Genomic DNA, 144,179 nt, shown 5'->3' with positions numbered 1-144,179 from the left:
AGCATCACAATCCACCTAGAACACCTTGCTAAAATTAGGAAGTGCCAACATAGGTTGTTCTATCACCCTCTTCTTCAGCAATTCAAAACTTCTCACAGTTGTCATAGTCCATTTGAAATCTTTTCTATCCCCTCTTATTGTGTTAGTTAGGGGTGCACATATGCCACTGAAATTCTTAATGAACTTCCTATAGAAACTAACTAGACCATGAAATAATCTCACCTCAGTAGTAGACCTTGGAGTAGGCCATTCCAAGATGGCTTTTACCTTCTCTAGATCCATTTTGAGACCTTCAGGTAATACAAAAAACCCTAGGTAGACTAGATCTTTTTTTGTAAAGCTATACTTCTTCAAATTAATTAATAGTTTATCTTCGCTTAACCTTTCAAGGACACTATGAATATGCAATAAATGTTCTTCAAAAGTCTTGCTGAAAATTAAAATATCATCCAAATAGACAATAACAAATTTTTCCAAGAACTTCTTAAGTACCTCATTCATAAGCTACATGAAGGTGCTTGGGGCATTCCTCAATCCAAAGGATATGACTAGCCACTCATAAAGACCCTTCTTGATCTTGAAGGTAGTTTTCCACTCATCTCCTTCTCGTATTTGTATCTAGTGATAGCCACTCTTGAGATCTATCTTTGTGAAGTACTGAGCTCCACTCAAGCAATCCATAAGATCATCCATTCTTGGCAAAGGAAACTGATACTTGATGGTTATCCTATTTATAGCTTGAGATTCTGTACACATTCTCCACTCTCTATCCTTCTTTGATGCCAGTATTGCAGGTACTACACATGGACTTAGGCTCTCTCGAATCAAACCCTTCCTCAATAGCTCTTGAACCTGTCTATTTAGCTCCTTAGTTTCAGTAGGAGTCATCCTATGAGCAGCCTTGTTAGGAAAACTAACTCCAAGGATTAAATCTATCTGGTGGCTGATTTTCCTAGTTGGTGGCAATCCTTTTGGAACATTATCAGAAATGATATCTCCAAACTCAGTTAATAAATCTAAAACTTCAAGTGGTATTTCACTACTACCTTCCTTATCTTTTGTAGGAATCAAAGCATAGCACATACGCTGATGTTTCATGCCATCTAAAAACTTTCTTCCATCAACAAGATAGATCCTAGCACTATTGCATACCTTTTCACCTTCCTTTACCATGGGCTTCAGTTTGTGGTGAACTCCATCTTTGATAGGGTTGGAGGTGTTTCTCCCTCTAGAGCTTCAACTTAGACACAATCTCTTCTAACACCAAGTTTTCAATGCTACCACCATCAATGATCACATCACAACATTTATTCTCACACTTGTACCTGGTATGAAATAGACTCCTCCTTTGTCCCAGTTCAATCTCACCACTTAGTAGGACCCTTTCATTTACTAAAGTCTCTCCTCTTTTTGCATCCTCTAAATGTGATGATTGTGCATCCTTATCCACATGAGCAACCCTAGCTTGGTCCTCAACTCTCCTATCTATCCTTACTTGTCATTGAGGGCATTCAAAGGCATGATGACCTTGTTCATTGCAATGGAAATAGGTACCATGGAAACCTCCTCTTCCTAAACCTTTTCCACATCCTCTACCTCTTCCTCTCTGATCTCCAAAGTTTTGATCACAGGAGCGGTTGAAATCCTTGTTCCTCTGGTTCTTGCTTGTACCCACATCTTCATTTTTCTTTTGGGTCTCATTTTGACCTACAAATGACCTACCACTACCCCTTCCTCCTTGACTATGCCCTCTTTGTCTCCCTTCAAACCTTTTATTTAGCTTCTCTTCAACTCATAGGGAAAACTAGTATGCCTCTTCAATGTTTGTCATTCTTACCAAACTTAATTCCTCCTAGATGCTACGTTGTAACCCACTAATATAATGAGCAACCTTCTCCTTATTTTCTTCTGCATGCCTTGCTCTAATTAGAAGTTGGTAAAACTCCTCTATATATTCCTGGATTGATTTTCTTTCTTTCTTTAACTCATGCATCTTCTTAAATAAATCAAGCTCGTAGTCAACAGGAATGAACTGCTTCTTTAGTTTGTCCACCATGTGATCCCACCTTGTGATCTTCTCCTTTCCTCTTCTATTTCTTTCCAATTGAACCTCTTGCCACTAGATTTTGGCATTGCCTTTAAGTTTGGCCTTTGCAAACTTAACCCTATTCGGATCCCTGATATTCTCATACTCAAAGTACTCTTCTAGTTCATTGATCCAGTCGATCAACTCATCTAGTTTCATATTTCCTTAAAATACACCCACATCAATTGTAGGTCTTTTCCAAAACTTAGTAATGGCCCTAAAAAGCCTCTCCTCTACCTAATTCAGAACTTCCCCTTCAACTTCCCCTTCTAGTCCAATTTCTTCTTCTTCATTGTCGTCCTCACTTTCGTCACCTGCAGCAACATTTGTTCCTCTACGGAGCTCCTCCTGCAATGCTTGAACCTGCCTTTGGAGGGCTCTAACCTTGTTAGGATCAATAGCTCCAGCCCTTCCACCACACTCTCTTCATACAGGCATCTTCTTAACTCAAACCCACAGCCACACAGTCCTAGTGTGAACTGCCTCACAGTTGGCGCTCTGTCTACACACTCAGGAAAACCTACTCTAATACCACTTGATGGAGACATGACCCAAGCACAAAATGGACAAAACAAGAAAGGAAAAACTTTATTAACTATGAAAATGTGCTAGTACACTTAGTGCAGATAAAATAGACTCCAAAACATTCCCTATGGGCTTACAATAGCATAAATCTAGAGATAATTTCTTCTCCCAGTACCTTCTCTCAAACTTCACTGTAAACTGCCTTTTACAATGTCAGAAATGTCCTTAAATAGACCCCAATAGGTTAAGGATTAGGAATACATACTAGAAAGTTCTAGTTGGCATCCACCACCAAAATGGAAGGCTCCAGAAGTCACTTTAGAAGTTGGTACAAAATTTGAAGAATCCAGAAATGGTAGCTGAACTTTTGAGAGGCATAACTTTTGAACCGTAGCTCCAATCAACGAACCATTTACATTTCTGGAAAGCTCTTGGAGTGATTTATAGCCCTATGGACCAGCTTTTCTCATCCCCCATTTTCCAGCCCTATACAAGGTCATTTAATGCCTCAAACCTAACTTTGAAGCATTCTTAGGAGGTCTCCAAAACTCGAAAAATTGTGATAACTTTCAAACCGTGCAGCCTTTTGACCTGATTCTTTTTTTGGAATGTTCTAAATTATAATTTTGATCCTCCCTCAAATTTATACCTTCTATTTCACCATAATTATGGCTCAATTACATAGTCCTATTTTCCAACATTTACACATATCCCAAAGTGCTTAAATACTCTAACCCAGAACACTGATAGTGAAACTATGAGAGTTGGAACCTTTATTTGACCCAAATGGGTATCCAAAAATGAAAACACATGAATCAGATACTATGTCTAGGTACTTTTTTTGGGTGACATAGGATTGCTCTTATACCTCTGGATGCTCCTGCATCACATATACATATACATAGATATATATGCATATGCATATACATATACATATACATATATACATACCCAGATATATATATATATAAACATGTGTACATATATACAAATACATATACACATACATATATACATACACACACACACACACACACACACACACACACACACACACATATATATATATATATATATGTATATGTATATATGTATATGTATATGTATATATATATATATGTATGTGTGTGTATATATGTATATGTATATGCATGTATAATATGTATGTCTATATATATGTATATCTATGTATATGTATGTGCATATACATGTATGTATATGTGTATATATGTATGTATTATATGTATATGTATGTATGTATGTATAAATATATATACATATGTATGTATGTATATATATATGTATGTATATATGTATATATATGTATGTATATATGTATATATGTGTGTGTGTGTGTATATATATATGCATATATATATGTATGTATACATATGTATTTGTGTATGTGTATAGTATATATGTCTATATGTGTGTGTGTGTGTGTATAAAAATCACTTGTTTTCTTTAATGATTACAAAGATCAATCTTGTGTTTATGATGTCTATGTGTGGGTGTGTTCGTTTGGTGAAGTCTCTTCTCCCAATTAGCTTCAAGGATTAAATTTTTTGGCTAACAAGAAGACATACAGTGCTACATTATCTTCACTGGCAGATTATACCAGTGGAACACATATTTATTTATTTCTAGAGAAGTGAGAAGTTTATATCTACTATTCCAAAAATAGGTCAAGGTGCTTAATTCTATTTTATAAACATTTTCCAAGGGATTTGTCATTAAATTTTCACCCTTCTCAGATGTGACATCTTAGAGAATATGCACAAGATTACAAAGATGTGATAGTTGACAACTAAAGGTTCCTAATAAAGGAACCAAGAAACAAATAGGTTGAAGGAGCTCAAAGAGTGTTTATGAATTAGCAACACATTGATTGAATACAGGGCAAGTTGAAATGAGTGAAAAGTTTGATAGTAAAAAAAGAGGGATTAACATCATGAAAAATGTAGCCAATAATGTGAAATGTTAGTAGCTAATCGGAAATTAAAGAACACTTGATGAATTTTAAAGACCTCTTTGGAATAGGGTGATTAGATGCTTCACCAATTTATCCAACCAAATTTACAAATATTATGTTATGGTAATATTCAATGTCAATGAGCAGAAGGAGAAGAAAGTATTTGTGAATGAATTAGAACCAATATTATAATGATGGTGCTTATACTATAAAATTCAAAGGCACCCATATCAATTTTTAACCCAATCTTATTAAGAAGGTATCAACTACTTCAATGATTTGTAGAGCTTGAAATTCACATTATTATTGGGGCTTGTGGTCATGGATAGTAAAAATAATTATTTTAGCCTAATGTATTCCAATCCCTTTAAAATATGGCTTGGTTAGGATCTAGAAACACTAAGAGGGGTGGTAAATCAATGTTGCAACACTTTTAAACCAATCCAACACTTTAGAACTAAACCATAAACATCCATTGAATATAATAAATAAAAATAAAGAATACATAAATAGAGAACTCATAACACCGTGATTTCTTCTCAAGGAAACCTAATCCAAGGCAAAACCCTAGTGGAGATTGAACCCACAAGATGATGCACCAATCTAAAAATATCTTTCTTAGGAGATCTAACACTATTAGGAGTAGTTACATATAATTTGGTATATTGGTCCTTATTAAAGGATAAGACCTTGATATATTTCAATAACCCTATTAGGAGTTGAGAACAAAAGGGAGGACACTTTCTTGAGAGTGAATGTTACATCCAACTTTTGGACTCACTATCCAAATACAAAGAAAGTATTACAACAATAATAAATTATACATGGCATCTTGATGTATAATTAGTCTCATTGTATCTTACATATTCTTTGATCAAACATCAAGGCTCATACATAGCATCATAGAACTCATACATCACATACTATATACTTACATACCAAATAAGTCTTTCCTTTATACCCTTGAGCAAAATTAATTCAATCAACTTACTTAATCCTTCTCAAAATGTGTCTACTTAAATACAAAACTACAAAAATGGACCATGTTATCCAATATTTAGGTCCTTGGATGTCATCTCTCCATTGCTAAGAAATTGAATTATCAAAATAATTCAATTAGGTAAGCCAAATTATTTGATCTCATAAATTATCTAATAACTCTTGGATACTGGACATGCTCTACTTTGCATCATCAAAATTTATGCTATTCACCATATAAATAATAGTGATCATTATCAATAGCTCATATACTTTGTATATACCATATTCCCAAAATTTTAGCCTTATCTAATAATTTTGTTATTGTCACCAACCAAAAATGTTTAATAATATCCTATATACCTTCTTTGGACATGAATTTTGCACATTCAAAACCTATAAAAACTTATTATTAATACAAGAGGCCATGAAAATGAGGTATTTGGTCATCAATAACAACATCTAAACACTCACTTAGCATTCACTTTCCAAGAATCTCTCTCTTTTTCATTCATGGCAACGCTTAGTGAAATATAACTAAGTGTCCAATGCCAAATGCAAAAGGCTCTTAGTATCTTGATTTGTCAATACACTCCACCTTTGACATCAAGCTAAGAATACACTAACCCTTCTAATAAACTATACATGTATCATTATTCACACTATTAGTCCCCCCTTTGACATCAATGAAAAAGCTAAGAATCCAAAACTTATGTACAATAATAAAAATTTTGCATCAAGGAAAACTATCTCTATACAAACCTCAAAAAAATGCAAAATTGACTTTTCATGCCTAATGATAGTGTTGCATATCTTATTTAATATTGTTGCAACTTGTATCTCCCCACACAAAGCATAAGATTCTATCTCAATTGCCTCAATGTTAGTGGATCTTAAAATTGCATAAGACTCATGGATTGTCTCAATAAATTCCAACTCTTTTGCATAATCTCAAGCTTTGGATTAATGAGACTTCTCTAATTTGTAAACCTTCCCAAAAGTCTATACTCTTCATAGTGAAGTGTATTTGTTCTTATTCATTATCAATCTTACTTTATCAAAATATGGCACTGCTAGGCTAAGATTACTCATACACAATAGCCAACTAATCCAAACACTCTTCTTCTTCTTTAATCATATTATCAACATCAACTACATACTTCAGTGATCTTATGCAATGGAGGTATATTTTTCTACCCTCTAAAATACAAACTTTAACTTCTTAATTTGAACATCAACTAACTTAGTATCACTAACGTTGGATGCACATATGATGCAGGAGCATCCAAAGGTATAAGGGCAATCTTGTGTCACCAAAAAAAAAATGTACCTATACATAGTTTCTACTTCATGTGCTTTCATTTCTAGATACCCATTTGGGTCAAATAAAGGTTCCAACTCTCACAGTTCCACTATTAGTGATATGGGTTAACGTATTGAAGCACCTTGGGATACATGTAAATGCCAGAAAAATAGGACTATGTAACTAGTCCATAATTATGGTGAATCAGAAGGTGTAAATTGGAGGGAGGATTAACATTATAATTTAGAACATTCCAAAAAAAGAATCAGGTCAAAAGGTTGCATAGTTTTAAAGTTGTCATAGTTTTTGGGTTTTGGAGACATCTTAAGAATGTGTTAAAGTCAAATTTGAGGCATCAAATGACCTCATACAAGGTCAAAAAATGGGGGACCAGCACAGCTATTCCATAGGGCTATAGAGCACTCTAAGAGCTTTTCGTAAATGTAAATAGTTTGTCAATCGGAGCTACAGTTCAAAAGTTATGTCTCCCGAAAGTTTGGCTACCATTTCTAGATTCTTCTAATTTTGTACCAACTTCTAAAGTGACTTCTAGAGCCTTCCATTTTGGCGGTGGATGCCAACTAGCACTTTCTAGAATGTATTCCTAATCCTTAACCCTTTGGAGCCTATTTAAGGACATTTCTGGCATTGTAAAAGGTAGTTCGAAGTGGAGTTTGAGAGAAGTTATTGGGAGAAGAAATTATCTGCAGATTTATGCTATTGTAAGCCCATAGGGCATGTTTTGGGAGTCTATATCTCTTCACTAAGTGTACTAGCATATTTTCATAGTTAATAAAATTATCCCTTTCTTGTTGTGTCCATTCTGTGCTTGGGTTGTGTCCCCATCAAGTGGTACCAAAGAAGGTTTTTCCAGAGTGTGTAGATAGAGCGCCGACTGTGAGGCAATCTGCACCAGGACTATGTGGTTGTGGGTTTGAGTTAAGAAGATGCCTCCATGAAGAGAGCATGGTGGAAGGGTTAGAGCTATTAATCCTAAGGAGGTTAGAGCCCTCCAAAGGTAGGTTCAAGCATTGCAAGAGGAGCTCTGTAGAGGAACAAATGTTGTTACAGGTGACGAAAGTGAGGATGACAATGAAGAAGAAGAAATTGGACTAGAAGGGGAAGTTGAAGGGGAAATTTTGAATCAGGCAGAAGAGAGGCTTTTTAGGGCCATCACTAAGTTTGGTAAAAGACCTACAATTGATGTGGGTGTATTTTTAGGAAATCTAAAACTAGATGAGTTGATCGACTGGATCAATGAATTGGAAGAGTACTTTGAATATGAGGATATCAGGGATCTAGATAGGGTTAAGTTTGCAAAGGCTAAACTGAAAGGCCATGCCAAAATTTTGTGGCAAGAGGTTCAATTAGAAAGAAATAGAAGAGGAAAGGAGAAGATCACAAGGTGGGATCGCATGGTGGACAAACTAAAGAAGTAGTTCATTCCTATTAACTACGAGCTTGATTTGTTTAAGAAGATGCATGGGTTAAAGCGAGAAGGAAAATCAGTCCAAGAATATATGGAGGATTTTTATCAACTTCTTATTAGATTAGGGCATGCAAAAGCAAATAAGGAGAAGGTTTCTCGTCATATCAGTGGATTACAACCTAGCATCCAGGAGGAATTAAGTCTAGTAAGAATGACCAGCGTTGAAGAGGCATACTATTTTGCCCTACGAGTTGAAGAGAAGCTAAATAAAAAGTTTGAAGGGAGACAAAGAGGGCACAGTCAAGGAGGAAAGGGTAGTGGTAGGTCATCTAGAGGTTGAAATGAGACCCAAAGGAAAAATGAAGATGTGGGTACTAGCAGGAACTAGAGGAGCGAGGATTTCAACCACTCCCATGATAAAAACTTTGGAGATTAGAGAGGAAGAGGTAGAGGACATGGACAAGGTTAAGGAAGAGGAGGATTTCATGGTACCTATTTCCATTGCAATGAACAAGGCCATCATGCCTTTAAGTGCCCTCAACGACAAGAAAGGACAGATAGGAGAGCTGAGGACCAAGCTAGGGTTGCTCATGTGGATGAGGATGCACAGTCATCACATTCAGAGGATGTAGAAAGAGGAGAGAATTTAGTAAATGAAAGGGTCCTACTAAGTGGTGAGATTGAACTAGGACAAAGGAGGAGTCTATTTTGTACCAAGTACAAATATGAGAATAAATGTTGTGATGTGGTCATTGATGGTGGTAGCACTAACAACTTGGTGTCAGAAGAGATGGTCGCTAACCAAAAGCTCAAGAGGGAGAAACACCCCCAACCCCATCGGTTCGCTTGGGTGAAGGATGATCATAAAGTCCTGGTAAGTAAAAAATGTTTAGTGAAGTTCAAAATTGGGAGTTACCATGATGAAGTTCTCTATGATATTATTCCAATGGATGTCTGCCATCTATTGTTGGGAAGACCATGGCAATTTGACAAGCATGTAGTACATGATGGTCATGCAAAAACATACTCTCTAACAAAGGATGGAGTTTGCCACAAACTGAAGCCCATGGTAAAGGAAGGTGAAAAGGTATGCAGTAGTGCTAGGATCTATCTTTTTGATGGAAGAAAGTTTTTAGATGGCATGAAACATCAGCATATGTGTTATGCTTTGATTCCTAGAAAAGATAAGGAAGGTAGTAATGAAATACCACTTGAAGTTTCAAATTTATTGAGTGAGTTTGGAGATATCATTTCTAATAATGTTCTAGAAGGATTGTCACCAGTAAGGCCAATCAGTCATCAGATAGACTTAATTCCTGGAGCTAGTTTTCCTAACAAGGCTACTCATAGGATGACTCCTACTGAAACTAAGGAGCTAAATAGATAGCTACTCAAGAATCTATACCCTGAGGATCCTAATTTTGTTGAAGCATGGAAAGCTTGTAAAGAACCTATTGCTATAGATAAAACTAAGTGGTTGGACTATCTAATTTAGGATGGTATGTTGTTCAAGGGTAGTCAATTGTGCATTCCAAGGAGTTCCATGAGGGAAAATATGATTAAGGAGAAACACAGTGGAGTGATGGCAGGACATTTTGGTCAAGATAAGACCATTGCCATTCTTAGAGAACATTATTTTTGGCCTCAAATTTCACAAGATGTGAAGAATTTTGTACAGAGTTGTTAGGTTTGCCAAGCAGCCAAGGGATTTAGTCACAATACTGGACTTTATCAACAATTTCCTATTCCATCAAAGCCATGGGAGGACATAAGTATGGATTTTGTTCTTGGATTTCCGAGGACACAAAGGGGTAATGACTCAGTATTTGTGGTGGTTGATAGGTTCTCCAAAATGGCACATTTCATTCCATGCCATAAAACTCATGATGTTGTCCATATTGCAGACTTGTTTTTTAGAGAGGTGGTAAGACTACATGGCCTCCCAAAGAGTATAGTTTCTGATAGAGACACTAAATTTGTGGAGTATTTCTGGAGAACATTGAGGAAGAAGTTGAGAATGGACTTGAAATTCAGTTCCACACATCATCCATAGACTGACAGCCAGATAGAAGTGGTAAACAAAAGTTTGGGCAATTTGTTGAGATGTTTAGTTGGGGATAAGCACAAGGGATGGGATTTGATTCTACCACAAGTGAAATTTTCTTACAATAACTCTATAAATAGGAGTGCTAGTAAATCACCATTCCAAATTGTATATGGAGGTAGCCCAAGGACTGCACTAGAATTAAGGAAGATGGAGTAAGGGGAGAGGACAAGTGTTGAAGTAGAAGAGTTTGCTAAACATATCAAGTTCCTACATGAGGAGGTTCAGGCACACATTATCAAGATGAATCAATAGTATAAAGCTAGGGTTGATCAAAGGAGAAGACATAAGGAGTTCCAAGTAGGGGATCTAGTCATGGTACACTTAAGAAAGGAAATATTTCCAGTAGGTACTTACAACAAGCTAAAGATGAAGAAATTTGGCCCCTGCAAAATTCTGAAGAAACATGACTTAGGAAATGCATATGAGGTGGAGTTGCCAAATGGAATTCACATTTCTTGTATCTTTAACATTGCAGACTTAACAGAGTATGATGATGATGGTGCAGATGAAGACCTGACGTTAGAGCCATGTCCAATTCCTACTTCTAAGAAGGAGGAGATAGAAGACATTCTGGATCATCGTGTGGGCAGGAGTACCAGAAATAGGCAATATGAAGAGTATCTAGTTAAGTGGAAAGGTTGACCGATCGAGAACTCAACTTGGATATCAGTAGCTGAGGTTTTCCATTTGGGATTTCCTCTACCATCCATGAAGTGACAGGGTCACTTTTCAATCTACCCTGGGTGTCTGATGTAGGAGCATCCAGAGGTATAAGGGCAATCCTGTGTCACCAAAAAAAAAATGTACCTAGACATAGTTTTTGTTTCATGTGTTTTCTTTTTTGGATACCCATTTGGGTCAAATAAAAGTTCCAACTCTCACAATTTCACTATTAGTGTTCTCGATTAACGTATTTAAGCACCTTGGGATACGTGTAAATGTCAAAAAAAATAAGACTATGTAATTAGGCCATAATTATGGTGAATCAAAAGGTTTAAATTGGAGGGAGGATTAAAATTGTAATTTAGAACATTCCAGAAAAAGAATCAAGTCAAAAGGTTGCACGGTTTGAAAGTTATAGCAATTTTTTAGTTTTTGGAGACCTCCTAAGAATGCTTCAAAGTCAGGTTTGAGGCATTAAATGACCTCATATAGGGCCAAAAAATTGGGGATGAGTGAGGCTTGTCTATAGGGCTATAGAGCACTCTAAGAGCTTTTCAAAAATGTAAACAGTTTGTCGATCAGAGATACGGTTCAAAAGTTATGCCTCTTGGAAGTTCGGCTACCATTTTTGAATTCTTCTAATTTTGTACCGACTTCTAAAGTGACTTCTGGAGCCTTCTATTTTTGTGGTGGATGCCAACTAGCACTTTCTAGAATGTATTCCTAATCCTTAACCCTTTGGGGCCTATTTAAGGACATTTCTGGCATTGTAAAAGGTAGTTCAGAGTGGAGTTTGAGAGAAGGTATTGGGAGAAGAAATTATCTCCAAATTTATGCTATTGTAAGCCCATAGGGCATGTTTTGGGAGTCTATTTCTCTGCACTAAGTGTACTAGCATATTTTCATAGTTAGTAAAATTTTCCCTTTCCTGTTGTGTCCATAATGTGCTTGGGTTGTGTCCCCATCAAGATAATGTATTGATCCTTTTTGCACTATATTCCTTATTTTCTTTGGCTTCAAATCCTTTTTCTAAAGGCTCTGAATAAAAATTATCCTTTTTTCTTCAAAAATTGGAATTACTGAAGGCTTTCCTTCATTGATCACCTCTTTGATTTCAACCTTTATCATGATGTCTTATTTTTATTTCTCCACCTCTTTTTCTTTCTCTTCTTCTTCTTCCACTTCCTCGGTCATATCTTAGGCTTCTAGCATAATTTTCTTAATTTCTTCATTGGTAATGAAGTTTTCTATGAAAGTATTCTTATCCTACTCTCCTTGAGCTAGTTCTATGGTAATTGGTACACTGAAAAAAAAAGTTTTTGTATTGTACTAAAGAATTGATTCACAACTTTTGTATTATTTTCATTGTGTTCCATAGATGCAATTGAATTATCTCTAATTATGATGAGTTTTGGTTTAGGTGCAAGTATTGGTACACCCTTCTAATCAAGTTTCATCAACACTTTAAAGATCAGTTTCTCTATTTCCTCACCAATCTCATCATATAGTAATTTTTGCACCAACTGATAATATTGAGTATGTATGTAAAAGAGTCATATTAATTGCTTTGTTTTCATTCATATAAACCTTTTTTGGTTAGACATTAAGATAATTTATTAGAGTGTCATATCATTTGATTGATGAAGTGGATTTGATTGATGAAGAGGATTTGAATAAATTATGATGAAGTAAGTGTTGATAAGAGTGTGGTATTCAATGCGCACTCAAATGAGCTAGACTCTAGTAGTATAATATTGATTTTAATGTTACAATAATGTATAAGAAATATATTTTGGTTGGTGAATGAAGGACTATAGCATTTATTGAGCTACTACATTTATCATCAAGCACCTACAAAAGAAATGAAGAAAGTATAGTGTTAACTAAGAAATTTCAATATTAACTTAGTAAAGTGTTGACTGAGTAAGATGTAATGTTAACCAAGAAAAGAAAAAAATAAAATATTTAACCTAGGATGATATCAGTTTGATGCAAATAAATAATGTTCAAGAATTTTTTAAGATAAGGATAAAGTTAGTTATGAGATTGAATGGAGAAATTCAAAGAAGATCAAATGAAGGTTATTTTATGATTTGAATTGAAGCACAAATCCTAGGGAGAGTATGTGATAATAAAGTGTCTAGATTCAATGAATATGAGTTGGATGAATATCTATGATTATGATTAAGAAACAAAACTTAGAAGACTCAAGAAGAGAAAAAATTATATTTAAGGGATGAGCAAGATGTTTTTTATGTTGATTGATGTTGATCACTTAGAAGGCCAAGTCAAGGAGAAGAAGGAAGAGGGTAACCAAGAAGAACTAAATTGTGAATATCAAGAAAGGCAAGTGCTAAGTGGATGTGTGAAGTGTGTGAATCAACTAGTAAGAGATTAGAGGATAGAGATTGAGAAAGATAGAGATCTGAACAAGCAAGGTAGTGTTAAACCTAATAGATTATTTCACTATTAATCTATAATCATTATAGTAGAAAATGTCTTAAATAAGTGGACCTAATATTCTTTCAAAATTCTATATCGCAACATTCAATAGTAATATGTATAATTCCTTTAGAGCATGTCATTATTTAGAAGTATTAAAGAATGACTAAGGTCTAGATGATCTTTGGTAAAAACCCTCTAACAAGGTCACATGTAATGATGTGTATGTAATATTTAGCTTGGTTGGCTCCTAATAGAGCTCTTTCTAGAAGAGTGAAAATAATGGGTTGGTTGTTTCTAGGTGATTTTTTCCTTTACAGAGTTTCCATGTTAAATACTTATGTCAAATCATGTGGATTCTTATGATGTTGCAAGTTTATTTCATGTTTTATGTTTATTGCATGAATTGGCTATAAATTGAAAGTTTACTTTAATACTTTGTATATTAAGGTATATGAAGATTAAAATTTGATAAAAGTGAATAAAGTTATATTAGATCTAGTTACTGAGTTGATGATCTGAAAGAGTTAAGTGTTTGAATTGGTGAAAATGATTTTGGATGCCTGAAGGATAACTGGTTGTAACTAATTATCCCCTCAGCCCCCTCCCCTTGCCCCCCTCTTAGTTATCCAAAAATTGGTATTAGATCCAAGTGCTTGAGGGAAAAGTTTAAAGGGACTTGAGCTAAAGATCTAGATATCTATAAGAGAGAGGTATCAAAGTTGAACAAGGAGAACTTCTCTTCATGGAAAAGAAGGAGGAAACTTTATCTATCTAGAATTGGAGATAATGTACTATTTTATCTAGAAAACCAATATACCCCTCCTAATGGTCTTATGATAGTTGATGAGATGAACCATAAAAAAGAATACAATAGTCTAATGATTGAGATTGCTTCTGCACTAAGTGATGTTGAGTTTGGTGATGTCAAATATTGTGCTACTACTAAGGAAATGTGGGACAAGTTGATACTTTTTTATGGTGGATTATTATAAGGTATTAAGAGATAAAGTAGAGAGTCTAAGATGAAATTATGATGAGATTTAGATGAAAGAAGAAGAAAATATGACTCGGTATGTCAACTAAATCAATGAAGTTGTGAGTTTCATCAAAGCTACTAGATATATCATCAACAATGAAGAAGTTTTAAGTAAAATTCTAAGAACATTATTACATGTTTATGCTATAAGAGTATATGTTATTCATAATTCAGAGCTATGCCTAATAATGATCTTACTCTTGATGGTTTGGTCAGTAAATTTACTATGTTTGAGTTATGGATATTCAAGAACAAATTGAATGAGAATGGTGATACAGGGAGGAACAAAGCTGGACATGTTTGTAAAGGTTATGCCCAAGAAGAAGGAATTGACTATGGTGAGACTTTTGCACCTATAGCTAGATTGGAAGGAATTAGAACTATATTATCTTATGAAAATTACAGGAGATCTAAAATCCATCAAATGGATGTTAAGTTTACAATTTATAATGGAATACTAGAAGAAGGGGTATACATTGAACAACCTAAAGGATTTGTGGAACCAAGTCAAAAGCACCTGGTTTGGAAATTGAAAAAAGCATTATATGGATTAAAACAGACACCAAGAGCATGATATGAAAGATTGCATTCATATTTAAGAAATATTAGATTTGTTAGAAAAAATAAAATTAGTAACTTGTACTTGAGAAGTAAAGACGAAAACAAGTTCCTAATCGTTGAAATATTTGTAGATGATATAATATTTGGTGGTAATAGTTTTTTGTCAAAATCATTTGGTCATCAAATGAGTAGATAATTTGAGATGTCTATATTTGGTGAGATTAAATTTTATATTGGTTTACAAGTTGATCAAACACAAGGTGGTATATATGTGACCTAATCTAAGTATACAAAGGAGATATTGAAGACATTTGGTATGGATGAATCAAATCCAGTTGGTACAACTATGGTTAATGGGTGCAAATTATATAAGGAAGACAACACTGCTAAAGTGAATGAGACATAAAATAAATCTATGATTGGAATGATTGGAATGTTGTAATATGTTGTATGTAATAAACCTAACATTGCACATGCAGTTGGAATAGTTGTAAGATTTTTAAATAATGCTAAGGATACACATATGACTACAATTAAGAGGATATTCAGATACATGAAAGGAATTGAAGCTTACAAAGTATGGTACAAATAAGAAAGTGCTTTTGATCTTAGCATTTATATTGATAATGACTAGGTAAGAAATGTAGATGACATAAAAAGTACTAATAGCAAGGGGAGCTTTTTTTTAGGAGAAATATTGATTACATGTTTAAGGAAGAAACAAAGTTGTATATCTCAATCTAATTCTAAAGCTGAGCATGTTTTGTTTTCTATTAACTATTCAAATATTGTATGGATTAAGAAATTGTTGGAGGGTATGCAAGAAGAAGTCACCAAACATTTTACTATGTATTGTGACAACATAAGTGATATAAACATATCAAAGAATCATGTTATGCATGCAAAAACCAAGCACATATCTATCAAGTATCATTACTTGAAGAACAAGTTGAAGGGAAACAAGTGAGATTGGAGTATGTGAAATCTAAAGAACAATGTAGATTATTCACAAAACCATTCCATAAGGATTCTTTTGAGTATCTTAGAGGTAAGTTAGGGGTACTTCCCCAATCTATAATTCACTAGGAGAAGATACATGTTGCATCAGTTTATGGATTATCATAATATCATGTTGGAGTTGATGTAAGAAGTTGACTCTTTAGGGACTATTTCCTGAAGTTGTGAAGTTGATTTTAATGAAATTGAAGAATCATTACATGCAGGGTATAAGGTTTTATAGTTTTCTAATTTAAACTTATAGTTACCTTTGGCATTATTGTCGAAGGGGGAGAAAATATGTAGTGAATGGGGGAGGTGACTATGAAGAAATGGGAGAATATCAATAAGTATTTAGGAGAAGAGCATGAAAGGAGAATATTGTATGATTGCTCCCAAAGGGAGTGATTGGAAGGATTGCAATATTATTGAGAGAAAGAGGGAGAACTAGAGGAGTACACCCAAAGGGGGGAAAACATGTGAAGAACATGATGTTGAACCTATTGCAGAGAACCTAAATAAAGTCAAAGAGTTGAAGATGTGATTGGAATTTGATATTTTTTATTTCATAATGTAATGTTATGTTATTTCATAATGTAATGTTAAATCTAATATCTTATGTATTTATGTATGTGTTTCCATCAATGCCAAAGGGGGAGATTGTTATCCCCAATTGATAATGTTGACAACATATGTGAAAGATTCATATTAGTTGTTATGTTGTCATTGATGTCAAGCCTTAATTGGTTAGACATTATGCAAATTGAGTAGTGTGGCATATCATTTGATTGATAAAGAGGATTTGAATAAAGTATGATGAAGTGTACAGTATTCAATAGGAACTTCAATGATTTAGACTCTAGCAGTATAATATTTGTTTGATTATTTTACAAGATTTAATTAAATCTTGGAATCATGTATAAGAAAGATAGTTTTATTGGTGAATGAAGAACTAGAGTATTTACTGAGCTACTACAGTTGTCACCAAACACCTAAAGAAGAAATGAAGAAAGTGTAGTTTCAACCAAGCAATTTCAGTATTAACTAAGTCTAGTGTTGATCGAGTGAGATGTAATGTTAACCAAGAAAAGAAAAAAAGAAAAGATTTAATCTAAGGCCAAAATTTGATAAAAATAAAGAATTTTTGAGAAGCTTCAAAGATGAGGAAAAAGTTAAGTATCATTCAATAGTAATATTCATAAGTCCTTTAGAATAGGCCATTAATCTTTAGAAATGTCAAATAATGAATAAGGTTCAGATGATATTTGGTGAAAATCCTTTAACAATGTCAAATTTAATGATGTGTACATAACCTTTAACAAGGTTGGCTCCTAATAGAGCTCATTCCAGAAGAGTGAAAATTTTGGGTTGTTGATTACTAGGTGATTTTTCCCTTTACAGGATTTTCACATTAAATACTTGTGTCAAATTGTTTGGATGCTTATGATGTTGCAAGTTTATTTCATTTTTTTTTTTTATTGTTGCAACTTGGAATAAATTGTAATTTTACTCTAATACTCAATATATTAAGGTATATGAAGATAACAGTTTGATAAATATTTATAAAGTTATATTATATCTGGTTACCAAGTTAATGACTAAAACATTTAAGTATTGAATTGGTGAAAGTTTTTTTGAGACCTATAGGATAACTAGTTATAACTCATTCACTCCCCTCATGGTTATCTAATAGTCTTGTCATTAGCTTGATAACTCTTATTTTATATCTCAACTTTTTCCTTATTTAATATATGTGATCAAAACACATTAATCTATTGGAAGCATGAATGTTGATGATACTTCTATGGGGGAGTATTGTGAAAACATGATTATATCATTATCATGATGATATGTTACATTCATAAGTGTGTGTGTCATTGATGTCAACATAGTAGTTTTATGTGATATCTAACAGATAAACATTAGTAAAGATCAAGTTCGTATAGACATATCGTTGAGAATTTTCAATAGTAAGGTTAAAGGGAGATACTAATAAGTGTCTACTATATGTAGCTGACCTTGAGAGGATAAGATATTAAGTCTAAAAGAAGTTATGCAAGTTTTGGTGAAGACTATTCAGAGATAGAGTTTATATAAGCATGTTCTAGTAAACTTGTTATATCTCTTAGTAGAGTTGTTGTTCTAAGAAGTAAGGTTAAAGTCTTGTAGAATACATGTTGGTGATGATGTGGCTAAGCTCACTCATAATAATATTACACACACAAAAAGTTATTCAAGTTACAAGGTGATATATTAATGTTATCACTAAGTATAATGTGTTCTTAATGAAGTCCTATAATAATAATTAAGTAGGTCTAAGAGTTGACTTAGGGAATTGTTTTATGGATTTAGTATAAAGGAAAGACATTTTCCTTTGATTGTAGGAATGATTCCATGAATCACAAAGAGTGGAATAAATGAGAAACAAGTTGAGATGTGAGCATAAGCAGAGCAAATCAAAATTAGAGAAAACTTCATTGCCAAGATTTTATTCTGTGATCTAAGGTTTGATATTTGGATCCGAGGTTCATGACCTAATCTAGAAGATCTGACAGTGATTGGTCTAGTTGCCAAGATAGAGGAAAGAGGTTAAAGCACAATACAAACATTTATTCTACAAGGAATAGTTGAGAGATCAATTGGACAGTAAAGTTCAGTGGTCTTTCCCCATAAGTTGTTTGGATAGTGGATCCTTCTACCTTCTACAAATCCTAATAGGGTTAGCACAACTCCTAACAGGGTTAGAATCTCCTAACATGAATTCAGAGTCTCCTAATAGGGACTTTTATGTACTAAACATGTTTATAGACTCCTAATATGTTCCATCCTCTAACAAGGAGTGTGTGTGTGTGTGTGTGTGTGTGTGTGTGTGTGTGTGTGTGTGTGTGTGTGTGTGTGTGTGTGTGTGTGTGTGTGTGTGAATCTTTGTGGGCATCATTCCCATCAGGGTTTTCCCTCTAATCAAGGGTTTTCCTAGTTAAAAAATATGGAGTAATTATGTATGTGCATCATGTTATGGTTGTTGTTTACTTTGATTGAATGGTTAAGATTAATTAAGGTTGATAAATGTTTTAATTGGATAACTAATTCACCCCCCCCCCCACCCTCTTAGTTATCTTGGTGGACTATTACTTCTAACAATTGGTATTAGAGCATCAGGTCCTTGAAGATAAAGTTTAACTTTGTGAGATCCATGGTGAACATATTTAGAAAGGATAGTCTAAAGTTTGATGAAACAAATTATGATAGCTAGAAGGAAAAGATGAATACACATCTATTGTGTATAGGTCCAGGATATTGGATCTTGACAAAATTAGAAAATATAATTATTGCTAAAAGTTTGTTGGAAACTTGTATCGAGGATAAGAGAGAACTTTTCATGTGTGACATAAGAGCTAGAGAAGCACTATTGTCTACACTTCCTAAAATTGAGTACAACCAGGTAAAAAACTTGATACTTCTCATAAGATTTAGAAAGCTTTGGAAAATATTTTTGAAGGTGATGAACATTCTAAGAAATTAAGGCTAAAAATTTGGATTTGTGCATTTCAAGATGATAAATGTTGGAATTGTAATGGGTTTGGTCATTATGCATCTAAGTGTCTTAAAAGAGAGAAAAAGTATAAAGGAAAGTTCAAATCTAGAAGAGATAAAGATTTTTTTTAATGCCAATGAAGAAGATGATTTTGATGAACAAGCAGTAAGTGCTAGTGATGATGAAATAGGATTTGTAGCTATTAAAGAAAAAAGTCTAGAGAAAATGGCTTTGGTATCACAAGTTGAAAAGAAATCTGATTGGATAATTGATAGTGGCTATTCACATCATATGACTGGCAATATGAACAAGTTTTTTCACTTTAAAAGTTATGATGGAGGTATTGTCAAAGTTGGAAATAATGCAGCTTGCCATTTTAAAGGTATTGGATATATAACTCTTGATGGTAAGACTAACACTAAGGATGTATATTTTTTTGATGGTTTGAAACACAATATTTTGAGTGTTGGAAAACTAGTAGGTAAAGGTTATCAATTACAATTCATAGAGAAGACATGCATGATCAAAGACAAAGATGGAAAGGTACTTGGAATAGGGACTAGATCTAGAGGTAATGTATTTCAGCTAAACCCAACTAAAATAACATATTTAGTTGCAAAGGTAGATGACAATTGGTTATGGCATAAAAGATTTTTTCATATAAACTTTGATAGCATTGTGAATACTAGTAATATGTTTGTAGTTAGAGATTTTCTCAAGATTGTAAAGCCTACTAACAAAATTTGCAAAGAGTGTGTATTGGCAAAGTATAACAAGCTTCTTTTCCTAGCAAGAAGTTTACTACTAAAACAAAATTGGAGATTTTATACACATATCTTAGTGGTCATACAAAGACTAAAGGATTGTATGGTGAAAGGTACTTTATGATTATTGTTGATGACTTTTGTAGAATGATGTGGGTTGCATTTCTTAAAGAAAAATCTAAGGCATTTGACAAGTTCAAGATATTCAAGAATAGAGTTGAGAATGAATCAGGTATGAAGATCAAATATCTAAGATCATTTAGAGGAGGAGATTTTACTTCAAATGATTTTAATATTATTTTGTAAAGCTAATGGAATCAAAAGACATTTTAGCTCCTAGAACCCCTAAACAAAATGGTATTGCAAAAACAAGAAACAAGTTAGTAACAGAAACAACAAGAGTTGTGTAAGCTAAGAATGATGTATCCAAGATGGTTTTTGAGAGAAGTTGTGAAAACAATAGTCTAAACTATGAATAGAGTGAAAGTTAGGAAAGAAACAAACAAGAACCCTTATGAACTATAGTTTGGTCACTCACCTACAATTAAGTATTTCAAAAATTTTGGCAGCAAATGTTATATCAAAAGAGATGATGATGTTGGTAAATTTGATACTAGAAATGATGAAGGTATGTTTCTTGGTTATTTATTGAAAATCAGAGCTTATAGATATTATAATTTGAGAACTAAGACTATAGCTGAAATTACAAATGTAAGAGTTGATGAGAAATTCAAGATAGAAGAAAGAATAGTTGACTATAATTCTAATAATGAGAATATTGTTGTTACTAAATCAAGGAATGATGAAGTATTCTTTGAGACTAATGATAATTTTTAGAATGAAGGAGAGCTAAGGAAAGAACAAATTTCAAAATCTAGAACAGAGCTAAGAGTTGAGATAATGACTCCTACTTCTAGTAAGAACATGACAAACAATCATCTACAAAAGTAGATCATTGGTAGTAGAGATAAAGGTATGATGACAAGAAGTAGAATCAATAAAGAATAATGTCTGATATCTAAATTAGAACCAAAGAATGAAGATGATGCATATAAAGATGACTATTGGAAGTAAGCTATGAAAGAAGAATTGGATCAGATAGTGAAGAATGAGACATGGAAATCAGTCCCTAGACTAGCAGACAAGAACATGATAGGAAAAAAAATGGGTATTCAAGAACAAGATGAATGAACAAGGTGAAGTTATAAGGAACAAAGCAAGATTGGTATGTAAAGGTTACTCATAGCGAGAAGGAATAGACTATGATGAAACCTATGCTCATGTGGAAAGAATTGAAGTAGTAAGGTTATTCTTAGCCTATGCAGCACATAAGAAATTCAAAGTGTATCAAATGGATGTCAAGTTAGCATAATTTCTAAATGGAGAACTTGAAGAAGAGGTATACTTTGAATAGCCTAAAGGTTTTTCTCTAACATATGACAAGGACATGGTATGCATATTAAAGAAATAATTGTATGGCTTAAAGCAAGCACCCAAAACCTAGTATGCAAGGTTGGACAAGCATTTGACAAAACTTTGATTTAGCAAAGGTATGGTAGATAGTAATCTATACTAGAAAGAAATAGATGATGGATTGATGATATTGGTAATATTTGTTGATGATATCATATTTGGAGGAGATGATGATGAAAGTGACAAGTTTGCAAAAAAAATGAAGAAGGAATTTGAAATGATTATGATAGGAGAGATGAAATACTTCCTAGGATTACAGATTGTGCAAGATAAAGAAGGAATCTTTATTTCTCAAACTAAGTATTTAAAAGATCTATTGAAAAGGTTTGGGTTGGAAATATGTAAACTAGTTGGAACACCTATGATAACTAGACACAAGTTATCTACAAAGGATGAGACACCTATTATTGAGCAAAAGAAGTATAGATCTATGATTGGAGGATTGCAATATCTAACTAACTCAAGGCTAGATATAGAAAATGCAATTGAAATTGTTGCAAGATTTCAAGTTGATCCTAAAGAAGTGCATTATGCAATAATTAAAAGGATATTTAGGTATCTAAAGGGAACACCATAGTTTGGATTGTGGTATGATAGATCTAATGATTTCACTCTATATGCTTATACTAATGCTAATTGGGTAGGCAATATGGATGATAGAAAGAGCACTAATGGTGGAGCTTTCTTTCTTGGAGAAAGATTGGTTTCTTGATTAATAGAGAAGCAAGATTGTATCTCACAAAGTATAGAAGAGGTAGAATATGTTGCAATAGCAAACAATTGTAATCAAGTTGCTTGGATGAAGCAGATGTTGAAAGATATAAGGATAGAACCAAGTGAGCCTGTTGGCATACATTGTGCTAACACAAGAACAGTAAATATTTCTAAGAATCTAATGTTGCATTCTAGGACTAAATGCATTTCTATCAAATATCACATGTTGAGAGAGAAAGTTGCAGAAAAATAAATCAAATTGCAAATATTTTTACCAAGCCTCTTCTCAAAGAGACTTTTCAGCATTTGTGAGGTATACTAGGGGTTATGCCCCTACCTACATTAGATTAGATGATGTAAGAGTGCATCAGTCCAGTGATACAAAGCACTATTATTTTTTTGGATAGAATGTTGATGCTTCCTATATGGGTGAGTATCTATGATGGATAGAGTCATCTAGGACTCTTCATGAATGTTGTTTTGAATAGTGTCTTTGGCCACTTGAATAAATCGAAGATAGATGATTGTTGAAACCTTTGACATTGATGTCAATGGGGGAGAGATTACAGCATGAAAAATAGTTTTACATAGAGCACATTGAGGTATATCAATGGGGGAGAATGATTGATGAAGAGGATTTGTAAAGAAAGAATGATAGTTTTTTATAGTTGGTATTCTTGGAACTAGATGTTTTTCATCTATGTTGTCATCAATGTCAAAGGGGGAGATTGTTGGAAGCATGAATTCTACTAATGCTTCTATAGGGGAGTATTGTAGAAGCATTATTAGATCATTATCATGATTATATGTTACATTCATGACTATGTTTAACATTGATGTGAACATAGCAATTTTTTGTGGTATCTGACAGAAGAACAGTGGTAAAGATCAAGTTGGTATGCATAGATCATTGAGTATTTTCACTAGTGAGGTAAAAGGAAATAATACTAAGTGTCTATTATATGCAGCTAACCTCATGAGCATAAGATATTAAGTTTGGAAGAAGTTATGCAAGTTTTCGTGAAGACTTTTATGAGATAGAGTTTATAGAAGCATGTTCTACTAAACTTGTTATATCTCTTAGCAGAGTTGTTATTCTAAAAAGAAAAGTTAAAGGCATGCAGAAGACATGTTGGTGGTGATGTGGTTAAGCTCAATTTTCATAATATTACATGTACAAAAAGTTATTCAAATTACAAGGTGATAGATTAATGTTATCACTAAGTATAACATGTTCTTAATGAGGTCCTATTATAATTAATTTAGAAGGTGTAATAGTTGACTCAGGGATTTGTTTTATGGATTTGGTATAAAGGAAGGACATTTTCCTTTGATTGTAGGAATGATTTCATGAAGCACAAAGAGAAGAATAGAAGAGATAGAAGTTGATATGTGAGGATAAGCAGAGCAGAGTGAAGTTGGAGAAAACTTCATTGCCAAGGTTTTATTTTGTGATCCAAGGTTTGATATTTGGATCTGAGGTTCATGACTTGGTCTACAAGGTCTGACAGTGATTGATCTAGTTGACAGGATAGAGAAAAGAGGTTAAAGCATAGTATGAAAAATTACTTTGCAAAGAATAGTTGAGAGATCAGTTGGATAGTGAAGTTAAATGGTCTTGCCCTAATAGGGACTCTTATCTATTGAATGTGTTTATAGACTCCAAAAATGATCCATCCTCTAACAAGGAATATATATATTAGTATATCTTTGTGGGTGTCATTCCCACCAGGGTTTTCCCTCTAATCAAGGGTTTCCCTAGTTAACAAATATGGTGTAATTGTGTATGTGCATCTTGTTATGGTTTTTTTTTTACTTTTATTGAATGGTTAAGATTAATTAAGGTTGATAAATGTTTTAATTTGATAATTGATTCACCCCCCCCCCCCCCCCCCCCCCCCAACCCCCCTAGTTATCTTGGTGGACTATTACTTCTAACAAATTCATTACGTTTTTTCTCTCTAATCCTTTGATCCTCCTCTAATGCTCTATTCCCTCTAACATCTAACTTATAAAAAAAATCATTAGCAATGCTTCCCTATATCTCTATTAGGTTCCTCCTAAAATTTAGCAAGTAATGAAAGAATCTTCTAATAGCTTTTGATTTTCATGCTTATATATATCATAATACTTAGAGTTGATTGATCAGACCTTCCTTTTCTATCCTTTATGTTATTTTCTTTATATCTAGTTTGCACTTTCTCTTTTGATCATCCATATTCACCTCTTCTTGTTATTTTTTCTCTATTTTTTTCCTTAGCCTTAGTTACCTTCTTAGTCTTAGTAAACATTTCCTTCTTTGGACTCAGTCACTTAGCCTTAGTCTTGGGTCTAGGAGTCTTGGAAGTCTTTGTTGATGGTTCTACCTTATATTTCTCTACCTTAGTGGGTGGATTTATCCTTGTTGATTTTATGGTAGCTTTTTGAGGTGTGGGAATAACCTCAGACTTCACAACCACATCTAATGGTTTGTCTGCCACCTCAAGTGGTTGTACATCAACTCTTTCTTCCTCTATTTTCTTTGCAAGAACAAAGGATTCAATCTTAGCTTTCTTAGAAACTTCTCCATATTTCTATAGATCTTTTATTTGTTCCTTTGTAACCCCTCCTTTCTCTATAATTTTTTCAACCATCTTCTCTAATTTTCTCTTCCTTGTCCCTCTAGTGAGCTCATATCTCACTTTACTATACTTTTATTCATATGTGCCACATCGCTTTGCATTGAGGTCTTTAAATGCAAGAGAATATACATGTTGAATAACTATAAAGGGTTCTACTTTATACCTCATAGGAGGGATCCATTAAGCTCTTGGTTCAATTGCTTCAAGACAAATATTGTTTATTTCCACCATGAAGCTAGTTCCTACATACTTCTCAACATTTATCTTGGAATCCTAATTCTTCATTTTATTTCGTTTTGAAATCTCTTAAATAATCCAAACCAATAATTTTATTTTATTTTCCTATCTTGTATTCTATAGTGTTTTTTGATTAGGAGTGTTGTAGGAACATCATTCTTCCAAGCACAAGGATGCATGTTTTGAAACTTATGAATGATGTTGAAAAATATGTGAAAGAAAAGTGACACAAACCTTAATACTCATGAATTATCATGTTTGATTATCCTTATGTTTTCCAACAATTCTTATCTAATAATCTCACATATATCAAAATATCCATACTCAACAACCATTTTGTAAGTTATGTGGATGATACATGTTGAAACAAAATTGTGTTTCCTTCTAAAATGCATCTTATATCCCATAATCTTTGAGATAAGCCTCATATATTTTTGTCTAATGTCTACAAGGGTCATAACTTGCTTATACCACTTTAAATAGGTTTTTTTCTCCACTTATGTCTTAATTAGCTTCTTCACAGTACTTATTACTCCAACATTCTCAAATCCAGTTGCAAGATGAAATAGTTCCTTAGTTATCTTTACAAGTTGGTCTCTTAGCTAGAATAATTGATCATTATTTGCATAAGAAGAATCTTTATCCACTCTAACTCCTTAAATTCCTTGAAAGCCATAACCTGAACTATGTTGAGGATTTCCAAATGCTTAAATTTTTTCTTAAATGTTTTATCCTTGTTGAATAAATCCTTTAGATAATTCCAAATATCAACACTACCTATTGTTTCATACTTGCAATGTATATATGCTCTAATATCCTCAACATGCAATACTTTCTTTGGGGTAAATAAAAGTACACCCTCTAGATCATCTTTCATAGACTCAAGAGGATATTTCTTGAATTGATACCTAGTTCTCTCTTTAATATTATATACTTGTGGTGTGTACATGCTTAAAAACTAAAATTAACCTCAACCAAAGCTCATACAACAAGATCAAATATGTTTACATCATCGAATTAGGTTTGCAAGAAATTGTTTTGCCTTCACTAAACAAGATATGTAAATACAAATAGTGAAAAATGAATCCAACTTAGCCATTAAATCAACCAAAATTATTTTGCAATTAACGTGTTAGGTTGCATACTAAAGAAGTTTTCATAGAGATAATAGTCATGAAAATACATGGTGATGTCTCATATCAATACATCAAGGTATGTGATCAAAGGTATTGTGTCTCCTAACCTTGATACATCTTCATCCATGCCCACATCTCTTAGCTATGTGAATTCAAGGGCAAGATATTCTCAGTGCCTTTCCTCACCTTAAGGTTAGGCTTGGCTAGCTAAAGATGATGTAGAAGGTTCAATGTTTGGCAATAGAAGAGTTATACTAAATGACTCTTCTTTACTTGATGATACATTTTGATCCTTCTCCTTCCACACTTTCTCATTCACATTCTTTCTTTCCTTCATAAATGTATTATTGATATTCTCATAACTTACCTGATTTGATCCATTCTTACTTCTTCAATTGTAATTGTTCCTTCTAACATTAGATGTTTTTTCTATTGTTCACAAAAACATTAAATATATAGTACCTTACCATGTTTCCTAGATTATTACATTTATAACATGTAAAAACTAAATTTCCATAGCTTGTTCCACCTTGATTCACTTGCAATTTTCAATCTCTTGGAATGTGTCCAAAATTATTCCATGTGTGGCTCTAGAAGATATGACATTTTTATTCCAATAGGTCTTCTAGGATTAGTTATCTCATTTTTCCTTCGATTGGATGTATCTTTGCATTCATGTGATTTATGTCCATAAAGTGAACAATTAAAATAATAACTTATAAAAGGCTTAGTGTCAATATTACCTTTTCAATATTTCTTCATGTTTCCATACTTGTTGCATACATAGTGTCTTCCTTTGATCTTCTTGGTTTTTTCTTTAGTTTCATCAATCTGAATAGGATCTCCTCTATTGTCTTAAAATTTGTAGCATCATAATAACCAATTCCAATCATATCACCCTTAGATTTCTATTGTTGAAATTTTTCATCAAGTGAAATATCCCAAATAGATATATACCCAATTTCTCTTTCAAAAATATATTTAGAAATAAAACATAGGTAGATGTATTACGAAATAACAATAGAAACTAGTAAATTTTCTAATAGATATAAACCCGTTCCATTCAAAATGATATTTAGGATTCAAGTATATGAAAATGCATTACAAACTAATAGTATAAAACTAGTAAACTCCCATACAATTCCTCAAGAACATGTTATTGCATTATACCATGGCAATACAATAACCAGTATTCAAAATATGATCTTAAATATAGCTTTATAGTTAGATTGGAATACTTAAAGAAAAACCTATAAGCACATATGAGACACCTAAAGTGACATATCCATGGAAAATGGGTTTGCATCCGCTATCTACTAGTACGAGGGGCTACATCCCCACACTAGTTGAAAGCTAAAGCTTTCTAAATAACTCTCCCAAAAGAGAACTAAATTATGATTCATAAATCAAGCATGCCAAATGAAAGATTCTCTTCTCCTTTTATCCTCACAACTGTGACTCTTCGACTCCCCTTTAGGCTTTCATCTTATCTCTCATTTTCCTTTTTAGCCCACTTTATAATATTAAATTAACTTTTTATATTTTGATTCCACACTCTCCAAGTCAATTTTAGTATTATATATAATATGTATTTAACTTTTATAATGTCCCAAAAAGGGGACATTAAAATTCTCCCCTCCTTGAAATTACTTGTCCTCAAGCAATTAGTAGTAGGATCCCACATGAATCTACAAGTAGCTCTACAACCCAATCTAAAAATAAATCTAGCCATACTATGAAGCAAGGTGTCACTCTACAATCCATCCATCAACTAGATCCTTGGATCCTATATAAATCTATGAATAGTGCAGCACCTATAAGCTATAAAACTTTGATCACCATCACATCCAACCTCAAACTTAGTAGAACTACAACAAAATCCTCAATTAGCCATAGATACATATTGTCAACACCTAGATCCCAAACCTTATTGACATGACCATCTGATATGATGAGGTAGAAATATATCAAGGGGCTATGTATAAACTAGTAGATGGTGATGACCTAACCTAAATAGGTGATGAAAGAAATGAGCTACTCAAAAGCTGAAACTAACATCACATTACATCAAAACCCATGTTGTTGTCGTAAATCTAGAGAACCCCCAAGTACATAGGTGCTAAGAGTAATTATGAAGTTGTAAAGCCATTCACTATGATTGAAACATAACTCTCATCAACACTCCACCAAGATCTAGTCAAAGGATGTAGGAAATCCATCCAACTCCTATACGGATGGAAATTGGGAACCATATTTGGACTGATCCAATGACAAGCAATAGTTGTCAATTCACCACTATCATCCTATGACCAAGATTCACTACTAGGAGTTGTACCAAGATCCAATATTATGAAATAAAAATCTTCCTCTTCATGGAAATCAAAAGGATTTCCCTTGTTTATCACAAAAATGGGATTATCCAAAGTCTAATCAGCATCTACTTCAAACAAGAGGTTGCCTACAAGATAAATATGATCTAAAGTTTTGGTATTTGATCATTTAGAGTAGCTATCCAAGTCATCCATCTACTAAATTCTATCAAGTTCATCAATTACTTCTTGGAAAAACTCCTACCTCTCTTTACCCTCATGTTCTCGAGAGTGATTTGTAATCCTATTCTAATTTTTTGTTTCCTGAAGAGAAGTTTGAGCATCATCTAATGCCTCATGAGTATATTTAAGCTCTCTATTGAGATCCATAATCTCGTTCCTTCCTTTATTTGATTGACCAATATGCATTTTAGTAACCTTAAGAATATAATCCATGTTAGAAAGAAAACATAAATAATTTGATTTCATATTTTCAAGGGTTGTTTTGACCACCTATAAATCAGCAACAGGCCCAATCTCCTTCCACTTCCCTTTGAGCCTTCCTATAGATATCTTCAACCATCTCGTGTTTGTTTTCATAATGTACCAAATATTCCACAACCATGTCTTCACTAACCTTAAGTTGGTTCTTCAAGTTATGCATTTCATTATTTTCATGTTGAAGCGGTTCATCGTCTTGCGGTCTTGTCTTAGATTGTTCCTCTAAATTTATGTCATGGGCATCATGAATATATGGTTCATCATAGAGAGGTTCCAACTTGCTATTACCTTGTGTATAACTAACCTCATCAACCTTCTTGTCAAAGGTAACCTCCAAATCACCAACATACAAAATTGCACCTTGTGTAACATCTTCTTCGTGATCTCAAGAAGGTTGCAAATCAATAGTAGTTGATTGTTCTTCTTCAAAACCCTCTATTAGATGACTTGGGTCTGCTGAAAATTCTTCATACACATTTTTCCATTGGTCTTTTGTGAGGAGATATTGAACTAATTCCAAACACTTCATTTTTGCCATGTCATTCTTATTTTGATGCTTTGGATGAAAATCCATGTAATCATTGAATGATAAATCATTATTAACTCAGGTAGGAAGTTTTTTATACTCTCTATAAATGTTGAGAATTTCTTCTCTTACATCAGATTCAAAATCTTGGGCTAAGTGCTCTTATAGCTCCATGGTGCCTTTCTTGATTTTATCCAAATCCTTTATTTTTCCCACAGTTAGGTACCTACCTTGGTACTAGTTCTTTATGAAGTTATTGGGATAAATTGTAGCACTGACACTAGTCAAATCTAACTAAACCTTTCTCACTAAAGGGAGCTTGACATATTTGTCTTGTTGTTTTGATATATATGTGAAATTATTTAGTGGTGTTGAATGTTGTAGATTACTTTTAGTAGTATGGGTAGAGTATACACAATCAGAATTACCATTGTGCTCTTACAAACTTACAACTATCAAAGACAATAGTAAACCTGGTATGCATATCTATGCAAATAATATGATATGTGTACTCAGAAAGATGTAACTGAGTTGAACCACTAGATACATAAATAGCATTAACCTTCTTAAAGTAGTGACTAGCAACTTAAAGCATATTAATTAGTACTCTGTGAACCGTGTTTTCTTGTCTTGTTAAACTTATCCTCTTAAGTTTATTTGCCCACCAATTTGCAAATTTCCAATTTTTTCTTCTTTTTGAATTAAAGATGACATCAACTCCACTACCTCTAGTTACATCTAACATTAGATGGTATCAAAATGACAAGTTTCCCATCTTTTCAAAGTATGTCTCTCACCGCACAAGGTCTCATGTCTTCTTTCAAAGGATGTTTTTCGTTGAATAAAAACCAACAATCTTATTGGCTTTCTTAGGTCCCTCTGATTCAAAATGGACAATCACTATGGCACGTAATAGACCAAGAAAATACTTATTTGTAGTTCGGCGCCATCTATAAAATTTTGGTTTTGTTCCTTCCAACTTTTGATTCACATATATTGGAATCATTTGTCTTTTTCCAATTATAAGGATTCTTTAACCGAAGGATTGACTGTTGGAAATAGTATTTATGCATGTTATTTGACCTAGATTTTATAGTTCCCAAAGTGTTGGTTTAGACTTAGAACAATATTCATAGTGCTTCATTTTATTTCCCTTTCTTTGCCAAAATATTCCAAGGCTATAGTCAGGATATGGAAAAATATTAACATTACAATAAAAGTAGTGATTTTCCTAATGCCTCTTATTCCCTTATCTACTCTTCTCAAAATATGAGAACTTAACACCATATAAATAGACTAGAAGTTTTCTTCTATGAATTTATAATGGCAAGTGTATTCTTTTCATGACCCCCATGGTAATGGTTTCTTAATTCTCCTTAGGCATTATAGTTAGTGTGCTCCCCTCATGCATGCACTTGGTACTAGAATCTTCTCAACCTTCTAACTATCATTATTTATTTTTCTTCCACACCTAGATGGATTCTTTCTAGGAGTGAATGGTAACATAACTTGGAGATGTTTGCAGTGTGAACACCATGTGGATGGTAGTCGCTCAGCTCATTACTAGAATGTAATAGTCCACACAAGAAATTTTCTTTAGTGATAAAGATTATTTCATGACTCTTGTCACCTAATACTAAGCACTACTACATTTGGACCCAAATTGTGATGGTAGGACATTGCAATTGTGACAGCCTACCATCGCCCAAGCAATAGTACCAAGAAGTAGCTCCCGTTCGATAGGCATCAAACTTTTGGTATCACAAATTGCAATGGCAACCTTGTCCATCTCAATTATGATGCCAAAATATATCACAATTTTGCAAAAGCAAGGCCAAGAGGTCACCATCATATTGTTGTAATTACAACAAGCCACCATCACAATTACGACATATAACAGTTTCACTTTGTCATTTGAATAGCGATGCTTGAGTTATATGGCCAATAGTAAAGTGTCAGAATGTTTGTCACAACCATGATGGTATGTGTTAGTACTGTCATGGATCTAATGGATATCTATTGTTTTTATCTTTTGCAAGTGTGATGGATATGCAACAGTAGTTCTCTTGTTCCAATGGCGTTCCATCATACATTGTTGTCTCAATTGTGGTAGTCTGCTAATATATTTTTTTTTAAAAATTGTTCTTCTTTTTTAGAAATACATATTACTATGTTGATCACATGTGTACATTATTTAGCGTAGGTCATGTAATTTCTTCTTTGGCCTCTCTCACAGAGATTGTTTTGACATTCTTCTAAGTTGTCTAATTGATACTACTTTTGCTCAAGCATTTCACAGATACTATTGCGTTTCTATTTCCTTTTTATATTACTATAGATAAGAAGCCCAACATCATGATTATTTCTCCATGTATGAAGTCATGGATTCAACATACATTTTGTGTGCAGTATTAGTTTATTAAGGATTTGACATGAAAATACACCGACCACTGCCAAATATTTCCAAGTGTCCTTTTGGCGATGGTTCGCCTATTTCAATGTCAAGTCCTCAATAAACTAATGTTGCACACAAAATGTATGTTGAATCCATAGCTTCCTACATGGAGAAATAATCATGATGTTAGGCTTCTTATCTATAGTAATATAACAAGGAAATAGAAATTGAGCATATCTATGAAATGCTTGAGCAGAAGCAGTATCAATCAAACAACTTAGAAGAATGTCAAACACAATCTCTGTGAGAGAGGCCAAAGAGGAAATTGCATGACCTGTGCTAAATAGTGTATGCATATGATCAATATAGTAAAATGTATTTCTAACAAAGAAGAACAATTTTTTATTTTTTTAACATGTTCTTTAGATGTTTTACTTGTGGTATCATTCAATGTTTGTTATATCTCACATCTTGACATATGATGAGATATTGTGTTGTATTTACTTATCTACACATCTCCCAAGGGATTTATCATGCCCTTTTATTGCTTGAAATTTCTTTTATAAGGTCCTTTCAACATGGTGAAGCTTCATTCGTGTAGCACAAATTTCCTCCTTCTAAAGCCCACTCTATTTGCTCTCTTGCAGGTCTACCTAATATTGCAAACATCCTCAATTGCACAAGGTCTACTTTAACTATTTTCTTCCAAATATTTTATCTTTTTATAATAGCCAATTTCAAAAGAAAATATTTAATACATAGAATTATATAATTATCCCCTAAAATCAATGAGCAATGAATGTGATTTTGTGGAGTGTTTTCCAAGAATCACTTGCCTCTAAATAATGTATACTAACATATTGTGAGTATGATCTTAAAATCATGCTTAATAATTCATAGAATTATGTAGAAGATCATGTGATTCAAGAACCTGTTGTGATGATTGTAGTTGCTTATATCATGGTTCAAGTTCCTCTTGTTGTTGATGGTGTCACCAAAGCTCCTTTCCCTTGTCCTTATGATGTTGTGTCCACTCTATATATTGGTGTTTCAATGGGGGATGTGTGTCTTTCTTTCTCATCTCTTTCTTGGAGGTTCCTCTTTCTCATATGGTTTTGGTTGCAACTTCTATTGATGTGGTTGTCCCTGTAATTGCTAAGATTTGAACTCTAGAAGCATGTATATTCCATCTCTGAATTAGTATGTTGTGATAAGGCTCATTGTACAAAATAAAGATCAAACTAATATTCAATAGAGGTTAATTGAAATTAGATCGTAAAAATTAATTAGAATACAATACTCTTATTTTAGTACTTAGCTAATGGAGAAAGTGGTATCCCAAGGACTGAAAATGTCTAAATTATCATATGGAAAGGGTACAAGTGCAATGTTGTGCATCTCTTCTTCAAGCTTATACATATATGTTGTACTGAAGTTAAATATTTGTTAGATATATTTATTGTTGATTTTTTCATTATTAGTTGTAAGTGACTAATATAGACATGCATGTGGTTAAGAAGATTACCTAGAACTCCACAAAAATTATTAGAAAATAAATGATTGTTAAAGCACCTTCCTCCATCCATGACAAAGCAACTAATCCTAAATTTTTAGAAAAGGAATGACTATCAATGCTCTAATCCTAAATTTCTTAGATATTGTTGCTATCTTAATTCTACACACTTTACCACCTTTTTTCTATTTTCCACACCATTCTACTTAGCTACTAACTAAAAGTATTTGAGTCAACTGCGAGATAGATTTTATACTATACACAACTCTATCTAAGTTCCATTGTTTTATTTTCTATATAAATTCATGACATGAGAAAAATCCTAGAAAACTTGACCAATGTATTTCAAAACTACAACAACATTGGGTCTACTAAAGATGGTTCTATAGTAGTAGAAACAAATGCAATGCTCCAAAGTTTTCACATCTACACATGCCATGGTATCTAAGAATAGAGTTTCAAACAAATTTATTTTTTAGACAAGTCCCATAAATGTAGTTTGGGAGGGGATCAAAATATTACTTATTGCTATCCTTTATTTGTAATCATATGTTCAAGGATAAATGATCAACTATCGCTAGTGTGTGTTCATTTCTATTATGACTAACATCTCTTTCTATTTTTCATGTTTTGGCATGTTTGCTATATCTTTATGTTGAATAGTCATGTTTTAGTGATCAACAGTCTTTAGTGTGTGTTTAGCTTTGTTATGGAAGTTTGACATATAGTAGAATAATTATTCTAAATATATAAGTACACCAAAATATGCTATAACAATAAGAAGTTCAATTCCATTAAGAAAATTTTAAGATTCAGCAATCAAGAAGAAAACTCTAGGTCCTATGAGGAATTTGTAGTTTTGAAGGTTTAGTGGTATGCTCAATTTTGAGAGGTGCACATACTACTCTAAAAAAAATTTTGATGTCATTTTTGTCCTCCATTTTGGTCATATGTTGTATTTTTTTCCCGCATTTATTTTCTTATACATTGTGATCAAATTACATGCGCTTTGGTTATGGTGAGTTGGGCAGCTCTCTCCAATTGTTATATGTAGCTAGCAAAATTTGAATGCCATAGATAGAGTGTCCTCATTCAAGGCTATATGGTCATCATAGTTTTAGCACAATTAGTGATCATTCCTCTCACAAATGTGATTGGTCTATCTCTAGTTTACATTCTTAGGAAAGTATGACTTTAAAACTCTTTTGTTTCAAACTCTCTTCATTTCTTTGCTTGTAATAGAGATAGCAACTGCATTTATCTCTTTGTTGTGGCTACTACATAAATGATTATAATATTGTTACACAATCTGTAGTAGGGAAAATCTATTAATAATAGTGAATATTATTTAATTTTATATTTTTTGAAGTACAAAATGCTACTTTTATTGAATATGGGTAATGATAATCCTTTATTTGAAATTTTTTTCCTTCTCTTATTCTTTGAAGGATAGTCACTTATTGATTTTATGGACAATTTTTATAGATAAGACTAGATAAGTATTCTCTAGAGATGCTTAAAATAATGTTCTACTCATATAGATTGTATTCCATCCTTGTAATTGTCATTTTTTCTAGATATATAATATAAACACTAGTTATAGCCTTTTATTGATCAAAAATATGCATTCTTTCATTAAGGTGCCAAGATATAAAAGAGATTGTGATCTTGGAAAGAGCATGGGTTGTGAATAAGGAAGAACGCACAATATTAATGTGGATCTATTAGCAAAGATAAAGTGCAGATTCATGAAGGCTTCTATGGATGGATTTATGAGTATATAGAGGACTATGCAAATTTACAAAGCATTTTGAAGAGAGTGTTGTGAGAATTTTCTATGGAAGTTTTAAGAGACTTGAAATAAGTTTGGTGGAAAATTTTTTATTATCATAATAGGAATTTGAGGAAGAGGGATTGTGGAGAATAGATTGTTCATCATCTATGGAAGAAGCAATATTTCAAATAATTTATTGGTACCTCTTTAGGATTGTATCTAAACAAGTTGAAATTTGCATTATATTGACCAACTCTACATATTAGTGGATATTTAATATTAATTTCATATGTGTCATCTAACAGCATGTAGATTCAAGAAAGGAAAAGAAATATTAAATTTATCACCTTTTTTCGAATTGCACCAAACACTCTTCAATTACAACTTGAAAAGACTTGTTCCAGTTGTTTATATCATCATTGAGATAGAAGCCTTGTAAGTAAAGTGCATGATCTTGCGCAAATGTCTTGCTAGATCTAACATGGCACCAACCATTGGCACAAAAGATTGTGATTTTGGTTTATGTGCAAGGATAGTAGAAATTTCAATGATGTTAATCTACATTTAAGAGTGGCCTACAAATTGACGAGTAGAAAAGCATGAAATATCATAAAATATTAAAATGAAAAGGCAAACTTGGCAATTGGAAACAATAACTAAAATATTCATCTATAAATTATAATTTAACCAAAGTATTTTGAAAGTAAAATTTAAAATTAAAATTAGTAGATATCATATATAAACCTAGCTAGAGATGTAGCCAATGAAGTTTGAATTTTTCATATTGTAATTTGCAACAAGAATTATAAATGTTGCCTACTTTCTCTATAAAAATTACATGTCATATAGACTTTATGATCCTTTGCTTCCTCCCTATAATATTATTCAACGTATCACCTCACTCAAAAGAAATAATGAGAATAGTTCATGAATCAATTTATACTTTAGAATTATTTAATATCATTTATTTCCACTATTCAAATTCTTCTTCATGTCTCCCAATTTACAACAAAAGTTATCAAATGCAATAAAACATTATTGCAAATAAATAGAAACAATTGAATACCTTAGAGAGGAATAATTTGAGGCAATCTTATAGAAATCCATTCTTTCAAATACTTCATACACTGCAACTAAATTTCATAAATAAATGAGTTTGACTATGGTGTCCTCCTACAGTTCATGAAACCAAGAGAGTCACACAATTAGTTGTCATGTAATCATAGGTTAATGTTGAGCTTAACTTGGTTTTGAGAATAGTTTAATATTCTCTACTAATTAGGGCCAACCATGTGAAGGTGGAAGGTCATCCCCCCTCCCAAACATCTACATTCCTTGTTAACATCTAATTTTCATTCATTCTATTAATAAAATGTAACATTCATGAATTATCACATGATAACATTCATTAACACATTGGTTTCATTCAAACATTTACATTAACATTGAAACATAAGATTCATTAGAACATTCACATGAACATTCGATAGAACATAAATAAAACATCTATACATAAACATCAGTCATTATCAAATAAGTTACATAAGTTCAAATGAATCATTTCTTTTTTCTTTTTTTCTTTTTTTGTCCTTCCCTATATTGTTGCAGAGGAATATCCATGTCATCATCGATATTTCTTCTCACCCATAGACATGCACTCATTGTCCTTTGCAAAGGTTGGTCCTCTACAATAACAAATAAAAGGGTTAAATTTTAAAAAATTGAGACTTTAAAGATTTTAAAGATGTTGTAGTGCTCTTTACCTTGTCCAACCACATCATCTTTCCCATTGGCTTGGACCTCAATGCACTCATTACCTACATCCCCTACAACTACAATATAAGATGTTTTCTTAATTCCAACACATATTATAGTTAAATTTATATTACTACAATTTAATTTAAAATGTTTACTTGTATTAATAATTCAGAAATCAAAAATTGAATAGAAAATGTTTACTTGTATATACGTTGATATTATTCTTTATCCATCTCATCATCATCATCGACATTGTCACCACCACTATCTTGGTCATCATCATCATTATCCTACTCATCCTCATCATCATCATTATCCTACTCATCCTCATCATCATCATGATTAGTAGAAGCATCATCATCATGATTAGTTGCAACATCATTTTCTTCAGAAGCATCATCAACTAACTCTCAATCATGATCCACTTCTTCCTCTTCCTCGGTATCTTCTTCTTCCATCACATTATACTTTATTATCCTTCCCCTTGGATCATGTCTAACAAAAAATGACCAACCCAATTTATGTGGAACCTTTGAGTAAAATACCTTCTCACATTGGCTTGGAAGAATATAGGGCACATCCCCAACTGGCTCAAATAACCTTGTATTAATCATTGGAAGTCCATTCTCATGCTCAATAATAGTTCTATTAGGATCATTTTGATTGAGTCATAATCTATACCATTTGATGAAAAAGAGAACTTAATTGAAGAAATTAAAGTCACAATCAAGTATATCAACCAAAATGCCATAGTATTGATTTTGAGATTATCGAGGATGTAAGTCATTTCTAGATGAAATATTGGTCAGCTAGAAGACTGCACTTATCCCAGAATCACAAGTTCTCTTCGTGTCATCTAAATATTTGATATGAAATTTATACCCATTGCAGAACATAGTCTTATGGTGTTTCACCTACAATAATGTCAAACATGTATAAATTATTCCATCACAAGTTCAAAAATATATGATTGATTAACAAACTTATAAGTACCTAGAGATATCATAAACCATATGCTAAATCTATTTTATATTGTGCAACATTGGGATCTCCATTAAAATTAACTTTTTTAACCAATGAAGACATCGATTCCCATTTTAATCCATGACCAAAATGTTGAAATCGTTCAATCCATACCATCATCCATTCTTGATTGTTTGCAATAAAAAAAAGTATTGCATCCCACTCTTTAGCAACTATACAAAAGTAAATAGATGACTTAGAATAGATTTATTTTGAAGATTAAGAATTAATTAACCACAATAATATCTTATAATTTATTGCCTTTCACTTTCCTAAATCTAAATTTCCCCACCATGTACTCCCCTTCAAGTTTTTTTATGGAGTTGAGATCCCAAATGCAATCTATATGGGTCTTTGCTACAAGATTAGGAAGATATTGAGTAATGTACACATCATCTGGTATGTCATATATTCCTCAATCATAGAACCCTCGAGATGTGCTCTTTGTCGAACCAAACTCATCAAAAATTTCAAGTGCCTCTCAACCATCCACACTAACCAAGGCTATACAGGTCCACACAATTCAATCTCCTCAACTTGGTGTATGAGGTAGTGTTCTTGTGCATTAAAAAAAGTTGAAGGTAAAAACTTTTTCATTTCACACACATTAGTAGAGGAATTTGTTTCTTCCAATAATTTATATCTTCTTTATGGATTTCTTTAGATGACAACTGCCTACAAGGAATTCAAGATACAAAAACATATAAATATGAGACTTTACAATATATAAATACAAGACTTTACAATTTTCAATTGATCATTTCATTCCTTTCTAACATAATACAATGAAAATTGAATGCATTTTCACAAATATATTATAAGTACAAAAGACTACGACTTACCTTGATAAAGGTATGTTAATCATGTGTTTTTAGCCCTAAGCCAAATTCACTTTTCTTTGATATGAGATTGCTTATATTCACAACAAATCCTATAGGAAATCTCATTTTTCATATGACTTCATTTATGGAATTAATTTGTTGCTCTGTTAATAACCAAGGAAGGGCACTTGCATTAATTCGGTCTCCATTGCTATTTGATTCAATGATATTTTTCCTTCCATGATTGGAATCATGAATTTCACTACAAATTTTGGCAAGTTCTTCTTTGTCACATCTTCCATCTAATATTTTTCACATTTTCTCTATTACATTATTTCCAATATGCATGGTATCAAACAAATGCACAATTTGTAGTTGCTCGTGGTAGGGCAACCTACTAAATTCTCTAGGATAATATTTTAGTCTCTTTGGAAGGTGGTTAGTACTGATGCCTTGACGATCTCAAATTCTATTATATTTCAACTATCATAGGTGAGGTTTCATTCTTTGTGGCTTTGATGTAGTCTCTTCTTTCTCATTGAAAAGATGTTTTTTTGTGGAGGAAGTGCCTATTCTCATTAAACACCTTATTTTAAACTTTTGGAATGAAGAAATTTTATCTTTGGACCACACATCAGACATGCAAATTTTCCCTTTTCTTGAAGACCTACAAGATAATGATAAAATTGGATTAAATATGTTCATTTTTTAAATTAGTATAACTGTGTACAACTAGATTTCAACATAACATACCACATGAATATGTCAACTCTAGGGCATCATGAATTTTCCACACAAGCATTGCATGGAATTAAATTTATTTTTGTCCAATTGGTCTAGAGATATCATACATAGTTAAACCATTCCATAACACCAACAACTCATGGATAAGAGGGCAATATACACATTCATATTGTTCACTTGGTACTTACCTAGTTGAATGAATAACATCAAATAATTATTGTGGTCATTTCACTCCAAAACTTATAATTACATGTAGGTAACAATAAAATAATTAAATACATGGAACAATGATTTTCAACATAATGTGCTTCCTCTTTATTAACATTCATGGAGGAAGGTTATTGTTGATAACAAAAATAGGCCAGATCAAGTAAACGGACCTCATCTCTCCATATGGATTGACACCGTCAGTTTCCAAAGAAAGCTTGAGATTTTGAGGTTCTTCTTTAAATTTTGGCTACTTTTCCTCTATGTCATTAAATGTTGAACCATCTGTAGGCATTCAAATAATGTCGTCTCGAATTCTATTGTGTGCATGGTAATCCATAAATTGTGCCAAGTTATTGCACCTGAATAATCATTTAAGACATGGAATGTAATGAAGAACCTTGTAAGGCACTTTTTTTCACTTGATCATCTTGATATCTACTCGTATGGCATTTGGGGTATTCTATTTCTTTTTTTTGTTCTTTATGATAAATTACATGATCTTGAGGATAAGCACCTATTGATCGATACTTTATTCCAATATGTTTCATAGTGGCACATAATTCTTGGTACCAATGAGGGAAAACATTTGATGGTGGTAAAAAATAGTCACCTATTAATCTACAACAAAAAAATATTAGTCATTAGTCTAAACAATCTTAATGGTACATATTTCACCTTTTATAGACTATAATGACATATATCACAAACCTTAGTATACATGACAGTGCTATGTTGGATAAACCATTCATGACCTTCAAATTCACCAACAATAGTACAACAAAGAGAAGAGTTGATTGGGATCCTTCGTAAAGGGTCATGTTTTCCTTCTCAAGTAGAGGTATATCATGGACGACCTCAATGTCATCCTCATCATCATCACCACCACCACCACTAGTACCAAATGTATAATGGATCAATTCATTCATACCATCATCTTCAAATGTGTATTCAGGTACATGATCATCATATTCCATGGGATCATTATCTTCTCATTCAATACTCACACCTTTGTGTTCATATTCACACCTTCATGTTCCTTCATGTTCCTCCATGTTCCTCTAAGATTTCTTGGTTCATATCATGTACTACCCTAGGGAGATCAACCTATATAAAAATGATGATAATCAAACTCCCATTCTGTGGTTCATAAGTGTATTAATTGTGAAAAAATATAATAAAAAACTTACCAATTGATGATAATCAAACCCTCCTTCAATGTAACCATTCTCCCAACAATGTCTCTTAGTTTTTTCAATTTTGTTTCTTCTTGTCTTTAAGTTGTTACAATTCTTGCAAGGACAATAACATTTTTCATCACTTGCTCTTTGAAATTTAGACAACAATATAGTGATTTCCCCCCTAATTTGATCAAACTCCCTTGCATTATCTAACATGATCCTTCTTCACGAGAATAACTTATTCATGTACCCTTATTGAGTTGGTTGTAGTTAATGCTTATATCTGTACATATGGTTTTGAAAGAAACATTTCATGTAATTAATATGTATAGCTAAAAAAATATTGGACATGTTGTACTTAATGTTTATATCTGCACATATGGTTTTGAAAGAAAAATTTAGTGTAATTAATGTGTATATCTGCAAAAATATTGGACATGTTGTACTTAATGTTTATATCTACACGCATTATTTTGAAAGAAACATTTGGTGTAATTAAAGTGTATATCTACAAAAATATTGGACATGTTGTACTTAATGTTTATTTTTGCACATATGGTTTTGAAAGAAACATTTCATGTAATTAATGTGTATATCTACAAAAATATTGGACATGTTGTACTTAATGTTTATATCTGTACATATCATTTTGAAAGAAACATTTGGTGTAACTAATGTGTATATCTGCAAAAATATTGGACATGTACTTAATGTTTATATCTACACATATGGTTTTGAAACAAAAAATTAATGTAATTAATGTGTATATCTGCAAAAATATTGGACATATTGTACTTAATGTTTATATCTGCACACATGGTTTTGAAAGAAACATTTGGTGTAATTAATGTGTATATCTACAAAAAGATTGGACATGTTGAACTTAATGTTTATGTATGCACAAATGGTTTTGAAAGAAACATTTGGTGTTGAAACAGTACAGAAAGTTTTACAAAATTAATGTTTTACAAGAAAATATACCTAAAGAACTATTAGCTCAGAAGCAAGAACATGGTATTGAAATAGTACAAAAAGTTCTTGACAAGAGAGGTCCACAAGTGAGGGTGTTCACCAATCTTGAAAACTTGAATGTTGAAATGAAAGCTATCAAGGATCAAATACCTATGCCATAGTTACAACACAATGTGAAGTTGAAAGTTATCGAGGATCAAACACCTATGCCCCTTGTTCTCCATCCGCTTCCTCTTCATTTCTCTTGTTTGTAACTCCTTGTCACTCCCTCCATTCTTCTTCTTGTTTTGGCCTTCTTTTTTTCTTGAACATTCAAGGAGTTGTTCACAAAATTCCACATTAGTTAAAAATTCTAATTGAATTCTTTTTTCCTTCAACTTATTCATCTATTGGTTTATCCATGTGTGAGTGAATGGTGTTAAACATGAGTCATTATTGTGTCAAAACTTCATCTTTTTTCAATCAAACTATAGTAGGAATTACATTCTTTCTTGTTCTATCATGATCACCTTGGAAATAGCAATTGCATTTTCTTAAACCGGCATATCCTAATATCTTAAGTGTTGGTTCCTTAGATTTTTTCATTTGAAACACTTTGTTGGTTTTTGTGTACATTCTTTATCTTCTTTCTCTTTTAAAATTTTTCATGCATGGGATCTTTAAATAAAACACACTTCTCACAAGATTCTTACCCTCTAATTTATTGCATTTAAGATATTAATATATTAGGATTTGTCATGATCACCTTGGACTTTGTCATGTAGTGTATCTACATTTGCTTTGTCATTTCTTATAAGAGTGGTTCAAGGTTGGCAATCACTTCAACATCCTTTGCATGGTTTAGAGGTAATGTCACTATGGTAGAGGCTTTTGCAAGGGAATGAGCCTCGTGATTATGGCATTTACATAGAAGTAGAACTTTCTTCTTCAACTCCTTTCACTCAACTCTGCAATGAAGTTATTCTTCCAACAGTGAGAATAGTTGCTACAAATTCTTGGAAGCCAACGGACCCTAAACCTATGCTACATTTTCTAGACACATGGAAGAAGTTACTACTGGATTCAGTACTTCATAACATTTTGGATCATATAGTGATGCCCAAATTAATATTAGTAATAGATAATTCAGATCCTCACAGGGATACTGTACCAATACGTACATGGTTACATCCTTGGCTTCCATTGTTGGGCTAGCATATGGAGCCTGTATATCCAACCATTCATTATAAGTTGGGGAATGCACTTCATGCCTGGCATGCAAGTGATGCATTTGCATATGAAATTTTATCACCTTGAAAAACTATATTTGATCCTGCTAGCTGGGAATAGCTGATTGTTTAAATTATTTTCAATTGAAAATTTATTTATCCATCTTCAAGTAACCTAAATCCTTTGTTCTCCCAACTATATTGTTTCTCTATGGTTATATATTCTATAATAGATTTTCAATTTCTTTCTCCATGTTTTTATGATGCATAGAAAAGCCCATATCATCTTAGGATAACAATAAGGAAAGTTGTTGCAAATATATGAATAAAGAACTCAAAAAGGAGTTCAATTAAATAAATAATTTTTGTGTCTGATGATATTTAATGAAATATTAAACCAGCTAATCATCATATACTTATAATGATCAAAGTATGCACAAAGTATGATATTGGTACATAAAATTTCAGCAAGAAATTGAAGGAATAAAATTCAAATAGGGATTCATATAGTATCTAACTATAATTATGAATTAAACATAATATCAAATACAACCTTGTTTACAATGTAATATCATTCTATGTATTTTGTTAGCCCACACCAAAATCAATAACCTTGTTTTAATTATACAAACTTTTTGTTAGTCAATAAACTTTTTCTTTTTTTAATTTGGGAAGTAATCCCCTTGAATTGGGCATACCGTGTTTTCTATCCAAGTAGTATCAAGACAAGCACAAACAGCTCCTATAATTGTTGTTCATAGACCCAATGGATATTCATGCACACCCAATTCAAAAGTTTCTACCATTAGATCTCTCTATTTTAGATAATCATATAAGAATTTGGGTTATGGTGCTCAACCTTGTTTACAATGTAATATCATTCTATGTATTTTGTTAGCCCGCACCAAAATCAATAACCTTGTTTTAATTATACAAAAATTTTGTTAGTCAATAACCTTTTTCTTTTTTTAATTTGGGAAGTAATCCCCTTGAATTGGGCATACCATGTTTTCTATCCAAGTAGTATCAAGACAAGCACAAACAGATCCTATAATTGTTGCTCATAGACCCAATGGATATTCATGCACACCCAATTCAAAAGTTTCTACCATTAGATCTCTCTATTTTAGATAATCATATAAGAATTTGGGTTATGGTGCTCAACCTTGTTTACAATGTAATATCATTCTATGTATTTTGTTAGCCCACACCAAAATCAATAACCTTGTTTTAATTATACAAACTTTTTGTTAGTCAATAACCTTTTTCTTTTTTTAATTTGGGAAGTAATCCCCTTGAATTGGGCATACCGTGTTTTCTATCCAAGTAGTATCAAGACAAGCACAAACAGCTCCTATAATTGTTGTTCATAGACCCAATGGATATTCATGCACACCCAATTCAAAAGTTTCTACCATTAGATCTCTCTATTTTAGATAATCATATAAGAATTTGGGTTATGGTGCTCAACCTATGTGCACTCTAAGTCTTATCTTATCCTAGATGTCAGCCAAGTACATTCTATTTCTCCTTTGATTAAATCAGCAACATGTCTTTCAAGAATCAATTACATTTAGCAGTGAGATCATTGCAATTCTTTTTATTAATGGTGGAATTTATTTTTTATGACTACAAATGAAACTATTGTAGTGAATGTGTTACTTGATCAGTATCAATAGGCTAGAGAGTAAAAACTCATCAATACCCCAAAATGACCAAGGTAATCAAAGGCTTAAGAAAACAAAAAATGGAGTATATCTTAGAAGTAGAATATCACCTAGCATTTGGTGGAGCTAAGAAAAGAGTTTGGGGTTGATAATATTGAACTAATATTGCATAGCTCATGCTTTCAACTCTATTTCTTTTTCTATTCAACAAAATAGGAAGATTTTATATAGTAAAAAATATATTTTGTGTATTTTGTGTATTTTGTGTATTTTGTAATATCTACTGTGGTATGTTTTTGTAAAATTTCTTGCGAACTTTTCCTATTTTTCATGATCTATATTATTTTTGTGTAAGATCTTGAAGTAAGTCACTTTAGCACGGGTTTTAATAGTGAGTTTTATTATTTTATTATTTGGATTTTGGAGTATGTATGCAGTTGGATCATTTTTCTATTGTGTAGATAATATGTAATAAGCACCTTAAGAAAGATCACTCTGAATATATAAAGAGATACATGTTTTGAAGGAAACATAAAGACATATATGTTTAGAAAGAAAGGAAAAGAACATATACATACGTACCTCTTCTCACCCTAGAAGAAAATCATAGAGCAAGGGCATGTAGATCACAAGGGAACTGTAAGGAAATGAAATCGTAGAGCAAGGGCATGGCACGACAACGATATTGTAGAGCAAGGGCACAACACCACAATGAAATCACAGAGCAAGGGTGCAAGAATGAAATATAGATCATGATGGCATAGCAACCAAATGCACTTATCACAAGGGCTATGACAACATTCATAGCACTCCACCTCTTTCGTGTGCAGCTCATTCCACCTCTTTTGTGTGTAACTCTCCATAATCAAAATCAAATGGAAAATGATTGTCATTTTTTTTTTTTTAATGTTCACGAGGGCATCGTAATTACAACACCAATGTCAATATTATGATGGCATCAGGGACAATTGCAAAAAATAACATGAAAATCACCACAAATTGCATCGCTATCGTAATTTGACCCAAATGTTGCAGTGAAGTCACTTGAATGATAAGAAATTAGCAAGATAAAATGGTTTTTATACCCTCTCTAAAACAACAATAATAATTTACTCTCTGTCTATAGGCTCGTGTTGTATATCATTTAATTTGACACTAGGATTTCTCATAGCATGTATATTGAATAGACTTCAACAAATAGTATAAGTTGCCAATTTAGACAAGGATGGTTCTTGTAAATACTCATTTGCAATCTTCAATTCATAATACACAACAACAATACTGAGAAACAATATTTCTTTAGGATAGTTCATGTCAAAGCTATGACCCAAAATTTCCTCTTCCAACCTGTATGATTTATAAACTTTCAACTCCTTCCTATCGTTGGTTAATTTCTCGAAGATTCTAGTGAAGATGAAATACTATTATATGAAACTTTAGAAGAGCATGTATTATGTCTTCTTATCATTTGCAAAAATCTCTACCAAACAACATTTAAAATATTATCACACAATTGAATATTCAGCATGACTGTATTTGTCTTTCCTAGAGATATGAAGACTAAGCCAAATGTGTTTCCACTTTTATTGCATTATTATATTCATGAGGGTGCACAAAATTTGCAAAATCATATCTTAATTAAGCCACTCTAAATAATTATTTTTGGCTACCAAGATAATCTTTTAGTGGCCAACTTCTTTAACTTCTACCAAGATAATTTTTCCTCCTGTCAACAAGTGATGAAAACACCCAATAATATATCCATGATAAGCCTTGGTTTTACAATATTACTCCCCATGAAACTTTATGCCAATCTTCTCAATATTAGTCACTCTAATAATAATTTCTTCACCCGTTTAGATTTCAACCAAATATCAAGTGTGCAAAGAGTATCGGCCAAATTTTCTTGTGCAACAATACTAAATATAATTGCCTTATTTTTTTCTCAATATTCAGGATGCTAACACAATGTTAAATCTAATTACAAACCTTTGTAAATTTTTTTGATAAAATCTCACAAATCCTATTCGATGATTAGAACAATATTTTCAAACAATAAATCAATATTCCAACAAAGCATATATTATTCTATGTTTTTCTCCAGCTGAAGGTTTAATTGCATTCTTGTAGCCACGACTATGGTATTGGATGCCCAAATATGCTTGAAGATTATTGGATTGAGACTTAGTATCTCAAAAAAAGATATATCAACTAAATAAAGTATTTCTAGTCTTCAACCTTGATAAAACCCTCATTGTTAATCTTTAAGTGCTAACAACTGCTCTGTTGAATACTAGATTGGTTGCCAATTGAAACCAATCGGGTGTCTATGCTACCACCATTAACCAAAAAATTCACTGGCTATTATAGCTGACTCATTTGAATGTCATCTACAACTTGCCAAAACACCTTTGCAATAAATACAATAATATACTCCCAAAAACTATGTGATTTTTAATCTGTTTACAAATGCAAAACAAACCCAACAGGGTGGCAAGTTTGGTGCTCTTGTTAAAATTCCCTGAAAATATGTTTCACAAGCTGAAAGTTTGTTTCATAGGTTGGTAGGATAACTAGGCTTGGTTATAGCTTCATAGGCCAGCATGAAGACCAGCTCTGATACGACTGAAATATCCCAAACAGATATTTACCTTATTTCTCTTTCAAAAATATATTCAAAACTAAAACATAGGTAGATGTATTATGAAATAGAAATAGAAACTAGAAGATTTTCCAATAGACATAAACTAATTCCTTTCAAAATAATATTCAAGATTCGAGCATATGAAAATGCATTACAAACCAACAGTATGAAACTAGTAAACTTCAATACAATTCCTCAAGAACATGTTATTACATTATACCACAGCAATACAATAACCCACATTCAAAATCCAATCTTAAACATAGTTCTATGGTCAAATTGGAATACTTAAAGACAAACCTGTAAGCACATACAAGACACCTGAAGTGACGTCTCTACAGACAATGGCTTTGCATCCAATGTTTACTAGCACGAGGGGTTACATCCTCACACTGGCTAAAAGCTAAAGCTTTCTGAATAACTCTCCCAAGAGAGAACTAAAATTTGAACCATAAATCAAGCATGCCAAATGAAAGAGTCTCTTCTCCTTTTATCCTCATAGTTGTGACTCTTCAACTCCCCAACAAGCTTTCATCTTACCTCTCCTTGTCCTTTTTATCCCACTTTATAATATTAAATGGACCTTTTATATTTTGAGTCCACACTCTCCAAGTCAATTTTAATATTATATATAATATGTCTTCAACTTTTCTAATGTCCCAAAAAGGGGACATTACATCAAGTTTCTCACTACTTGAATAGAGTTTGTCAAGATGTAATTTTGCTTCCACAAGTTCACCTTCAACAATATTAGTGTATTTTTCAAGTTCCTAATAATTAGATCTTGAATCTATGAGTTTCAATTTCACTTTCCCAAGTTGAGTACTCAAATTATGACATTCATTTGTTTTCTTCTTTAGATTTGCTTCAAATATGTTCTTCTACTCTTCAATCTCTTTGGCCATCTAAAGAGTAGTAATCCCACATTCATGTTAAGTGTTTATTTCTCCTTTTGAATTTTCTCAATAAGATTTGGTTAAATCTCATCTATTTTAGGCTCATTGATATGATCAACTAGTTCATTTTTCTTCACTCTTGAAATATCAATTTGTTCCTTGAGTTTTATGTTGTAATCTTGTGTATCTATATGCTTAAATTTCAAGCTTTCCTTATCTACAGTTTCTTTATCCAACTCTTCAAGTGTTGCATCAAAATTACTTTTTAAACCACTTATATTCATTAAGATCCTCCTCAAGTTGTAAGACTTCTTTTGAAGCACCAAGCTTTGATACCAATTGTAAAATTAAGAAACACTTAGAGGGAGGGATGGGCGGGGGAGGGCTAGGTGTTGTAGCATGTTTAAATCAATTCAATACTTTATAACTTAAACATAAATATTCATAAACCATGATTCATAAAAGTAAAGCTTACATCAAAAGAGAACTCATAACACCATGATTTTCTCTCGAGGGAACCCTGACCAAGAGAAAACTCCAATAGGGACTAACCCTACAAGATGATGCACTACTCTAAAAAATATTTGTGTTAGGAGATTTGACCCTATTAGGTGTCCTTACATAGCATTTATACATTGGTCTATTTTAAAGGACAACACCTTGTTAGGGGTTTTTTAGGAGTTGGGAGAAAAAGGGAGCACAGTTTCTCGAGAGTGAAGGTTATATCCACCCTATGAACTCATTGTATAAATATAAAGATAGTATTACAACACTAATGAGCTATACATGACATCTTAATGTCTTACTAGTCCAATTATAGCTCGCATATACTATTATCCAACATCAAGATTTGCACATAGCATCATATAGTTTATACATCACATACTATATTCTTGCAGATCAAATAAGTCTTTCAATTATACCCTTGAGAATAACTAGTTCAATCCTCTTTCTTAATACTTCTCATATGTGTCCACTCAAATACCAAAATACAAAATTGGACCAAGCTATCTAAGAGTTAGGTCAGTGGATGTCGGCAAATCAGCTAATCTTATAAATTATCTTGTAACTCTGTCGTATTGGACTTGCTCTTGTTTTCATCATCAAACATATGCTATTATTCAGTATATAAAAACTAGTGATCATACAAGTAGCTCATATACATTGTATATACTATTTTCCCAAAGTTATAGCCTTATCTAATTAATTATTTTATCATCCTTGATAAAAAAATATTTTATTATGTACTCTAGTTATGTAGCCTTTGAATGTGCCATATGTATCTCTTAGTTTAAAATTTTGAGGGACAGCATATATCAATAGCTTCACCATCCTTGAAAAATATGACAAGCACACAAATGGTTCACCAGTCACTTTGGAGAAGGCATCATCAAAAAAATACTAGTTAAATTGACTCTTACTACCTCTGTTATTTAATGTGAAAGCCCACATCATCTTGTAAACTATCACACATGGATGTAAAAGTGAGGCAGTTATAGATAGCAAGAAAAATGATGTTGTCAAACATGTTTTTTATGCAATTGATGAAGAGTTGATAAATATTGGCACCAATAAAGTTTTAGTTGAGGAGCTTATGGTATCAAATAACACACTTAAGAAGGAACATCCCAACCTTTGGTGGGCCAAAAATAGTATGGAAAAGAGATGATTCTATTGTGGAGCAAATTATTGAGCCTAGTCTTGTTATGATTGGGGTTCATATTCTACCATTGTTTGTGCTAGATGGTATCCATGCATAGACTTGGTTGTTTGTTCATGCAGCTACACATCTTCTTGAACCTTCTTTGCATAGAGGTCATGCAGTAAATATCATTTTTTTTAGTCAAAGCTTACAAACTACATCACACCCATGGGTGAGTCTTGAAGATGTTATAAGTTTCTTCATTCGAGGAGATTCAAAAAAATTTTATCATCATTGCATTGTTGAACTTCAACACCTTCAGTCCATTTTTTGAATCAAAGAGAACAGTAGGTGTGTTGCCCAAATTTAAGTTCATTCCTTTTTTCTTTAGGTTTCAACCAATTCAAACATGTCAATGTCTTGACTCTGAGTCTAGAATGCCCATAGGATGACCTCTATTCTCATTATCCCTTTGACCTAACCTAATGTGGGAAATCATGTGAGAAATGCACTAGTCAAAAGGCTAGGTGATTAGGTTTTGGAGGGTTTGTTCATGCAATCTTCTAATGAGAAGAAGGTATAAATACTTTACTAATCCATCATTTCCTATTCTTAATCATGTTGGAGACAGTGATTCACATTATCTTACAATTTATGTGGAAGATATCATAGGTAATTGAGCTCAAATTGTAGAAAATTCAATTTGTATTAGTAGCTACACGGGCTGGTGGAAAGTCAATTAACAAAGGAACGCACGTCATTGGTTAGTTGAAAAGTCAACTACTTGTCTAGATGGGCCCTTTTTTCTTTTGGTTTTAAGTGACATAAGATCGAGCATGTTCCTAACTATCAATCAGACAAGAATCAACATTGGTCATATTCTCACATTTTATAAGTATCCAGAAGTTAACCAAAGTAGGAAAATGTGATGTTGACACCCACAAGGAAAATCATTGTTACATTACTGTAGTTAGTAAAAGCTAACTATGATCAGTTGCAAAGTAGCAAAAGCCAATGATCGCATAGTCATAGGTAGTTAAGGGTAACCTAAGATTAAGGTTGTGACAGTGTAAGAAATGGCAATGGTTAAGGTGAACAATTTTTGCAAGGTTACCAACTAAGAAACATTCAATACATTTTAAGTTGCGACCTAGTAAAAGTGTTAATAGTTAAACCTTAAAACAAACAGTCACATTATCGTGAGTAATTAGGTAGTTAAAGGTTTTAGACTATGAAACTGTGAAAAGTAACCCAGGGCATTCAAATATTGAAGAATCACATGGTTGCTAGTGGTTAGAGGTAACCCAAAGTTAAGGTAGCTACAAAGAAAAAATAGAAGAATCGCATGGCCACAGGGGTTAAAGATAACCCATGAGTTAACATAAAAAAAGCAACAAAAATTGATTGATTGCATTGTCACATCAGAAGAAGACATTATACAAATGATAGTTGCGACGCAATTAGTCATTTGAGTCATTACTATTTTTGTAGTTAAAATAAATGTTAAATCTTGAAACTACAATAAAGATGTAACATGAAAAGAGGAGATATCATTCAGCTAACAGATTTTAAAGGATCAACGACACAAACTTTCCCACTATTCAAAGATGCATGAGCAGTAACCAACGTGGGAAAGTGAGCATTGGACATGTGTGCATAGAGGGACCCACAGAGGAAATCGTAAAGGTAAAATGAGGAGGTGTATTATGTTTTAATCATGATCATTGATTCAAGATCGACGATGAGAATTCAAACCTACACTGACCATTAAGATACAAATTATATAAATGTGGTGCCAATAGCATAATATGGAAGAAATGGAGTTTTTACAAAGTTTCCTAAAGCCGCATGAAGATAAATAGTCATTTTTTGTTTCCAAAAGTGTTATGAAGTCAAGATCATCCATTGAAAAGATGACATGTGTCCATATCATGTTGTTGTTTAGATATTTTCATGCTTTATTCTTTTTCCTCTTTCTATTATGTGATTGTTGCTCTACCAAAATTGAGAGATGAAAAAAAACTATAAATGTAATCTGTTCTGATAATACAAAGGTCAACACACTTGATGGTGAATTGGCTTTGTAATTCCATTTACCTAATTTGTTTTTCATGCTTTTTTGCCCATGGATTAGATCTGCATTGAGAGTTGAAGGATGCTTACATGCAATTCTATGATCACCTCATGGATTTCATTTCACCATGGTATTTATAGTATAAGTAATTCCATTTACTTTTCACATATGGTAATGCTTCTTCTCTTGTTTATTTCATGGCATGTTAGAAGTAGTTTCAGTGGGAATTGAAGAATAAATGTGGTTGAATCTATTAGTAACTTGTTGGATTCTATTTCATCCAAGTCTAATAGTTAAAGCAATTCCATTTGCCCTCATGTGCATCTCTTCTTCCTTTCCTCTTTTGCATTTAGAATAGAAGTAAGAGTCAGAAAATCTCAAGATAATCTATTATAGCCATTCTATTTGGTGTGATAGGTTTTCCCAATCTATTTTGCCTGAATTGTTTGTAGAGACAAACAATTTGATTAGCCTTTACTGCTCTCAGGTTAAGATCTTGTTCTATCAAAACTTCTAATCTAAGAAAGACATATTCATTGCACATCATTACAAGTCCTAAGAGATTTGTACCTTGTAATACGAAGGGCGCTGATAGAACACGTACACTGACCCATTTTTTGGTGACATCTTTTTGTTTCTCTAAAATATTGGGCATTAAAAGAGTCAAGTTATAAAATCTAATAGGAGAACAAACTATTAACCAATAGTTTTTTGGTGACTCTATTGGGGAGAATTCAAATGAAAGAGCTCTGAAGAATTTCTCTTCATAATTAGTTTGCACTCTAGTTCCATATATTTGAGTTGCAAGATAGGTCTTGTGGAAGTAAGGTGTTTTCCATAAGAACCTAATACCAATTTTGCAACCTCAACCTACTAGAAAAGAAGCTAATTTAAAGTTGAAGACAAGCAAAGTTTCCTTTATCACCAAGATTAAGGTAAACTCAAAACACCATTTTCTAAGAATATGATACATCCTAGATTCCAAGTATATCAGGAGTGCCAAGGAAAAAGGAAGGATTGACCCAATATATGAGGAACTCAAGAAGGTCAACTTTCCTATTCTAGAAGATATTTGTAGAAGAGAAAGAACACGTGCAAGGGAATCTATACCTAAAAAACTCCAAGAAACTCACTTGTCTACAATTATTTCTACTAGAACAAGGAGAAATCAATCTTCTTCTCCTCCTATTACGAAGACTTCTATTTATTCTACCTTTGATGCTTTGTTGTTGATTGGTGCAACACTCCCTATTTCTGTTACTTTAGTAACAAACCAGATCATTATACCAGCAGCTATGGCACTTCCTTGGGGAAATACAATTAGTCCTCTTGCCCTTAGAGCTAATAATGATTTGCCCAACACATCAAGAAATAATTTCCCAAGATTCAATGGTGATGGTACCATCCCTGCAGAACAACACTTAAGTCATTTTCATAAAGCCTGTGGTGTGGTGAATCCTCAACATGAAGATGTGGTTGTTAGGATGTTTGTGGATATCCTTGTAGATAATGTTGTTGATTGGTTCCAAGATTTACCTATAGAATGCATCACAGATTGGAATAGTATGAAACAAAGGTTTGAAGAACGTTATAAAAGTATAGAAGATGCACAAGTATTGTTGCTATAATTGGCGCAAATAAAAAAGGAACCATTAGTTTCTATGAGAGATTTTAATGCAAAGTTTAATAAACTCATCAAAAGAATACCTACTGCAAGTGCACCAACAGACAACAATAAGAGGACCTTCTATATTAGCTCTATGCCCCCTGATCTGGGATATCAAATTAGAAGAGAAAATATAGCAAATTTACAAGTTGCGTAGATGCTAGCTGTGGAGATGGAAGATGACATGATAGTCTTCGGTAAGTGGAAAAGAGAAATTCAATCTGTAACCATAGGTAACATAGTTAAAACTTCAAATAACACAAAGGCCATGCTCCAAAAGTTGTCTAATGAGGTTATTTCATTGAAGAAACAGATCAATAGGCTTGCTCATTCTTTTCATCAACCTTATCAAGAAGGTTCTAGACAAAAAAAATGGAGGTAAGACCTTGCAAATACCACCTACTCAAAAAAGGTTAGCAATTGAAGTTGCTCCAAAGAGACAAAATATGTGTGATTTTCACCTAAGGGTAGATCATGATGGAGATACATATGCTAACATGATCACATTTAATAAAATGGTGGTCAATAAAGAACAAACAATTGAATATCTTGAAAGTGAGGATGATCATGCTCCTTCTAGCAACTCTAAAAACTTTTTCTTGGAGTATGAATCAAATTCAGACACAGGAGGTGACTGTTTGCAACTCTAGATGGACCTTAGTTGACAGTCATGACCAGAGTTCAAAAGAATAGAAATCAATCCTCCAATGTGGTGCCTACTAAAAATCATGTATCATCAAGCAAAGATGATAAAGACAATGGCATTGTACCTCCAACTTCATAAAAGGAGCACAAGGTAAGTCATCTAATTCCTTTGACATAATACAATAGAGTGAAGAGGTGAGAATTTAGATATCTCCACTAGATTACTTGAAGTCTAATCTTGATCAATTGCAAAGGTTAGTTGAACACTGTAATAATAAAGATGGAGATAATAATAGTATGAATGCTAATGTTGATCATCACAGTAAAGCTAGCATTAGTAGAACTTCTCTAACTGATGAAGATCTTGTAATTCCTAAGTTGTTTCAAGAAGAAACGTCTTTTATCTTGGCTATCTCTCCAAATCAAAAACCATATCCTTTTTACATTTCCCTGTTTATCAATGGAAATAGCTTGAGTAATTATATCATAGATTCAGGAGCTTCTAATAATGTAATGCCTACCTCTATAGCTAAAGCTCTAGGTCTTCCACTTACTAAAACCTTTGGTCGTTGTTACTCAATGGATGCTAAACAAGTACCCTTGCTTGGACAGATAAAAGATGCTCAAGTTGCCCTTGCTGCCTATCCTGCTAAGAGACTTAAACTTACCATTCTTGTGACACACATCCCTACAAGTTATGGAATGCTCCTAAGTAGAATTTTTTGCAAGGACATAGGGGGAGAGATAAAACTAGACTGGTCCTATGCTATTATTCAAGTTGGGAACAAGAAAGAGAAATTAGAACTAGAAGAAAAGGCAAAGTTCACTATCCTACAATTAGATGGTCCTAGGTCTCAAATATTATATCAAGAAATGTAGTTTGGTAATTATATGCTATTCTCTGATATCCCTAATTTTCAAGAAGACCCAAAGAAAACTAATGGTGAAAAGTTGTGGACTTTGGAATTCAATGGCAGTTGTGCTAATGCTGGTTCAAGTGCAAAAGTGGTTTTGACATCACGTAGTGGAGAAATCACTTGTTTGGCATACAAGTTAGATTTAAAGAATACTAACAATATTGCAAAGTACGAATCTATTCTCCTTGGTATAATTGCAGCAAAAAAAAAATAGATCAAGATACTTAAAGCTCAAGGAGATGCAAAATTAGTGGTAAGGCAAGTCAAAAACCAATATGTAGTAAATAACTCAAGAATAAAAAACTATCGTAATAAGGTGTGGGATGAAATTGTGAGTTTGGATGCTTTCTCAATTATAGCAGTACCAAGGGATTTCAATTCAAGAGATGATTCTTTTGCAGTCTGTGCATCTTTGCTCCTACCACATCTTGACTTCAAAGATCAAAGCTATAAAGTGGAAGCTCCATTCAGACCTAATGTTCCTAATAATGAAGATTCTTGGTAGGTGTTTGAGGATGACAAACACATACAACAATTCATTGAAGGAGGAGAACCTTTTGAAGGCTATTATTTTGAAGGAAGTACTAATTCAAGCAGTGATCGAGTGATAGATGGCAAAAGGAAACCAAAGCCAAATGAGATCCAATTGAAAGGTAACAAGATTCCACCTCATCTCATTTCTTTGGAAAAGCTCTTTGATAAGCATGATGCATACATTAAGAGAGAAAGAGATCAAAAAAGGAAAGACTTATGGTGAGTATGATGGAATTAATATAGGGATAGAAATCAGCCCAAAAATGATAAACATAGGAAAGTGTTGCACACAAAAGGAGAGGATGGAGATCAAGAAATTACTCATTGAATATCAAGACGTATTTTCTTGGAGCTATGAAGATCTAAAAATTTCATGGATGGGAAATTTAAACATGAAGTGCCCTTAAAGCTAGGAGCAACACCATTTAGACGGAAATAGAGAAATTATAACCCTATAGTTGAAGGAGCAATCTTTAAGGAGATTGACAAAATGTTGCAAGATATATCCTATTCATTACTCTACTTGGGTTTCTAACATTGTGCCAGTAAGGAAGAAAAATGGAGAGATAAGGATTTATGTGGATCTTAGAAATCTAAATCAGGCCTCTTTCAAAGATAATTTTGCACTTCCAAACATGGATCATCTCTTACAAATTATTGCAAGGTCAGAGACAATGTCTATGTTAGATTCCCTTTCAAGGTATAATCAGATTAAGTAGATGAAGCAAATCAGTACAAAATAGCCTTCACCACACAATGAGATGCTTTTTTATATAGTAGGATGCCTTTTGGCTTAATTAATGCAAGTGCAACATTTTAGCATGTAATGAATTTAGCTTTTGGTTATTTAAAAGATAAGATCATTTTCATATACCTTGATGATTTGACAGTCTTTTTCAAGAGAAGAGAAGATCATATCAAAGATCTAGAAAGTGTGCTACAAAGGTGTAGAGATCATGATGTCTCATTGAATCCAAAGAAATCAGTATTTTGTGTGATAGAAGGTAAACTGCTTGGTCATATTATTTCTCAAGGAGTGAAGATTGATCTAGACAGATTTGAGGCTATACAGCAATTAAGTCTGCCATTGAGCAAAACTGGAGTAAATTCTTTCTTTGGCCAGGTAAATTTCTTAAGGGGGTTTGTGCCTGATTTCTCAGAAATAGTCAAGTGTATAGTTGATATGATGAAGGGTAATAAGACTTTCAAATGGAGTGATATTGGAAAGAGGGCTTTCGAAGACATCAAAGGTGCTATTTCCAAGGCCTCTATTCTTGTTCATCCATATTACACTAAAGAATTCATCATATATTGTTATGCATCAAAAAATACCTTGTTAGCTATATTGATGCAAGAAAACAAAAAAAGAATACAAGCCCCAATTGCTTTTATGAGTATGCCATTGAAAAATGAAGAATTGAGATACTCACAAATGGAGAAACATGCATATATAGTGGTGAGAGCACTTAAAAATTTTGGGTTTTATATTTTGCATTCTCATTCAGTGATACATGTGTCAAATTCTGTAGTCAAAATCATCTTGACACAACAGGAGGTTGGTTGCAACAATAGAAGAGTTTGGGTAGCAAAAGTCCAAGACTATGATATTGAGATCAAGCCAACCAAACTTGTGAGAGGAAATGCACTTTGTAAAGCCTTGGCAAAAGATCAAAAAATTAAAGAGGAAGATACTCCAAAGATTCTTATGGTAAGCCTTCAGGATCCTTGGTTTTTGAATATTGCATACTTTCTGACATATGGTGAATACCCTGATGGATTGACTTCTAAGCAAAGAAGGGATCTGAAAACAAAGGCCTTAAGGTATGTAATTCATGATGATGTTTTGTATAAGAAAGCTATTGATGGTACATTTCTAAGATGTGTTGATAAGGAGCAACAAGAGAAGCTCATAAAATCTTTTTGTAATGAAGCATGTGGAGGACACTTCTCTTCCACTGTTACTACATTTAAAATCTTAAGGCAACGGTACTATTAGCCTAGTATGTTTAAAGATGCATATAAATGGGTTGCCAATTGTGAGAAATGTAAGATGTTTACTGATAAACCCCAGCTAGATGCCTTGCCTCTTAGGCTAGTGGTGATTGAAGCTCCTTTCCATAAATGGGGTTTGGATTTTATAGGCCCAATCAATCCTCCTTCTAGTCAAGGACATTCTTATATGCTGACTGCCACAAATTATTTTAGTAAATGGGTAGAGGACAAGCCTATGAAGAAGACTTCATTAGAGGTGGTATGTGGATTTCTTAAAGAACATATATTGGTCAGATTTGGAGTTCCTATAAAATTGGTAATGGAAAATGCATCTTGTTTTTCCTCCTCGAAAATTGTTGAGTTTTGTTATGATAGTGGTATCCAAGTTGGTCATTCCTCTGATTATTTCCCTCAAGGGAATGGGCAGGTTGAATCTAGCAATAAGAATCTGATTAATGTCTTGAAGAAACTAGTTTAAGATAATGAGAAAAGTTGGCACAAAAAGATACATGATGCTTTGTGAGCAGATAGAACCACGCCTAAAAGAGCCATTGGTATCTCACATTTTGAGTTAGTTTATGGAGTGGAAGTTAATTTGTCATTGCCTCTACAAATTGTTGCATGTAAATTGAAGACTATGATTGAAGAGGATGTTTTCAAAGATGGATCGAAAAAGAGAACTTTGTATCTCACCAAGTTGCAGGAAGAAAGAGAAGAAATGGTTGACAAAATCACTGAACACCAAAGAAGAGTCAAGAAGTTGTTTGATAAAAGAGCAAGGCCTAGGAAATTTATGAAAGGCGATTTGGTCTTGTTGTGGGATAGGAGACATGAACTAAGAGGGATGCATTCTAAGTTTTAGTCTTTATGGAAAGGGTCATTTCAGATCATGCAAGTAAACCAAAATAACTCTCTTTCAAGTTGGAATATCCTACTAGAGAAACCTTTCCATGTTCTTATAATGGGCAAGATTTGAAGTTGTATCAAATGCAAAATTAAAAGCAAGTAACCCTTGCATAGTAGCTAGCTAGGTAGGTTTTTCTTTCACGTAGTTTGTTTTTTATCCTACTGGAGAAACCCTACCATGTTCTTATAATGGACAGGATTTGAAGTTGTATCAAATGCAAAATTGAAAGTAGGTAACCCTTGCATAGTAGCTAGCTAGCTAGGTTTTTCTTTCATGCAGTTTGTTTTTGGTTAAGTTGTTGTCTTTCTTAGTTAGTCATTGTTGCTTTCCTAGATTAGTTTGTTCTTTTTGGTTGCCAAGTTGTCACTTTGCTATGTGCAACCAAAGATTGCTAAGATTCTTCTAAGCATTGTTATAAGCCCCAAACAAAGCCAATTGGTGCCCAATTTTCAATTCATTCTTGTTTGCTTTAGATTTGAGTCAAGTCAAACATGTCAGTGTCTTGAGTCTGAGTCTAGAATGCCCATAGGATGACCTCTCTTCTCATCATCCCTTTGAGGTAACCTAATGCGGGAAATCATGCGAGTAGTGCACTAGTCAAAAGGCTAGGTGATTAGGTTTTGGAGGGTTTGTTCATACATTCTTCTGATGAAAAGAAGGTTTGAATACTTTACTGATCGATCATTTCCTATTCTTAATCATGTTGAAGACAAAGATTCAAGTTGTGTTACAATTCCCATGGAAGATATCATAGGTGATCGAGTTCAGAATGTAGAAAAATCAATTTGTATCAGCAACTACATGGGCTGGTGAAAAGTCAATTAACAAAGGAATGCACGTCATTGGTCAGTTGAAAAGTCAATCGCTTACTTGTCTAAATGGGCCCTCTTTTCTTTTGGTTTTAAACAACATAGGATCAATCATGTTCCTAACTGTCATTCAGACAAGGATTAACGATGGTCGTATTCCCACATTTTATAAGTATCTGAAAGTTAACCAAAGCAGGAAAAATACGGTGCTGACACATGTACAAAAAGGGATCCATGAGGAAAGTCATTGTTACTTTGTTGTGGTTAGTAAAAGGTAACTATGATCAGTTGCAAGGCAGCGAAAGCTAGTGATCGCATAGTCGTAGGCAGTTAAGGATAACCTGAGGTTAAGGTTGCGACAGTGTGAGAAATGGAAGCAGTTAAGGTGAACAATTTTCACAAGGTCGCTAGCTAAGAAGCATTCCATACATTTTAAGTTACGACCCGGCGAAAGTGTTAACAATTAAACCTTAAAACAAACAGTCACATTGTCACGAGTAATCAGACAGTTAAAGGTTTTAGACTATGAAACTACAAAAAATAACCCGAGGCATTCAAATATTGAAGAATCACATGGTCACTAGTGATTAGAGGTAACCCAGAGTTAAGGCAGCGATAGAGTGAAAACAAAAGAATCGCATGGTCACAAGGGTTAAAGATAAATCATGAGTTAACACATTAAAATAATAAAAATCAACTGATCACATCATCGCATCAAAAGAAGACATTGTGCGAATGATAGTTTCGAAACTGGGATGTCATTTGAGTCATTACTATTTCACGGTTAAAATAAATGTTAAATCTTGAAACTGCAGTAAAGATGTAACATGAAAAGAGGAGATATCATTAAATCGTCAAATTTTAAAGGATCAACGGCGCTCGCTTTCCCACTTTTCAAAGATGCATGAGGGATAACCAATGTAGGAAAGCAAGCGTTGGACATGTGTGCACAGAGGGACCCATAGAGGAAATCATGAAGGAAACATAAGGAGGTCTATTATGTTTTAATCATGATCGTTGTTTCGAGATCGAGGATGAGAATTTAAACCTACAGTGATCATTGAGATACAAATTATATGAATTTGGCACCAACAACAAAATATGGAAGAAATGAAGATTTTTACACAAGGTTTCTTGAAGCTACATGAAGATAGACAATCATTATGTGTTTCCAAAAGTTTCATGGAGTCAGGATCATCGATTGAAAAGATGCCATGTGTCCATATCATGTTGTTGTTTAGATATTTTCGTGTTTTATTCTTTTTCCTCTTTCTATTATGTGAATGTTGCTTTGCTAGAACTGAGAGATGACAGAAAACTATAAATGTAATCTCTTTTGATAATACAAAGGTTAGCAAACTTAATGGTGAATTGGCTCTGTAATTCAATTTACCTAAAAAAAAATTCATGTTTTGTTGCCCATGGATTAGTTTTGCATTGAGAGTTGATGGACAATTACATGTGATTATGTGATCACCTCGTGGATTCCATTTCACCATGGTATTTACAGTATAAGTAATTCCATTTACTTTTTCACAAATGGTTCTGCTTCTCCTCTTGTTTATTTCATGGCATGTTAGAAGTAGTTTCATTAGGAATTGAAGAATAAATGCGGTTGAGTCTATTAGTAACTTGTTGGATTCCATTTCATCCAAGTCTAATAGTTAAAGCAATTCCATTTGCCCTCATGTGCATCTCTTCTTCCTTTCCTCTTTTGCATTTAGATAATTAATCTAATTTAGAATAGAAGAGTCAGAAAATCTCAAGATAATCTGCTATAGCCATTCCATTAGGTGTGATAGGTTGTCCCAATCCATTTTGCCTAAATTGTTTGTGTCTACAAGTAATTTGGTTAGCCTTTACTGCTCTCAAGTTAAGAGCTTGTTCTGTCAAAACTTCCAATCTAGGAAAGACATATTCATTGGACATCATTGCAAGTCCTGAGGGAGTTGTACCTTGTAATTCAGAGGGAAGTGATAGAACACATACACTGACCCATTTGTTGGTGACATCTTTTTGTTTCTCTAAAACGTTAGGCATTAAAAGAGTCAAGTTATAAAATCTAACAAGAGAGAAAACTATTAACTAACAGGGTGGAAGCACAAGTTGGGTATTCCAAGCAAAATGCAATTCTTGCAGAGGCAAAACTATAAGTATCAATTGATGAGGCTCATGTTCACCTTGATTTGCTATCTTTGAGGCGAAGGAATGCAGAAATTGTTGGAGAGCTAAATTCTCTTTCTCAAGAAGAGAAATTACTTTACTGGGTAATACCAAACATACTTATAGTTTGCAAAGTGATTATGACCTGATAGTTATGCGGCAAGAGTACTTCATCTCACAACAGAAGCAATTTATTACTCAATTGGTTAATCAGCTGGCTCAACATCATTTTTTGCAAATTACATGCCAATTGGAAAGAAAGACTATGAATAGAGCTTATGAATTGCTTAGAGTTGTGTAAGCAACTTTGGGACGTATGGAACATTGCGTATCTTTAATTGAAGTTGGATATGAAACCACATGAACAAGAAGCAATTGATGACCATTGACACCTGTCTTTAAGTAGAGGCCCAAGAATTCAACCATTTAATTCTTTGTTGCCCGATAACCAAGTTTGCTAACCTTAACATATGCCATTGAGTTATAATGTTTAATTCATTTGAACTAATTAAAGATTCAATTATAGAAGGTCAAGGAGGAAAATTGAGATAGTCTTTTTATCATTAGTTATTCAAGAATCACGTATTTAAGAAGGAAAAAATAATGGGAATAGGTGGGAAGGTATATCATTTTGAGAAATAAGTGGACTTTATAAATCTTTCCGTAAGAAAAGTCTTTTCAATTGGGGAGTAAAAGAAGAATGTACAAAATTCCCAAGAATCAGTTATTGGAATCAAAGGACATGGAGAGATTATTTATTTAAAAACTTTTGGAAGAAAGAGGGGTTCTTTCTCTTTTTACACGAGGAGGAACCGCAGGAAGAGAACCAACTTTTTTTTATCAGTCACTATTTTTGTTTTGTTGTGTGTATCTGAGTTTGTGTGCTCAATCTTGTGTTGAAAAAGAAAACAAATATAGAATGACTTGTGTGCTCATTTGTGTTTTTTTGTGTGCTCAATCTTGTATTGAGAAATAAAACAAATATAGAATGACATTTGTGTTTTCTTTAGATTACAAATTCTGAATGTCTTTGTGATCATTTTCCATGCAAATTCCATTATATCAAATTAGAGAATTGTGTTTTTGAATCTGTGAATTTGGAAAATCAATCAATTATAAAGTTTGTTGTTCATCATTTTCATTGTTTCTCATCCATGACTCTGCAAAGGAGTGATTTGTTTGTTCCATTTTTACATTATTTTAATTCCGAATTTAAATATTCATATCTATTTCATGGCTGTAGATAGATGGTTGTTTGCCTCTCTTGTCTTTGGTTAAAAACATAGCCAACAATGTTATTCATTGTATATCTTATTCACTGACAATAGCTACACCTTATAAAATTAACACAACTGTTGGTTTCATTTTTATCTTTTAATTTAAGCATTTAGATTCGAGCTTTAAAATATGTTGCGAAAGTCAAATCTACTATCCCACATACAACCACCATAATATAGCTAACACCTCTTCCATTGCTCTACTCTGAGCATACGTCAACTCCCAACATCCTCCAACAAACGTGGGCTCTGTTAATGAAACATATACATAAAAACATGTACATAACGGAATTATTAATAGAATTTCTCCCCTGCCCAGACTCAAGGACAACTAGATTGTTTTAAATCCAACTTAGTTTTCTTCTACCCTTTGAACTCGTGCATGACATGATTTTTGCATATCTACCTACAGAGCAGTTGATATAAAAGTCAATAATATATCTAGAAGTGCATAGAACCTTTCTTGTTCATTGGTTATTGTAAGTAAAATAACAATACACAGACAAACTTGTTCTCGTTTGGACTAGATGTTCTTGGAAACATCCGCCATCTGTGATATGTAGACAAGATATTAACCTAACCTGTATCGTGGACTACTTTGTTCAAGAAAATACCATTGAAATGAAAGAGCAGTTCTTCGTGAATAATATCAACAATTACGGTTATATTTTACAAAAATCATAAGTTGCAGCAAATAAGAACAGGCTCCGAATGCACAATTTTGGGGCCAAAGAAAAACAGGTGGATAAAAAGAAGCTAACTATGATTATTCAATTTTCCATCCAAGCATACATTCATCTCAGATTTTGAATATACTTTTTGACTAACAGATTCAAATATTCAAAAAGTTCCTCTTATGGTAGGAATGTTAATTCAACTACTCCTGAACATTTGTGAATATCCGGAACAAGTTATAATCAGGATAGTTATAACGCTTCCTCCAGACTACTGAGCATCCTTAAGAAACAATTTATGCTTTCTTTCTATTTTTATCTGTTTCTTAATTACTCTGTATATTACATGCTAGAAAAACTGTTCAGGCAGTCTGCAACACGGTTCAATGAATAGGCCATTCCAGAAGCCTCGCTCAGATTGCAAGGACCAAAGGAAACTTAAGAACTGTTGACACGAAAACTAACTGGCAAGGAAACCTCATTTTCCACTGAAAGAACTTCAGTTGCAAATGAAAATGAAGGCCATTCTACTAAGGTAACAAAAATGGCCCATACACACAATCAACTCTCAGAATCTAGTAGTATTTTGCGAAATGTATAAGTACACCCTTGAATCTACAAACTAGCCCATGTTGATGGCCAAAACTCTGGTTGATTTTCAACCCCTACCAAATAAAACATCTAAACTTGTAAAACGGTAATGTCCGGGAAGTTCTGCACTGTTACCAACTGAATTGTTTGAGAAGTAACCTTCCTCATTTGTTTCACGTCGATGTTCTGTGTATTGCCTACTGTTCTTCTGGGTCCTTGAAGCTTTGCTTTTTCTTTCCTCTTTCCTTGTTCCATCTGGCATTTTCTGTAATCGAAATATTGCAAACATACTGACAGCTACTAGTGCGACCTTGGCAACTACACCAGCCACGGCGTGCAAATTGTCTGAATTCTTTACAAATTGATAGCCAAAATCAAGAAGATGTGCCAGTCCACTGTGACGTTTTTTCCAAAGATCTTCAGTCTCCTTATCATCATTTTTATTAATAGAGTGTGTTTTATTTGCTTCTGCCATGGAACAATCTTGAAATACATTAGGATTTAAATGCGAATCCCCTGCTTCATCTCCATCAGAAGCAAATGCCAGGGCTTCCTTTATAATACTCAGATCTCTGCCACGATGTTCTTTAAGCCTTTTCAGGAGGATCCGCCGACTTTCTTCCAGCTGCATTAAAGCAGCATCCCTTTCTGCACGCTGCTGTACCTGCAGAGTCTTTTCCAAAAAACCAAACTCAGATTTGAATCCCTTAACCATACAGTCGATCTGTCAATGACTGCAAAAATTCATTTCAGGAAATCCAATTACAATGACTTGAAAGGATTAACTATTCTTTTTATGAATTAAAATGAACCCCAGTTAAAAAGCTAATCTTCTCTTAAGCTGGTGTATTGAAAAACCAAAAACAACATTGTTGGAGACATGAGTAGCCTAGGTAACCTAGCTCAAGAGACAGTTCAGATGTGAATACCGAATAAAACCATTAAATTGTATAACTAGCAAATGCCCAGATTTAAACCCATAAGTAAAGAAACCAATCAGTTATTTAGCTTTTAATGCCAACTCAAAAAATCGATATTATTGAAAAACCCAATGCTCAAAAGCATTTATAGTTAATATTATAGATTTTGAATAACTGAAAATCATGCAAATAGACAATTACAAAAGGGGGAATTAATTATGTATTGAGTTGCTTATTTATTACTGCTTAACTTTCATTTTTATTTGCATCCTACTTATCTAATTATATCAATGCAAAGAAATAGGCTATGTCATTATTCAAAAAGCTTTAACAAAATTCTAACGAAATTTTTATTGGCCCTTCCAAATAGCTTGGCAAATGTTTTCTTCTTTCCTACTTGTAATAAATAGTTCTTTGAAGTTTCTAGTGTTTCAGGTTCTTATATATGATTTGAGGTAATTTAGTTGTTGTAATTTCTAGTTAATATCATATAATTAAATTACCATAAACCATCCAGTTCTAAATTCATACACTGTTGATTCCAGTGTAAGCATTTCATATAAACAGAACGAAAGTATCCTTTGTCCATAAGAAGTCAGTAAAAAATCAGCAGTCATATTTGAGTTTGGGTTATATATCGACAAACTTGTAGAGTGATTAAACATGCAAATAAGACTGCTCCTCTATGCAAACGATCTTATTTTGATTGGCAAGTCTGCCTTTGGTCTGCAAGAACATTTACTTTCTATTGAGCGCTTTTGCAAAATGGTGGGATGCAGGTCAATATCAGCAAGACTCAAGTCATGGTTTTTTCTAATAGTAAAAAACAACATCAGCATATGTTTTATTTTGAGGGCAGCATTCTTGAGGAAGTTGAGGAGTACAAGTATCTCGGCATTGACTTCAACAAAATCTATGTTGGGAAAGCTATAGAAACAAAAGAACATTAGGAGTGTGGGAGCTATTTTATGCTCTACAAAATAGGTTACGCTAAAAAGGTCCCAAAAAAGTTTTCAAATTTGACAATTCTGAGAGTGGCCCATTGTTATTTTGGCCTCATTAGCCTGTGGTTTCGCAATCTGAGGTGTTTTGGTATGGAAATGAATTTGTTTTGAATTGGGTCCACTAGGGGGGCCAGCATGCAAAAGGGGTCAAATGGAATAGTTGCTTAAGTTGCCAAAACCAGATAATCAGTATCCATGTGATAAATTTTGCTCCTCTGTAAAGATCATAGCTTCTGATGTCAAATTTGTTATCATTGGTGAAGATTCAGTCCTTTATGTGAGGTTTAAAGCTGTTGGACATTACTCATTTGAGAACATCTAAATTGTGGAAAATAATTTGGCACCACAATACTATTGCCCCATTTTGCACTTAAAATGAAAGAGCCAAATAGAGGTGTAATATGCTTCATAATAGCAGTGCAATTGAGTGAAGCCAAGTCGTCATGACAGTAAAACAAATATTGATTCTTGAAGATTGTATTTCTGTTTTGTGACAAAGAAGGTTTGACTCCAGTTAGTGCTGCAATAGCCATTTTAAGTGTACAATAGATCTCATTGACTCGTTTAAACTATCATTGAAGTATTATGAAATATGAAGGTAAGTGAGATAATTAATATTATTTCATGGCTGATAGAGAGTGGACCGGATCAAAGCTATGAAAGGAGGTAATGGTGCAAGATGGTTTGGCGGCTGCTTCATTCCTCTTTACTTTCTTGCCTATCTAATGCTTCTGCAGCCTGCATGTTCTCCATGAACAGAGAAAGGAAAGTTCTCTTTGGTGGCTTGATGGGAGTAGATTAGATTTTGCAGACTGGCTTTATGCGTTGTGGAGACTGAGCAATGATCAAATTAGCTACTTATCGTCAGCAGCTTGATGCTGGTTTGCACAGCATGGCGATGTGCTTCCAACATGAGAGGGTGGTGTCATTTTTCAACAACCAATTGGCTGTGGTTTGTAATGCATTGCAACGTTGGCTCTCTTATATTACTGATTGCAGTGATGAAGGGGTGATGGACCTCTATTAGATGCGCAGTTGCCAGTCATTTGGATCTTCCAACAAGAGCAAAATAGAAAAATGATTGGCCAAAATGATAAAACAAGTAATTTGAGACTGGAAGCAGATAAGATCATCTTCTCAGGATGCTTAAGGTGTGCTTCATATTCACTATTTCAGAGACAAAGTCAAGGAAATTGTCTGTTTCTTTAACAATGTTTGGGCATGCTGTAAAGCCAATGGAGTTAACAACTCTCGAAAAGCTTCCAAGGGTCAGAGTCAGGAAGTTCAACATGTTTTGTAGAAATTCCATGCAGGCAGATACAAGACCATTGTTGCAAGTTTGCAACAACTATTGATGAAGAGGGTTTGGATATAATGGAAGTTGATTTTGTAATATGTTTTGACACAAATGTTTAACAATTAAGGATGATCCAATGCATGGGAAGAACACCGATTGTCATTTTAGCTAGTGAAGGATCAGAATCGCAGGGGTATTTGCAAAAGCAAGCTAAAAGCAAGGCATTAAGAAAGCACATGCACAACGTGTTGGTTCCCAAAACTGCAGATCGGAATCCTGAGTCTTACCAACTCGATGCTGGGATATCCAACCGGTTATGGCCAACTTGACAAAACTGAACAGTGTAGTTCGAGCTCCCTACACTTCTGGCTTTGCAAAACCAAGGCGGGTGTACCTAATCTTGGACAAAACACTCAAGTCCAAGACACTTATAGCAGATCGATTAGAATGTGAATGTATTGAAAGTTTCCCAAACGGCAAGGATTATAGAAAAACTTCAAACTTGCAATTTATAAATTAAGAATAATAAATGAATATATGAATATTTTTGAAATAAGGATAAGTATGGATTAATGCAACAAATGAATATATTAATTCTTCAAAGGAAAGATATGAAATAATTGCCAATGTATGGATTGCGAATTATGAAAAATAATAAGACCAGTGCCGAAGGGCGATAGAATCAGTATTATAAGCTTAAAACATATAGCTTTATAAAATTCTACGCACATCAATTACAAATAATTTAGTAATCAAGATGCGATAATATGGACGCAATTTTAAAATAGTCTAGAATGTGCTTTAACTCCTGTGGTTCGGAGACAAACCACACATAGATTCGGAAACAATTAAATATTTCTCAATATCTATGATGTCCAATTTTGAAATGCTATAATTGATCCTGTCCACTTATCTATCATATAAATTATTTATAAAATTAAAATAATAATTATAAGGACAAAACTATATAATATTTTAACTCTAAAGCTTCATGCAAATAAAATAAAATAAATATCTCTTACTGATCATGCTGGAAATAAAATTGCATTGGAGGCATTCCTTACGGATGATCCATCCAATACAATTTGGCTCCAGAATCGCACAAAAATTTATTCGATAATCCACAATCCACGGGCTTAGTTCAAAAATTTATTTCTTTACCAATGAAAGAATAAAATATATCAAAGAGCATATATATAACTTGGGTATGTAAAAATTTTAATATGAATATGAATTCTCTTTGTTTAATCCTCTCTCATATTTATAGAACCACAAGGGGTATTGGTTGTTTTTTCAAACAACGCACCTCTTCATAACTCTTAACTAACATAAAACAATTTACATAATTTCGCTAAAATGATCGATATTGGATGCCTCCTTATCTACAAGGGTGATTAGGATCAGTTTTATTTTAAGAATTCATTCTAACATATAAATAGCCCTGAGACTTTCATATTCTAAGTTCACGCAAGCTTCTCTTTTGGTTTTGTGAATGCAACAGACGTTATTCAAAACATAATCATATAATGTTCGCATACTCCAAGACCGCGTGGAATCCTTCCATCTACAATTTATAACACAGCGCTCCTCTAAATGGGCAAATCGATTTCTTTGATATTGTTGCAACTCCTTGTTTTCACGTAAGAGTATTTAACCTTTGTTATCGGGGCTTCGGCATTTTCCATCTACAAACATCAATACTTCACTTCATATCTGGTTTTTGCCATAAATTCCAAATTCTGCTTCTACATAGATTTTTCTTCTGCGAGCATCTTCAGACCTGCGGAGGAACACATTATTGTTAGATATGAGATGAAAGACAACAACAATACAAACTTCATGCTCAGACGGCTCTCAAGGTTTGAAATAATAACAGATTGTCTCTAAATAATTCAGAACTTCCGATTCTGCCTGTAACATGACATGTGACACTGAAGATCCCACGTCTGTATCTTCCAATGGCACCCGTGGACTTAAAAATTCTTCCACACTTGTACTGTGAGTGGGATATGTACATCTTTACCATCCTGATCGAAGCATTTATCCTTTATAACTATGGTGATAATAATCAATCCTAATTCAGGCATGATTCCATACTCAGAAACACTATGACCACTATAATCACACTAGACATCTTCATAGTAATTAATATTTATTCTCTGAAGTTAAAAATTCTCAGCCAGTTTGGTTGTGTACTAATTACAAATGTGCAAAGATGACTACATGATAATTGCGTCCAAAATGTCTGATAAAATGTCTGAATATTATTTCACTGTGGAGCTTACTCATAAAGGTCTCAGATTGAGCAATATCTCCTTATTAAATGGTGGATGCATACAGCAGTCTATACTTGGGACAATCTTATAGATCTGTATTTGGTAACCTCCACATGTGCATCATTTACCACCTATTGTGTGTCAGATTTACATTCATTTCTGGATTAGGAGAAGCATTCTACAGGTAGCAGAAATATGTGTTGCTATATAACTGTCAGCTATGGATGCTAAGATATCATTTATGCCACTGCTACTTAATCTTTCTGAATTAGGAGTCTCTAGAGAACTGAACTGTTCTTAACAACTCAAAAAGTTCCCATTCTGATCACTATATCATGTTCTTATATTTGCAGGCTCTTCCTGAAACATATCAAGCAATACATGAATAATTATTGTATATGCATATCTGTTGATCACTGCTATTAGTGGCATTTGCTCGCTATCATTATCCCTTTCTGCTTGCATTGTATTAGTCTTCCATATTGGAGTTGCTTCATGAGGTGTAAGCTGTTCAATCTTCATGTAACTGTCACTGATTTTTGTAATTTGGAATCCAATCTTTCTATGTTTATATAAATCAATTTGTTCCAACTGCACTATCTCTCAAACCATTGTATTGTCCTTCTTGCCATTAATGGATTGTTGTTGTTTGTCTTTTGGTTCTTTCTTTAATTCTCTGTGAACCACTTATAACTGCCCTGCTCATGACTTTTAATACTTTGAAGCATACCTTTTGAATATAAGTAGTGGGGAAGATCTAAAGATTTTCCCTTTGGCATGATATTTGAGACTGTAAATTTGCCAAAAAAATTGAATTCCATCACAATGGACGCATCAATAGTGCCAATTTCTATTCCAGCCCATGTATGGTTCCACATAATTATCTACCAGAGGTGCACTCATTGAGACGACAATTGAAAAGCTTGGTCATTGGGAGAGGAAAGTAAGAGGGCATACTGCATCAATATATCCAGAGGATGGTTGGGACATGCAGGAAATGGACAATATATGTTTCCCTGGCTTACAGGTTAGTCAGAAACAAAGCATAAAAGGACATTGGCAACACTAGTTCCACAGAAATTTGATTTGTGGAAATTTTAAACGCTTCAATCCGCTAAGCTTTATGCAAATTCTGGAATATGTTTGGTGATTGTTTGTCAGGAAAATTGAAGAGGAAGTAGGCAACGGGTCAAATGCATGCCAACCAATTGATGTAGAGTCGATCATTGCATAAAGACAAAATAGGGCATTTTGAGAGTCAAAATGATAAAACCAATGTATTGCTGAGAAAATCATACTGCCCGGAGATTTAATATTTGGTAAATGTTCGGAATATAACTGAAGGTTTTATGTTCCTTATGGGTTGAAATTTCACCTGCGAAGGATCATTTTTACCAGTAAAGATAAAGTGCAACAGTAAAAGCATTTTTTCACCTACGTTCACAGGAACATCAAAACAACGTAAATGCAAGTTTCAGTTGCAGGATGAAGTGCAGGCAAGTTGAGGTACAATGAAAAATATCCCAAATGGTAGATGTTAACATGTTGCAAATCAAAGAAAGATTAAGATGCCAGAGATCATCTACAGATTAGCTTTAGGCCTTCTTCTATTCTTTAAGGTTTAGTTTCCATTTTTTTCTGGGGGGTTTCTTAAGTTTTCTTGGACACAGATTTTCTTTGTAAAGGTGTTAAACCTCAGTGCGTAGGAGAAGGTTATACTCTGTAAATGAAACTACTGCTCTGGCATTTTCCTTACCGGAGCGCAAAAGAGGTTCCTTGTTTTGTTTGGCTGTCTCCAATTCATACGTTTAACATGTTTTGAAATGAAATCATGAGTTCATCTTCGCAAGTTTCTTGCAATGTTTGTTTTGTTCCGTGCCTCTATTCAAAGGAGGGATTAAATTCTCTGAACAAACCATAGATGTGGTGAATCATATAAAAAGGATCTTAACCATAAACAGGGGGTATCAATGTAAGGCATCGATACTTTTAACCCACTGATTAGGAGTTAAATTGCCAGAGTAATGCATTTACTTGTCGTGGACTAACTCGACAACCTGAGAATGGCACCAATCCAGGGAACTTTATGTCCATTATTCAGAGCCAAGCTTGAATGACAAATCATTTGTTATGTTTTCATGATTCATAAGTTATTTGAAATTTTTGTGTCCTCTTTGCAAGCAATTAAAATTATCAATGATCTGAGTCAGTAACGTATTAAGTTTTCAGAATTTAGGGCAGAGAAGAGGTATAGTGAAACAGCGGTGAATAATTACTTGCACATTATGTTTTGGTGTGTTCCTTATTCACCATCCAACACATATAATATATATATGAGATGAAGAGGTGCATCTTCCAAAAGACGTGACATTTCAAATGGGGCCAATTAAGCTATCCCACTTAATTGAATTATCATATAATAGAATAATATATTTCATATTATTATTATATTGCCATTAAATATGTAGCCACTCTTGGCTTACATTTGCATATTTAAATATTTGTTGTTGATCTTTGTCGCAAAGGCCACAAACATTAACACTCCCTCTTGGACTTGAGAAGAAGATCGACCAATAAATCTCAAGTCTATAAAAGACCTCAACTTCTCTATCTTCACAATTGGCAGGGGTACCAAAAACATAACTTCAATAGATCTCAAATCTATTATATATCCCATACATCATCTCATGATGTAAAACTCATACAGATCTCAAAAGATCTCAAAGTCATCATTGTATGCTCTTAAGTATTAGTCTCTTGAGTCTAATTGACTCAATTGATATCAAAAGCATTGGCCGAATATCAAGTCCATGATATTCACTAAATGCTCCAAGTAATGGCTTCCCGACATCAAGTCCATGATGTCACCATGTACTCAACCTATGGATCCAAGATCCACGAGTCACAAGGACTCAATTGACATCAAATTCATGATGTCACCCGTACTAGTATTTGAACATTAAGTCCACCAAGTACTAAATCAAACATCAAATCCATGATGTCACCCGTAATGGTATCCGGACATTAAGTCCACCAAGTACTAAATCCGACATCAAATCCATGATGTCACCTGCACTAGTATCCGAATATCAAATACATAATATTCACCAAGTGCTCCGAGTACTAGTATCTGGACATTAAGTCCACTAAGTAGTCAATCTTTGAGTCAAGAAGACTTCTCAACTCAAACCGTGGATTGCCACTATCTGCAAACGATAAAAAATATAATCACATAGATGAATTTAGCCACATATGCATACAAACAATATAGTCTATGCTATATTCACATATCAAAGAAATGATCATGCAAAATATCCAAATATCTCAATTATAGACTCAACTATAAAAAAAGACGTTTAGTCTTTGCTATAACATAGCCGATGATCATAACAAACACAACCAATAATGTAGCCTAGGCTAATATAGTCTTGGCTAAATACATAGCCCATAAAAATATATATAAAAGAAATGCTTATACATATGAATCCCCAAAGGAGGAATTTATAAGAAAAACTAGGTGAGAGTAGGCCCGTATAAACTCTCTTAAATTCAAGCATCTCTAAGGTGGATTCAATCCACGTATGCAAGTTCTCAATTTATCCATGACTATTTTAAGTCAAACCAAATTGAAGTAACTAGGGTCCATGACACTTAAGTGATCTACTCCCTTAGCGAAGAGTTTACAAGTTTCCTATCTGCTCCCTCCACAGTTTAGGTTTAACTACTTTTGGTAGGACTCCCTCTCAATGTGAACACATTAAGGTCCCCTCTCGTTATCTAGCCAAAGTTTACGAATAACTTCTCAAGGGGTTACGAGTCATTATCAAACCATGAGAATTTTTTGTTTATGTCACTTAGTCCAAATTTATCTTAGAATTAATGGTTTAACCAGTTTTAATTCTTTAACTCATAAATGAATATAATGTAATATCCCCATTGACATTCAACCTTAAACAAAAAAATATTCTACTATGTTTAGAATGCACCTGAAAATGTTTGAATGCTCTTGGAAATGATTCCCTTTGACATGTGGTGGCTTCGTCTGTGCACTTTGATATCAATCCTCCTTTTCCTACAAGAACATTCTTGAAGGAAAAGATCAAGGGACATAGCTCTTATGTATAGAAATACAATAAATACAAAAGAGGTTTATTACATTAGGAATACAATACTTAGAATCTTAATGTTATTAATTTAATAACAAATATATGTATTTTCTTTGTATATATAACATCATAAGAGAACTCTTCATTTTACATGTATTCAATAATTCTCCATCTTATATACATAAATGTAATAAATCAAAATAATAATTATGAACTAACCTCATTATGTCTTACTTTTGAGTATGTTCCCCAATCTTAATAAGATATTAATAAATAATTGTTCATACCTTCCGACACAACTTTGACTAGTGGGGCACGACCTTTATGACTTGAATAAACCATTCGGCTTCTACGATTTAAATCAATATTTGACTCCTCAAACATATTCCAATGTCCTTACTTACATTTTAGGCGCTTATAAATATGTGACCTGGGCCCACACAAGCGACATGACCCATGGAATGTTCGTCAGATCGCACAGTCCTTCTCTCACAAGGCATTGCACAATCCTTATCTTACAAGGCAATTTGTAAATAAATTGATTCATTTAATTGGCCTTGCTCAGTAACCGCACTTAGTTCACTCTCCAACATATACATCGTTTGCCTTTGTCAATGTTCTAAGCCAACACAGACCTACATGGTGCATATGTGCAGTGAGTCATCGGTTTAGGGATTGGTACAGGCCTTACATGTTTAGACTAAGTGTTCAACTTGTTGTTCGTTGATCCCCAAACTCTTCCCATGGTGCTCATTAGTGGTGGTCAGCTTATGTTCTGGTTGAATGTATTCAAACCATTCTCCATGAGTCACATGTCGAGTTCATGCCCTTAACTTTGTCATGCTATTTCGATAATATGGTTTGAGCTCTATCAATTTGTTTGAAAGTCCCTAAAATACTTTCTTTTATCCATGTGGCCTTTAAGATGAAAGATGAAAGAGAAACCAATCATAGCTTGGTTATCCTATTAGTTCTATCCCCTGTCAATACTAAATAACCATTTAAGAGGCGAAGAGATACAGTAGACATATCCAATCCAGTGATTTAGTCAATAGCACCTTTAGTAACTTGTTTGATCTAGGCTTTTCCTTCACTCGTTATTTCATGCTTAAATCCCACGTTGGTGTATTTTAACTGATGCAGTGGATTGGACCACTTATGAATATACAATTCTATGTTTTATCCATTCCTCGGTCTTGACGAATTATTCAAAAATAAAGTTTTGGAATCATGTGCACATTCCTTTCAAAAGTTTTGATCGCAATAGTCCACTTGATTCAATGATCATACCTGTCCTCTTAATTCTATTTCCTTCTGTTGATCTGCCTTCAAGCTGTTAGGCTTTATAGAAGGAACCCTCTTGGATAACATGTTAAGTTTTCAGATTTTAGGGCAGAGAAGAAGTATAGTGCAACAGTGGTGAATAATTACTTGCACATTATGCGTTGGTGTGTTCCTTATTCACCACCCAACACATATAATATATATATGAGATGAAGAGGTGCGTCTTCCAAAAGACATGACACTTCAAATGGGGCCAACTAAGCTTTCCCACTTAATTGAATTATCATATAATAAAATAATATATTTCATATTATTATTATATTGCCATTAAATATGTAGCCACTTTTGGATTACATTTGCGAATTTTAATTATTTATTGTTGATCTTTTCCATAAAGGCCACAAACATTAACATAATGAGTTAATTATCATATCTCTTGGCATACTAATGTGAGAACATTATCTGTTATACAATAATATGCTTATTACTTAAACCAATCAGTCAATATTGTCCAAAGGGCTATCTCCCTAGGTCCTACGGAACCTTAAGTTTAAAGGAGATATGTGTTTAGTACCTATCTCTGTTCATTGGCCAGATCCTGCACTAAATCTAAGCATGAGATAATATCATAATTGATAATGTCTGAGATTTAGTGATTTGTTAATTTGGGAACCAACACCCAATAGTGGAAATTAATTGTGAAAAAGAAATACCTGGAAACCATTTTCCCTACAATCAATCCTCAAATCCACCTTAATAATAAAAACCTAACTAGAATAACTGTCAATGAACAGCACCTCGGCCTTAGCATCAAGGACCACAACATTGAGAGACCTACTCTTGGGCACCCATTGAGTGAGCAAGTCTGCAACAGTTGAATCCACAATGATCAAACCAATCAGAACAATTGTAGTATCCTCTAAACGCTACACCAGAATGTAAGCCTCCATATAACCAATTTATCAAGGACCTTGCCCCACACCAAATCTGCAATAATCCATACCGCTAATGCCACAAAATCAACAGCAAGCTGAACAAGTTACACCACCTCAACAACAAGCCAGAACAGTCACTAATCCAAGGAATAACAGACTAAACCTGTGTACTTAGTTTAACAGGAAAACATAACTAGAATTAGTGTTGCAAATTGTGTTGCTGTGCAATTAGGTCGAGATAAACACTTCATCAACCATGTTAACCTACCATTAAAAAATTATAAATGATGAGTATAAATACTTCTACGGTATAATGCTAAGCATGTGCACCAAAATGATAAGCAACCTGCTACACAACCTCACAGAATATCCATTGTCGAGACTAGCCTCAAAAAACCTCCAACATTATTCTAAAAATGTCTTTCGAAGACATTCTGAAGCTCTTCTCAGCAACTCTTTCTAAATTGTCTTTCTCAGCCACCCAGATTGCTATCTGGAGCTTCTCTAGAGAAGTCTCTTAATGACCCTCTAGAACATTTCACTAAAAAACATTGTAAAACTCATCTCTGGATCTTTTTTGAGAGAGAATCTCAGAAAAAGAGACGAACATCATTTTTCAAACAAGCACCTTTTCTGGAGAGACTCAGAGAGATTATCCCAAAATGTCCTTTGAAACCAAAAAATTTAAATGAAGCTCATCTTATGCAGGAAATCAAATGGTTGAATATCAAAGCTCCATTGTCACAACTTGCAAGCAATCAAAGAAATACTAGAGCTAAACCAAGTAGCTAAACAACTGTGCCTAAAAATACCCAGGAGGAAAAAGAAACAGATTCACACCACCACGATTAACTAAAGAATGAAATTTGACGTTGCCTCATCATCAAGGAATTAGTCAAGTATATCCAAACTTCATGAGTGTGTCTATGTCAGATAGAGCTCAAAATTGAGGGGGTCGAATCAATATTTGAGTGCATTATGCCAGTCCAAAATATTGCAAGAGAAAGAAGCAATTCAACCAATGATATGGTTTCAATCAACACTCCACTAAGACTTTTTGAGAAACGTTTCTACAAACAGAAGAACCATTGGAGTAGGAATAGCAATTTCAAGCACATATGGTAGATGGTATTGCTAGGTATCATGAAGAATATAATGACCTGAATCATTTATCCATAATGATTTGTCTTTTGGTGAGTTCTATAAACTAACTACGAAGGAGCCAAGAAGAAGAAGATTTGATAAAGAAAGAGGAATGGTTATAATCAAAACCAAAACAAGAGGCTACAGAAGAAATCAGAAAGCAGAAGAACAATCAAAATCAAAGCCATGAACAAAAGAAACCAATGAACAAGAACAGAAGGATCCCACCATGCAAGTTGAAGGTGAAGATCTTTAGTGACTTCTGATGATTGCCCACATCAACAAAATGTTGATAAAGTTGAAGAAAAGAGTTATTTGTTGGATGTAAAATGCCCAAGATGGATGAAGATGCACCCAATCAAGAAGTATCCTTCAACTTTCTGAAGTATGAGAAGTTGCCATATTGGATTGATTTTCAATCCTGAATCAGAATAAGAAATTTTGGAATTTAAGAAATGCAAGAATTGAGGGATTCTTTTGAGATCGTGTAGCTGAAGAAGCCTTAGAGGCAGATTTGCTAGTGTTCGATTTTTCTCTGTGGCAATGAAGATGAGAATGTATTTGGGTTGAATGTGATTGACCCTAACTCTTAACTCTTAACTCTTAAGATTTGAGTCACAAGATTGGAGGTGTTGAGGATATTAAAACAATTTCAAATTTGGCAAAGGAAGATAAGTAAGTTGACTAGAGTCCAAAAATATGTAAAAGATGGAGATGGGTCACATTTTTTTTTTCATACTATGTCATCACAATATTCTTGTCATCATGAAAATTATTCTGAAAAAGGTAATAAAACTGAAGGATACCACTTGCAACATAGGGCATATAGATTCTTTAAATCAAGTTCAATGTTATTTTTGCACATGGGGTTTGAGTGATCTTTTGAGGCACAATAAAGATAAATGCTTTGATGATATTGACATCAATATTTCTTCTGAGAATTCTTCATCCAATGCATTTGGATAGAAAAAACACTCATGGAGTATCATTCAAGAGATGCTGTGAACTCCAGCAAAGTTGTGAAGTATCATTTCTCATGGTTCATAGGTTATTCTTCAAAACCAAGTTCTACACTTGAAGACAATGTTATAGTCACCCAAGTGATGGGATTCTTGATGCTGAAGGCTTGAAATGTAAATGTCACTTTGATATTCAAGATTTTTTGATTAAGCAAGGTGTGGATTTGACATCAAACTACAAACCAGTTTGCCACCTTTGGATGTATGAAGGAGAATTCATGTAGGATGAGTTACTAGAAGATGATTTCACCATTCCTTACATCAAGAAAGCACAACTTGTAATCAAAGCAAGAAGACACTGCGTATAATGACTCCTATGTCATAAGTCTAGGTGAGATCGGCCTAGAATTCGGCATGCAATGGTGTTACCCTCTTCCAATAGAATTGAAATCCAAGGAAAACAAAGGGAGCTCTTGAAGACATCAAGATGGAGCTCCAAGAGTTGTCATGGCTAAGTTGTAGAAACATCAATTGGCGACAACCACAACTTTATCTAAAGGATGGCCACCAACTAGAAGGTTTCCTCAAGAGATAGAGAAAAGAGAAGTTGAAGATAACTTTCATATTAAACAAGTAATGGCACCATTATAAAGTTTCAAAGTTTTGTTCATAATAATATTAGATTAATGTAGCATAAGCTTGGTGGAATGGTTCAAATTCAAATATGTTTGCAAAAAATTACAAACAAGGCACAATGAGAAAGAATAGTGATAGCATATTGCAATTGCCAGAAAAACATGTCATGAACTATTGTCTTTATATTTTTCACCTTTAGGGTTGCTATTACCAACATTCCCAGCTACTAGATTATATCATTTGCAACAATACAGGTGTTTTCAGTTATAAGACACTGATTTTCAGTTTGTTACTGCTATTGGAGTTCTTTGTGTCATTCTACGGCTGTTTCCAACCAGTGTCTTGCTGATTTTTTGCAAGGGGATTTTAAAATGGCAGCTGTTGTGCCATTTTTTTATATTGTTGATTTCAGGGTCACTGATTTTGTGCTACTGATGTAACATCCCCAAATGGGATCTAAAAAGAAAACAATAAAATTTGAGAACTAGAGCATAAGTCTCTTAACACATTTTTTAACAACTAGAGCATAAATTTGGAAATGAACTTTGCATCGAATTATTCTCATTACATCTCAGAATCTAAATCAGACTTAGAACCATGAAAAGAAAAGTTATGATTATTATTATGATCAGAAATGATTACAAAATAACCCAGAATTTACAGAAAAGCATGTCTGATTTTCCTTAATTTTTCTAAGATGTGGACAGGAAAATAGACAGATTTAGGCACAAGAATACCTCAGATTTATTTCTACATTTCATCAAACCTTAGCTGTCCAAAAGGGCAAGCACTAGCCTCCCAAAATGACTGTCAAACAACCTGTTCTAGCTGCTCCTTGCAGCAGTTCCTCAAAAAACTCAGAAATAAATGATCTTCAGCACTGAATGTCTCTAGATCCAAGTCTCCAGCACTGATATTATCCTTGAATGGGCCTCCAAACCTGATCACTACTTGCAGCCTAGAATTAGCAATGTGCTAGGGTTTCACAAACCAGAGTTCTCACACCAAAATGCACTCTTCTAACTAGGGAAAGCACTTGTGTCTCACCGAAATCAGGGATACCTAAGGGTTTCAATCCTTAAGAAAAGATGTAATAGCAAAAAAACAAAACTTAATCACAATCCTTGGCTCTAAATGAGCCCTTACGGTGTTTTACAGCACCTTCTAAAAAGATGAATCAATCTCCACCCTTTGTATTCCACCTCTTAATCCAACGCTTCAAAATAAAAACCTAAAGTGTGCACCAATGAAACTCTTTGAAGCTAAGGGCACACCTTGGTCTTTTGTCAAATGTTTTTATAAAGTAACTAAGTACATAAAAGAGGGGATAACTTGAGTCCCTTGGCTAGGCTTAAGTTGTCTAAAAAGATGTGCCTACCTTAAAATGATTTAATAAGTTCATTTAAAAATAACTTACGTTCACAAGTTGCATCAAAAGATGTGCCCTCAACTCAAAATTAGAATCTAGAACAAGCCAAGGATTCCATTTCTTACCCAATGGTGATCTACGTCCTCTTAATGTTGGGTAATCCAAGGAGAGGACAGCCATTTGCTATTAATTGTCTTGCTTTGAGCTGGGGAAATTACAACTGACAATAACATACAGCCACTGGTTTGCAGATTTTGGGAATTTTTTCTTGTATCTTGCTGTCTGTATAGGGTTTCAACCATTGGTGAAAATGATTTTTCGAACAACCATATTGTTGTTTAGAAAGAACTTTTAAAGAAATTATGATCATTGCAACTTTGTTTTAACTTACATAAAAGCTGATTTGCATAAATATATGAGGGTTTCAATCAACAATACGATGATTAAATCTATTGGAACTCAAGGGAATCTCAATGAGATAATAAAGAGGCACAGCGAAAATATGGTGGTAACCTTATGAGGCAGCCTTTGGCTTTGGAGAGATGAATATGTCCTCAAGCATTAAAACAAAAGTATCATTTTTCATCATGCCATATTGTGAGTTGTTGAAAGATCCCTGATGGATCTCTGCTGCAAATCTGCTGTAGATTTATTTTATTTTTGTTTTTTCCTGTTTATTAATGTTTTCTTGTAGAACTAGACGGAAATGCAGAAGAGTTTGTTTGTTTTTGTGTTTTTGATGATTATTCCACATAGAAATGAGAAGTAGCAAATGGCAAGAAAAGAGTCTGAAAATAAAAAACAATATGCAGTAAAGTCAGAGTTGATACAAATCATACCAGGCAGATCTCTGAATTATAGAGCCAAATAAAAGATCCAGTACATTTCCTCTAACAATGACGCCACAACTGGCTGATGAAAACAGGCTGATAAGATGGAAGAATCTGCTGCTGAGTAACCGATTTTTCTATGTATCCAAGTGCTGCAAATGACAGAGTACGGCTGCAAGTACGGCTGCAAGAAATGGCAGTGTACGGCTGCTAGAATTCACCTCCCATACGCCAAAGAACATGCTCAACAAAACAAACTGTAGGCCCAAGCTGAAGTGGCATCTACCTTCCTCCTGAATACTGTTGAAACTACTGACAAACCAATACCCAATGCTGCTGAGGGTTACGTCCCAGCCAGCAATTACCCTGGGGTTTGCGTCCCAGAATGCAAATCGCTCAAACAGAGCAAATCTGAAAAGAAGTGTTTGAAAAATATGCATAATCATGAGAAATGGCGCCCATCTCCTTATAACCCCTTGCAAAGCAATTCGAACCCTAAAGTGACCCCCAATTGGCGTTGGCTATAAAAAATGAATTAAATCTTATTTTAAAGTGACCATGTCACTAGAAAATGACCTTTTCCACCATAGTAATAAATCTGTTCACCGAATTGCCCTGAGACCAAAGAGGAAGATTTAGAGAATTTCAAGACCTTTCCAACGAGCTATCATAACATGGGATACGCATCCAGATGAGGCCAAAATTTCCTTATTACTCCAAAATGGCTATTAACTTAGCCTTATTTAAATATTAAACGCTAACTTAGGAAATATTAAAAATATAACCCAAATAGCCACAAACTGCCCAATTGACATCACAAACCATAAAATCATCCTGTCACCTGTCTGTGACTGAAGTCGGAAATCAAGGATCCTCTGGCAGTCTCATCCCTAAAATCTAGGGATGCTCCTAAAATTTAGGAAACAAGCCCTATCCCTCTGAAACTGAACCCAAAGGGTCATCTCATGGAAACCCAGCCCTGGGCATGATCATACCTCCTAAAAAGTAGGAATGAACCCCATAAATGTAGGAACTGCCTCCTAAAAACAAGGAACGTCACCCAACTGATCAATACCCACTAGAAAACCAAGTCCCCAACACTGAATAACCATACTGGGTCTCTATCCAACCCTGTCAGCCTACAAGACCCAATAATAAGCTAACTCACATGTCTCTGTTAGACTGAGCTAGAGTGGGGACATGACAGTTGTTGCTCATTTTGCTTAATCAAAGTCAAAGGTTGAGAAGTACAATCATGCATCTCATCACCAGTCTCTCAAAAGTTGCATTTATGTTCTTGTGAATCATAAATGCTTCTTTGTTATTTCTTCAATGGCCAAATTAATTCTCACTATGGTGACCAAGTTGCATGGATTGCATAAAAATATGGTTGATGGAGATAGTATACCCTATTGTGTTTTTTGGCAAAAGTTGTTTCACTTCACAAGATAGAATACAGACTCTATAGACATTACAACATGGTTTGTAATGTTGCACAATGACAAGTATCTAGATTTGCATAATTCCCGTGATGTTTTTTGGCTGGGGTTGCTTCAATTGACAAGTGTGTGTTCTAGGATCTATATGCATTATAATATGACACATCATGATCCTTTCACATCCATGTTTGTAATTGTCAAATGCAAACAATTCTGGGAACACTGGACAGCGATGTCCCTACAACAAAAGTAAAGAGTTAATTACTATTTTTAAATGGATCTGAATGCTTTTGGGCACATTGTAAAAAAGGACTTTTAGATGAAATTATAAGTATTTCTTGTTCTTGAAGGTAACAGTAAATAATAAAATAAAAAATTTAAAATGGCATTCCTGAAAAAGGCATTCATAAAACCACAACACAGCAAATCATCCAACTTTGTCATTTCATTATTCCTTACATTTTGGAAATTGAAGCATAAAGACAAGACCCCTTGGTGTTGATCCAGAGAACAAAATCCCTTTTGGCTTTTTATATTCAAATTTGTAGATGAAAGCCCTCGTTCTCCATCTGAGGTGATTCTATTCGAGGATTGCCCTTAAGCTTATTGATTGAAATCATTTTTAAACTATTCGATGTCGATACAGTAATTTGAATTCATTTTCAGTTTGCTATAGTGCTGCAATGATGAAGTGAAGATTTCAGCTTGTGAGAGTTGTATGGATTAATATTTAGGAGATAATCAAATATCAATATTTTATTGGCTAATTGAAAGACATTTCCAAATCATTTGTCGAGCAAATATCAAGAAATTAGAATTTATGATGGTTGATAGTTGCTGTTGCATATATTATTGCTGATTACATAGGCTGTCGAAAATAAAAAATCAGATCTGAGGTCTGATCTTTCTATGTTGATCTCTCCCTGGTTATTGCTGATGTCATAAATATTTTCGCAACTCATTATCCAAATCTATTTTTGTATTTGGTTAATTTCAGTGGTGAAAGTTTCATATAAACATTAATAAATGATAGTACTTTTGTCAATTTGAAATCAGTCAAAAAACAGCAGTCATATTTAATATATTTGACACAATTCAAATATGCTGTTTATTGTTACAAGATTCAAGAAGAGTTGGCAGATTAACGGATTTCCAGATAATTTATTGATAAACAGAGGAATAAATGTGTTCCTTATAAAGAATTACAAGGACGTTGTTTCTAAAAGAAACAACGTAGACTGAAGACGGAATTAGAAACAAAACTAGAGACAGGATAGGAAACATTCCTATCTAGACTGAAAGACGGACTACAGACAAGTAGTTGACTATTATAGAAAGTATAAGATATTATCTTAATATTTATATTGCATTTAAGGATGTAAACAAGTATTATGAGGGTCTGAGTTCATTGTTTGAAGCGTAAATTTGATTTACAAAGGTTCCCTGTATCGCATTATTTCTAAATCAGTATCAACTAGGGTTTGAAATCTAAATTCGTCATTTGATTATGTTTCAGCTTGCACATGTTTCATAAATCATCCATTCCAAGGGTTATCCGATTCAGGACATTATAGTAATAAAGGATTTATTGGAGCTCATAAGTTTTTGTCTGTCTATGCAAGAACACTAATCCCATGGTAGTGATACATGGCAGGCAAAGATAACCCCTCAGTGCCCACAAATGCAAAAGCACAAACAAGTTATTTATTTTGTAATTCCTAGGTTAGGATTCAAAAGCTTTTGGCCTAGAACTACGGTCCATGAATACAATGCTACGTGAGGTATTTTATTTATAATTTTATTAGCAATTATCTACATTACCAAATTCGCTCAATACACCCCAAATTCGAGAGTCAATTTGGTCAAAAGTAGGATAAGGTTCGTATTCGCTTGTAATTCACCGCCAAACTAGGTAATTCATTGCAGGACTTTGGAGGAATTTTGACAACCCTACAACTGCCCATGCGAGCCCGGGCTGAATTTGTGACGAACTTGACTGTAGAAGTCCATTTCATTGACTTTTTAATAAAGTTGTTTTGTCAGTTTAGGTCTATTCGACCATCCAATCCTAAAAGTAACTTTTCTATAAATCTTTTTTGTCATTTTATATGACATTTGTGCATTTGTGAATGAAAAAAAAAAACCTTCTTGCCTCAATTGCTAAACTTTCTTGTTTGGTTGCCATTTCTAAAGGAGTGTTGATAGGTGATTGTTGCATGCTCTAAGCTTGTTTTTGAGCTATTCCTATGTGGTTGCAAGTGTGGACAACTCTTGAAAGACATTAAAGAGGAAGATTTCAACCAAAGAGGTAGGGTTTTGTTTTGTTTTTTAATAAGTTTTTTGACATTTTTTTTACAAAATGAAATAAGCTCTCTAGTTTTATTTTCTTTTTTCATTTTAGTTTTTTTCTTTGTGTGTTGTTTGTAGATTCACAGAATGGCAAGTGTTTCTAGCATTGAAAACTCTCATTTCAAAACAAACTAATATTCTCCACAATGGAAATATGTGGAAATGGTTCAAGCTGTAAGTTTTAATTGACCACATAAACTTATAAACATATCTAAGACAGTGATAGAGAAATATAACACAACACAACACAGAATATTATAGTGGTTCCGCAAGTTTGCCTATATCCACTCTCAAAGAAGGGAAATCTCTTATTAATGTTTTAACCAGTACATCTGTCCATAGTTGGAAAACTCGCCAAATCCAAAAACTCGCCAAGCCCCCCAAAAGTTTAATCGGGAAAAACTCGGCCATTTTAAAAAAAAACTCGGGAAAACTCGGGAACCTAAAAAAACTGTTAAAATTTAATTCAAAATACATTTTTTTGCAAATTTCAATGAGAAGATGCATCTAATGAGTTCATTATAGAGAACACAAAAGAAAGAAGCAGGAGTTTAGATATATATAAATGCATAGTGGGTACAAAATCGCATTCTCATGCTGAATGTTGATGGCGGGAAGCATAATAGTAAATAATGTGTCAAACTAGAAGTAAAAACATCATTACAATCACATTTTCCTCTTCCTAGCTCTACTAGCATATTGTAACTCTCTATCTTACATAATATATATAGGCTTTTTGCCTTTTGTTTTTAACAAAAAAAAAAAAAAAAATTTAAAAAAGAGTTTTTCTAAAAAACTCGGCGATTTTTTCTTGCGATTAAATTTGAGAAAAACTCGCCAGTCCCAAAAACTCGGCGATTAGTAGAAACTCGCCGATTATTCGGCAATTATGCCAACTATGCATCTGTCCATGACGTGTATACAACCTTTTATAGAAACATAACCAACAAGTGATGAGATGGGAGACGGTGAAAAGGTCATGATAGTTGGGCTTCACATACCCAACAATCTCCCTGTAATATTCCCTGCTTAGTTTGATCAAAGAAGTTGAACTTTGGCTAGTGAAAAATTGTCAAATAGTTGGCGTGTAATCCAAGTATTAAACTCTGATACTACTGCACTATCTCAGCCCATATACCACTAGTCTTAATCAAATGAATCGATAACTGACTATGAATTACTGTGGTTGGTTCTCAACAAGATTAAATATGCTCTTACAAAATAACCATAACAATACAGAATAAATGAGTAGTTCCAAGCGTTGAGTTCAGAGTTTACAATGTACTACAATCATACATCTAATCACTAAATTACACTCACTCTTGATCCTTTCATTCCATAAGGTTTTACGTTAATAATGTATGACATAACACATTTAAAATAATGCTTCAAACAGCAGAACATATAATGAAGGTAAATGACAGACATACAAGTGTACACGTTATCATCTGGTGTTCACGTGAAAATCTCGACAATCTACCAGTGCTGGGTTGTGGCTGATTAAAGGTCACACACACTTGTTGTGGCTGGTGACCAAGCCTTTTTGAGTATTGTAGTCCAACTGTGGTAGTTACCCAATTAATCTGTAGTATGATGTTTCTACGCTATTGTACCTGTGATGGAGGCCAAACTCCCGCTATCTCTGTAATGCACTAGTATCACGCCCAGTTTCTCTTTGTATTAGTTGACTGCCCTTGTCAGCTTCCTATAACTCTGCAATGAGGGAAAGACAACCTACAATGCTTGTAATCTACGTTCACACCTGCACTATTATATCTGATATCCTTTGAAATGGTTCAAATCTGCAATGTTACTCTCTGTTGTATGTGGTGACGCCAGCTTCCACATTTACTCTGAAGATGAACTCCTTCATACGGCTATCCAACCATTGTAAGGAGAGGCAAGTATCTCCACACTAACTCCCTTTCTTTCTAAAGTAAACATACTGAATACAGTAAAGAGTCTGCAGAATTCGTACCTGATTCTGATAGACTTAGTAGAGATTTCTCAGCCTACATCCAGTCTCCACTACTCTCATAAGGGGTTTCGTCCTTAAGAGAAAAGAAACCAGACACATTTAAACAACCTGTTTGTATTTTATCAATATCATATTATTCATGCTGCCAATCCCAATGTAGCTCCACACTTTTATAACCTCAATATGAAGGAAGACACAAACAACTTGGCAATGTGGGATAAAAGCCAATTTCGTCTTTTAGTCACTTAAGATACTTTTGTCATAAAGTAACTTTATATTTGCACTTTATAATATTAAAGTGACTTTATTATTGTAAGTTACTTTATAACTTTATAATAACATTAAAATATTTAAATACATCACTTAAGTCACTTAAACTTTAATATCTCTTGAAATACTTGTTTGATTGCCATGCCGTTTGAAATAGGAATCTCTCCTCATAATTCCCCATGTGACCAAATACACTTTCTAAAAATAGAAAGGGTTCATCTCTATTACTCCTAACTTACTATACATAGTATGGCAAATGGAGTCCAAATGATATCGAACAAAGGCCAAATCCATAAATCCCTGAATGTTGGAGATGAATCAATCCTCAGAAGACCCTCTAACCATCCTCATTAGCCTATGAGGATCCAATATTAGGCTAATCCCTAAAACTCTGATGCTGGCAACAAATGGGGACATTACAGACCTCCCTTCCCAAGATTGCTTGCCCTCAAGCAATCCAACCATCACAGTGAACTCCAACCTCCACCTGAATCCCAAATGAAGTTGTATGTAACACCCCTATTATCATTAAACCAACTACATACCACTAACATCATCAGGACCAACAACATAACCTGTAGTATAGCACTCAAAACTTGTACTAATGATGTAGGAATTAGAATATTACTAGAAGAATCCCCCACAAGAAATATCTTCATCCTAGTTCCCACCCTTATAACATAAACTGGATTGGAATCCTGATCAACAATCCCTTAAAGAGACGTAGCTATAGGAGAACCATATGCACTAATGCCAACTGTATCAACCATAGGTGTTGACACGTCAAAATCAGTGGACACGGGAACTTTACCAACTGTCGCAACACAAAACTAAATCTTTGTTCATGATGAAAATTGAGCCCAACTCCACTCAGGTGAGTGATCAACATCAACATAAAACAACACATTGTCATAAGACAATGTTGCATCCATGTCAAACATAGGACTATCCATGAAGTGAATATCAACACTTTGTTGATCGATAGTATAACATGACTCTATCACTACATCACTCACCTCATTAACAATAACAAGTGTACTATCATCGGAGCATACATATACAACCGCATGCATACTGCTAAACTCCTCATTAGATGGCTCAACCGACATAGAAGTGGCCGCTGATATGACAATATCCTTGCATGGTCCTACTCCCACTATCCCTGCATTGCCATCACAAACATGATCCAAGGAACTCATGCCAACAACTGCATCATCTGACTTAACCTGACATAAATTCTCATCACATTCCACCTCAATTGTGCCCAACTCATGCAATGTCTCATAAGAAATATCCCGCAAATCTAAAGCTACTGCTGTATCATCACATTTTGCTTTTCGAAAAAGCAATATCATCCTCTGCTCGAATCTCGGATTCAAAATCAGTTTGGTCATCTGTTTGTGATTTTGATTCATTCCATTCACTAGCACATCCAATTGTTTCACAATACCCTGTACCTCAAAATCTCCCTCCATTGGCAGAGAAGTATGCCCTCTGTGGGTGTAATGAATACCAAACCATCTGTCACCATCCATAACTCTAAAACACAAGTTCTCTACCTGTGCGTCAAAAGAAAAGTGATGAGCACTCCTCATAGTGTAATGCTAATAAAAACTCCCAATCTCTGTCTAAGGGCTCATCATCATCAAACTGGAAATCAAAAGATGGCTCCAATCTCTGACTCTGAACTATTGGTCGGGTAGGATCCTGGGCAACCCTTTCAGCAAGCCCAACCACAAAGTCCCTATTGGGAAGCATTATAGCCAGGGTCTCTACAATCTTCCTCACCAGTTGTCGAATAGCACGAGAGCCCCAAACGAAAGAACCCTCGAATATACTATATTAAACCTCCCGCAAATCTGAGCTCTCAAGCAAATACTCCATGAATGACTTAATATAGTAGAAATTATATGTGGAAACATCAATCTACTCCCTGCAATCCACAATAATCTCTCTAAAAATGTGACAATGCCAATTGTCCAATGCTACCAACTCTATAAGAAGAATAAATAGATTCACTTCCAGTAGAAGGAAGCAAATCACCATGAAAGCCCGTCTCCACTAATGCTCTCACCTCCTCTGTACATACTACACTCAAATCCTAGACAAATGTGTTTGCCACATCCTCATCCTCACGCCCCTCATCCTCAACCGTAGAAGCAAACTCACCACCAACCACTATATGTAACTGAACAAGGTCTGGAGCTAGTGTTGACTGTACCTGTTCTAACTCCACGGTAACCTCATCCAATTGTAACTGTGACTCCTGAAGAGCCAACTAATTATACTGAAAAGAGTCCACCATCACCTCAAGCTCTCTGGTGAGCTCAACCACCTCCCCCTCTTTCCCTAACATCTCATAGCAGGTGCTCCCCCACCCTAGAAGGTGATCTCTGTCATCAACTAAGAGTAACTATGCTTCAAGATCCTAATAGCCTCTTGAAGCGCATGAACCTCTGCTAGGGAAAGACTACTATCACCTTGCTCATCTAACACAGGAGCACCCCAACTAGATGTAGCTAGCATATGACGAATAGCATCATAATGATCAAGAGATGAAAAATGTCACTATCACTCACCTTCAGCTGATAGGTCACATGATGCCTTTGTAACCCCTAACTCCTATGCAAGCTTTGTGTCTTACTAACTGCACTATGATAGGAAATTGAATCAGAACTGTCCACCACAAGATCACTTATACATGTGCTATTGTCCTCGCACAACTCTGCATCCGAGATACAACTGCTATGTACCTCAAACAACTCCGAAGAAATTGAAGCCCTTGCAATATCAATCTCCCCACACGTATCACCTTCCACCTCAGTAGTAAGATCCTATAAACATCGATCCTAGGACTCATCCACAACCTCCTTAAAGTCATCACCAAATATCTGACAAGGGGTATCATACCCGGTGCAACTCATAGCATCATCCAACAAATCACCAGAGGTGTCCATATTGTCTGCATCCCCATCACCTAATAGAGCATCAAATGTCGTCACTTGACTCTGCACACAACTCTATGCTAGGCTGTGAATCAATAATGTTGGAAAATGAATCCACATCTACTAACCCCGCTTTAACACCCAAATCACTGGCATCACAACTAGGTGACTCCATACATGCATCGGTCCCACCTGAGGAAGCAATTGCCTCCTGCATTGGAGCAACACTATGACAACTCCCATACAAATCTCCAATAATAATCCCCTCCTCAATAGAGCCTGAAGTATTAGTAGTAACAACTGCACCAACTGTCTTTGCACTAACTACAACTCTACAGGCCTCAACGTGTTGAAGCTTAGTGCCACTATCCACCAAGGGTACTGACACATCTACTAATCTCTGTAAAATGGGTCCACCATCAAAACTGTAAATAGGACTAGCAGGTGTTGTACTAAATACAAGTACATCTGCATCATGGACACCTGTCAGGGAAAACTGAAGCTTCCTTCCCTGCAACCTCGATGCCAGCCTTCTAAAGGCAGAAACTATATACTTTGTTGTCCTCTCAACTATCTTTGGATCGGACAAGCTCTTTGTCAGCCTTTGTTGATGAAGCTTAAGTTTTTCCATACTCTCCTGCAAAGCATTCATTTTCGTGCTAAATTCCTTATTACTCCACCGGCTTCTAGAACTACTAGTCCTCCTATGTTTGTCCATAGGGAGCGAAAAAACTAGAGTGCTGGTCACTCCAAATGGAACAGCAAAACTAAAAATAAAATAACTTTCCTACCCCACAGGATAGCATGAAACTAGGCTCTAAACAAAGTTCTTCACTTTATTTCTCACAAAGAAATACTCTTCCACCTCCAAAAGAAGACAACTTCAAACCATTCAGATTAAACCTTTTGTAAAAATGTTTCTAATGAAATATCTGATTAGAATCTCTGATAAACAATTTCCAAAAAACCACACAGGCTAGCAAAATTCACAGCTCTGATACCACTGTAATTATCCCTGCTTAGTTTGATCAAAGAAGTTGAACTCTGGCTAGCAGAATCTTGTCAAATAGTTGGCGTGTAATCCAAGTATTAAACTCTGATACTACTATACTATCTCAGCTCATATACCACTAGTCTTAATCAAATGAATCGATAACTGAATATGAATTACTGTAGTTGGTTCTCGACAAGATTAAATATGCTCTTACAAAATAACCATAACAGTACAGAATAAATGAGTAGTTCCAAGTGTTGAGTTCAGAGTTTACAATGTACTACAATCATACATCTAATCACTAAATTACACTCACTCTCGATCCTTTCATTCCATAAGGTTTTACGTTAATAATGTATGATATAACACATTTAAAACAACGCTTCAAACAGAAGAACATATAATGAAGGTAAATGATGGGCATACAAGTGTAGACATTATCATCTGGTGTTCACGTGAAAGTCTTGACAGTCCACCAATGTTGGGTTGTGGTTGATTAAAGGTCACACATGCTACGGCTGTTGACTAAGCCTTTTGGAGTATTGTAGTCCAACTGTGGTAGTTACCCAATCAGTCTGTAGTATGATGTTTCTACGTTGTTGTACCTGTGATGGAGACCGAATCTTGCTATCTCTGTAACACACCAATATCACGCCCAATTTCTCTTTGTATTAGCTGACTGCCCTTGTCGGCTTCCTATAACTCTGCAATGAGGGAAAGACAACCTACAATGCCTGTAATCTGCGTTCAGACCTGCACTATTATATCTGATATCCTTTGAAATGGTTCAAATCTGCAATGTTACTGTCCATTGTATGTGGTGACACCAGCTTCCACATTTACTCTGTAGATGAACTCCTTCATACGGCTATCCAACCATTGTAAGGAGAGGCAGGTATCTCCACACTAGCTCCCTTTCTTTCTGAAGTAAACCTACTGAATACAATAAAGAGTCTGCAGAATTCTTACCTGATTCTGATGGAGTTAGTAGAGATTTCTGGGGCTACATCCAGTCTCCACTACTCTCATAAGGGGTTTTGTCCTTAAGAGAAAAGAAACCAATCACATTTAAGCAACCTGTTTGTATTTTATAAATATCGTATTATTCATGCTGCCAATCCCAAGGTAGCTCCCCACTTTTATAACCTCGATATGAGGGAAGACACAAACAACTTGGCAATGTGGGATAAAAGCCAGTTTCGTCATTTATTCACTTAAGTTACTTTTGTCATAAAGTGACTTTAAATCATAAAGTAACTTTATATTTGCACTTTATAATATTAGAGTGACTTTATCATTATAAGTTACTTTATAACTTTATCACAACATTAAAATATTTAAATATATCACTTAAGTCACTTGAACTTTAATATCTCTTGAAATATTTATCTGATTGCCATGTCGTTTGAAATAGGAATCTCTTCTCATAATTCCCCATGTGACCCAAAAAACTTACTAAAAATAGAAAGGGTCCATCTCTATTACTCCTGACTTACTATACATAGTAAGTATGGCTAATGGAGTCCAAATGATATCCAACGAAGGCCAAATCCATAAATCCCTGAATGTTGGAGATGAATCAATCCTCAGAATACCCTCTAACCATCCTCATTAGCCTACGAGGATCCAATATTAGGCTAATCCCTGAAATTCTGATGCAACCAACAAATTGGGACATTACACTCCCACTTGAAGTCCAATCAGCACACCCATGAATAGTCCCTGCATTTCTACCTTTAATATGACATTGTTACCAAACCTTAAGAAGACTTTAATTGTGCAAAACTCTATTCACAAACACTGCAAATCAATCTTCTCCAAATTATGTCAAATTGACTACAATCTAACAACTTGACATCTTTCTTTACAACTTGTATAGGTGTAAACCCACCCAGTACACAAACAGGAACACTCCCTATGCTATCTGAAAGCATAAGCAAATTCCAATGAGCAAGATCCTCACCTTCGATATCCCTTATATCATCTGCAACTATAGAGTACAAACAATTTATATTCTCCTAAGTCACAGCATCGCCTATCCCAACTGGAGATAGTGGATCAATTGAACTTATTATTTCATATTCAAAACCAAATCTTGTAAAAGCATTATTTGTTCCAGAAATCTTAGAACTTATCAAATTCGTAGACAGCCTCAATCATCAATAATTTGTAAAAGAGTATCCAGAGCTCTATGTAACTTTTCAAAAAGGATAACATCGTCCTTTGATAGTAATATATGATTGTTTAAGGCCCAAGTTAGCTCACTCTGCAACACCATGACAATTTTTTTACTGCTTTGATCGGCAAAGAAATTGGGAATCTGAAGAATTGATTCCAATAGAACCGAGGATGTTCTAATGGAGCCTCCCTCCCCTCCTACTGCATATGTGTTGCAATTAGCAGTCCTTCCACTGAAATTGACAACACCCCATGCCATGGGCAAGACACTCTATCTTTGTCTTTGTTAACTTCCACTTCTATCCATGCACCTCCTTCACGTCTGGTTTTGACTTTTGAGTTTCCAAAAGCCTGAAAATGTTTTTCAAGATCCTATCAACATTAGTCGTTCTAAGGAGGTCAACTTTAAAGGCAAGGTCCAATGTATTGTGACTTGTAGACTCTACCAAAACAGTTTGTCAGGAAAGAATAAGACCTTTTTCCTCTGGCTTTTCTAGAATATTTTGTGTTGTAGACATCAAAGTTGTCTAAGTTTTCCTTACCACTGTGAACTCCTCCAAATGAGCTATGGTTCCATGCTTTTGCATGCTCTATACTTTCAGGAACGGATTGAAAGTTGTCCACCTCGAGCAACAATTTCTCCCATGCCTGCCTTGATGCTATTCACAACTCGTCCCATGTCCTCTGCAAAAACATTTTAAGTTCTATTTATGTCAAACTTGAAGCACACATTGCTCTTAAAAACTGAAATAGGTGACTCATTGTCTGTGTGGCCCTTGGTTGTTGTCTTGGAGCTTATGCAATACATACTGAAGGGGAGGTTGGCACACAACCTTCAATCCCAGACTTTAAGGGAATGGATGTGTTCATTTTGAGAGACACTTAAACGCAAGGGACCCATGGTTGTGGTGGATCTTGTTTCCCTTGCAACCCTGATTGTTTGCCCAAACATGGATCTTCTTTTTAACACAACTCTACTCTTGTTCGTCCTTAAGCCTTCTTAGCTTCAACTACATAGAGACAATAGAATCATCATAGCGTTGAAGCTTTCTCTTGAGGTGAGCAACTCTCAACTTTTTGTGCTTCTCCCCTTGTAGCATGCAATTATTGTTGCTGTAACTATTCTTGAATCTGCCTTGAAGGGCATAATATTTAACCTTAAAATCTAATAGGCGAATATTACTCTTCAACATAGACAGCAGCACCTGATATGTCAAAGTATCCTTCTCAGACTCTTCCAAATTCCCTTTTTTCTCATGACTTTCATAGACCTATGCAGGACCAACCAAGGAATCATTTGCCTTCTCGGACTTGAAGTTGTGGACATGTTTCTCTTGCTCAGTACACCTTAAAGCATCACAACTAGATGTCTTTGTTGCTTCATCGATCTTTTTGGATTCCTTTCTAGCTATGCCTTTGGCCCATCTCCCATTTGTTATACACTCCGTTGATTCCAATTTCTTAATGTTGGAAACTTCTGAATTCATCTTTAAGAATTATTCCTCGGCCAATTTCAGAGAATTACCCTGATCAATAGGAGACTCTTGTGTTTCCTTCCACTTGTTGTCCTTATTGTTTTCTACAAACAGCAAGGTTGATGCCTCTATCTTAACTGGAGTTAAAATTGTCTTTGGTTTGGAGGCTCTAATAGACCCAACAAGTGAGGTCCCTGAAACTATTGTGTGAAAAGATGCTGAAAAAATAGAGTCAGGTGCTCTACCTGGCCTTCTAATCACATCGCTTATTGTTCCTCCAGCACTATTACTAACAGGCATAGGTTTTGGCTTTACAACACTATAAGATTGAGCAAGATTATTACTACAAAAAAAAAAATTATTCCAACCGGGTTCTTCATCTATTGCCATTTCAGTGACAAAATAGTCAGAGTTTTTCATCTACTTCCATGGGCATAATTTCACATTAAGCAGTGAAAACAATTATTTCATTATAATATATTATTTATTCTTTTAATTTCCTATATGTGGAATTGAAATTAATGTCTTCTTCCCAAATTCTCAACTTATGTTTCAGCTGTTGGTAATGTGATTTCTTAGAAATTTTATGCCAAAGATTTGCACTGTTGTTGCAAATAGCTCCCACTTTCATTTTGACTCTTTACCAGGTATAAAACGCCTAATTTACTTCCTTTTGCAATTACTAAGGACCCTTTTGTCACCTTCTATCTACTGGATTCTAACCTGACATTAAATCCTTGAGAGAACAATTGCCCAACTGAAATTGAATTATGTTTAAGTTGAGGGACATACTTAACACCCTGTACTAGCCAACTATTTTCATTTGCTAGTTTCAAGAAAACATCTCCTTTTCCAACAATCTTAAGAAATTTATCATCTGCAAGAAAGAGCTTACCAGAATTACTGCTTTTAAAGGTTTTGAAAAACTCCTTGTGCAAAGTAGAATGAAATGATGCTCCTGTATCGAGCACCCAACCATTTGCTGCAACTTTTGTTGTAGTCAAAATAAAAGCATCTTTGTGTTCCATATCTGCTCCTTGGTTTCAACCAAGCTCTGATACCAATTGAAAGTTTTAATTGAGCAGATAATAAACATATCCAAGACAGCAATAGAAAAATATAACCCAGAATATTATAGTGGATCGGCAAATTTGCCTACGACTGCTCTCGAAGTAGGACTATCTCTTATTAATGTTTTAACCAATACATTTGTCCACGACATGTACACAACCTTTTAGAGAAACATACACAACCAACAAATGAAGAGACGCTGAAAGGTGATGACCATTGGGCTTTACATACCCAACATAACCAATGCTAGGTGGAGGAGGCTTTTTGTGAATTTGCAGCCACTGCAAAAAAGAACATAGTAGAGTGAAAGCACATTTGTGTTTTATTCCTCAAAAAGGCATTAAGTTTTGTAGGGAGAAACCAACAGTTAATAGGGTACTACCTAAAACCGTTCTTCCAAACCACATTGTGAACAAATATATTCAACAGAAAAAGAAAAAAAAAAGACGAAGCAGCTATGAATGCACATTCTCATCCTTTGTAAAAGTCTAGAAATCAAACAAAAATAACATTTGTGGCTTTAGTTTCAGCTCCCAATGAAACAAGTGCAAAGGGTCATCCACTATTATGTGCTCCTCAAGAACCAGTGACAACTACAAAGGGCCCTTGGAAATATCATTTCAGAATGAAGCTAGAGAAATTGTAGAGGAAGACATAGCAATGTGCATCTATGCGAATAAGTTGTCATTTATTGTTGTTCACTCACTGTATTGGCAAAAAATAGTGAGATCAATTAATAAGGCTCCAAAGGGGTTGTAAGGCCCGGGTTAGGAGAAGGTGCGCACCACTTTATTCAACAGAGAGGTGATCCATGTAGAGGCTCTCATGCAGCCCATCCAGGATTCATGGATCGAAAAAGGTGTGACTCTAGTATTTGATGGATAAACGGTGCAAGAAATCATCCTTTAGACAATGTTATTGCAGTGTGATGGAGCCCTGATTTCCAAGAATTAGGGCCTCCATTGGAGTGTCCTCTCTAATCTTTTACCCCACATCATGTCTTATGCTCTTCCTATTTTCATTAAGATTGTTTTTTTTTTAAATATACTTCCAATATCCTTAAGTCAGACTGTTCAAAATAAACAAACTGAAAACATTATGCAGATTGTTGCAATCATAAAGTCATCAATGCTTTGACAAATTATTCTATACACTTATTTCATGCTTTATAACCCGCAGATAATAATACTGGGTTCTAATTTTAATAAAGATTATTCATCTCCAATAAAAGTATGGGTTAATGAAGAATCTTGTTGAGATATTCTGAAAATCCGTTCAAGAATCTGATGTGTAGCATTGATCTGATGAAGAACTTAAGGTTGTATGCATATAGGCAGGAATGTTTGCATTATAAGAAAGAAGATTGCAGACTACAATGAGTAGCAAATATCAGGAGGCTCTACCCAATATATGAAATAAGATAGGAATTCGTCTCCTGCATACACTATGAAGGTTGTGAATCAAAAAATATAAATTGGGCATCAAAAATAGGAACAAATCAAAGATGTTAATAATCATTTGAATTGCAAGAGGAAGTATTAATTACTATAGCAGAGCATCAAAGCATTGAAAGGCCTTGATGCACCAAAAACATAATCGAAAGGTGTCTCCCTGAGCCTAGAGTATCGTTATATTATGATCCCCTGAAGATTTTTCTAGAGCATGTCTTATGATTTTCAATTGTTTTCCTCACCTGTGGCATAGAAATCATTGCCCCATGATTCTTGGAAATAATCAACTTCTATGGAGAACCCGATATGGTTTTGGTATCCAAAGGAATGGAAGAGCCTATGTAGATATGGGGCATGGGAGTTCGAGTTTATTCCAGCATCGAACAAACTTTCAAACCAAGTTTGGACGGTGATAACATCCAATAGTGGAGGTTTCAATATGCGGTAAAAATAACCGCAGTTACCTAGGTCTCCATTGGCGGCACTAGAAGAATGCTATAGATTGATGACAAACAAAAATAATTGATACTGAATTATCGTCGTAGGTAAATAAATTGACCAATATTTAGCATCAAACATGATTAAATTGCTATGAAGATGTGCTCGATTTAAGGATAGCATTTCAATAGTTTCTTGAGGTTGCACCTACCTAGTTTGGGAAAGATTTTCCTCATCCGGAGGAGTCACAGAAATATGTGGGAGGAGGACTGGCATGTTCAAGAAGCGATATAGAAAGGGAACAATCACACCAAATTTGATCATCAAACTATAGACAAAAACGTATATAGGAAGCCACAAGGAGTTTTAAATCATTGGTTATCAATCACTGGTTTGAATCTTACATCTGTTTTTTCTTTGATTATGATACAAGGATACACGTAGAAGACAGAATGATGACTCAAAAGGTTGAATGTTGGTCGAAGATTTATTTTAATGATATGTAGCACCAAGAGCATCTTGTGATTCGGGTCCGGTTGAGAAAAGGAGAGAAAGAGTCCGTACGAATATAGAGCGTGAGGATTATGGTTTTTTCAATATTGAGCAAACCATTTCAAAACAAGTTTGGCCACCGTTTAAGAGCATAAGACATGAAACCATTAAACCTCTAAATCAAAATTATATTAAAGTTATGCAATTAGTTATTTGTTGTGAAAAGGTGCAGTGCGTGGAAAAGCAACCAACATCATTCAACTTGCTATAAATATAAATGAAGATCAAACGAAAGATACAATCGATGCAATTATATACAATTCTTACAAACTTTTTGCATATTGAAGCTATGTACACAATCCTGATAAATTATTCTTTCATTTGGCAAAGATTGGATTTTTATTCAAATTGATCTGCTCTAAGCATCTTGGACACAAGTGTTTTATTCAAGATCAGGTGCACCGCCTTGGCCTTGTAGAGCCAAAAGTGCAAAAGATCAAACTGATTGATCTTGTTACATTAGCCATAACCAATTGGATATCGCAGCATCGAGTTGGCAAGATTCGTAGGGTTCCAATCTATGGTTTTGGGAACCAACATATTGGCAACTCTACTGGGGAGAGTTGCTCACAATATATATTGTGAAGTTACCCAAAGTTTCAGATTTTGTAGACCAAAATCAGAAAGTATTACGGAAGTAATTGGTAAATACTTGCTTGTTATTAACAGATACCGAAAGGTCAATTTATACAAAAGAATAAAGCGATGTTTCCTCAAAAAACTATAAAAAAGAATAGAAATATTCTATTCTAACAGATAAAGCTAAAAAAGCGAAAGCTAACTAAAGCTAACTAGATATTTACGATAGATAATCATTAACTAATAATAAACGACTTATCTATTATTGTAATATCATCCCTTAATGGTTAATCTATCTAGAACACCAAGCTGTCCTCTAATTTGACAAACTTCTCAGGGCCAAGAGGCTTGGTGAGAATGTCTACAGTCTGATCTGTGGTAGGGACATACTGTAAATCTATAGTCCCGTCTTCAACCAGCTAGCATATGTAATGACAGTGAACATCCACATGCTTGGTTCGTTCATGGTAGACTGAATTTCGTGCTAACTTGATAATGCCTTTGTCATCAACAAATAGAGTAGTTGGTACTACTAGTGACATCTGCATATCCCCAAGCATTCAACGAAGCCAAACAACTTCACATCATGCCTTAACAGTTCCTCTGTAGAGGAGAGAGAAACTGCCTGCTACTTCTTACCGGTCCATGTGACTGCACCAAATCCCAAACTGAACACATATCCAGAGGTTGACTTTTTATCATCAACAAAGCTTGCCCAATTTGAATCTATGAACCCACTGAGTTTAGGATTAGAACTTCGAGAGTACAGAAGTCCATAATCTAAAGTGCCCTTCACATAACAAAGCACACGATTTGCTGCCATCCAATGATCAACCTTAGGAGCTGTCATAAAGCATGAAATATAGCTGACTACGAAGCTGATATCAAGCCTAGTAGCAAAGAGGTAGATGAGGTTGCCTACTAGTTGCTTGTATGTAGTATCATCAACAGAAGGAGAATTAGACTTTATTGATAACTTGAGACCTTTCTCCATACGTGTAGATGCAGGTTTGCACATACAGAATTTGTCTAACAGGGCCTTGGCATATTTGGACTGAGAAATGAATATACCAAAAGACTATTGACAAACTTCAACACCTAGGCATTAATGCATGAGCCCAAGGTCAGTCATCAAAAGACTGGCATAAATTCTATTTGATTCCCTGAATCAAAGATGTTGAACTGCCAGTGATGGTCAGATCATCCACATAAATAACCAGAAGGATGATGTCACTGTCAGTAGTCTTGATGTACAGATTTGAGTCTAAAGAACTCCTCTTGAAGCCGTGATCATTGAGGTACTTATCAATTTTTATGTACCATGCCCAAGGGCCCTGCTTCAAGCCATAGAGAGCTTTTACCAATCTAAGAACCTGATGGTCTTTACCAGCAACCTTGAAACCAAGGTGTTGCGTCATGTAGACCTCTTCATGGAGATCACTATTTAGAAAAGCACTCTTGACGTCCATCTGATGGACCTTCCAGCCAAACTATGCTGCCATGACTAGGACTAATCTGATGGTGCTCATCTTTGCAATAGGAGCAAAGGTCTCCTCATAATCAATGTCCTAACGCTGAGAAAAGCCCTTCGCCATTAAACAAGCTTTACACTTATCCAAAGTACCATCCGATTTGTATTTGATTTTGTAGACCCATTTGCAGCCAATGGGTTTCTTCCTTGGTGGAAGATCAGAAAGTACCCATGTGTTGTTCTTCAGCAGGCTCTAGTGTTCAAATGTCATGGCCTATTCCCACTCTGGAATTCCTTTAGCCTCGGAATATGTTTGAGGTTCAAACACACTGTGAATGTTGGCCATGAATGCAAAGTTAACAAAATCTGTAGTTTTGCTCTTTTTCCGAGAAATTTTCCCATCAATGAGCTCATCATCACGAAGATCAACAAGAGTCTTAGCCCACCACTTAAGCCGGATAGGAGAATGACCAACATTAGTACCAGGAGATGCTTGATCAGCAAGATCCTTATCAGAAAAATATGGATCAAACTCAAGTGAAGCATCTACAAAGCGAGGTGATCCTGCAGGAGAAGCTGGAGGTGTCTGTACAGGTATCACTGGTATAACTGGAGCTGCAGGAGCTACTGGAGCCCTCCCATCAGGTGGGCCTAATGGAAGCCGAACTCCCAAATCATGAGCCTGCATAGGCTGGTCTGCTGAATCAAGACTAGGAGAAACAAGCATGAAAGGTCCTCGCTACTCATCAAAGACTACATCACGACTGTAGATGAGACGAGATGTCTTAACATCGATCAGGGGGTAGGCTTTGTGAAGACTGCTATATCCAGCAAGCATGAGTTTCTAACTCTTGGCATCCAACTTGGTGCGTGAAGATCAGGGATCCAAACAAAAGCAAGGGAGCCAAAAACCTTCAGGTGACTAATTCTGGGCTTGCGACCTGACCAGGCCTCTTTTGGAGTATTACCTTTGACCACCATTGTGGGTGACCAGTTCAACAAATAAATTACAGTGTTAATTGCTTCTGCCCAAAACTACTTTGGAACATGTCTATGCTCAAGCATGAATCGAGCCATCTCAGTGATTGTCCTGTTCCAATGTTCAACTACACTGTTCTATTGTGGCATGTGGGGTGCAGTTAACTGGCATTTGATGCCATGTGTATCCAAGAAGCTGGAGAAAACACTAGAATAAAATTCCCCCCATTGTCTGATCTAAGAGTAATAATAGATTTCCCAGACTGTTTTTCAACTAAAGGTTTAAACTTCTAAAATACAAGAAATGCATCCGATTTCTTTTTAAGGAAATACACCAACATTTTTCTACTGAAATCATCAACAAACAACACAAAATGCCTGGACCCAAGAATAGAAAGAGTGGCTATAGGGCCACAGATATCGACACGTATAAGCTGAAGTACCTGAGAAGCTCGCCATGAGTCGCCACTGGTAAAAGGTGTGTGATGTCACTTCCCAAACTGGCATGCGTCACAAACTCCAAGCTGTTGAGTTTGAATCTCTGGCAAACCAAGAACAAGCTCATCCCAAGCAAGCTGTGAGAGATAATGCACATTTAAGTGCCCATATCGCTAATGCCAATGTGTGCTAACAGAAGACCATTGAGCAGCCATAGCTAAGTCCTGAGAATCACCATAATTAGTAAGTCTGAAAAGACCATGATCCTCAAGACCCACTGCAATAGTAGACTTAGTCACCTGATCAATGATGGTGCACTAATGTGAACTGAAGGTGACTGCCAAGTGTGGAGAATGTTGCAGCAATTAACTGACTGAGAGTAAATTTAGTTCCATCCCTAGAACGTAGTACACATCAAGGAATATGAGATTCCTCCCAACAGATTAAATCTGAATGTTGCCTTTACCAACAACTGTGGACTCTTCTTCGCCACCAAAAATAACAGAGTTTGAATAAGGCTGGTAGTCAATAAACTAGTCTCTGTGGTGAGTGAAATGACGAGAGGCACCTAAATCAATGTACCAAGCAGACGACTTCACATGATCTGTAGGTCTTTTAACCATGAAGGCGTAAAAGGCAAATTCCACCTGCTCAGTGTGCTCTGCACTATTCACTTTGGGTTGTGAACCTAATTGCTTAGACTGTGCAACTAAGTGTCTCTGACATTCAACCTTCATGTGTCCAAACTTGTGGTAGTAGTTGCATTGAATGTTCTTTCAAGAACCATCTGATGTTGGAGCAGAAGACTTCTGCTGAGATAGCTGCTAAAACTTGCTTTTATCCTTCTGAAAGGATTTCGCAATAAAGGCTTGCTCTATGGAGGTGGAACTGGAGCTACTACCGAACTATTGTTTCCACCAATCTTGCTGAAGCAGCAGTGTGCAAAGATCAATGAACTTCAAATCAACACCATAAGATGTGATGTTGAGAGTCTCGATAAAATGCTCATAGGATTTTGGTAAACTCCGAAGAGTGATAACCACAATATCCTCTTCCTCCATCTTTCGACCGATGGCAAGTAACTGATCACTAATTTCCTGAATCCGATTCAGGTGTGCCTGGAGCAAGGCGCGCTCATCCATGACAATAGAAAACAGTGTTTTCAAAAAGAAGGCTCTGCTTTTGTTAGAAGTCTCATGAAGACCTTTGAGATGTGTCCAGATCTCGGCAGCTGTCTTGCCAGATGGAACCTGAGAAAGCTGATCATCAGCCACGTATAAATTGAGAAGCATCACTGCCTCTCGATTATTCAAATCCCATTTATCTTAATCAGGACCTAGAGAAGTCGGACATTTCATAACACCCAGAACAAGTTGATCGATGTTTCACTATTCAAAAATTGTGATGATCCCCTGCTTCCAAGTGCCATAATTTTGACCATTGAATTTGGAGTTATGCTTGAGTAGAATGTTTGTCAAAGATGCCATGGCACGTTTTTCAATAAAAAACTATGAAAATCTGTGAAGGCACGTTCTTCGAAGCAAAAAAAACACACAGAAAAATTAGAGAAAGACCAAGCAGAGAGCTCGAAAAACCTAGAAGGAATATGCTGTCATTTTCTAGATCTGCTAGCTCGAAAATCGAGGCACTCAAAAAAAAGGATGACAACCCAGTTGAGCTCTCGAAAAATCCACGAAGAATTTGATTTCAAAATATTTTTTCAAGCTCAAAAATTAGGGTTTCGAAAAAAATACAGTCAACAGACATGGAGGCAAAAAATGGTACAAAAAAGGATGTTTTCAAGCAAAAAGATGCCTGATTTGTTCCAGAACAGAGGCATTTTTTGCAGGGATAGCACAGACCAAAACGCCCAAGAAAAAATAACACCCAAGAAATCACTCATTTGCGAATTGTGATTTTCAAAAAAAATGCTCAAGAAAATACGCCTTTTTTTCAAATGAATTTGCAGATTTTTGTCTCTGCAACCCTAGCCGTGACTAGGTATTACGAAGCACGTAAAAGACTTTAAAAAGAATTTCGAAAAAAAATTTGGAGCAGATAATTTTGAAAAAAATTATAAAAAATTCAAAAAAAAAATTAAAGTCTAGGCTCTGATACCATATTACAGAAGTAATTAGTAAATACTTGCTTGTTATTAACAGAGACCGAAAGGTCAATTTATACAAAAGAATAAAGCAATGTTTCCTTAGGAAACCATAAAAAAGAATAGATATATTCTATTATAACAAATAAAGCTAAAAAAGCAAAAGCTAACTAGATATTTACAATAGATAACCATTAACTTATAATAGACGACTTATCTATTATTGTAATAGAAAGCGGCTCTATTAGTTTGTTAGGAAGCATACTCTACTGGAAGCGAGAACCCAAAAGATCAACACAATCATTTCATTCCTCGAAAGAGGTGGGGACTCTATTCAATAAAGTTTCAGTTGTAGCTCTACTAAGGGACAAGACTCAGAAGGAAATGGTTGATAACTTTTTCAAATGTATCGATCATTTCAAAGAAAGCCTTTTATTCCAAATAGCATCAGGCCATTGGATTTCAGCAAACCTAGCAAGTTATCCCCAAAACTTTCACAACTTCTACCAAAGTTTCATGGAGAATGGTATGAGTCAACACTTCGGCATTTGGATGAATTTTATGCATTTAAAGAGGATTATGAAATTTGCGCAGAAGATTAGGTGATGAAGCTATTTGTTAGGACATTAAATATCAATGCCAAACAGGCATATGAGTCATTACCTACAAAAAGTATCTCATCTTGGAAAGATTTTGAACAATGGTTCTTATATGAATTTCATGATGCAAGCAAGGAAGATGGCATGTGTTATGAAAGGTATGAAGACCAAAGCTGCAGCATGGAAGAGGATTCTAATATGCCTCCACTTAATGCCTTTTTTATCTAGAAAGAAATGAGAGTGAGACATCGGCACATTCATGTTAGTTTATAGGATCTCTGATAGAAAGAATATCAAATGCTATCAGACTTTAACTTAAGAAATGAGAGTGAGAGATTGGCACATTCATGTTAGTTTATAGGATCTCTGATAGAAAGAATATCAGATGCTATCAGACTTTAACTTACTTCTTATTGTTTGTATGCAGCAGATGTGTACCTTCAGATGATCTTCAATGCTCCAATGTTTTATCTCTATAATGCTGAGTGCTGATGAGAATGTAATTAATAATCTGCAATATGACTCTGTCCATACTGGGAATGCAAGTATGTCGTATATTGATATTGCCTTGTCCACCAATGAGAGTTGATACTTATAAAAGGTGAAAGGTCACATCCGTACGAGCATGACTCTACATGGCCAAAGGTCACGTAGGGTCATGACCCTACGTGGTCATGTCCATAACTAAACGGCGATCAAACTAATCACTCCCGATAAGATATGCTCGATATTGAACAACACTTAGTACATATCAAGGGTAATATAGTCTGGAGCCTGATCCCTGATTGGAGATGACAGATGTTATTATATCAAAATCAAAGTAACCCGATAGGAATTGGCAACAGCAGTAGAAGCCCGATCTGAATCATGACTATGTAACTTGTATACATACATATCCATACGTATATAAGTATGCATATAATCATATTTGTACGTATATACATATAGATATATACGTATATACACCAAAGCATAATAGATTCAGATACCCAGTATTACTTTGACTAATGCTAAATTTCAAAACTCCCTTTTTAGCAAGAGAGAAGTAATAAAGAATCCAGATATTAGAATATCTACACATAATACATTAATTGACACTACCACTCTATGAAATAGAGACTCATCAAATAATATAAATCACCATGCTATGAACACTATCATAACATAAATTATGATCTCTAATTGTCCAAAACACTATCTAGAGTAATCACAATGCATTTGTTATTCATGTCTTCTGGAAAGTCCGGACAAACAGTCATAATAACAGGCCTATCTTTTGTAAGATCGTTACCTTACAAAAGATTACCTTTTGAAAATATATGTCCATGAAAGATCGTCACCTTTCATTACATATCTGAAGCAACAATTATAGAAGCATTAAACACATATTAATTGAAATTAAATTCAATGTTCAAAATTACAATTTAATCATACCAAGTTTTTCTCTGAAGTATACCAACTTCACTTTAGCAAGAGGCTTGGTAAAAATATCAGTTGCCTGTTCATTAGTACTGATGTACTCTAGTTTGATGATATCTCGATCTACCATATCTCTGATGTAGTGGTAGGGAATTTCAATATGCTTGGACCGATTGTGAAAAAATGGAATTGCTGAAAGATTGATACAACTCTAGTTATCACAATGAATGATAGTAGGCTTCAAAGGTTTCTTAAACAGATCAAATAAAAGCTTTCGTAACCAAACAACTTCTTTGGCTCCTAAGGAAGAGGCTATATATTCTACTTTAGTAGAGCTTAATGCAACTGAGGATTGTTTCTTGCTGAACCAAGAAATCATCCCAGATCCAAAGACTAAAGCGACATCTTAAAGTACTCTTATGCTTAGTAGAACTGCCTGCTCAATCTGAATCTTAAAAACCATGAAGATTTATATCAACTTGATCATATCTGATTCCCATGCCAATAGTTCCTCTTAGATAGAATCTTCTTTGGAGTAACCATGAACTGACTCCAAGTGGTAGTGGCGTAACATATATCAGGACAAGTATTCACTAAATACATCAATGAACCAATGATCTGTCTGTAGAGAGTAGGATCAATAGGTTCAGATTTATCCATGACATCCTTCAATTTATGCAGATTAAGTTCCATAGGAGTAGAAGTTGGTCTGCAGTCCATCATTCCGAACTTTGTTAGAATATCAAGAGTATATTTTCCTTGGTTTAGAAAGATGTAGTTTCTCTTTTGCCAAACTTCCAATCCTAGAAAGTAGTGGAGAAGACCTAAGTCTTTCATATCAAATTCAGCTGTCAATTCTTGTTTGCATTTGCTTATCAGATGTTCTTCACCTGTAATTAATAAGTCATCAACATATAATACAAGAATAATCATGTCATTTTCATCTATTTTGAAATATAGATTAGGGTCAGCTTCATTCTTAGAATACCCTAGCTTTGTAAGATAACTGTCTATTCTTTCATACCACGCTCTAAGAGCTTGTTTGAGCCCATATAGTGCTTTCTTTAACTTACATACATGAGCATTCTTGCCGTGAGTAATAAACCCTTCTAGTTTCTCAATGTACACTTCTTCAATTTCACCATTTAGAAAAATTGTCTTAACATGCATTTGATGGACTTTCCATCTTTTAGATGCTACAGTGGCCAAGATGGTTCTGATTGATGTATACCTAGCAATCGGAGCAAAGGTTTCCTCATAATCAATACCTTCCTTCTGTGAAAAACCTCGTGCTACGAATCTTGCCTTGTATTTCTCAATGATGTCGTCAGATGCATGCTTGATTTTGTACAACCACTTGGAAGAAACTATTGATTTGTTTTTAGGTCTAAGTACAACATCCCATACATCATTTTTTAATATTGAATTGTATTATTCAATCATAGCTTCTTTCCATGGGTGCCTTGATAACGCTTATTTAGTGTTAGAAGGTTCTGATTTGATAAGTTCTATTACTAATGCAACATAACAAGACTGAGTTCTTGTTTTCTTGCTTGCTTTTAATACTTCATCAGGTTCAACATGATTTTCTTCTATGAATTTTCTGGCCCAAAGTGATCTCTTTTTATTGTTGTTGTTTTCAACATCTTCAGAAGTGGGTACAGGAGATGAAGGAGATTCAGTATCATTCTCCCTCTCATTCTCTACCAAGTGATCTTCACTTGTTTCGGTGGTAGGTTTTGTGAATAGCTCATCATTATTTTTAGAAAGGTTGAAGGCAATGTCTTCTTCAAATTTAACATCCCTGCTGATTTCAATTGTTTTCTGACCTGGAATATAGACCCTGTAACCTTTGGAATTTTCACTGTACCCGATGAGAATTGCTTTCTTCCCAAATGGTTCTAGCTTTGTTCTCTTCTCTTTAGGAATGTGTACATAGACTGGACACCCAAATATCCTTAGATGACTTAGATCTGGTTTGATGCCTGTAAATACTTCTTCTGGAGTGGTATTTTCCAAGACTGAGTGCGGACATCAATTTTGAATGTAAACTGCAGTATTAGATGCTTCAGCCCAGAACGAAGTATGAAGGTTTTGATCATGCATCATAACTTTGGTTGATTCAACAATTGATCTATTCTTGCGTTGTGCAACTCCATTCTATTTAGGAATATAAGGTACAGAAAACTCCCTCTTAATCCCAATAGTAATGCAAAAATCTTTAAAAATTTCAGAGATGTACTCTCCTCCATTGTCTAATCTTAAAATTTTAATTTTCTTTCCTGATTGATTTTCTACTAGTACTTTGAATTCTTTGAACTTTGAGAGTACTTCACTAAATTCCTTTTGTTTCAGAAATAGATCCAAGTTCTCCTAGAACAATCATCAATAAAGATTACATAATAGAGGCACCCATTTAGAAAGGATACAGACATAGGACCACATAGGTCAGAATGAATGAGTTCACGTATTGCTTTTGATTTATGAACACTTTTGGGGAAGGATTGCTTGACATTTTTACCTAGGGTACAGCCTTTGCAAACACCTAAATAATCTGATTTTAGATTAGATAACCCTTTGATAATTTTCCCTATAGATGACAAGAAATGTAGGTGACCTAATCTCCTATGCCAGATTTCTATAGACTTTGAGATTTCAGGACTTAGAACAAAGTTTTGTTAGTTACAAAATTTATATAAACTCCTATCTCTAACTCCAATAGTGATAGCTTTCTTGATGTTAGCATTTTTAGGCCAAGACAGAACCCTATCTTCTTGAAAATTGATCATGTATCCTTGATCAGAAAGGCCAGATATAGAGTCTAGATTTCTTTTAATTCCAGGTACATATAAAACATTGTTAAGTTGAAGAGTAGTACCTGAATTTAGATGAATGGAGCAAGACCCAATACCTTTAATTGGATGAGTGGATTTATCCCCGATGGTTACCTCTTCTGAGTTGTATTCTGAGAAGCTTTCAAATTTGTCTCTAAGACCTGTTATATGTCGAGATGCTCCACTGTCTATGATCCAAGTGTTTTTGTTTGAGCTTAAATCACTGGAGAGTGCTAGATAAAATGCATGATTTTCTATTTCCTCCTTTTCTTCTTTTGTTTATGCTAGTGCAGCTTGAATTCTTTTCCGTTTAGGATAGACATTATTAGAGTGACCAATTTTGTCGCATTTAGAACATCTCACTTTTGACCAATCTCTTTTCTTATAAAGTTTATTGGATTCTCTACTATTTCGATTGAATTTTCCTTTCCTGTTGGAGCTTACTTGAAGTGCATGAATGTCTCCCTCTTGATTTAAGCTTATCCCCCTTGAGACTAATCTTGATTCCTCTTGAGTGCATTCATTCTTGAGTAATTCAAATTTAGGAAGCTCAGGTCGAGAGCTTAGTCCTTGAATATAAGTTTCCCATGATAGAGGGAGTCTCCTTAGGGCAATCATGGTCAGTTCTTTATCATCAACTTGACTTCCAATTGTAGCAAGTTGAATCTTTTAGTTCAGAGATTCTTAGAAAATAGGAAGTGATAGTTTCCCCACTGTTCATTTTTATATATAATAAATATTGTTTTAAGGTCAGCAACTTGCTAGTATTATTGATTTCAAATGTGTTCTTGATAGTAGAGAACATTTCAAATGTTGTAGAAAGGCTACAAATAGACGGAAGAATATGATCCTTAACGGAGTCTATAATTATTTTCATGGCCTTATTGTTGTGCCTTTTCCACATCGTTTTGTCTAGATCATTTTCCGGAATAGTTTTATTTGATTCTACATACTCTTCTAATTCCATTTTCCTTAGAACTATCATGACACGAATTTTCCATGAAGAAAAATTTGATGCCCCCTTCAATCTATTCCTCTAACCTTACGTGGTTGACCATTTTGATATTTGAAAGAAAATTATTCAGAAAAATGGTGAAGTCTGAAATTTTATATTTATAAGTTTTGAATAAAATTTCTTTTCAAAATGGCTCTGATAACATGTTAGTTTATAGGATCTCTGATAGAATATCCGATGGTATCAGACTTTAACTTCTTATTGTTTGTATGCAGCAGATGTGTACCTTCAGATGGTCTTCAATGCTCCAATGTTCTATGTCTATAATGTTGAGTGCTGATGAGAATGTAATTAATAATCTGCAATATTACTCTACCGATACTGGGACTGCAAGTATGTTGTATATTGATATTGCCTTATCCACCGATGAGAGTTGATACTTATAAAAGGTGAAAGGTCACGTCCCCATAGGGGCATGACTCTACATGGCCAAAGGCTGCCACGTAGAGTCATGACCCTATGTGGTCATGTCCATAACTAAATGGTGATCGAACTAATCACTCCCAATAAGATATGCTTGATATTGAACAACGCTTAATACATATTGAGGGTAATATAGTTTGGAGCCCTATCCCTGATTGGAGATAACAAATGTTTATGATATCAATATTGAAGTAACCCGATATGGATCGGCAACAGCAGTAGGAGAAGCCCGATCTGAATCATGACTGTGTAACTTGTATACATACATATTCATATGTATATACGTATGCATATAATCATATGTGTACGTGTGTGTGTGTGTGTGTGTGTGTGTGTGTATACACCAAAGCATAATGGATTCAGATAGTATTACTTTGACTGATGCTAAATTTCAACAATTCATTCATAAGGATGGTAAACATTTATCATGAGATACCATCAAACCTCATGCCTCCATATAACAAATTTCTAAAAAAAAAATTGAGTTGGGAATCTCGCCAAAGGACCCTGATGTGAAGCATTTTTATCAGATACTAGAAGAAGATGATGAATACAAAGAAAAAAATACCGAAGTGAGACAAAAGCATGATGATGTTTCAAATTTAACTGAAAAGGAAATTATTGGACAGTCTGAAGAAGAATCTGCCCATGATGAGACTTGTATGACAGCAAATACCAAAGAATATGAAACTGAGGAAGAGGATTCTCTCAGCGTGGAAGAGATATCAGTTTTATTAGACATAGAATATAAAAAATATGTTGAGAAGAAAGGCCCAAATTCTTTCTCAAAGCAGAATAGTGGATCAACACACATTAAGCAGGTGTTCGATAAATCCCAAAAGGGTATAATATTTGATGAACTTAGAACTGATCTTGAGAGTTTTTCAGATTTATTCCCTACAATGCATGAAGAATTACTTTTGGGAAACAAATCACTTTGTGAAATTAATCCATGCTGTGAAGACACAATGAAAGAAATATTAGACCCTACGGAGGATGATTACATGCATCATGATGAGGATAACAAGCCTAACGATAATTTTGAAAATGATAAAATTCATGATAAGCATTCAGAAGGTAATATATTTTTCACCTCATTCAATGAGCAGGAATTGTATCACATATGTGAAGATGAGATGAAACCCAACAAGCACAATGAGGAGAGTGTGTTGAAGCATGGTTCTAAAAAATTTCCAAGTGTCATCTCTGATAAAGAAAACTTGCACTCTCTGAATATGAGTTATTTTCAAAATCTTTTTGTGAAGAAAATCAACATCTGGAGTATGGAGATCGAGCAAATTGTGCACTAGAAGATGCCCAAATTTATCTAGACACTTGTGTGACTAATCAAAAGCATGACCATAAGGATCTTCCGTTCGGTAAAGACCACATTGCAATTGACGATTAATCAAAAGCTAAACAAAGTCAGATGCCAAAGATTGCATTGATGAGGCAAAGCTAGTAAGTATTGCCCATAAGGATGATGCATTTGATACGGGTATGAAGTATAAGCAGCATACTGAGGTAAGTATCCCTGAAGACTCTATGATAATATTTGTTGAGAATATGCTTAGAAAAATGTTTTAAGTTTTCATCATAATTCTTTTGAGGATTTTTATTCCACATATACTGATCAATGAGTGAAGCAAGTGATCAGATGAACCTGTTGGTAATGCAAAGGTACAATCTAATCCTAAACAAGTGATGAAGGAAAAGCATATGTATGTTAATGTTTATCAAAAGGTTGCAGAAGAAAGCAGATGCACTCGAGCATTATGTCAATATTCAAATGAGCATTTGAAGAGTACTTATGACACAGTATGCAATGGTTGTTCTATGAATTTGGCTCAAACAACTAATCATGCAAAGGAGGATATAATACCGTGATCAGAAGGAATGAGTTACTTTGGGATTAGAATGCGATGTTTGACAGAGGAAAAAGCAGACAACCTTTTGAAGAGGCTTGAGGTCATTTGATCTCATTATGCTCTTAAAAGAATATTCAGGGGGTGTTCTTTTTCCTTTTTGACTTTTTCTTTACACATTTTTTATTTCTGATATGATTGCAAAAAGTCTTGTGCTTTGTCTTTTTGCACGTCTGCTTCACCCAGACATAGCTGAGATTCTCATCATCCCCACGAGTGGCATGCATCCCCAACTAGAGCCACTGATGGAGCCCTGATTTCCAAGCTCCATTGGAGCATCCTCTCTAATCTTTTACCACACATCATGTCTTATGCTCTTCCTATTTTCATTAAGATTATTTTTAACATATACTTCCAATATCCTTAAGTCGGACTGTTCAAAATAAACAAACCTAAAACATTATGCAGATTGTTGCCATAATAAAGTCATTACTGCTTTGACAAATTATTCTGAACACTTATTTCATGCTTTATATCCTGCAGATAATAATACTGGGGTCTAATTATAATAAAGATTATTCATCTCCAATAAAAGTATGGATTCATGAAGAATCTTGTTAAGATATTCTGAAAATCTGTACAAGAATCTGATGTGTAGCATTGATCTGATGAAGAACTTAAGGTTGTATGCATATAGGCAGGAATGTTTGCATTATAAGCAAGAAGATTGGAGGCTAGCATGAGTAGCAAATATCAAAAGGCTCTACTCGATAAATGAAATAAGATAGGAATTAGTTTCCTACATACACTGTGAAGATTGTGAATCAAAAAATATTAATTGGGCATCAAAAATAGGAACAAATCAAAGATGTGAATAATCATTTGAATCGCAAGAGGAAGTATGAATTACTATAGCAGAGCACCAAAGCATCGGACGGCCATGATGTACTAAAAATATAATCGAAAGGTGTCTCACTGTGCCTGGAGTGTCATTATATTAAAATCCCCTGAAGGTTTTTCTAAAGCATGTCTTATGGTTTTCAATTGTTTCCCACAGCTTAGAAATTAATGACCCGTGATTCTCAGAAATAATCAACTTCTATGGACAGCCTGATATATTTTTGGTATCCAAAGGAATACAAGAGCCTATGCAGATATGGGGCGTGGGAGTTCCAGTTTATTCCAGCATCAAGCAAACTATTCAAACCATGTTTGGACGGTGATAACATCCAAGATTGGAGGTTTCAATATGCACTAAAAATAACTGCAATTACCTGAAGTCTCCATTGGCGGCACTAGAAGAATGCTATAGATTGATGACAAACAAAAATAATTGATACTGAATCATCATCATAGGCAAATAAATTGACCAATATTTAGCATCAAACCTGATTAACTTGCTATGAAGATGCGCTCAATGTGAGTATAGCATTTCAGTAGTCTCCTGAGGTTGCACAACTAATTTGGGAAAGATTTTCCTCATCCGGAGGAGTCACAGAAATACGAGGAGAAAGAGGACTGGCATGTTCAAGAAGCCATATAGAAAGGGAACAATCACACCAAACTTGATCATCAAAATATAGACAGAAATATATATAGGAAGCTACAAGGAGTTTAGCAATCACTGGTTTGAGTTTTACGTGATTATTAACATCTGCTTTTTCTTTCATTTTGATACAGAGATACACACACGAGATAGAATGATGAGTCAAAAGGTTGAATGTTGGTAGAAGATTAATTTTTATGATATGCAGCACCAGGAGCATCTTGTGATTTGGGTCCAGTTGAGAAATGAAAGAAAGAAAGAGTCCATACGAATATAGAGTGTGAGGATTATGGTTTTTTTCAAAACAAGTTTGGCCGCCATTTAAGAACATAAGGCATGAAATCATAAAACTGCTAAATCAAAATTATATTGAAGTTATGTGAATAGTTATTTGTTGTGAAAAGGTGTGGTGCTTGGAAGAGCAACTGACATCCTTCAGCTTCTTATAAATATAACATGAAGATCAAATGAAAGATACAATCGATACAATTATATACAATTCTTAAAAACTTTTTGCATATTGAAGCTGTGTACGCAATCCTGATATATTATTCTTTCATTTGGCAAAGATTGGACTTTTTAACTAAGCTTGTGAACATCGAATAATTTAGTAAACTTTCATACGCAATCTTGGAATAGAATTGCAGTGGATAGATCATCACTAATGAGTGTCTTCATTGCATTTTCGTTCCTAGCATAACTAGTAAGAAATTTTGTTTTATTTATATGCACAAAGCTTTAGAGTCAAAATATTATATAATTTTGTCCTTTATAAATATTTTTTAAATTTTGTAAACAATTTATATATCAGACAAGTAGATTGGATCATTTATAGCATTTTAAACTTAATTATCATAATATAGTGAAATATTTTATTGTTTCCGTATCTGTGACTAGTTTGACTCCATACCATAGGAGTTAAAGCACAATATAGACTAATTTAAAATTGCATATATATATATATATATTTGATCTGTCGTGCCTTGATTACTAAATTGTTTATAGTTGAGGTGCATAGAATTTTATAAGGTTGTACATTATAAACTTGTAATACTGACTCTATTGCCCTTTAAATTTTAGCAATGGTCTTTATATTACTCGTGATTCATAATCTATACACTGGCAATTATTTCATATCTTTACTTTCCAAAATTAGCATATCCATTTATTTCAATAATTCATTAGTATTCTTTATTTTAGATACTCTCACATTCATATAATCCTTTATTTTGTTTTCAATTCAAAATCTACAAGTTTGAAGCTTTTACTTTCTAAAGTCATCATTGAAGTTGCAAAGTTGGCATTATTTCAGCAATTTTCGCATTTTTGTGTAGATTGAAAGTTTTCTATATTTCTTGCTGTCTAGGAAACTCTTGTTGCATTTTTATTCAAATTTATCTGCTATAAGCATCTTGGACACAAGTGTTTTGTTCAAGATCAAGTACACCCGCCTTGGCCTTGCAAAGCCAAAAGTGCAGAAGATCAAACTGATTGATCTTGTTATGTTGGTCATAGGTTATAACCGATTGGATACCCCAACACCAAGTTGGCAAGACTCGTTGGATTCCAATATGCGATTTTGGGAACCAACACAGTGTCCACAAGAGGTGCAATGTTTTTGAAAGTTGTGGATTGTGAAGGGGGGTTGAAGGGTGGGCCTTTCATTGCAAATATTCTCATCCAAGTTATTGAGCAAGTGACCTTGAAAGTGTTTTTCGAGTAATAATTGACAATGCCAAGAATTGTAGGGTTAAGGAGCGCTTCGAACACATTTTGTGGACACCTTGTGTTGTCCACTCAATCTAATGTTGCAAAAAAATGGCACTAAAATTGGGTTAATAAAAAAATGTATAAAGATGCAAAAGAGATCCAAATGTTTGTCACAAACCACCATATTATGCAAGCCATATTTAGACAATTCTCGAAATTGGAACTCTTAAATGTGAGTTGAATTATTAATAATATATATGATAAGTAGGAGATATTTTCCACAAGAAGTCAAATTGCAATATTGCTATCAGGATTCAATTGTGTAGCTTTTTAGTCAAACTCATTAACCCATGTGTCATGAGTAGTGGTTCACATTAACCCACCTCTCATGAGAATGAATGAAACACTTAACACTCATTGGATCTAGGTGATGCTCATAGAGGTGAAGCACCAAGACATCTCGTGAGGTCACCCATCCCAATACTACTCCAACTCGAGTGCACTTAACTACATAGTGTCCTCCATGGTTAAACCCACTTTGCTTGCAACCCCATTTGCAAAACCTTCAACAAGTGTTGTGCCTTATGAACCATTTATTACAAAGCCTCTTATGCAATATTATGAGAGGCAGGTTCATGTGAGCCACTACCTATTAGGGTTTGACAGGTCCGGAACAGTATAAGAATAAACAATTATATGCAGAAACAATAGAAGAAAACACAAAGAACACAGATAACACACAGATTTAATGTGGTTCACCCAAAACCTGGGCTACGTCCACCTACACAGCCTTCAACCTTTCTATTATCTAGCAAAAATGTTTACCAACATTACAATGCATTATGCATCTCAGCCACTTATAACAACATTTTAGGGCATCCTCTAAATTGATCATTCGCCACAACATCAACCCCCACTACATGATCCGTCACCACAATATCAACACTACTCTTCAAACATGGGTCAATGAGTTTGAATCAAAAATACACAATTGAATCATGATAGCAATATCACAATATATATATATGTTTTAGAAATTTACAGTTTAATTTAGAAAAATTTCTATGTTTTGAAATTTAAATTTGAATCTTGATTTTAATTTATTGTTTTGTTTTTAAAATAGGTTGTTGACTGCTTTGCCTCAAACACTATTGTTTTGAGATCCCTTGTGAAGCTTAAAGAGGGACCGCCTAGAATAGTAATCAATGCTAATTGGAGCATATAGAGGCAATAGTACCAAAACAGTTGTCATTAAGGCAATCATATAAGATTACTCTTGGTGGGATCGTGTTGAGTACCTCCTAAGGTTCACCAAGCCTATATTGAGCATTATCTCATACACTCACATGGATAGACCTTGTTTGAGTGAGGTATATAATGGCATAGACTCCATGATTGAGGATATTAAAAAGATCATAAATTAGAGAGAGCAAGATCCTAAAGAAAAGTTCTTCAAGGAACTATAGATAATCATGGTAGAGAGATGGAACAAAAAGACTAAAACTTTGTATCTCCTTGCCTTTGCATTGAGCCCCAAGTTCTATAGTCAATTGGTCCTAAGGGAATGTACCACTAGGGTTTCTCCATATAGAGATCCTGAAGTTGCTCACAGGTCAAGTTTTATAGTCAATTGGTCCTCGGAGAATGTACCACTAGGGTTTCCCCATACAGAGACCCTGAAGTTGCTCACGGGTACAAGCATCACTTCAAAGACTCTTTCGTGATCACATATGACCTACAGTAAGGTCTGAATTCATGTGTTTCGTAAGCATCAATGATTGTGGTCTCGAGGCTCTTGAATACAAGAACAATGTTGTGCTCATAAATGGTGGTACTTCCAAGGACAAATGTACCAGTAACTACAACCCATTGCAGCCAAAATTTTATCATAAGTTAGTTCTTAAGTCTTAAGATTCTAATTTCTAAATTCTTATTGATGAATATTGAATTTACATATTTTTTTAAATTATTCAAAACTCTCAACTCTCGAATTTAAAAATTGAAAATCTTGAAAGGTTGCTAGTTCATCATTATCTAAGAGGAACTAGAGCACATACTCTTCCATCCACTCAATAAAATGCAATAGAATTAATTCCAAGAAGGCAGATACCTTGGTCTTTGTGCATTCAAACATGAGACTCACAACACAAAAAGAAAATGCTTACAAAAAGGGGATGCAAAGCATTGGGATGTTGAACCAAAGTGTGCAGAGTTGGAAGATTCGATGGCCCACTTTGATGCACTTGCACTCGATGATGATGATCACAAGCTACGTAGTGATGTTGAGGCTGAGCCTGGCATTGCTAATACTGATGCTGCTGGCAGTTTTTGTGCTTCTAATATACAACAGCAGAACAATGATGATTTTTTGTGATGTTTGTTTGATCAGTGATGGCTGATAATTAATGTTGACAGTATTGTTTTTAGATTTGGAGCCAAAACATTGATATGGAAAGTGTATTTTGACATTTTGTTATGTAATTTGGACTAAAACGTTAACATACGTGGTAGTGTATTTTGCTATGTTGCTTTAATATTAGCATAGTTGTGTATGAACTTTTTTACTGTTGGTGTGTGTGTGTGTGTATGTATACATATGTGTGTGTGTGTGTATACACACACAAACGCACAGACGAATCCAAAATGAATCCAAACCCAACCCCAAAAACATTTAGACGAATTTCAAATCCAAGTCTCAAACCTGCATCCATACCAGCAACTTAGGCAATTATGGATTTGTGGGTGTAACAATTCTAACTTCTTATTATGATATGTTTGAACGTACACACACAAATATATAATTCTTTGCCAAGGCAAGAAATTTTTTGCCGAACCCACATAACTGAACCCATATCAGAACCAGAATCAACAACAATAACATAGGCTACAATGATGCAGGTATTTTGCATAAGCAATCTCTACTCTGGAGACAGCATGCTAAAGTTGCTTTGGTCTTGTCATATTTTGGCATTAGTTGACATGATATTCTGCAATGACAAGTTACTCGATAGAGGTGGAGTCAATTTTTGACTGAATGGAGGTTTTTGCATCTCTTAACATTCATGCACGTATTCTAAGTTTGCACAAGTAATCTTTAATCTGGAGACAGCATGTAAATGTTCCTTTGGTCTTGTCATACTCTGTCGTTAGTTGTCATCATTTTCTTCAATGACAAATTACTCCATGGAGGTGGAGTCAGTTTTGACGGAGTAAGATTTTGCAATTCTCTTAAAACATTAAGTCTAAATACTAAGTTATGATCACTCGTGACATACGAATTCCCTCTGTAAATTGCTTATGTCTGTTCATGCAGTTTATAATTTGTGCAGCATTGTAATCTGAAGCTTGTCATCCATCACTGAAGCATCAGTAGGGCCTGTGCTAAACTTTTTTTATTGTGAGAAATCCGCTAATTTATTCCTTCGTGCTCTAAAGAGCCTACGGACATAGAAGAAAGGAACATAGAGAAGGAAGTGTAGAGTCAGCCATTGCGATACTGAAAAAACAATTGAAGCGGGGAATAAAACTATGTCAGGGCAAATGTTTATGGTAATCAGAACGCATAAAATCGAGCATGATCCAAAGTATAGTTAAAAAGTGGTTCTTTGTTGAAAGATTAGAAGGTAATTTAAATATTGAAGCTATGGAATTGTGTCTAATTTTTCCCCGCAGCGACCGAACGGCGACAATGAGATTCAAAAAGCTTCCAAGCGCGAGCCAATGACAATAGAGAGATGTCAAGAATTCGTTAAAATATCGTAATATCGGCAGTTTAATATCTGTGAATATTGAGTTGCAGAAATGAAAAAACTGTGAATCAATTGGTGTGCAGAGCGTAAGATATGCATTACTTAAAAACTAAACGATTCCTGTAATTACTCACTAAAGAAAGAAAGAAAGAAAAAGTTAACAGTTGGCATGAAAACCCCAAATAATTAACTCTGTCTCAACTTTAACATCCCAAATAACAAACAAAATCCCCCCAAGCCACCCCAAAATAACAAACAAGATGCAGAATGATTATTTTTGGGCTAGCGAAAATCTCCAGTCAACTCCTAAATATGAATAAGCATAAAAGCGCTCACTATTTCATGAGAAAAGAAAGACAATAATTTGGGCTAGCAAAAATCTTCAGTCAACTCCTAAAGATGAATAAGCATAAAAGCGCTCACTATTTCATGAGAAAAGAAAGACAATAAGAGAGTAATGGACGGTGAAAATCCATGAGATAATCCTGACCTGTAACAAATATAGATGGTTTTCGAGCGTCTCGAGAGCGTTTCGAATAGCATTCAAGCTGGTAATTTCTGTGAAAAGATCGTCATCAGGAGAGTTTGACGGAATGGAAAGGAGATTATAGATGTGAGGAGGTTGGGAATGTGAGAAATGAGAGGATGGGTTCATTTGTTTCTGGTTTCCAATGGAGGAGGAGAAGAGCGATTTGCAGAGGGAATGAATGGCATCGCTCATCTTGTCGTGTAAATCCCACGCCCTTTCCATGAGCACTTCCATTTCCTCTCCTTCCATTTTCCTGAAATGGTATACAACTAACGGGCTGAGATTTCAAACAAAACGCAGCTGTGTAAGATGTACCGAATGGCCAGCACCTTCCATTAGAAGGATAGAAATACCCCACGCTAGGCCATGTCCAAGCAGAAAGCGCTTGCTTTTGCTTTTGTTACGGTCCCACATCATTCTCTTTGCTCATCAACATCGATTTTTCATCCTGCTACAAGTCTTAGATTTTCGGTTTTCTCAGAGTGGGTGCCGCGTTTGCGTTTTCGTTCCTAGAGAATAGGAGCTTCCATGTTTCTCCCAAAAGAAGCTATAATATCGTGTTCGAAAAAACATCTCTATTAGTTTTTTCTTTTCAATTTGAAGTAGGTGGAGTAGGAGCTGAAAAAATATAAAAGGTTTCTAGGTGCTAGTGATAGAAAAAGTAAACTACTTAAACTATAATTAAGTGTAAAAATAATTATGAGATTATAGTTTTTTTAATTGAAGTTTAAAATTTTAAGATTTCTATTACAACTTCATTATTGTAGACATAATTTAGAAAATCTTAACTCTACATTTATATAGAGGAAAAATGCATAGATTGTAATTGTTCTTCACAACAAATTGACAATTCCACACCCTATACCCCACAAACAAACCACCTACTTTACATTTACATTATATAATAATAGTACTAATTTGATATAATTTATTAATCATAAAATACGAATGTCATTTCAAGATCTGTAACAAATTCAGTCAAGCTTATCTTGATAGTACCAGACCACCAACCATGCCATTGTACCAATGGAAACAAAATGAAATTTCTAAGTTCACTTTATAGAAAAAAATGGCATTATCCATGCCCAACTAGAAAAACAGGATAACTGGAAACTTCCCAGTCTAAAGAACTTCAGAAACATGAACCTAGAAACATCAAAACAACCACAAACACTACAACATTTGGAGTCAAATTGCGACATCAATTTATGACGGAAGTGTAATTTGTCTGTGGTTTTTATGTTTTTTTTGCAAATGTCCTCGACATCGTCTTAATACCAACATTGTTGTCGTTATTGCAACACCCACGTAATTATAAACAAAAAAATTTTAAAAAATGTCTCATTTGTCATTTTTCCCAAATGCAGTTGCGCGCACAAAGAGTATCTACTACAAAGTCAACATAGGGCGAACTCGAGCTAAGTAACTATTATTTTTATCCTATGATGGAGTTTCCTGGTAACTATTCTCTACATCCACTGATAATGATGTTTCTTCATTTAAACCCTAAAATTTTGACCTTATTGTCGATGTGTGATACAAAACTCCAAACACTCTAGACTTTTTTTTCCAAAGACTTGCTTAATCATTGAACTAGCAATTCACATTGCATAACTAAGGATGGAAAATGGAGTTTGGCAAAGTATACCCAATGAAATTGTTGAATATCATAGCAACATTTCTCCTAAGAAGATGTCTATATAGATTGAAGAGCATGTGGAAAGAATGAAATGAGATGTTATCAACGTATGTTGCCATGCGAAGAATACATCCAAACATAACCCTTTCTTGCTTTCTTAAATACCAATCAACAATGAGGAAATATGAGGGAGGCACGATATATATCTATTGCATATGTATTTGATTCAAAAAATTGTGTATCATAGAAGTATTGAGTCTCTGCAATATGGGAAAGAGCTTCGACTAATATTTGGTGTGTCCTTCTTTCCAACTCTAATTGTGAATGCTTTTCCTTTGAATGAATTTCAGTAAGATCTAACTTCTCAACCTCAATTTTCTCCATTGGTGATGAATCTATTAATCAACATGAACTTATGCATTTAACCCTTTCTTGGTAGTAAAGAAAAATTAGATGCATTTTGATGACATGACTAACCTCTAAAATCAATAAGAACCATGTGCCATCTGGATTGTGAAGTCAACTTTAGCTTATTGTGAAGAAAATACAACAGTGTGAGCAAACAAGAATCAACATATTAAGGAGCCAGACAAGCTTAAGGAAATGTGTGATTTTAGTTGCTACAAAAATGGACTTAGCTTAGACTCGGGAACACTAGTAATATTGTAGTGCCAGATGAGCCTAGTTGGCTTTGTTTTCATGACTTGTCCAACTTAGGGTTCTTGAGATTTTATTTCGAAAGAGATTTCAAGATTTGATGTTGATTCTAGCCCACTTTGACAATATCATGACAAGTTGTTGCCAATGAGTCTAGTTGGTCATTCTTTACAAAGATAATGGGTTGTTTACTTAAAGATTCATAGGACATCTTCTTTAGAAGAATTTTTGTATGTGAGGCTTTGTGCATTTCTTCTTGTCTTAAACTCCAAAATATTTTAACAATTTTAAGAAGATATCATAACCAAGTAAAGTTGAGCATGGATACAACACTACTAATGTTTGTCTAACCATACTATTTTCACAAAATAAGCCTTTTGCAAACTAATGTTGGTGGTACAACACTAAGATGTAAAGTTATTGATACAGAAATTAAAACAATCTTAGAACATTTACAACAATCTTCTAAAACAACATGGTATCAATACAAATTGGTTAGCATAAAGAGACAATCATAGCAAGCCAGCGATTAGAATAAGGAAGAATGAAAATATATTGGATATTGAATATAGGTTGATCATATACTAATGGAAAATATGCATAGATAGAATATAATCGATTGGAGGATGGAAGAGTAGGATTAAAACAAGGCATGATGAATACTAAGAAGGTATTATGACAAATTTGAAGAGAAATATATTTACACAAATATGTGAAGGAAAACATACACAATCATGAGAAGGAAATTTTGAAAGGATCTTTCCCAATATCTTATTTTCATAGCAATGAGAACATGAATATATATATATATATATATATATATATATATATATATATATATATATATATATATATATATATATATATATATATATATATATGGACCTTCATTTGGAGTTGATTATTATACTTTTCTTGAAGATGATTGTCAACAAAATAATATTATAGTTGAGATCTTTGAAGCTGAGTCTAAATGGAATTCAAGAAGAGGAGAGAGATAAGTATTTTATGATTATTATACCTTAAGAACTACCTTTATTTATTTTTGTAGTTACTCTCTTATTATTTCTCTTTATTTGCAGTAGATCCTCTGAAATTTCACACTTATGAAGAATATACTAATGTTCTTTGAAATGAAATCAATAACCATGGCATTGTTGGAAATTTGATTGAAAATGAATAATTATCAAAGAGGGAGATTGTTGCAAAGAAGGAAGATTGTTGTTAAAGAATGTTTTCAATCAGTATTTTGTCATTGATGTCAAACCTGCTATTTGCTAGATTGACAATTGCTTATAAGATCCAAGTACTATCACTTAGTTGATTGATGAAGAGGATTTAATCAACAAGATGTAATAAGAGTACCTAAGGGAAAGGTTGAGTTATGGTTTTGTAATGAAGTGCAAGGATCAATTAAGACAATGGTAAAATGATGTATTGATAATATACTTGAAGATACAAAGAAACATTGGAAGAATAAGTTGAAACAAGGTTGACTACAAAGCTTAACTAAGTTCATCAGTGAGTGCCAAGCAAGCTAGTTCAAGCTGAGTAGATTTTTAGTTAGTGTCGAGCAAAAGAAAAATCTAATGTATGCTAAGTGATACAGAAGAAGCCGAGCATGTTCAGGTGCCGAGCAAAGTAACAGGTGTCGAGCATCAGTAAAACTTAGTGGATGCCAAGTGAATCCATAGTAGGTGTCGAGCATCGGTAAAACTTATTGGATGCTGAATGAATCCACAGTAGGTGTTGAGCATCAATAAAATGTAGTTGATGTTAATTAACATAGTATGTGTTGAGCACCAAAATTTCAATGGTGTCGAGCTACTGCATTATTGGAAAAGTCAAAGATTTGTCAGATCTGAGCCAACAAGTTTGTTATCTTGAATTTTGTGAACCAAATGGAGGATAAGGATGATGAGCTGGTGGCATAGAAATTTGTGTAAACCATTTTTGAGAAAATTCAAGAAGATTCTTCATGATGTTTCTAGAAGGAGCAAGATATGGGTTAGATTCAATGAATCCTACCTAATCCATTTGAACTAGAATTAAAGGAGGGAAGAATCGAGCGGGAAAAGCAATTCCAAACTTCTATTTAAGGAGTCATAGGCCAAGAAGTTAGAGTTGTTGGTCTGCCAAATTGCAAAGTGGTTGTAGGATGTCAAGGAGAAGACATCTAAGAGAAGGAAGAATAGAGCACAGAGACTCTACTTCGATAAGTGGTCAGAAAGAAGATTTGCACTGGTACATCGAGCATGAAGACTCAAGGAGACAAAGCTTGAAAGGGGAACAAGCTGTTAGAGTTGTAGAGACTAAAAGCAAGTCAAATTGAGGAGAGTTGAACTATGATCTAAATTCTACAAGTTAAGTTGTGAGTTGTATTAGGTCAAAAGCCCTTATTGTTACTCTCTAACAATTGTGCAAGCTAGGGTAAAATCCTATGGACTTAGGTTGGTTTAACAACCATTTGTAAATCCTTTAACAAGGTGGCATTCCAAAGTGAATGTTCAAAAGTCCTCTAACCAGGCCCACTTCTAACATGATGGATAAATCCTTTAACCAGGTCACATTTAACAGTGTGTTGTAGCCTTTAACAAGGCAGGCCTTTCACAGGGCATCACTTCAGAAGAGTGAGAATTGAGTAGCATGTTACTAGTAGTTTTTCCCAAATTGGGTTTCCATGTATATCACTATATTATGTGTTGATCTTTCGTATGTTATGCTTGCATGTTGATTTGCAGTAACTTGCTAAGTAGGAAAGTTTAAGCTTGGATGAATGAACAATTTTAAAGGCTCACTTTACTTGATGAAAAAGTTTTAATTGGACATTTGGACCTTATATAATTGATTCACTCCCCCCCCCTCTCAATTATTCTAAAGCATTTCTAACAATTGGTATCAGAGCCATCTGTTGATTTAGTTTAAAGGTATTAGAAGCAGGAAGATCAAGATGCCCAAGAGAGAAGTTCTCAAGCTCAACAACATGGCAAAGCTTAATGAAATTGCACCTTGGATCAATAGGTGATTATACAAAAACCTCAATTGGAGTGGAACATGTAGATCCAGCTAGACCCCTTTATGTAGATGATTTGAACAAAAGGAAGGAGCATAATCAGGCAATGCTGGAGATTGCCTCTACATTAAGCTATGCTAAATTTGATGACATAAAAGGATGTGATTTTGCATTCAAGATGTGGAAAACCATGTCAGACATCTATGGAGGAGATTAGAATGTTCAAAGAGCAAAAAGAGAAAGCCTCAGAGGAAAGTTTGATGGCATGAAAATGGAGGAAGGTGAGAATGCTGCTCAATATGCCTCTAGAATGAAAGAAGTGGTAAGTACAATAAGAAGTCTAGGTGGTCATTTGGAATATGACATTGTCAATAGAAAATACTTAAGAACTTTGCTCCCCATCTATGCTATTAGAGTTTTAGCCATCCAAGAGCTAAGGTGTGTCCCAGGAAATTAGTTAACCTTTGAAGGAATAGTAGGGAGACTCACTGCTTTTTAGTTGTCCAATTATGATAACTACAAACCTGAGAATCTTGAATCTGCTTTCAAGGCTAAGCTATCATTGAAAGATTCTGAGGAGGTGAAACCAACGAAGAAAAGTAAAAAATGAAAACATGCATCCAGTGATAGCAGCACAGATGAGGAAGATGTGGAACAATTGGAAGCATTATTGGCCAAAAGATTTCATAGAGTCAAAGGTAAATTCAAAGGTAAGCTCCCTATCATTTTTTTTAATTGCAATGAAGTAGGACATATTGTTGTAAGGTGTACACAGAAGAAGAACTACAAAGAAGGAAACAAGTACAATAACAAAAGAGGAGATGATAGCAGAGATTACAAGGACAAAGGCAAAACATGCTACATTGTTGAAGAAGACTCTGATGAAAATGATGATGAGGTAGTTTATGTAGCCATGGAAGATGAGTCAGATGAAGATGAGGCAAAAACATTGGTAACATGTGTGAACAAAAATAACAAGTGGATTGTAGACAGTGTATGCTCACATCACATGACAAGAGACAAAAGTAAGTTTGTTACCTTTACTCAGTATGATGGAAATAGTGTTAAATTTGGAAATGATGCTCCATGTCAAATCAAAGGAAAAGATTCTATTAAACTTACAGAGAAAATTTCATGTGATAATGCATACTATGTTGAAGGATTGAACTACAATTTGCTGAGTGTATCACAGTTAGGCAATGTAGGTTGCAAAGTAGAATTTGGAAACAAAATTGCCAAAATCTATGATACTGATGGAAATCTAATAAGAAAAGGAGAACAAAACTAGGAGTAACTTGTTTTACCTAGATACGGAAGATGCAACTTGTCTCATTGTTAGACTTGATGATGTGTGGCTATGGCAGAAAAGGCTATTTCATGTTAACTTTGATAATTTGATTAGCATCAACAAAAAGAAGAAAGTCAAAGGTCTATCTAAGCTAAAGAAACCTAAAAATGCAATGTGCAAACAATGTCAACTAAGGAAGATGACCAAGTCAAGCTTCAAAAGAAAAACCTATACTTCTAAAGATGTATTAGAGCTAGTCCATACAAACCTATGTGGCCCAATAGAAGTACAAAGCTACCAAGGCGACAAATACATAATGTTATTTATGGATGACTATTCAAGGATGATGACTGCCATGTTCTTAAAGCAAAGATCTAATGCATTTTAAATGTTTAAGTGGTATTTGGCCAGGGTTGAGAAGGAAATAGGAAAGAGTTTGAAGTGCCTAAGATCAGACAGAGGAGGAGAGTTTACATCAAAAGAGTTTGAGATATTTTGCAATGACAAAGGAATCAAGAGAAAAACATCAACACCAAAAACTCCACTTTAGAATGGCATTGCAAAAAGAAGGAATAGATCAGTAATAGATTGTGCTAGAACATTGATGATGGAGAAAAATGTTGCTTTGAAGTATTGGAGAGAAGTTGTAAGTACTGCTATTTACACCCTAAATCGAGTACAAGTCAAGAAAGGCACAAATGCAAGACCTTTTGAATTATGGTATGGTCACTCACCTAATGTAAAACATTTCAAAGTATTTGGTTGTAAATGCTATATTCTTGAGGATACTAAGAACGGCAAGTATGATGCAAAGAGTGATGAAGGGATATTCCTTGGATACTCCACTAGAAGTAAGGCATATAAGTGTTTGAATACTAACACTAACAAGATTGTGAAGATTGCAAATGTAAATTTTGATGAGCATGTAGAAGTCCAAGCTGATGAATTCAAGAAACCAAAAGACTACAGATCTTTTGTATACTTCTATGAAGGAATGACTGCTGAAGATGATGCTACTAATCAAGTTGGAATCAACAACAAATTTCAGTATCAAACGAGTCACAACCAGTGAATGTCAAGCTACATTCAGAAGCTGAGTTGCAAAATGAAGAAAATGCACATTCTGATTCTAAAATCAGTACACATGGAAGAGATAATGAAATACCAGATAGTGTCGGCTCAAATCTAGCAAATCTTCAACTTTCAAAATAATGCAGCAACTCGACATTATTGGTTTCACTGATGCTCAGCTTATTCTATGTTACTCGACACTTGTATCATGCTCGACACCTGATCTTTACTCGATACTTGATCTTCACTCGGCACCTGAAGGCTACTCGACACCTGAAGATCACTCGGCACTTGAAGATCACTCAGCACTCACTAAAGTTAAACTTTGCTGGGCTTCAACTGAGAATCTTTTCGGCACTAACTAGCTTGCTCGGCTCTCTCTAATGAACTTAGTTAGGCTTTACAAATGACTTAGCTAAACCTTACATCTTTGTTGTGTTTTAGCGTGTCCATTCTCTATGTCTTAGAATATGTCATCAATACACTATTTCATCAATGGCTTAGTTGATCCTTATACTTCATTATAACATCATAACTTCAACCTTTCTCTAGGTGCTCTAATTACATCTTATTGATTGCCTCTTCCTTGTCAATCAACCAATTGATAGTTTTTGGATCACTAAAGCAATTGTCATTCCTGCAAGTAGCAAGTTTGACATCAATGAAAAAACAATGATTGAAAAAATTCTTTACCAATTCCATTACTTTTCATTCATGATCTTTTCAATCATTTCCAACAATCTCCCTCTTTGGCATTGATGGCAAACCAAACTGATCAATTGATCAACTTAGTTACCACCAAAATTATATACATTTTCTACTACTTTTTGCTTCTCCTTCTTGACTGCTGCATCCTTACTACTGATCTCATATATCCTCATATCTTTACCTTACAGTTTCTCATAAATCTCCCTCTTTCATATATATCTCCCTCTTACTTTGTATTGATAAGTTTTCTGCATATATCTCCCTCTTTGACATAAATGCCAAAGATGTAACATCTTTAACATGCGAAATATAAGCTTTGCATCTCATGTTTTCTCCCTTTGTCACCATGCTTGTGATTGATTTGGAGTTTCTACTCCTGTTGTCATCCTCTGCATTAGTCTTCTGATATTTCAATGAGTTGTTCTTGTTGATGTAGGGTAGCTTCTTTGTTGCTTTAAACTGCTTGAGTTAGGGGCATTACCCCAACTTGCCTCTAAGATATTCATAAGCATCCTTGGGCAATGGTTTGGTGAAGATATCAGTAGTTTGTTCTTTGTATTGATATATTCCATCTTCACTTGTTTGTCTTCTACCAATTCTCTGACATATTGACACTTGATTGCAATATGCTTGGTTTTTGCATGCATTACTGGATTCTTGGATATGTTTATAGCACTTGTATTATCACAATACAATATCACAGGTTTGGTTACCTCTTCTTCCATTCCTTTCAATAGATGTGTGAGCCACACAATGTTTGTGCAATTGACTGTTGCTACCACATATTCTGATTCTGCAGTGGACTGAGATGTGCATGTTTGTTTCTTGCTAGTCCAAGTAACTAGCCTTTTACCTAAGAATAATGCTCCTCCACTTGTGCTTTTCCTATCATCAATGTTGTTGTACACTCGATTTGTGTCACACTCTAAACCCTTCTATCCAAACAATTCCATGAGTTGGAATGCTTGGATGCCAGCTTAGAGCTCCCTATCCACAGAGTGCAAGAGAGTATATTTCAAGAATAAAAAAGCTCTCAGATGAGCCTTAGAGATACTCTTCTTGCTAGTAAACCATGCAATGGGAGGTTCCAAAGACAAGATGCAAGAATGCAAATGTCCCAAGGAGTTTCTCAAGGATGCAATGCAAATAAAGATTAAGCTAGAATGAATATGAAAAGTGCAACTATGCTAAAACATGTATGAGAGTGTTACAATCCAACTATTAGACTATATGATTTAAGCTAAATGTGAAAATGAAAGCTAAGCTAAGCTAGAATGCCATGGATGAGAGAATGTAGACAAGAAAGAGAAGTTCTCCACAAAGCTCCAAAGAAACCTGTTAGAAAACCTGCAGCATAACAATATTCAAAAGATGGATTCTTTGAGGGGGAAAGCTCTCTCCCTTTTAAAGTCGTACGGACGGTAGAGATCAAGATGAAGATGGTGGATGATCAATGGTGGAATTCGAAAAGAGGAGTGATCCATGTGCACACACAAGTCAACCAATAGAATATAAGTTGACTTGTCACATAAGACAAAAGTCTCACAAGCCTTTTCTTTTAATTGTAAAATAGAAAAAGGACTTTATGTGTGCACTTTAAGTGGGTTAGAAGAATGGGGTGTTTTATTTAATTAAAAGGGGACATGTTCTTTTAATCAAATAATGAACTTAGGATAGCATAGTCAAACTATAGGTTATAATCAAATAAATTGTTTATTAGCAATTTGGCCTAGGTAAGTGATTAAATTAAATTAGCCAAAATGCTGAAAAGGGGGCTAATAGTCTAGATGACCATTTTTAGGTGATTACATTTGCCCCTCTTTGACTAATGCGTGATCAATCTGGGAACACATTATGTCAAAGAAAATAGAAAGCCAAGTAGGCGGTGATAGATATAGATGTCTGATTCCAAAGAATGAAATGCAGAAATAGATAGCAAGTCCTAAATGCACAGCCTGATAGCGGTAGTACTGAACATTAGGAAGATGATGTTAGGATCCAAAAAGAATTTTAACACCTAGAAAAGCGAATAGATCAAGAGCAAGTGATAAGGTCAAACAAATGCTCCTAAGAAATAGATAGCTGTAACAATCAGCAATAGAGTATTTTTGTCCCCTCGGGATCAAAATTGAAATGAGGTAAGGGGATGCAAAAATTGGCTAGACATGAGAAATTAGAATAGAGCAATGTCCAAGATGACAGATAGATGATTAAAACCCAAGAATGACTATAAGAAATTGATAAAATGCCCTAGTTTGACTAGAGTTGACCTTGAAGGATATAGCATAAAAATTAGGTCAAAATGAGTAGAAAGGTGATTTTAGACATGAAACGGTGAATTGAAGTAGATATGAAGCATAGAAATGATGAAGACATGAAGAAATGAAGATGCCCCAGTGATGATTCAGAGATTAGAACTCAAAAGGTCAGCTAACTACTTAGAAGAAAGTAGAATTTTAAAAGACAATTTTGACCATCAAGATGAACTCGAATTTGGATTTTGATCCCGAAAATGAATCTAGGACGTTGAAATTATTTAAGAGGTCAAAACTTTATATAATGTGATGATAAGATAGAAAAGAGATGAAGTGAAAGATTAAGAAGGTGAAAAGACATGAACAAGAAGAAAGTAAAGAAATGTATGAAAGGAGTTAGCCAATATATCCACAAAAAGATGAAGAGAGAGCTCTCCCCATATGCAAAAATGCAAGATTAAGCTAGAAAATGAACCTAAAATGCAAGCTAATATGCAAAGTGGTTTACCAGCAAGAAACACATAACATTTAGACTCTTAATTTCATCGTTGAGCATTTATTAGGGACATCATGAGATCATACAACCATCACTAGTATAACTATGAGGATATGAATATGATCGATATCGGATAGGTATGTGGAAATCCAATCTAAGCATCAAAGACATGTAAGTCAAGATAACTACGCAATTAGATTCCCTAAGTTTAATTTAGCAAGATTACACCTGTATCAAGGCATAACTGCAAGGATAATCCCCAAGTGCGGTCTTGCAAAACAGTCAAGGATGATACATTTATAAGTCAAAGTGTTGAATAGGACAAACACGAATGCTTACAACACTATAGATAAACAAAGTATACCCACAAGCAGAAATCAAGAAAACATGCCCCATGCCCCCAGTCTTCTAGTCAATGACATCTTTGAAAGACTATTAGGGATGGAACATATAGTAAATAAATCATCATAGACAACACACAAAGTAGATAAAGATCAGCATAGCTTAGTTGTTTAAGTGCTAAAGTGTGTGTGTGTAAGTCACTTGGCCATTTCTTCAAGACTTGATTCTGATAGTGAGAAATATTGCGACATCGAAGACCGTAGGTAAACTATCTGAAAAGTGTTGAAAAACACTTGATGTCAAGGTGGGGGAAGTGTTGAGAAACACTATTTTGTGAGTTGTCAAAGAAACCCAAATGCACAAGAATACCTCAAAAAGGCTAAGTAGTTATGCCCCCGAGATTAGGACAATAAACAATTCCAAGCTAGGAAATGTGTAGCAAAGTAGGTGATTGAGACTGATAGACATAGGTGCAAGGGTTTCAAGTAGTGCTTGTTTCCAGGTTTTCACCACTTGACAGATTTTTATTTTATTTTTTAGGGCTTTTTTCAATTTTTTTGTATTTTTCAATTTTTCAATTTTTTTTGGTGATACATCAAAGCACCTATTGCTAGGTTTTCACTAATATGATCCTTTTTTAGGACCTTTTTTTATTTTTAGGATTTTTTCAGCATCATATATGATTTTTTGGATTTTTTAGAAGGTTTTTAGAGATTACTAGTTCTTGAGCAAGATCACATCATTTTCTCCCAGTGTCTAGCAAGGTGTAGGACATGATGGAGCAAAAAGTTGGTGGATAGACAAAGATGGATAAGAAAGGAGTATGAAGCAAGTGAAAGTGATCCTCAAGGACTAACTCCTCAAGAGTACCCAAGCTAGGGAAAGAAGTGAAATAGTCATATGAAGCATATTTTGGATAAGCAATGGAAGTAATGAGAAAGATAGCATGTAGGATAAGCAATGAAGCCAACAAGTGAGATAGCATGAAGATAAGCGATGGAAGCCAATGAGTGAGACAACATGAAGTGTGTAGTCCAAAAGAGTAGCCATGTCAAGAGACCTATGAGAACCATGTTTCATTTATTATGATCAAGACCAAGGGGTCAACTAGATAGTATAGCAATGGTATAGAGCAATAAGAATAAAGCTCAAGATAGAGGCTATGAGTGAATGGGAGAGCACAATAGAAAATCTGGTGGATAAGATAGCCAATATGCAAAGATAGCTCAACATTGTCAAGATCAAAGAGAGAAGAGGGGATAGATGGATGATGGAAGAATTATGCATGATGCCTGTTTGTCAAGTTTTCATCATGGTACTTATCCAAGGTGCCACAAGAAGTAGTTTTCACCATAGGATACATTTATTTCTCTTTACTTTTGCTACCAAAGTGCCACAAGAAGTGGTTTTCACCAAGGCACATTTTCATTTTTTCATTTTATTTTTGAATTTTTAGAAAGAGCTCAAGCTTTTTGAATGTAGATAGTGCTCCTATAGGAAAGATAAGTCATGTTAAGCCAAGACCATAGAAAAGGTATGCTCAAAGATGTTGATAGGGTGATGAAAGAGAAATGGTAGTAGGAAGAGTATATGGAGGATAAGAGTTCATGTATAGAAAGTAAGTGTAAGCTTTAGAGGATTTCATGAGGGTCGCTGAAATATTGGACAAGATCAACATTGACACACACCTTGAAGGGTATTGGAACGATGGAGGAATCATGGATGAAGTAGCTTGAGGCTTAGATGTATGAGGTGGTAGAAGAGATTTGGAAAAAAGTGGAGTGGAAGGCTTTGGAATATTTTTAGAAAGATTTTTGGAAGAAGATGGAATTGAAGCCTTTGGAAGCTTGAATGTCAACTTTGAAGTATTTTCAATATTCAAGTCTTTTAAAAGAGACTTGGGAATCCATATAGCTTTAGATTTTGCTTTAGATTCTTCAAAACACATTTCTTCAATAATGGGTTTAGGAACCCATATTTTCTTTGATTTAGCTTTTTTAATAGTGCACCTTTGTAGTCTCTTTTGTGCTTTCTCCTTCTTAGCATTCACATGTCGATTAGATGGGACATAGTGATTTTCATTTTTCAATGGATTCTTATGTTTATTCTCACTTCCAAAGGACTTTGGATTTGTGGATGAATAAGGTTGATATGACTGGTTTAGATGGATAGATGGGTGAAAAGTCATCAAGGATGAGTGTATTTTTTGATCTTTAGGTATGATGGGAGAGCTAGGGAATGAGCTAGGAGTTAATGTAGGAGATGGAGGAACATAAGACCCCAAAATGGATGGAAGGTTTGAATGCTTTAGCTTAGATGGATAAGGACCAGGGATAGATTTAGAAGATGCAAAGGGATAGTGGGAAGGGATATCAACATCTTTAGAATGAGTAACATGGTCAAAGCCATCAATAGACTCTTGAGTACCTTTGATAGAACGACATTTTTAATAGTAGCACTTGAAGCTTGAGCACAATTTTGAAGTGGATATGGAGAAGTAGAACATGAGGGGATGCTTTGATCTTGACAAGTAGCCTTGGATAGCATATGAAGAGAACTTTTCTCATAATTTTTAGTAAGCTCAAGGGAGATAATGGAAGTGGTATCTTCATCATACTTAGGAGGTGGAAAAGTTATAGGATATGGAGGGGAAAAATCTTGAAAGAGATGAAAAGGTGCTTGATCTTGATCTTTCTTGACATTTATAGCTTTTTCTTTTTGAGAGTCCTCTTGACATGGAGCCACTTCTAAGGACAAGGGAGAATGAAGAGTGAATGGAGTAGTGCTTGGATTAGGTATAGTAGTGCATGAAGGTTGAGGATGTTTAGGATTAGTAGCATGGAAAAGGTTTGCAGCCAAGTGAAGGTTAGCTAGAGTTTCTTTTAGAGGTAGCCCTTGAGGATACACGTAGTCTATGTGGAAAGCATTAGGTTCTTTATTTGATGGAGGCATGTTGGAAAGATTTGAAGTGTTGGGAGATGCACGAGTATTGGAAGAAGTGGAAGATGTAATAGAGCTGCTACTAGACATAGGTTCATTAATGTAATCTTGCTCAAGAAAAGTATCCTCATCGCATGAATCATTAGAGGTATCAATAATTCCATTATCAATAAGATCTTGGATTTTATGTTTTAGCTCAATCCAATTTGAAGTAGCATGGTCATTAGATCGATGATAGGCACAATAGGTATCCAAGAATGGATTTCCATAGGAGCTAGACTTAGGCAACATGATGAGCTTGGTGCCAAGAAGTGTTCTCAAAATGTCATCATAAGAATTTTTCAAGGGAGAAAAGGTTCTATTAGAAGTATGTCTAGAGTCCTTTTTTTGTTTCTCAAGTGAATGGTATGTATCCATCTATTCATCATTATCTTGGTCAAAGATAGGTCCATCATGAAATTTTAGCATAGGCTCAAAGGAGGTATCACTTGCTTGTTCTCTAAAGTGGTCTTTAGATCTAGAAGATGAAGACATTTGATGTCTTGAAGTAGAGCATGTAGACCTAGAAGAAGAGGATGACCTCAAAGAAGGTGACTCACATGCATGTAAAGATCTTAAAGAAGATTCATGTAATGATGCAATCTTCTCCTCTAACTTTTTCTCAAGTTTAGACTTCATTTCTATCATGCGCTTAGAGAGATGAAGGTAAGAAAGATCATTTGTCTCTTCTAGTTCTTTGTATTGTGCATATAGATCTTGAAACTTTTTAGTGACATGGAGGATATCATGATCATCTAGATTCGGTTGAAGTTTGGTAGCACAAGGTTTAGATCCAATAGTTTTAGATGCAAAGCCAAGCATAAAAGAGCCTAGAAGATAACTTGATGTTGAAACTATCAGAGGTAGAGTTTTCACTTGCCAAGATAGTAATGATAGAGTAAAGTGACTTGTCAAGAAAGTGTCCAAGTTACTTATGACATGAATGACTCAAGTCAATAGCTAGGCAAGATGCCCAAATAGCCAAATAGATAGAGCAAGCGGGGTGACAAGTGAAAAATTCTCCAACCCAAGAGTGTAGTCAAGAAATCAAGGTAACCATTTCAGCAAAAGGATAACTAGCAAGTAGGCATAGACCATGAAGACAAAAAGACCAAGAGCACTAAGACCAAAGAGCCACTTTGAGCATGTTCAAGAACTAGAGACATATAAAAGAAAATTCAAATGATAAGACTCCTCTTAGCAAGAAACACAAGAAAATGTTTGCACTTGATGTTTTGACTTGGTTGACAAAGTTTGACAATAGTTGATAGCATAGCAAATTTGATATTCAAAAACAATTTCTTTCCAAGCAAGATAGTGACACATGGAGTAGTCTTCAAACAATCAAGCAAGGGACAAAGCAACTTTGCATGATACAATCATATGTGAGGTCTCAAAAGAATTCCTTAGAATTATCGTCATGTGTATGTTCAAAAGATTTTCATAGGTATACCACATTCAAGAACACATCAAGCAATATCTACCTAAAGGACATGGTTCATTACTCATCAACTTGGCCCACGCTTGATGCTCCTTTCCCTCACACCAAGTGGTTTCCCACAAGAGATATTGGCTTTGTCATGGAAATGCCATAAGCATAACCAAGGGAACACAGATGGTGAGTGTAAAATCTTGGGGTGATCCGAGTAGTCCACTAGGATCGATCCTTGCACCAAGAAGTTGAGCAGCTAAAAAAGGTAGTAACTAACTTAGGGTGTTTAGATAGGGCTTCCATTCATAGTGTTCCTCTTGCTCCCAATTACGGGACACCTCACCTTGCGATGAGTAACCGATCTTGTGACCACAAGAGTACCTTAAGCATTCTTGCCTAGTGATCTCCCTATGGTCGAAATCTCATAAGCAATCACACTAGGCGAAGATAAACACTACGTCTACCAAGTTTTTGTGTCCTTGATAGCCTTGAGTTTATAGTGGGTTGGAAGAGCCAGGTAATCTGCTTGTCCCCACTTGGGTCGTTCCTCTCAGGTTGTCCGAGAGCAGGCCCTCTAAAAGATTCTAAACTACACAAAGAGTGGATCAACTTTCGGAAGTCAAGATTTCTGATTCACCACAAGGGTGAAGAGAATACTCTCCTATTCCAATCATTTTCTCCCAAACACACCAGGAAGATTCAGTTGCCTCTTACTCTTGAAACCAAATGGTAAGTCAAGATTTCTGATTCACCACAAGGGTGAAGAACATACTCTCCTATCACCAAAAGATCCCAATTGTAAGTTTTAATGTGCCTAAAAATAAACAACTACTATATGCCACACATGTAAAAGTAAAGAACAAGCAAAATTGAGTTTTTATGTGTTGGGCAACCCTACAAACAATCTTTAGTAGCCCTTGTGCATTTGAAGCTTTGACATGCGTTCTTTTTATGCAATGTTTCAATTTTTTTTCACAAGGATGGCAACCTGTAATCACAACTTGTTAGCACCACAAGTTAGTGTGAAATAATATAAAATACTACAATAAAAAGTGGTTAGTTGCCTCAAATATCCAAGTTATCTTCCAATCAAGTGTATGCAAAGAAAGTGCAAACTAATCACAAATGCTCTAATTTTTACTCTTTGCTTTTGACCTAGTCAACAAGATTAGATTTTTTTTGCTATTATTTTGGATTCAAAAATAGAAATGAAAATAAGAGACCCCTGCTAAAAATTAGAGAGCTTTCCAAAAATGCAATAAATTCAAAAAAATCTCTTCATTTGCACCCTAGAGACCAATTTTGTCAAAACAGGACAAATTTATCAAATCTGGTTTTTGATCCCTAATACGACCTAAAAAGTCAAAACACAAAGAGAGTACCCCTCTTAGAATTCAAAAATATTTCTAAAAATGTAAGTTTTTCTAAAAAATGTGCTAATTTGCGATCAAAAATGGCTTTTTATGAAAAATAAAGAAAAAATCATAACTCTCGCAAATCACATAAAAATGCTCTAAAAATCAGACTGATACATTTTGAACACATACCCAATTTGCAAAAAAAAATTTAGAACCAAACTCGAAGCGGTTTAAAAGATATGATCAAATCTTTAAACCAACTAGATTTTTGGCCTTCAAACCAATCTACTTATGGGTTGGCCTTAAAATCAAAGTGATAATTCTACAAAAGCACTTGATTAGATCCAATATGCTGCTATAAAAAAAATTAGAGATAAGAAATGAAATAAAATGGAGCTAGAAACTTGATTCAGGCGCCACGGTGGGCGCCAAAAATGTACACTTGATTTGTGTAACACTCTAAACCCTTCTATCCAAACGATTCCATGAGTTGGAATGCTTGGATGCCGGCTTAGAGCTCCCTATATATGGAGTGCAAGAGAGTATATTTCAAGAATAAAAAAGCTCTTAGATGAGCCTTAGAGATACTCTTCTTGCTAGTAAACCATGCAATGAGAGGTTCCAAAGACAAGATGCAAGAATGCAAATGTCCCAAGGAGTTTCTCAAGGATGCAATGCAAATAAAGATTAAGCTAGAATGAATATGAAAAGTGCAGCTATGCTAAAACATGTATGAAAGTGTTATAATCTAACTATTAGACTATATGATTTAAGCTAAATGTGAAAATGAAAGCTAAGCTAAGCTAGAATGCCATAGATGAGAGAATGTAGACAAGAAAGAGAAGTTCTCCACAAAGCTCAAAAAAAACTTGTTAGAAAATCTGCAGCATAACAATATTCAAAAGATGGATTCTTTGAGGGGGAAAGCTCTCTCCCTTTTAAAGTCATACGGACGGTAGAGATCAAGATGAAGATGGTGGATGATCAATGGTGGAATTCGAAAAGAGGAGTGATCCATGTGCACACACAAGTCAACCAATAGAATATAAGTTGACTTGTCACATAAGACAAAAGTCTCACAAGCCTTTTCTTTTAATTGTAAAATAGAAAAAGGACTTTATGTGTGCACTTTAAGTGGGTTAGAAGAATGGGGTGTTTTATTTAATTAAAAGGGCACATGTTCTTTTAATCAAATAATGAACTTAGGATAGCATAGTCAAACTATAGGTTATAATCAAATAAATTGATTATTAGCAATTTGGCCTAGGTAAGTGATTAAATTAAATCAGCCAAAATGCTGAAAAGGGGGCTAATAGTCTAGATGACCATTTTTAGGTGATTACAGTTGCCTCCCCAATCTACATCTGTGTAAGCATTGAGCTCAAACTTCTCATTCTTTTTGTAATATAGGCCAAAATCATCAGTTCCTTTGAGATACCTCATTATTCTTTTTACTGCCATGAGATGATTTTCTTTAGGATTAGCAAAGAATCTAGCTACTATTCCAACTACTAATGTTATGTCTGGTCTGCTATGTACAACATATTGTAGTTTTCCAATCATGGATTTGTACATTGTTTGATTGACTTTAGCTGATTCATCATTTTTGGATAGCTTATGTCCAGTTGCCATTGGTGTGCTAACTGGTTTGGAATCTTCCAATCCAAACGTTTTAAGTATCTCTTTGATGTACTTTGATTGTGTCACAAATATATAATGTTTTAGTTGATGCACTTACAATCCAACAAAAAAATTGATCTCTCCAAACATAGACATCTCAAACTCATGTTTCATTTCGTCAGTAAAATTTTTGCAAAGCACTTCCTTTCCTCCAAAAACTATGTCATCCACAAAGATTTCAGATACAAGAATATCCTTACCTTCTTATGATTTGATGTACATGTTGTTGTTATCATCAGTTCTTTCAAATCCTATTTACACTAGATACTTGTGAAGTCTCTCATACCATGCTCTAGGTGCTTGTTTCAAACCATAGAGTGCTTTATGTAGTTTAAAAACCATATCCCTGTTGTTCTCATTAACAATTCCCTCTGGTTGTTCAATATAGACTTCTTCTTCCAATATACCATTCAAAAAGGAAGACTTTACATCCATCTGATAGACTTTAAAACCTTTATATGCAGCATATGCAAGTAAAGTTCTTACTCCTTCCATTCTAGAAACAGGGGCAAATGTTTTCCCATAGTCTAATCCTTCTTCTTGAGCATAACCCTTAAATACTAGTCTAGCTTTATTTCTAGTAATCTCACCATTCTCATCTAGCTTGTTTCTGAATACCCACTTGGTGCCAGTCACATTCTTGTCAACTGGTCTGGGAACCAAACTCCAGGTTTTGTACTTCTTCATTTGATCAATCTCTTCTTCCATAGCTTTACACTAGTCACCATCTTGTAATGCATCATATACTATCTTAGGTTCAAATTTGCTTAACAGATATGATTCATTTCTTAGTCTATTCCTTGTCATTGGTCTTGCATCTTTGTCACCAATTATCTGTTCAGCAGGGTGATGTTTCTTCCCATATTTGGATAATCTTGGTTCTATCCTTGTTTCCATGTTTGTTCTTTCGTATTCAGGGTCACTATGCACTTCGTTGTCAGGTAGTTCTACATCTCTTTCATGTGTACTGACTTCAGAACTAGAATGTGCATTTCCTTCATTCTACAACTCGGCTTATGAATGCAGCTCAACATTCATTGGTTGTGACTCAGCTGAAACTGAAATTTGTTGTTGAATCCCAATTTGATTGATAGCATCCTTGTCAATAGGCATTCCTTCATAAGAATACACAAAGGTTCTGTATTCATCCATTCTCTTTGCTTATTCAACTTGGACATCTGTATGCTCATCAAAGTTTACATTTGCACTTTCCACAATTTTTTCAGTGTTAGTATTTAAACACTTATATGCTTTACTTCTAGTGGAGTAACCAAAGAATATGCCTCCATCACTTTTTGCATCAAATTTTCTATTTTTAGCATCTTTAAGGATAAAGCATTTGCAACCAAATACTTTGAAATGCTTTACATTGGGTGAGTGACCATACCATAATTCAAAAGGTGTTGCACTTGTACCTTTCTTGACTTGTACTCAGTTTAGTGTATGAACAACCACACTTACAGCTTCTCTCCAATATTTTAGAGCAATAGTCTCTTCCATCATTAATGTTCTAGCACAGTCAATCAGAAATCTATTTCTTCTCTCAACAATTCCATTATGTGGGGGAGTTCTAGGAGCTAATGTTTGTCTCTTGTTTCCTTTGTCATTGCAAAATGTCTCAAATTCATTTTATGTGAATTCACCACCTCTGTCTGATCTTAGGCATTTCAAACTCTTTCCTGTTTCCTTTTCAACTCTAGCCACATACCACTTAAACATTTGAAAAGCATCAGATTTTTTCTTTAAGAACATAACAGTCATCATCCTGGAATAGTCATCACTAAAAAACATTACATATTTATCTCCTTTGTAGCTTTGTACTTCTATTGGACCACATAAGTTAGTATGGACTAACTCAAGTACTTCTTTAGATGTATAGTTTTTACTCTTGAAACTTAACTTAGTCATCTTTCCTAGCTGACATTGTTTGCACATGATGTTGTCAAGCATCTTCAGTTTAGGTAAACCTCTGACTTTCTTCATTTTATTGATATTGACTAGATTATCAAAGTTGACATGATAGCCTTCTATGCCATAACCATTCATCATCAAATTTTGCAACAAAACAAGAAGCATTTTCCATATCAAGATAAAACAGATTACTTCTTATTTGATCTCCTTTTCCTATCAATTTACCATCAGTATCATAGATTTTTGTAGTTTTGTTTTCAAATTCTACTACTTTGCACCCTACATTGCCTAACTGTGAGACACTTAGCAATTTGTAGTTTAGTCCTTCAACATAGTATGCATTATGACATGAAATTTTCTCTGTAAGCTTAATGGAGCCTTTTCCTTTGATTTGACATGGAGCATTATTACCAAATCTAACACTATTTCCATCATACTGAGTAAAGTCAATAAACTTACTTTTGTCTCCTGTCATGTGATGTGAGCATCCACTATCTATGATCCATCTATCATTCTTGTTCATACATGTTACTAGTGTTGTAGGCTCTTCTTCATCAGACTGGTCCTTCATGGCCACATAAACAACTTCATCATCATTATCCTCGGAATCCTCTTCAACAATATAGCACTTCTTGCCTTTGTCTTTGTAATCTCTCTTATCATCTCCTCTTCTATATTTGTACTTGTCGCCTTCCTTGTAATCCTTTTTCTGTGTACACCTTGCAGCAATATGTCCTACTTCATTGCAATTGAAACAAATGATAGGCAGCTTACTCTTGAATTTTTCTTTGCCTCTGTGAAATCTTCTAGCTAGTAATGCTTCCAATTGTTCCACATCTTCCTCATCAGTGCTACTATCACTGGATACATATTTCATCTTTCTTCCCTTCTTTGATTTCACCTGTTCAGTATCTGTCAATGATAGCTTGGCCTTGAAAGCATATTCAACATTCTCAAGTCTATAGTTGTCAAAGTTAGATAACTCAAATGCAGTGAGTCTACCCACTATACCTTCAAAACTTAGATTGTTTCCTGGTACACATCTTAGCTCTTGTATAGCTAATACTCTAATAGCATAGATAGGGAGCAAGGTTCTTAAAAAATTACTATTAATAGTATCATAATCTAATTGATCACTTAAACATCTTATTGCACTTACCACTTCCTTTATTCTAGAGGCATACTGAGTAGTATTCTCACTTTCCTCCATTTTCATATCATCAAACTTTCCTCTGAGGCTTTCACTTTTTGCTCTTTAGACATTCAGATCTCCTCCATAAATGTCTGATAGGGATTTTCACATCTTGAATGCGGTATCACATCCTTTGATATCATTGAATTCAACGTAGTTGAGTGTAGAAGCAATCTCCAGCATTGTTTGATTGTGTTCTTGTTTATTTTTCAAATCTTCTGCAGTAAGAGTACCAGTTGGATCAACATGTTCAGTAACAATTGAATTTTGGGCATAATCTCCTATGGATCCAAGATGTAGCTTCATCAAACTTTTCCATGCAACAAAGTTGTCTTTGTTGAGCTTGGGAACTTCTCTCTTAGGCATTTTGATCTTTTTTGCTTCTAGTCCCTTTAAACTAAATCAACAACAAGGCTCTGATACCAATTGTTAGAATTCTTTAGAATAACTGAGAGTGGGGGGTGAATCAGTTATCCAAGGTCTAAATGCCTTAATAATACTTTTTAACAAATTATAGTGAGCCCACTAAACTATTCATCCATCCAAGCTTAAATCAACCATCTTAGCAAGTTACAACAAATCAACATTGCAGAAATAAAACATGCAAGATCAACACATGACACAGTGATTTACGTGGAAACCCAATTCGGAAAAAACCACCAGTAACATGCTACTCAATTCTCACTCTTCTAAAGTGATTCCATGTTAAAGGCTTACAACACACTGTTAAATGTGACCTTGTTAGAGGATTTCACCATACTGTTAGGAATGGGCTTGGTCAAAGGACTTTAGAACATTCACTTGGAATGTCACCCTGTTAAAGGATAACATGGCTCTTAAACCAACCTAAGTCCATAATATTTATACTCACTGTTATAATTGCTAGAGAGTAACAATAATGGCTTTTGATCTGATATAACTTACAACATATCTTGCAGATTACAGATCACACTTCAGTTCAATCCTTTGCTTGGCTTTAATCACTGCAGCTTTGACAGCTTGTTATCTCAAGCTTCGTCACCTTGAGTCTTCTTGCTCATCATACCAATGCAATCATATCTATGGCCATCTATCAAAATAGAGTATCTATGCTCTCTTTCACCTTAGCACCTTCTTCAACACTTCATACTTTCATGCTTGACCACCTGTTTGCTTCGTGAGCTTATAACTTCTTAAATAGAAATTTGGAATACCTTTCCTGCTTGATTCTGCCTCTCCAACCTTAGGGTTTCAATAGATTAGGTAGGATACAATGTATATGTCCCTTATCTTGCTCTTATCTATAAACTTTGTCTAAAATCCAGTTGTATTCACCAAGAATGTTTTACATAGTGTTCTGTGCCACCAGCTCATCATTCTTATCTTCTATCCGATTCAAAAATTTCTAGATAACTACCATGTCAGCTCAGATTTGGCAAATATTCGACTTTCAAAATAATGTAGCAACTCAGCATTATTGGTTTTACTGATGCTTGGCTTCTTCTGTGTTACTTGGCACTTGTATCATGCTCAACACCTGATCTTTACTTAGCACTTGATCTTCACTCGGCACTTGAAGGCTGCTCGACACCTAAAGATCACTCAGCACTTGAAGATCACTTGGCACTCACTAAAGTTAAACTTTTCTTGGCTTCAACTGAGAATCTGTTCAGCACTAACTAGCTTGCTCGACTCTCTCTAATGAACTTAGTTATGCTTTACAAATGACTTAGCTAAACCTTACATCTTTGATGTGTTTTAGTGTGTCCATTCTCTGTGTCTTAGAATATGTCATCAATACACTATTTCATCAATGGCTTAGTTGATCCTTATACTTCATTATAACATCATAACTTCAACCTTTCTCTAGGTGCTCTAGTTACATCTTATTGATTGCCTCCTCCTTGTCAATCAACCAATTGATAATTTTTGGATCACTAAAGCAATTGTCATTCTTGCAAGTAGCAAGTTTGACATCAATGAAAAAACAATGATTGAAAATATTATTTACCAGTTCCATTACTTTTCATTCATGATCTTTTCAATCATTTCTAACAAGAAGGACAAAACCAAGACTATCTAGGTATGTGAGAAGACATCACTCTATAGAAAAAATTATTAGAGACAAGGAAGCTGGACCAATAACAAGGAATATACTAAGGAATGAATCATGTCTACTAAGCAAAATTGATCCCAAAACAATGAAAGATGCATTACAAGATGATAATTGACATAAAGCTATGGAAGAGGAGATAGATCATATTGAGAAGAACAAAACCTGGACCCTAGTTCCTAGACCAGTTGATAAAAATGTAATTGGTACCAAATGGGTCTTTAGGAACAAACTTGATTAGAATGGTGAGATAGCAAGAAACAAGGCCAGACTAGTTTGCAAAGGTTATGCACTAGA

General features: G+C 34.6%; 1 protein-coding gene across 2 annotated transcripts; it reads right to left on the bottom strand.

Moving 5' to 3' along the window:
• Window positions 1-64,088: 64,088 nt before the first annotated feature.
• On the bottom strand, window positions 64,089-120,336 carry PDV1 (plastid division1). 2 transcript variants are annotated; one of them, XM_089800101.1, is made up of 2 exons: window positions 119,731-120,336; window positions 64,089-65,275 (listed from the first exon to the last, which is right to left on the bottom strand). In XM_089800101.1, exons 1-2 carry the CDS (start codon window positions 120,016-120,018, stop codon window positions 64,679-64,681), a joined length of 885 nt encoding a protein of 294 aa, XP_089656227.1. In that variant the 5' UTR covers window positions 120,019-120,336; the 3' UTR covers window positions 64,089-64,678. The 2 variants fall into 2 exon arrangements, with proteins under 2 accessions (XP_089656227.1, XP_089656226.1); XM_089800100.1 differs by having other exon boundaries at window positions 64,089-65,284; window positions 119,731-120,335.
• Window positions 120,337-144,179: the final 23,843 nt, after the last annotated feature.

The sequence above is a fragment of the Cupressus sempervirens genome, chromosome 9, assembly GCF_028749045.1.
Source record: "Cupressus sempervirens isolate cs-2001-9-10 chromosome 9, ASM2874904v1, whole genome shotgun sequence".
NCBI lineage: Eukaryota > Viridiplantae > Streptophyta > Pinopsida > Cupressales > Cupressaceae > Cupressus > Cupressus sempervirens.
Note: the sequence above shows the minus strand (reverse complement) of the source record. Positions and strands in the feature narration are given on the sequence as shown.

Coding starts and splice junctions, on each gene's coding strand:
- PDV1 (XM_089800100.1), bottom strand. CDS start 120,018: ATGGAAGGAGAGGAAATGGAAGTGCTCATGGAAAGGGCGTGGGATTTA. Junction 65,285..119,730: donor ACCATCTATATTTGTTACAG/GTCAGGATTATC, acceptor TTTTTGGAAAAG/ACTCTGCAGGTACAGCAGCG.